The sequence below is a fragment of the Coregonus clupeaformis genome, chromosome 6 (assembly GCF_020615455.1).
Source record: "Coregonus clupeaformis isolate EN_2021a chromosome 6, ASM2061545v1, whole genome shotgun sequence".
Taxonomy (NCBI): Eukaryota; Metazoa; Chordata; class Actinopteri; order Salmoniformes; family Salmonidae; genus Coregonus; species Coregonus clupeaformis.
In genome coordinates this window covers 46,257,100-46,382,520 of record NC_059197.1, presented here as the reverse complement: position 1 = coordinate 46,382,520, position 125,421 = coordinate 46,257,100, and the positions used below count along the sequence as shown (strand labels likewise).

The 125,421-nt window shown below is 44.7% G+C and overlaps 1 protein-coding gene across 4 annotated transcripts; it reads right to left on the bottom strand.

The window, feature by feature from the left end:
• Window positions 1-5,970: 5,970 nt before the first annotated feature.
• On the bottom strand, window positions 5,971-83,418 carry LOC121567472 (rap1 GTPase-activating protein 2-like). Of its 4 annotated transcripts, none has more exons than XM_045220852.1 (23): window positions 83,122-83,418; window positions 59,275-59,359; window positions 35,099-35,134; window positions 33,362-33,406; window positions 30,828-30,863; window positions 30,339-30,557; window positions 29,741-29,844; window positions 29,171-29,249; window positions 28,604-28,657; window positions 24,914-24,997; window positions 24,634-24,734; window positions 18,772-18,901; window positions 18,389-18,544; window positions 17,917-17,988; window positions 16,047-16,133; window positions 15,702-15,842; window positions 13,624-13,770; window positions 13,330-13,442; window positions 13,045-13,143; window positions 12,497-12,614; window positions 11,337-11,445; window positions 6,930-7,000; window positions 5,971-6,462 (listed from the first exon to the last, which is right to left on the bottom strand). In XM_045220852.1, the coding sequence occupies exons 1-23, from the start codon at window positions 83,265-83,267 to the stop codon at window positions 6,454-6,456; spliced, it is 2,241 nt and encodes a 746-aa protein (XP_045076787.1). In that variant the 5' UTR covers window positions 83,268-83,418; the 3' UTR covers window positions 5,971-6,453. The 4 variants fall into 4 exon arrangements, with proteins under 4 accessions (XP_045076787.1, XP_045076788.1, XP_045076789.1 ...); XM_045220853.1 differs by having other exon boundaries at window positions 30,828-30,860; XM_045220854.1 differs by lacking the exon at window positions 33,362-33,406.
• Window positions 83,419-125,421: the final 42,003 nt, after the last annotated feature.

Sequence of the window (125,421 nt, the reverse complement as noted above, 5' to 3'; positions counted from 1 at the left end):
GCATTGTAGAGATGATGGCTGGACAGGGGGATGGGGGCTGTCAACAGAGGGACAGTTCCTTCTCTTTAGTCCCACTCCAAGGCATCATCTCTCCAACGTCACATTGACAACCAATAGAACCCGCCTGCTCATGGACATCCTCAACGTCAACCAATCAGATTATGGAATGTACCATTGCCAGATCACCTGGGTTGAGGGATACACCAGTGTTGGACATATGACATATGTGAACATCACTGCAGGTAGATATGGTCCTTCTAGTCTACATCAACTCATTGTTAATCAGTTGCAAGTAATGTACAGTATGTATTTATTTTTGTCCACGCTTTGTAAGATTTCCCCCCAAAATGAGAAACAATCACAGAAAATGATCACTGGTATGGTATGCCTGTGCTCTGACTTCATTGATGTGCTATACCCTTTCTCTGCAGCCATACCACCCACATCCGTGAGGAAGGTCTATTTCAGGGTCGTGGTGTATGTAAGTACCTGTTTGGTAATCACCCTGGTTTTGGTTCTGGGTCTTGCTTGCCATATAAGGTCAAAGGTCCCATCTCAGCCCCCCACCAATACCACCTCCCAAGCCCCCACCACGCTCCCGAAGTGTACGCAAGGACAAGCCCCGTAAGACATTTCTTTCTTTATCGATACAATTTCATAACATCTTGCTGCAGTATATGTTGACATGCACATTTCTACCACAGCACTGTACATGAACATGATATCCAATTGTACAGTTGATCATGTCTACTGCTTATTTAAAGGCCAAATCTAATGCTAATTTATGAAGTGCCCAATTTGGTATGCATTAATTCTGCTTTTGAATATTTTCTTTGCAGCCACACCCAAGCCTAATCCAAAGATAGAGGTGAGTGTTATTTGAATAATAGCTTCTGAATGTCCTTTTCCTTAACCTTTTCTAGAATGCTTCCTCAGACTAACCCGATTGTCTGTTTTCTTGCAGTTGGTCTATGCAGCTCTTTCAAAGGACTGCCTTGAACAGCAGAATCCTAATCCTCAACGAGAAGCTGCACAGCCCACAGTCTACTCCTCTCTCCGACTCACTGTTTAATGTGGGATGGACAGTGTATGGGCAGTCAGACTTTTATATTGTAGAGACCTCAACCCAACTCCTACCCACTGGGCACACACTGGTTGAATCAACGTTATTTCCACGTCATTTCAATTAAAGTACGTTGACCCAATTTGGAATAGACATTGAATTGACGTCTGTGCCCAGTAGGTAGTGAACTCGTCAAATGGTTCGGATCGCTTGTCGTAAAGGCTAAGGCGTTGGGTTGACAGTCACTGGACCCCGGTTCGAGTCTTGACCAAGGCTATCCTCTGAATTCACTTCAATATTCACCTCTTTATGTAACAGACTGTGTTGACCGAGTGGTCACATTTCAGTGATCTGGATTGAATGATTTCAGATGCATTCTGATTATGTACGTGCATGCAGTAACTGCCATCCACACACTCAGCTAGATCGTGATGCCATGTGAAAATCATCTGTGAATAGAATCTATGTTCAATGTTCTAAATAATGATTTATGCAACTGTCTTTTATTTGTTAACACTGTAATTATTTTGTAATTTGTGGGAACTACTTTCTCTGCCATATGTTTGAAGAAACAAAATAGAACTGATGTTCAATACCAAAATATTGCCACTGCTAAGCAAAGTGGAGCAAATTGTATTAAGTGTTGCCCCCCTCTAAATAATGTTCCATGTAAAGCATATCTGTGTTCAGATACTATTTGAAATCTTTCAAATACTTTGAGTGTTTGCTCTAGCCTGCCTGGAGGGCCGGAGGGGCGAGGTTTGCAGTTTTTGGACTATTCTATTGGTCCATTACGCCAGGCAAACTCAATCAAGCACATATATATTGTTTAAGATAATTTCAAATAGTATTTGAACCCAGGTCTAAAGCACGCTATCTCCCATTCAGAATAAACAGACAAGAACAATCAGATATGCCTCTGTTGCTTCCTGTGAGGTCACTGAATTAAGCAACACAAGACAAATTGACACAAAATACAACATTTTATTTTATAATACATTCTTAATGGCACATTACATAACGAAATATACATATACATGTGTATGCTTTTTAAATTAACATTTCCTTTCATTTGACCTCTTTCATTAATTTAATCTGCAATTACATTTTTACATAACATCAATAGCAAAATATAAAATCAATAAATTATGGCCTTATTAACAGAGATTAGGCTGAGGGGCACTTGTGGATGCCCTCTATAAACTAAAAGACTAGTTCCTATATAACTTTCTGCCCTGCTCAACTTTCTGAGTTTTTGTGTACCACATAACAGAACTCCAGTCACAAATATTCCAGCGATAGGAATGAACCTCTATACAGCTATTGTGCATGGATATTCTCCCAAACTCAAATATAGTTGACTGATTTGGTCACATCAATGGAGACCTTGCCATTTCAATATGTTCCTGGGTGAAGACATACACACGTGAATGTTTATAATCATATAGCTTACAACAAGGTAAAGTGATAATATATTTTGGAACTACAATGCGCTAACATTGTTTTGGGGATTGTAAGATCAACAGTTTTTGCTGTTTGCTTCTATTTAAGACTGAAAAAATAACCATCAAAATCACAAAGCATTCAATCACAGTTCCAAAATATGTAAAATCCTTTAAAAATATTATCTAGCCAAATATTAATTTTTGGAGAAATGTTAGTGAGAGAAAAAAACATTGTGAAATGACTAACTACTGAAAATGATTTCCATGTCGCAGTCTGTGTGTTTCTCAGCTATGCACCCTTTATAACCATAAATGTTTTCAATTAACATTGATTCATTGGGTGAAATACATTTACATTTTAGTCATTTAGCAGACGCTCTTATCCAGAGCGACTTACAGTTAGTGAGTGCATACATTTTCAATACAAATGGATATTAATACAAGGACATGTGAAAAGCAAACCTGGGTTCAAATGCTACATTAAACCATTTCAAATACATTATCTGTGCTTGATTAAGCTTGCCTGGCATAATGGACCAATACAATAGTCCCAAACTGCAAACCAGGCAGGCTAGAGCACACACTCAAAGAACTTGAAAGATTTCAAATAGTATGTGAACCCAGGTCTGGATTCATCAGACACCCACAGCGAAACAGAAAGCAAATAAACCAAATCCAAACTCTCTGCTCAACCTCTCACATAGTGAGAAGCACATGGAAAGTGAAAGGGTTTGAGATAGATTGTAAGGCGCAACTTTGGCTAAATTAAGCTTGTGACAGAGCGCAATGGCATTTTTCTTTTCATGTGAGCAAATCTCCACAAATACATTGCTTGGTTTATAAGGATCAAGTCCCTTACTTCTGCAGCTTAAGACAAACTTGAACACTTCAATACTGTTTGATGAGGGTTGAGCCATAGAGATAAATACCGTATCTATCAATTCCCTGTCAATTCAGGAAGTATACTAAAATTCTAATTCCAATTGTCCTCAATGTATTCCTATGAGATAAAAAATTAAATAATGAATTGAAATGGAACTGACCCCAACCCTAGCAACCCTAGTATCTATAGTGGCTTGCGAAAGTATTCACCCCCTTGGCATTTTTCCTATTTTGTTGCCTTACAACCTAGAATTAAAATTGATTTTGGGGGGGTTTGTTTAATTTGATTTACACAACATGCCTACCACTTTGAAGAAGCAACATATATTTTTTTTGTGAAACAAACAAGAAATAAGACAATAAAACAGAAGACTTGGGCGTGCATAACTATTAACACCCCCAAAGTCAATACTTTGTAGAGCCACCTTTTGCAGCAATTACAGCTGCAAGTCTCTTGGGGTATGTCTCTATAAATTTGGCACATCTAGCCACTGGGATTGTTGTCCATTCTTCAAGGCAAAACTGCTCCAGCTCCTTCAAGTTGGATGGGTTCCTCTGGTGTACAGCAATCTTTAAGTCATACCACAGATTCTCAATTGGATTGAGGTCTGGGCTTTGGCCATTCCAAGACATTTAAATGTTTCCCCTTAAACCACTCGAGTGTTGCTTTAGCAGTATGCTTAGGATCATTGTCCTGCTGGAAGGTGAACCGCCGTCCCAGTCTCAAATCTCTGGAAGACTGAAACAGGTTTTCCTCAAGAATTTCCCTGTATTTAGCACCATCCATCATTCCCTCAATTCTGACCAGTTTCCCAGTCCCTGCCGATGAAAAACATCCCCACAGCATGATACTGCCACCACCATGCTTCACTGTGGGATGGTGTTCTTGGGGTGATGAGAGGTGTTGGGTTTGCGCCAGACATAGCGTTTTCCTTGATGGCCAAAAAGCTCAATTTTAGTCTCATCTGACCAGAGTACCTTCTTCCATATGTTTGTGGAGTCTCCCACATGCCTTTTGGCGAACACCAAACGTGTTTGCTTATTTTTTTCTTTAAGCAATGGCTTTTGTCTGGCCACTCTTCCGAAAAGCCCAGCTCTGTGGAGTGTACGGCTTAAAGTGGTCCTATGGACAAAAACTCAAATCCGCTGTGGAGCTTTGCAGCTCTTTCAGGGTTATCTTCGGTCTCTTTGTTGCCTCTCTGATTAATGCCCTCCTTGCCTGGTCCCTGAGTTTTGATGGGCGGCCCTCTCTTGGCAGGTTTGTTGTGGTGCCATATTCTTCCCATTGTTTAATAATGGATTTAAATGGTGTTCCATGGGATGTTCAAAGTTTCTGATATTTTTTTATAACCCAACCCTGATCTTTCCTCCACAACTTTGTCCCTGACCTGTTTGGAGAGCTCCTTGGTTTTCATGGTGCAGCTTGCTTGGTGGTGCCCCTTGCTTAGTGGTGTTGCAGACTCTGGGGTCTTTCAGAATAGGTGTATATATACTGAGATCATGTGACAGATCATGTGACACTTAGATTGCACACAGGTGGACTTTATTTAACTAATTATGTGACTTCTGAAGGTAATTGGCTGCACCAGATCTTATTTAGGGGATTCGTAGCATAGGGGGTGAATATATATGCACGCATCACTTTTCTGTTATTTTTTTAAAGATTTTTTTAACACTTAATTTTTTTCATTCCACTTCACCAATTTGGACTATTTTGCGTATGTCCATTACATGAAATCCAAATAAAAATCTATTTAAATTACAGGTTGTAATGCAACGAAATAGGAAAAACGCCAAGGGGGATGAATACTTTTGCAAGGCACTGTATGCAGTATCTAAATACTGTATCTATCTCTATTGTGGATTGATCCATTCTATTGACCTGTGTTGACTGTACTGTATGTGAGGCCAGAGGGAAAGACGACCAGCATTACAACAGGTGACTCAAAAGAAGCGAAACTACTGCAGCAAGAACTCCTTGTTAGGCAATAGAGGAACTGTCCCCAGACAGACATACTGGGGCAAAGGCAAGAGAGACAGTCCCCCTGGTTAACAACAACATCCCATTCTGAAGGACAGTAACACAACTTACACCAACCTGGACCCATATATGGAGATCGTAACAGAAGAGGACCACAATGAACAATCACTGTAATCTGAGAGATGAGTGCAGCGGAAAAGTGACCTATAACCACAGTTTCCCAAATCAATGATGATGAATGTTATGAGGTTAAAGGCCCAGTGCAGTCAAAAACTAGATTTTCCTGTGTTCTATATGTATTTCCACACTATGAGGTTGTAATAATACTGTGAAGTTGTGAAAATTATAATAATGCCCTTTTAGTGTAAGAGCTTGAAAGACCGCCTGAAATTTCTGCCTGTTCTGGTGGGATGGAGTTTTGGCCTTCCATGGTGACATCACCATGCAGTAAATTGGTTATTAGAAAGAGAGTTCCAAACCTCTCTGCCAATAACAGCTAATTTTCAGTTTTCCCCTCCCCACTCCCAGATAGTCCTAGCAAAATTATTGCTTGAGAAATTGCTATTTTTGTTTCTTTTTGACCATTTGAAAACAAATCACAGTAAGGTACTTAATTGTTACTCAGAAATCGTATGATATTGAGATAAAAATGCCTGCATTGGACCTTTAAAACTTGCCTTGTCTAGTTGTTGGGTTAATGTTACAGATGAGTATTTTAATCAGACCAGCGGCCAATAAAAATGTGATGTCAGTAACACATGGCACCTAGCCTCTCACTGTGAGTTATTTCTGTACCAGACACATCGAGAGAGAGAGAGAGAGAGAGAGAGAGAGAGAGAGAGAGAGAGAGAGTGAGAGAGAGGAACCTTTTTTTCAACACTTCTTAGTTCAGACTCACAGGATTCTCCCTCCTTTCCAGCTCAGTATCTGTCTACCTGTGCACCCTTTATTGCAGTCCACTTAATTCCCTTTAGTCATGAAGTTAAGTACATTTTGTGATTCCATTGTGATGCGCTGTTGATGTTGTGGATGTTTTTTGCTCCAACAGCCAGTGTTGTCCCTTTTTTGGAAAATCCAGATTTCTACTCGGACTGCAATAGAAAATAACAGAAATGTCCCATTACAACAACACCATCATCATCATCATGTATATTCTAATGAGAGATCAAGCTGATAGGTTATTGCAGGATCTCTAGCTAGATAGTGTCCTACAGATAAGAGATGAGGGATGCAGAGCAGACCCAGCAGTGAAGGGACTGTGATACAGGACCAAGCTACTGTCCCTGATGCTGTATCCACCTATCATATCCTAATGACTCTGGAGGAGAGCAGTGGGTCATTTCAAGACTGTATTCACTGAGCAGTGTGTTTATCACACATGCAGCACAGTTGAGTAGAGTACAGTACAGTACAGTGTATAGTGAAGTATAGTATAGTATATAGTATAGTACAGTACAGTATAGTATAATACAGTACAGTGCAGTATAGTACAGTACAGTTCAGTATAGTACAGTACAGTATAGTATGGTACGGTACAGTACAGTGAGACATCACTTACAGTTGTGGAGTGGCTCATCTTGTCAAAGCGGAACTTCAAGTTTGACCTGGGAGACATCTTACTCTTTACATCTGGAGGAGAATAAGAGAAAGCCTCTGTTAACAGAGGAATACATACTATATGATTGAGTGTCAATCACACATTGACGAGGAGAAACAACAAAGTAAGTAACATGTGTGCTTCCTGATAGTTAGAGTAAAGAATGTCAACAAACCCACCATTGTAATCTACAGTGTAAGAGATACAGAGGGCATAGAGACCTACAGTTGAAGTCGGAAGTTTACATACACCTTAGCCTAATACATTTAAACTCAGTTGTTCACAATTCCTGACATTTAATCCTAGTAGAAATTCCCTGTCTTAGTTCAGTTAGGATCACCACTTTATTTTAAGAATGTGAAATGTCAGAATAATAGTAGAGAGAATTATTTATTTCAGCTTTTATTTCTTTCATCACATTCCCAGTGGGTCAGAAGTTTACATACACTCAATTAGTATTTGCCTTTAAATTGTTTCACTTGGGTCAAACGTTTCAGGTAGCCTTCCACAAGCTTCCCCACAATAAGTTGGGTGAATTTTGGCCCATTCCTCCTGACAGAGCTGGTGTAACTGAGTCAGGTTTGTAGGCCTCCTTGCTCGCACACGCTTTTTCAGTTCTGCCCACAAATGTTCGATAGGGATTAAGGTCAGGGCTTTGTGATGGCCACTCCAATACCTTGACTTTGTTGTCCTTAAGCCATTTTGCCACAACTTTGGAAGCATGCTTGAGGTCATTGTCCATTTGGAAGACCCATTTGCGACCAAGCTTTAAATTCCTGACTGATGTCTTGAGATGTTGCTTCAATATATCCACATAATTTTCCTTCCTCATGATGCCATCTATTTTGTGAAGTGCATCAGTCCCTCCTGCAGCAAAGCACCCCCACAGCATGATGCTGCCACCCTGTGCTTCACAGTTGGGATGGTGTTCTTCGGCTTGCAAGAGCCCCCTTTTTCCTCCAAACATAACGATGGTCATTATGGCCACCCACGCAGGCAGTGTGGTGAAGAAGGCGCAACAGAGCCTCTTCAACCTCAGGAGGCTGAAGAAATTTGGCCTAGCACCTAAAACCCTCACAAACCTTTACAGATGCACAATTGAGAGCATCCTGTCGGGCTGTATCAACAAAACAACAAAACAACAAAACGATACGTGAAGTCCTAAGGTTAACAAAACACAAACCTCTCCGGAACAAGATACCACAAATGACAAGTGCAAAACAGGCTGCCTAAGTATGGTTCCCAATCAGAGACAACGAGCCACAGCTGTCTCTAATTGGGAACCACCCTGGCCAACATAGAAATAAACGATCTAGAAAGAAACACATAGAAAACAAAACATAGACACTACACACCCTGGCTCAACATTTAAGAGTCCCCAGAGCCAGGGCGTGACAGTACCCCCCCCCCCAAAGGCGCGGACTGCGACCGCGCCACACAAACTCAAGAGGGTAGGGGCTGGGTGGGCATTCCGCCTCGGAGGCGGATCCGGCTCCGGGCGTGACCACCACTCTCTCGCTACCCCCCCGTAGCGCCCCTGGTCTGGTCTGACCCCGCTGGCCGGAGCTGGACTGGACAGCCTGACCAGGCACCGGTGGAACAGGCACGGGCTGTGCCGGACTGACGACGCGCACCCCTGGCTTGGTGCGGGGAGCAGAAACGGGCTGGACCGGGCTGACAACGCGCACCCCTGGCTTGGTGCGGGGAGCAGGAACAGGCCGGACCGGGCTGGCGACGCGCACCACTGGCTTGGTGCGGGGAGCAGGAACAGGCCGGACCGGGCTGGCGACGCGCACCACTGGCTTGGTGCGGGGAGCAGGAACAGGCCGGACCGGGCTGGCGACGCGCACCACTGGCTTGGTGCGGAGAGCAGGAACAGGCCGGACCGGGCTGGCGACGCGCACCACTGACTTGGTGCGGGGAGCAGGAACAGGCCGGACCGGGCTGGCGACGCGCACCACTGGCTTGGTGCGGGGAGCAGGAACAGGCCGGACCGGGCTGGTGACGCGCACCACTGGCTTGGTGCGGGGAGCAGGAACAGGCCGGACCGGGCTGGCGACGTGCACCACTGGCTTGGTGCGGGGAGCAGGACTGGGTTTCCTCATAAACCTCCGCTCCCTCTGCTGCCTACTCAGTTCCTCTCGCCGTGCCTCCACACTCTCCTTCTCCCTCCTGACCAATGGCCCTCGTAACCTGGTGGCCTCCTCTCCTAGTCCACAAACTCACCCTGTAGTTGCCTCCAGCAGCCCCGTCGTCCATGCCATGTGCCCCCCAAAAAAATGTCTTGGGGTTGCCTCTCTCTCTCTTCTCCTCTCCTGCCTGGGCATCCTCCCTCATCGCCCTCCGGTTGCGGACTGCCTCCTCCTCGGTGATCTTCCCCCAACCGAGGAGGACATCCACTAGCGTTACCTCCGGCGTTTGCTCCTGGACACGCTGCATGGTCCTTATTTGGTGGGATCTTCTGTCACGATCGTCATAAGAACCGGACCAAGGCGCAGCGTGATATGCGTACATCTTTTAATGAGTACTTATACACTACAACAAAACAACAAAACGATACGTGAAGTCCTAAGGTTAACAAAACACAAACCTCTCCGGAACAAGATACCACAAATGACAAGTGCAAAACAGGCTGCCTAAGTATGGTTCCCAATCAGAGACAACGAGCCACAGCTGTCTCTAATTGGGAACCACCCTGGCCAACATAGAAATACATGATCTAGAAAGAAACACATAGAAAACAAAACATAGACACTACACACCCTGGCTCAACATTTAAGAGTCCCCAGAGCCAGGGCGTGACAGCCACTGCCTGTTCACCCCGCTATCATCCAGAAGGCGAGGTCAGTACAGGTGCATCAAAGCTGGGACCGAGAGAATGAAAAACAGCTTCTATCTCAAGGCCATCAGACTGTTAAACAGCCATCACTAGCACATAAGAGGCTGCTGCTGCCTATTGAAATCACTGGCCACTTTAAGAAATTGAACACTAGTCACTTTAATAATGTTTACATATCTTGCACTACTCATCTCATATGTATATACTGCATTCTATTCTATAATATTCTACTGTATCTTAGTCCATGCCGCTCTGTCATTGCTTGTCCATATATGTATATATTCTTAAATCCCATTCCTTACTAGTTTTGTGTGTATTGGGTATATGTTGTGAAATTGTTAGATATTACTTGTTAGATATTACTGCACTGTTGTAGCTAGAAGCACAAGCATTTCGCTACACTCGCTTTAACATCTGCTAAACACGTGTATGTGACAAATACATTTGATTTGAACAGTTGTATTTTTGTTTCATCAGACCAGAGGACATTTCTCCAAAAAGTACAATCTTTATCCCCATGTGCAGTTGCAAACCGTAGTCTGGCTTTTTTATGGCGGTTTTGGAGCAGTGGCTTCTTCCTTGCGGAGCGGTCTTTCAGGTTATGTCGATATATGACTCATTTTACTGTGGATATAGATAATTTTGTACCTGTTTCCTCCAGCATCTTCACAAGGTCCTTTGCTGTTGTTCTGGGATTGATTTGCACTTTTCGCACCAAAGTACGTTCATCTCTAGGAGACATAAAATGTCTCCTTCCTGAGTGGTATGACGGCTGCGTGGTCCCATGGTGTTTATACTTGCGTACTATTGTTTGTACAGATGAACGTGGTACCTTCAGGCATTTGGAAATTGTTCCCAAGGATGAACCAGACTTGTGGAGGTCTACAATTTTTGGCTGATTTCTTTAGATTTTCCCATGATGTCAAGCAAAGAGGCACTGAGTTTGAAGGTAGGCCTTAAAATACATCCACAGGTACACCTCCAATTGAATCAAATGATGTCAATGAGCCGAAGCTTCTAAAGCCATGACATCATTTTCTGGAATTTTCCAAGCTGTTTAAAGGCACAGTCAACTTAGTGTATGTAAACTTCTGACCCACTGGAATTGTGATACAGTGAATTATAAGTGAAATAATCTGTCTGTAAACAATTGTTGGAAAAATGACTTGTGTCATGCACAAAGTAGATGTCCTAAATGACTTGCCAAAACTATAGTTTGTTAACAAGACATTTGTGGAGTGGTTGAAAAACGAGTTTTAATGACTCCAACCGAAGTGTATGTAAACTTCTGACCCACTGGAATTGTGATACAGTGAATTATAAGTGAAATAATCTGTCTGTAAACAATTTTTGGAAAAATGACTTGTGTCATGCACAAAGTAGATGTCCTAAATGACTTGCCAAAACTATAGTTTGTTAACAAGACATTTGTGGAGTGGTTGAAAAACGAGTTTTAATGACTCCAACCGAAGTGTATGTAAACTTCCGACTTCAACTGTAAGTGTAGTGTATCAGTGTTGGGTGTTTACCTGTGGGACTGCGACACATGATGAGGGGGGTGGCCGAGCCTTGGCTCTCCACGCTGAGGGAAGGGTAGGGGCTGAACACGGACGAGGAGGCTATGGACGGGTGGATTCCCTGGGAGACGAAGAGGAGGAGGAGGAAGAGGAAGAGGGAAGGATAATAATAATATGCCATTTAGCAGACACTTTTATCCAAAGCGACTTACAGTCATGCGTGCATACATTTTTTGTGTATGGGTGGTCCCGGGGATCGAACCCACTACCTTGGCGTTACAAGCGCCGTGCTCTACCAGCTGAGCTACAGAGGACCACAAGGATGAAGAGGAGGGAGAAGAGGAAGAGGAGGAGGAGCAGGTCAGGGCTAGGGTAGTCATCCATTTTTATCATTCTACTGTCACACACACTACAGACTACGGCTACTAACTCAAGGCTTCAGCTAGAATTATTACAGATGGTCGGTTTTCAGCACTGTGCTGCCGATGTGCTCTTGAGCAAGGAACTTAACCCCCAAACTGCTCCAGAGGGGTACACAAATTCCAGCCTTAGGTTAACTGAGTTCTGTTCAACAGCAAAACGGTAAACTGAGCTGTAAACTGTTGAACAACATTTTTTTTTTTATGTAAACACTGATGTGTGTAATGTGTAATGTGTGTATGATACAATAATTCTCATCCTTTGCCAAGCGTGCGTGATTGACATCCAACACAATATGATCCAAAGAGAGTGACAGAAACCATAATTGACTTAATCACCAGTTGTCATGATATTGCATCATCTCTATTTATTCTCTCAGTACTGCCAAATCATTTCAAATCATTCCAAATGTGTAATTTGTTGATGCCTTCATGCAGTTAATGATAAAACAAACATGGTCCTTATACAGTTAATCATTTTGGATCCCACAACTTCTGAGCACCACAGGCCTATGGTCTGCCCAATTATGTGCCAGAAGCACCCTGCCAGTCCTGATCCAAATGCTTTGGCCCACCCAAGCCCACCTCAACACACCCCACTCCCCTACCCCTCTGTTCTACAGCCACCTGTCCCACTGCCTCCCTACTCCCTATCCCCCAACCCTCTGTCCATCCTCCATATGCCACCAGCACAATGCCTCCAGGGCCTCCCCCTCCCCAGCCCCCTATCTCCCCAGTGCTGCGGGCCCTCACAGTGTCAAGCTCTTCCAGGGCCTCTCCCTCCCCGGTGGTGCTGCTGAAGCTGCTGGTACTGGAGGATGAGCGGGAGATGTTGGGTCTGCTGCTGCAGTCCTTCAGCTTGAGGAACGGCCTGGTGACAGGAGGGAGAGGAAAAGCATTAGAGGAGAGGAGAAGTTTACAAAGCATATGCACACATTTTTACATTTACATTTTAGCAGACGCTCTTATCCAGAGCAACTTACAGTTAGCGAATACATATCTTTTTATACTGGCCCCCCGTGGGAATCGAACCCACAACCCTGGCGTTGCAAACGCCATGCTCTATCAACTGAGCTACATCCCTGCCGGCCATTCCCTCCCCTACCCTGGACGAATTGTGCGCCGCCCATGAGTCTCCCGGTCGCGGCCGGCTGCGACAGAGCCTGGATTCGAACCAGGATCTCTATTGGCACAGTTAGCACTGCGATGCAATGCCTCAGACCACTGCGCCACTCAGGAGTTCACACGTCATGCACACCCTGTGTGTTCATGTTCAGTATTTTGTGTGTAGTTCATCTCACCTCTCCTTGTTGGGGCAGATCTCTGGCGAGCTGGGGTTGGACGACGTCTCTGATCTCCCTTCCTGGCCGAGCGGGCAGATGTCTGGGGTCTTTTGGTCACTATAACAACATACAGACCAAGTTAGCAGATAGAACAAATGCACAATGACATAACACAAGCTTTAGTATTATGAACTGAATGCACAGTCTGGTCCCAGATCTGTTTGTGTTGTCTTGCCAACTCCTATGGTCATTAACAAAACAGCACAAACAGATCTGGGACCAGGCTATGGAAAGCCTGCTGACCTGCGTGTGTGTCTGTCCGAGGGGCTCTCTGTGCTGGAGTGGAGGCGAGGGAAGAGGCCTGATCGACGCTTCACTGGACTCTTTAGGGGAGACTTGGCTGACAGCACTGGTGGCTGGAGAGAGAGACACACAGTCAATACCATTAACAAGCAGGCAATACACAGCATTAGGAGGCTGATAGAGCTCAATTAAGGCATATTTTGGCTACATTCTGATGGACCACTACCCTTCACATATAAAACAGTTGAAATTACATCAGTGCTCCTCCCCCTCCACCCTCTCCCCCCTGCTCACCGTGAAGGTACTCTTTGTGCACTCGGTGCTCTGTGGCATCCCCCCTCCACTCAAGCTGGCCGGGAACCCCCCTCCCACCCCTGGACTCCGGTGACGGTGTGACCCCACCATGGTCTCCATGGAGTGACTCCGGACGCGCATCGCACGCTAGGGGACAGGGACAGAGGAGAGAGTGGGTTAAAAGGGAGCGGTGTGGAGTGCGAGAGAAAAGAGGACAGTCATTGTCTCAGCTGAGACAAGCACAGTGCCCCTGGATGGAGAGCATGTTGTGGGGTAAAGGGGTCTTGCTTAAGGGCCCAACTGTAGGGGAACGTCTTTAGGATGTGAACCCAGCAGCCCTCCAGTTGCCAGATCAATTCACCCCATTTTTTCCAGCGCCTGGCTCGGGATTCGAACCGGTTCAACTCCTAAGCCACTGGGCTACATACCGCATCCTGCAACTATACTCATTACTGAGTACTCATCAATTTCCAAAGCTCTTTGAGTGTGGTGTGTATTAAACTCTCGTGGACAGACTATGTAAACATCGAGCATATGACCAAATTACGCAAGATTCGGTGTGTTTTATAGATGATTTTATTGTATTCTATTTATAATGTGGTTGGGTAAAATGAATGTCTCTGATATTGATCAAATTAGATATGTTCATGGGAAAGATCAAACCTGCTATTACGATATACTGTCAGCAGAGAGTGCACTTCTCCTACACAGAGAAATAAGGAGTGCAGTGCATGGATACTGAGAGATATGACTGTAATATTACCAGTGTTGGGGAATAGTGAACTACATTTTGCAGTAGCTTGGTGGTAGTTGAACTAAACTCTGATCTAGGTAATGTTTTCAGTAGTGTTTTACGTGAGGAAATACACACTATTTTTTTTGCAAAAAGAAAAGAAAATATGGGTGAAGTAGAAAATAATTTCCTTTCTTTTTCGGCATCAGACCTGCCTAATTCTCAGTTGAAACGTGTTTAATAGGCTAAATTACACATTCTGTTAACATCTGACTCCAGAATGATCAATTTGTAGTCTATGACATTTCAGATTTAGCTATGATAATGTATCACAAAGTAGTTTGGATGTATTGAACTACTTTTTAAAGTAACTTTAGTTAAGTAAACTAGAACTTTCGTAACATTATCTTTAGTGTAGCTTAACTTCTTCCAATGTGAAGTAATTGTTAGCTTGGTACACTATATTTTCAGAGTAGCTTCCCCAACACTGAATATTACTGATAATGATGCACTGTGTACTAGGCTACTATTTTAGTTCACTTAAATTGTAAAGAAAATCATAAGAAGCCTTATGATAACATGTCATCACTAGTAGGTTAGACTAAGGGAGACACAGACCGTGTGTTTCAACGTTAGTCTCGAGGGCATAAAACACAACAAACAAAACCACATGAACAGTGTTTATTGAGTGTTTCAATGTTTGGAGATGCTTTCAATATGGGATATGCTTTGTTCTGATTCTCAATCAGTATAATAAAGTATCTGCGACGACAGGTAATAAACAGTGACTGCTGTTGGAGCGATGAGCACAGCACCCCCAGTGGTTGAATGAGTGGCATGCAACACACACCTCCACACTGCCTGTGAAAAGACAATGAGACACCATAAGGTCAGACAGGGAGAGAGGGAGAGAGAGATGGAGAGAGACGGGTAAGGTGGTACAATAATCTCAATCAACAGCAGCGTGGTTGGAGGGAGGGAAAGAGAGAGAGAGAGAGAGAGAGAGAGAGAGAGAGAGAGAGAGAGAGAGAGAGAGAGAGAGAGAGAGAGAGAGAGAGAGAGAGAGAGAGAGAGAGAGAGAGAGACACCAAGAGACACAGAGAGAGAGACACAGAGAGAGAGACACACACAGAGAGAGAGAGAGAAACAGAGAGAGTGAGAGAGACACAGAGAGACACAGAGATAGAGAGAGAGAGAGAGAGAGAGAGAGAGAGAGAGAGAGAGAGAGAGAGAGATACAACATCAGTAGACAACTAGATAGGTGAAAGAGATTGTGTGGGACAGGTTCAGACAGGTTCAGACATGGCCTCAGATGATGAGGTGAAAAACGGTGTTAAAGAGTCACCTTGAAGGACTCCAGCAGTCCCCCATGGCCCTCATTCTCCAGCTTGTCCTCCTCCCCAGCCTGGCTTAGCCCCAGAGTAACCTGGGTCTGTCTGTGGAGCTCATCGTGAAGGTTATCCAGCAGCGCAGCTCGCGTCCGCCCCTAGACACACGCACGCACAGACACATGCACACACAGATCCATAGAGACACACACAGACGTATACAGATGCACAGAAGCAAACACACACACACAAAAAACAACACCACCATGTATCATTTAAGAAGCAGTAGTGGAGTTGACTGATATAGATGAAAGAGATTGAACAACACATCCAGGGTGTCTCGAGTCATCTGCCCCTCTCACCTCTAGCTTGGCAAACTTGTCAGACTTGTAGCAGGCATTCTCCGCATTGATCAGCTTTGTCAGCAGGAAGTCGCGAAACTCAGGACCCTGGGGAGAGAGGAGAGGGGGAAGGAGAGGGGGAAGGAGGAGAGGTGACTTTCATCAGCACCATACTCATCATCATCTGGTCGTCTGGAGTCGATGGGATGAAAAGGACTGATACAGTGCCTTCAGAAGGTATTCACACCCCTTGACTTTTTCCACATTTTGTTGTGTTACAGCCTGAATTAAAAATGGATTAAATTGAGATTTTGTGTCACTGGCCTATACACAAAATACCCCATAATGTCAAAATGGAATTATGTTTTTAGAATTAATTTCAAAATGAAAAGCTGAAATGTCTTGAGTTAATAAGTATTCAACCCCTTTGTTATGGCAAGTCTAAATAAGTTCAGGAGTAAAAATGTGCTTAACAAGTCACATAGTAAGTTGCATGGACTCACTCTGTGTGCAATAATAGTGTTTAACATGATTTTTGAATGACTACCTCATCTCTGTACCCCACACATACAATTATCTGTAAGGTCCCTCAGTCGAGCAGTCAATTTCAAACACAGATTCAACCACAAAGACCAGGGAGGTTTTTGAATTCCTCGCAAAGAAGGGCACCTATTGGTAGATGGGTAAAAAAAAAAAGCAGACATTGAATATCCGTTTGAGGATGGTGAAGTTATTAATTACACTTTTGATGGTGTATCAATATACCTAGTCAGTACAAAGATACAAGTGTCCTTCCCAACTCAGTTGCCGGAGAGGAAGGAAACCGCTCAATGATTTCACCATGAGGCCAATGGTGACTTTAAAACAGTTACAGAGTTTAATGGCTGTGATAGGAGAAAAGGATGTTAACAACATTGTAGTTACTCCACAATACTAAGGAAGCCTGTACAGAATAGAAATATTCCAAAACATGCATCCTGTTTGCAACAAGGCACTAAAGTAAAACTGCAACAAATGTGGCAAAGCAATTCACTTTTTGTTCTGAATACAAAGTGTTATGTTTGGGGCAAATCCAACACAACACATCACTGAGTACCACTCTTCATATTTTCAAGCATGGTGGTGGCTGCATCATGTTATGTGTATGATTGTCATCGGCAAGGACTAGGGAGTAAAAACAAAAAAAAATCTGCTTTCCAACAGACACTGGGAAACAAATTGACCTTTTAGCAGGACAATAACCTAAATCACAAGGCAAAATATACACTGGAGTTGCTTACCAAGACGACACTGAATGTTCCTGAGTGGCCTAGTTACAGATTTGACTTAAAACGGTGTGAAAATCTATGGCAAGACTTGAAAATGGCTGTCTAGCAATGATCAACAACCACCTTAACAGAGCTTGAAGAAGAATAATGTGCAAATATTGTACAATCCAGGTGTGCAAAGCCTTTAGAGACTTACCCTGAAAGACTCACAGCTGTAATCGCTGCTAAAGGTGATTCTAACATGTATTGACTCAGGGGTGTGAATACTTATGTAAATGAGATATTTCTGTATTTCATTTTCAATACATTTGCAAAAAAAATTAAACATGTTTTCACTTTGTCATGGGGTATTGTTTGAAGATAGATGGGTGTGAAAAAATATAATTGTATCCATTTTTAATTCAGGCTGTAACACAACAACATGTGGAATAAAGCAAGCAGTATGAATACTTAATGAATAAACTGTATGATGGCAGGTTTATCATCAAACTTCATCATCACTGTAAATAACTGTGGGAAACTTTAACTCTCCCTCCATCTCTCACTCTCTATGTATCCTTATCCCTCTCCTTCCATCTCTCTCTCTTTCTCTCTCTCTCTGTAATTCTCTCTCTCTTACTTACCTTCTTGAAGACCGCTGGATTGGGGAGAGGTGGACCAAACGGAGGTACATCCTCCCTTGCTGTAACAGACACCTGCCGACACAAAGCAATTAATGTCACCCATTTACTGTGTAGAGTCTGGCTTATGTCATTCTAACAGTATTTCTTCCGTCCCTCTCCTCGCCCCAACCTGGGCTAGAACCAGGGACCCTCTGCACACATCGACAACGGTGACCCTCGATGCATCGTTACCTATCGCTCCACAAAAACAGCGGTCCTTGCAGAGCAAGGCAAACAACTACTTCAAGGTCTCAGAGCGAGTGACGTCACCGATTGAAACGCTACTAGCGCGCACCGCTAACTAGCTAGCCATTTCACAAAGGTTACATAATATCCATGCCTTAAAGGCCCACTCCGTAATAAATAAATAAAAACGGCTTTGCAAATATCACATGGTGAGCCTGTTAGGTTCATAGTAGGCTATAGTACTGACCTTGTATGTAGTGTGTTCAGTACCAGGGCTCTCCACCTGCACCAGCACATACGCATGGAGGAAGTTGGAAGCGATCATGTCAGGCACAAAGGGCGTGGCGTCTTCTTGGAAGACCGCCGCCACGATGTCATTTCCTATGTGCCTCTTCCTCTGGAGCTGAGGGACAAGAGCATAGTGTTTTGTAAACACCTTAGGACTGTTTTGACTGTATGTTATTCAGTATAATTAATCACAATTATTGGAGACAAAATGTACAGGAATGGTGTGGGGTGAGAGGGATGAGGAAACAGAGTGTGTTTATGAGTGACACACACACACACACACACAAAACACATACTGTAACCACTGTTATTATGTTGTGTGTGGTGTAGCTTGTTCAGTACCTGTTGTACATCTCCCTCAGTGAAGGGTAGTTTAGTGGAGACGTGGAACATCATCTCTCTCTGTCTGAAGACGGTGTAGATGGACTCAGAGCCTGTCTGACCATGAGATACATCCAGACCACCACGGAACCTAGGAGCACAGTGACAACATAATATGATTATCATTACCATGACTTTAAATTATTGGGAAGGGCCAGGAGCATTTCCTGATCACGTGACAGGGAAAACTGCTGGCCCTACTCATGATGAATGGTAGCATGGTAGCAGTATATATAGTGTCAAACTCCTGCATTTCTCTCTTTCTCTCCCTCCTTCCTTACCTCCCTCCATTCTCCCTCTCTCTCTGCATGAACTATCTCTCTCTCTCATTCCCCCATCTCTCTACGTCTCCCTCCCTCCCGCTCTCCCTCCCTCTACCCCCCCCTCACTCTCTCTGTCCCTCTCAGTAGTAGAGTAGTTCTCTCTCTCTCTCTCTCTCTCTCTCTCTCTCTCTCTCTCTCTCTCTCTCTCTCTCTCTCTCTCTCTCTCTCTCTCTCTCTCTCTCTCTCTCTCTCTCTCTCTCTCTCTCTCTCTCTCTCTCTCTCTTTCTCTCTCAATTCAATTAAATTAGATTTGATTTATTGGCATGACGTAACAATGAACATATTGCCAAAGCTTACTTTGGATATTTACACTATTAACATAATTAAAATAATCATCATCAATATTGTCAACGGGACAACAGTAACAACAATAACCAAGGATCAAAATAACCATTGAACAATAACAATATAGAGGACATGTGCAGGTTGGTTGGTCTGTTAGACACTGTCCCTCATCTTATTGCAGGCAGCAATGTAGTGCGCTGCCAACCCACAGCTCTCTGTGTCCTCCCCCAACAGGACGGGTAGCCTATTCTCATCAGAGAGATCTTTGAAACCTTGAAAAACTGTTTCAAATTTGGGGAAATGACACTCTCTAATTGTTTAATATTTTCAACATTTTGTCAGGAAATGCAGCTCTGTCTCAGGTTCTGCTGTGGTGCAGTGGTTGCACAGCTTTTTACAGGGAGCCAGGTTTTCCTGTGTCTACCCTTCTCAATAGCAAGGCTGTGCTCACTGAGCCTGTACTTTGTCAAGGTTTTTCTAAGGTTTTGATCAGTAACCATGGTCAAATAGTTAGCCACGGTGTACTGTCGATTTAGGGCATTGCAGGGCTTGGTAATGATATGAGAGGGGGTCACTGTATTTTAGATGTTTCCAAAACTTAATTGTTATTTTTTGAGTTTGTATTATTAGTGGATATTGGCCTAATTCTGCCCTGCGTGCATTGTTTGTAGTTTTCCTCTGGACATGTAGGAGAATCTTACAGAACTCTGCATGCAGGGTTTTAATGGGGTGTTTGTCCCATTTGGTGAAATCTTGTTTCGCAAGTGGACCCCACACCTCGCTGCCATAAAGTGCAATTGGTTCAATGACACATTCAATTAGTTTTAGCTTAATTTTAATAGGTATTTCAATTTGAATTTGTTTTTTAATGGCATAGAATGCCCTCCGTGCTTTCTCTCTCAGTTCATTCACTGCATCATTAAGGTGTCCAGTTGAACTTATTTTTTAAAACTAAGTAATTGTAGTGTGTGCAGTAAACTTTGGTCTAATTCCCTGAGATCTGGATCTTCTCTGGAAAATCATTATTTTAGTATTTTTGGGGTTTACTGCCAGGGCCCAGGTCTGGCAGTACTGCTCTAGCAGGTCCAGGCTCTGCTGTAGGCCATGTGCTGTGGGTGACAGCAGGCATAGGTCATCTGCGAAGAATTCCAGGGGCTGGGGATTTTTCTAGAATAGTGGCCAATTCGTTGATGTAAATATTGAAGAGTGCAGGGCTCAGATTGCAACCCTGGCGAAGGCCCTGCCCCTGGTTAAAGAATTATGTTCTTCTCTTGCCAATTTTGATGCTCCACGTATTGCCAGTATACATTGATTTAATTATGTCACATGTTTTACCCCCTACACCACTTTCAATAACTTTGTAAAACAGTCCTGTATGCCAAATAGAATCAAAAGCTTTTTGGAAGTCGATAAAAGCAAGCGTACATTTTGGAATTATTTTGGTGGACATGTTTATCTATCAGGGTGTGTAGGGTGTAAATATGTTTTGTAATAAATCATCCCCACGTTACTGTTCACACAAACACCTCTGTAATTGTTAGGGTCAAATGTGTCTCCCTCCCAGTAGTAGAATCTCTCTCTCTCTCTCTCTCTCTCTCTCTCTCTCTCTCTCTCTCTCTCTCTCTCTCTCTCTCTCTCTCTCTCTCTCTCTCTCTCTCTCTCTCTCTCTCTCTCTCTCTCTCTCTCTCTCTCTCTATTCAATTCAATTCAATTCAATTCAATTTAATTTCAATTTCAATTTAAGGGCTTTATTGGCATGGGAAACGTGTGTTAACATTGCCAAAGCAAGTGAAGTAGATAGTAAACAAAAGTGAAATAAACAATAAATATTAACAGTAAACATTACACTCAGAAGTTTCAAAAGAATAAAGACATTTCAAATGTCATATTATGTATATATACAGTGTTGTAACAATGTGCAAATAGTTAAAGTACAAATGGGAAAATAAATAAACATAAATATGGGTTGTATTTACAATGGTGTTTGTTCTTCACTGGTTGCCCTTTTCTTGTGGCAACAGGTCACAAATCTTGCAGCTGTGATGGCACACTGTGGTTTTTCACCCAGTAGATAATGGAGTTTATCAAAATTGGGTTTGTTTTCGAATTCTTTGTGGATCGCTGTAATCTGAGGGAAATATGTGTCTCTAATATGGTCATACATTTGGCAGGAGGTTAGGAAGTGCAGCTCAGTTTCCACCTCATTTTGTGGGCAGTGTGCACATAACCTGTCTTCTCTTGAGAGCCAGGTCTGCCTACGGCGGCCTTTCTCAATAGCAAGGCTATGCTCACTGAGTCTGTACATAGTCAAAGCTTTCCTTAAGTTTGGGTCAGTCACAGTGTTCAGGTATTCTGCCACTGTGTACTCTCTGTTTAGGGCCAAATAGCATTCTAGTTTGCTCTGTTTTTTTGTTTGTTCTTTCCAATGTGTCAAGTAATTCTCTTTTTGTTTTCTCATGATTTGGTTGGGTCTAGTTGTGTTGTTGTTGTTGTTGTCCTGGGGCTGTGTGGGGTCTGTTTGTGTTTGTGAACAGAGCCCCAGGACAAGCTTACTTAGGGGACACTTCTCCAAGTTCATCTCTCTGTAGGTGATGGCTTTGTTATGGAAGGTTTGGGAATCGCTTCCTTTTAAGTGGTTATAGAATTTAACGGCTCTTTTCTGGATTTTGATAATTAGCGGGTATTGGCCTAATTCTGGTCTGCATGCATTATTTGGTGTTTTACGTTGTACACGGAGGATGTTTTTGCAGAATTCTGCATGCAGTCTCTCAATTTGGTGTTTGTCCCATTTTGTGAATTCTTGGTTGGTGAGCGGACCCCAGACCTCAGAACCATAAAGGGCAATGGGTTCTATAACTGATTCAAGTATTTTTAGCCAGATCCTAATTGGTATGTCAAATTTTATGTTCCTTTTGATGGCATAGAAGGCCCTTCTTGCCTTGTCTTTCAGATCGTTCACATCTTTGTGGAAGTTACCTGTGGCGCTGATGTTTAGGCCGAGGTATGTATAGTTTTTTGTGTGCTCTAGGGCAACGGTGTCTAGATGGAATTTGTATTTGTGGTCCTGGCAACTGGACCTTTTTTGGAACACCATTATTTTTGTCTTACTGAGATTTACTGTCAGGGCCCAGGTCTGACAGAATCTGTGCAGAAGATCTAGGTGCTGCTGTAGGCCCTCCTTGGTTGGTGACAGAAGCACCAGATCATCAACAAACAGAAGACATTTGACTTCAGATTCTAGTAGGGTGAGGCCGGGTGCTGCAGACTGTTCTAGTGCCCTCGCCAATTCGTTGATAGATATGTTGAAGAGGGTGGGGCTTAAACTGCATCCCTGTCTCACCCCACGGCCCTGTGGAAAGAAATGTGTGTGTTTTTTGCCAATTTTAACCGCACACTTGTTGTTTGTGTACATGGATTTTATAATGTCGTATGTTTTTCCCCCAACCCCACTTTCCATCAATTTGTATAGCAGACCCTCATGCCAAATTGAGTCAAAAGCTTTTTTGAAATCAACAAAGCATGAGAAGACTTTGCCTTTGTTTTGGTTTGTTTGTTTGTCAATTAGGGTGTGCAGGGTGAATACGTGGTCTGTCGTACGGTAATTTGGTAAAAAGCCAATTTGACATTTGCTCAGTACATTGTTTTCACTGAGGAAATGAACTAGTCTGCTGTTAATGATAATGCAGAGGATTTTCCCAAGGTTGCTGTTGACGCATATCCCACGGTAGTTATTGGGGTCAAATTTGTCTCCACTTTTGTGGATTGGGGTGATCAGTCCTTGGTTCCAAATATTGGGGAAGATGCCAGAGCTAAGGATGATGTTAAAGAGTTTAAGTATAGCTAATTGAAATTTGTGGTCTGTATATTTTATCATTTCATTGAGGATACCATCAACACCACAGGACTTTTTTGGGTTGGAGGGTTTGTATTTTGTCCTGTAGTTCATTCAATGTAATTGGAGAATCCAGTGGGTTCTGGTAGTCTTTAATAGTTGATTCTAAGATTTGCATTTGATCATGTATATTTTTTTGCTGTTTGTTCTCTGTTATAGGGCCAAAAAGATTGGAGAAGTGGTTTACCCATACATCTCTGTTTTGGATAGATAGCTCTTCGTGTTGTTGTTTGTTTAGTGTTTTCCAATTTTCCCAGAAGTGGTTAGAGTCTATGGATTCTTCAATTACATTGAGCTGATTTCTGACATGCTGTTCCTTCTTTTTCCGTAGTGTATTTCTGTATTGTTTTAGTGATTCACCATAGTGAAGTCGTAGGCTCAGGTTTTCTGGGTCTCTATGTTTTTGGTTGGATAGGTTTCTCAATTTCTTTCTTAGGTTTTTGCATTCTTCAGCAAACCATTTATCACTGTTATTACTTTTCTTTGGTTTTCTGTTAGAGATTTTTAGATTTGATAGGGAAGCTGAGAGGTCAAATATACTGTTTAGGTTTTCTACTGCCAAGTTTACACCTTCACTGTTACAGTGGAACATTTTGTCCAGGAAGTTGTCTAGAATGGATTGAATTTGTTGTTTTTTGGTAGGTTTCAACACTACTTTCCTTCCATCTATAGCATTTCTTAATATTATTCAGTTCCTTTGGCTTTGATGCCTCATGATTGAGTATTGCTATGTTCAAGTAGACTGTGATTTTGCTGTGGTCTGATATGGGTGTCAGTGGGCTGACTGTGAACGCTCTGAGAGACTCTGGGTTGAGGTCAGTGATAAAGTAGTCTACAGTACTACTGCCAAGAGATGAGCTATAGGTGAACCTACCATAGGAGTCCCCTCGAAGCCTACCATTGACTATGTACATACCCAGTGTGCGACAGAGCTGCAGGAGTCGTGACCCGTTTTTGTTGGTTATGTTGTCGTAGTTGTGCCTAGGGGGGCATATGGGCTCTCTCTCTCTCTCTCTCTCTCTCTCTCTCTCTCTCTCTCTCTCTCTCTGTCTCTGTCTCTCTGTCTCTCTCTCTCTCTCTCTCTCTCTCTCTCTCTCTCTCTCTCTCTCTCTCTGTCTCTCTGTCTCTCTGTCTCTCTGTCTCTCTCTCTCTCTGTCTCTCTCTCTCTCTCTCTCTCTCTCTCTCTCTCTCTCTCTCTCTCTCTCTCTCTCTCTCTCTCTCTCTCTCTCTCTCTCTCTCTCTCTCTCTCTCTCTCTCTCTCTCTCTCTCTCTCTCTCTCTCTCTCTAGTAGAGTCGTAATAGAGTTGTATCTATGTCTCTCACCCCTTAAAGTCATTCAGATTTATGTTGTCTCCCAGAACACTGAGGAACTCTCGGAAGGCTGGCGTCTCCTCGTTGTTCCCAAACAACTCCTCCTCTGTCGTCTGGGATGGAGCGATTAGAGGAGAGGAGAGAGAGATGAAGGGAGAAGATTAAAATGGAGATGTTAATGTATGGGGTTCCATACACAATGCAAGTTACAGGGCAAAAATAAATGGCATGGGATTGATAAGGAATAAACGGAAACACCATTTGGCAATAAAAACCTGCATATCACACTCACCTGACCAAACTTCTGGTAGATGACACCAAACTTAAAGGTGTTGTTCACTTCATGTTCGTCATAACCTATTATCAGCTGAGAGCCCTGAAACCAAAACAAAAAAATGATAAGGATGTGTCCATACATATAAAATCCAGTTATGTGATAAAGTCACTCCATAACTCGGGCAGACATTTACACTATATATACAAATGTATGTGGACACCCCTTCAAATTAGTGGATTCAACTATTTCAGCCACACCTGTTGCTGACAGGTGCATAAAATCGAGCACACAGCCATGCAATCTCTATAGACAAACATTGGCAGTAGAATGGCCTTACTGAAGCGCTCAGTGACTTTCAAAGTGGCACCGTCTTAGGATGCTACCTTTCCAACAAGTCTGCTCGTCAAATTTCTGCCCTGCTAGAGCTGCCCCGGTCAACTGTAAATGCTGTTATTGTGAAGTGGAAACGTCTAGGAGCAACAACGGCTCAGCTGCGAAGTGGTAGACCACACAAGCTCACAGAACGGGACCGCCGAGTGCTGAAGCGTGTAGCGTGTAAAAATCGTCTGTCCTCAGTTGCAACACTTACTACCGAGTTCCAAACTGCCCCTGGAAGCAACGTCAGCACAATAACTGTTCTTCAGGAGCTTCATGAAATGGGCTTCCATGGATGAGCAGCCACACACAAGCCTAACATCCCCATGAGCAATGCCAAGCGTCTGCTATACTGGTGTAAAGCTCGACGCCATTGGACTCTGGAGCAGTGGAAATGCATTCTCTGAAGTGATGAATCACGCTTCACCATTTGGAAGTTCGAATCTGAGTTTGGCGGATGCCAGGAGAATGCTACCTGCCCGAATGCATAGTGCCAACTGCAAAGTTTGGTGGAGGAGGAATAATGGTCTGGGGAAGGCCCTTTCCTGTTTCAGTATGACAATGCACCTGTGCACAAAGCGAGATCCATACAGAAATGGTTTGTCGAAATCGGTGTGGAAGAACTTGACTGGCCTGCACAAAGCCCTGACCTCAACCCCATCGAACACCTTTGGTATGAATTGGAACGCCGACTGCGAGCCAGGCCTAATCGCCCAACATCAGTGCCCGACCTCACTAATGCTCTTGTGGCTGAATGGAAGCAAGTCCCCGCAGCAATGTTCCAACATCTTGGGGAAAGCCTTCCCAGAAGAGAGGAGATTGTTATAGCAGCAAAGGGGGGGCCACTCCAAAATAATGCCCATGACGAGCAGGTGTCCACATACTTTTGGTAATGTAGTGTATGTCTATCACGTCTGTGGAGGTCAGGGTTGTATTCAATAGGCACCAAATGGAAAGAAACTGACTAAAACAGGAAGGGACTACTTGGACTTGTCCAATAAGAAATGCTCATTTCTGTTTTCAGCTGCAAAATGTTTTCCGTTGCATGCTCTAATGAATACGACCCAGGACCACTGTGGGTTGATTGTGGCCATTTTGAAAGGCAGTCAGCTGTGACCAGTGGGGGATGGGAGGGGGGGGGGGGGAGCAGTCTGAGCCGACTGTCATAATAACAGATCAGTTCTACAGGACCCGGAGCAGAGGCACAACAAGCAGCTCCATCATCCTTATGACCTCTGATGTGATGAACAGAACTAGCTGTCACATATACAGTGGGGGAAAAAAGTATTTAGTCAGCCACCAATTGTGCAAGTTCTCCCACTTAAAAAGATGAGAGAGGCCTGTAATTTTCATCATAGGTACACGTCAACTATGACAGACAAATTGAGGGAAAAAAATCCAGAAAATCACATTGTAGGATTTTTTATGAATTTATTTGCAAATTATGGTGGAAAATAAGTATTTGGTCACCTACAAACAAGCAAGATTTCTGGCTCTCACAGACCTGTAACTTCTTATTTAAGAGGCTCCTCTGTCCTCCACTCGTTACCTGTATTAATGGCACCTGTTTGAACTTGTTATCAGTATAAAAGACACCTGTCCACAACCTCAAACAGTCACACTCCAAACTCCACTATGGCCAAGACCAAAGAGCTGTCAAAGGACACCAGAAACAAAATTGTAGACCTGCACCAGGCTGGGATGACTGAATCTGCAATAGGTAAGCAGCTTGGTTTGAAGAAATCAACTGTGGGAGCAATTATTAGGAAATGGAAGACATACAAGACCACTGATAATCTCCCTCGATCTGGGGCTCCACGCAAGATCTCACCCTGTGGGGTCAAAATTATCACAAGAACGGTGAGCAAAAATCCCAGAACCACACAGGGGGACCTAGTGAATGACCTGCAGAGAGCTGGGACCAAAGTAACAAAGCCTACCATCAGTAACACACTACGCCGCCAGGGACTCAAATCCTGCAGTGCCAGACGTGTCCCCTGCTTAAGCCAGTACATGTCCAGGCCCATCTGAAGTTTGCTAGAGTGCATTTGGATGATCCAGAAGAGGATTGGGAGAATGTCATATGGTCAGATGAAACCAAAATATAACTTTTTGGTAAAAACTCAACTCGTCGTGTTTGGAGGACAAAGAATGCTGAGTTGCATCCAAAGAACACCATACCTACTGTGAAGCATGGGGGTGGAAACATCATGCTTTGGGGCTGTTTTTCTGCAAAGGGACCAGGACGACTGATCCGTGTAAAGGAAAGAATGAATGGGGCCATGTATCGTGAGATTTTGAGTGAAAACCTCCTTCCATCAGCAAGGGCATTGAAGATGAAACGTGGCTGGGTCTTTCAGCATGAAAATGATCCCAAACACACCGCCCGGGCAACGAAGGAGTGGCTTCATAAGAAGCATTTCAAGGTCCTGGAGTGGCCTAGCCAGTCTCCAGATCTCAACCCTATAGAACATCTTTGGAGGGAGTTGAAAGTCCGTGTTGCCCAGCGACAGCCCCAAAACATCACTGCTCTAGAGGAGATCTGCATGGAGGAATGGGCCAAAATACCAGCAACAGTGTGTGAAAACCTTGTGAAGACTTACAGAAAACGTTTGACCTGTGTCACTGCCAACAAAGGGTATATAACAAAGTATTGAGAAACTTTTGTTATTGACCAAATACTTATTTTCCACCATAATTTGCAAATAAATTCATTAAAAATCCTACAATGTGATTTTCTGGATTTTTTCCCCTCATTTTGTCTGTCATAGTTGACGTGTATCTATGATGAAAATTACAGGCCTCTCTCATCTTTTTAAGTGGGAGAACTTGCACAATTGGTGGCTGACTAAATACTTTTTTCCCCACTGTATGTCACTCCCTTTGGTTCCTTCCATAGGCGTTATTGATTCTGTTACTCTGTTCCTGTCTGGGCGCTACTCTTGTTTTGTTCCATGTTTTATTTATCATTAAATGCACTCCCTGTACTTGCTTCCCGACTCCCAGCGTACATTGTTACATTAGCACTGCCTACACCACATCAGTAAGACAGAACATGGTGGTACAGGCTGTGTAGTGGACCAGGTGGAAGTTGCAGCAAACGAAAGAAAAGGGACTGAAAAAGGGAGAGACTACCTGGAAATGTCCAATAAGAAACACTTGTGTTCATTGCAAAACGTTTTGAAAAAATTATGCATGCCCCATAGAAATAGAATTGCTAAAAAACAATTTATATTTCTATGGCATGACCTAATGAACGACCCTGGTTCTATGGCTACTGTAGTAGAGGTGGAAGCGCCTGGCTGAAAGGAAACTGTGGAGCAGACTCACTCTGGGGTACAGGACCGGGTTGAACTTCAGGCCAGTCACGTCGTCGCAGAGAAGCTGAAACACAGACAGACAGATACGGATCCATTTGAAATCACAGTGATGGAAACAAATCGATTTTAGGTTGAAGGGGCAATCTGGTATTGGTACATCCCTTTATGGACTGTTAAATTAATTATAATATATCAGTGTATAAATGAATCATGAGCTTATTTCAACTGTCTTACCGCATCAGAACCCAAAAGCTTGTTTTACTTCATTGTTTGTAAACAATGTAAATGTAAACAAACACTATAGTTTCAACTCATGGTTAAAACTATAATTTTGATCTCATGGTCAGTCTATGAATTTGAAAGTGGCGAAATTTCTTCAACCCCACCCTCAGCTGTTTACCAAAACAGTGGTGGGCTGTCAGCATTGTTGATTTTTGAAATCCAGATCACCACTTTACACTGAGTACATGTTGTATTGAGTGAACATGTGGTACTTGGTGGTGCGTAAGTCGCTTTGGATAAAAGCGTCTGCTAAATGGCATATTATATATTATATTATTAAGTCAGCCCTCCTTACCTTGGCTATCTGGGGTACACTGGGAAGCTGGTTGAGGCCTGCCAGAGAGATCCTGTCATGGTGTGTCTTTGTCCTCGACCTGGGTGATGATTGCACAAAACCATTGTCAATAACCACATCTTAAAGAAGGTAGGCAGCACATCGCACATACATACTCCCTATACCTACAGTGAAAGTTCTGGCTACCGGTTACATGATAAGTGTGTAAATCCACATTCACAAGGTAGGGGTAGTGTGACTATAACAATGGGTCCAAGCCAGGCTCCAGAACCAACATAGGCCCACTGGACACCGTCTGCTGTGGATGCATTAATGGGTCCAGGCCAGGGCAGATCATAGCTAGTTCAGATCCTACATCCCTACTGGAACTCCTGGCCCTATTGTATGTAATTATATGACTGTAGCTACCTGAGCATGATGGAGGAACTCCTGGTCCTAGTTTAACTACCGGAGCTTGATGGAGGAACTCCTGGCCCTACTGTAGCTACTTGAGCATGATGGAGGAACTCCTGGCCCTACTGTAGCTACCTGAGCATGATGCAGAGGAACTCCTGGCCCTAGTGTAGTTACCTGAGCATGATGCGGAGGAACTCCTGGCCCTCTGCCTCCTCGTGCTTCAGTGACATAATGAGGTTCCCCAGACTGCTGCCTGTGCAGTAGTAGTTCATATGCTCCTGAAGAAGAGAGAGAGAGAGAGAGAGAGAGAGAGAGAGAGAGAGAGCGAGAGAGAGAGAGAGAGAGAGAGAGCGAGAGAGAGAGAGAGAGAGAGTCAGAGCGATAGAAAGAAAGAGGGGAGAAAGTGATGGAGGGAGGGAGGACAGCAAATCACTACACAGTATGATGAGACAGTTTAAAGAAGTTACACAGCGTCTAATAAGGTTTAACAGTCAATATTTCACAGATCTCCATATTATTGGTGTAAATTATACGTTAATTTTTCCAAAAGACTGATTCCTAATTCTTTGTCATAACCCCAGAGCAGAATTGAGTCTGAAGTAGGAAAAATCACCGAATGGAGAAAGACTGGAGGGAAACACACCCTTACAGAGAACACACACACACGTACACACGTAAACACACACAGACACACACATGCAGGCGCAGACCCCCCTTCCCCCCCACTCACACACCCACATTATTACTACTAGCCAAATAGGCCTTGACTCACCCTGCTCAGGAAGTGTTTGCGGTAGGCCCTGGCCGTGCTGTTACACTCCAGCCGGAAGCCGAAGCCTCCCCCAGGGCTTATGTCCCCTCCGTCATCCTCCTCACAGAAGCTGCTCTCCGAGGAGGTGGGGGTGCCTGCAGGCGCCTCGGCATCCTCAATCCAGTAACCCCCAAACTGGGGCAGGATCACCTGCGGGTATGGGCTACCCTTCTCCAGAATCTGAACCACACAACCAAGGTACAAGGGGTTGATGTACCAAGACATCACCATCCACAAGAACAGGGCCATAGAAATAAATAAGAGCTTGGGATTTTGATCATAAATGTGCCTGTAAATGTTCTTTGAGCCTTTACATTGACCACCAGTATTTGCATTCCTGCATGTGTGTGTGTGTATGTATGCATGCATATGTGGGTTTGTGTTATTCACGCTTGTGTGTGCATAGTGTTTTGATCCAGCTGATATGATCGTATCAGAGGGCTGACTCACATCCTCTATCCGCGGGTATGGAATGTAGTCATCCTGCTAGACAGAGAGAGGAGAGACACACACAGATCATCAACCTATTACACTGGAATAACTAGAGCCCTGTTCAAATACGTTGAATAATGCCTCTTTCCTTCCTTCTTTAAAGAAATCCCTGATCTGAAAAGGCTGGGTTGGTGAAAGCTATGTGATAGAACCATTGCTTACACCTATCAATTTGTGTAAGATCAGTGATTGCTTCAAGAAACGGAGAAAGGCATGGTGTGTTTGTAAAATATTCAAACAGGGCCTTGAACTACATTACAACTGGGGCAGTCAGTCGCCATAGTAAGCTTGAACACAGAAACACAGGGTGAACATACAGTTGAAGTCGGAAGTTTACATACACTTAGGTTGGAGTCATTAAAACTAGTTTTTCAACCACTCCACAAATTTCTTGTTAACAAACTACAGTTTTGGCAAGTCGGTTAGGACATCTACTTTGTGCATGACACAAGTAATTTTTCCAACAATTGTTTACAGACAGATTATTTCACTTATAATTCACTGTATCACAATTCAAGTGGGACAGAAGTTTACATACACTAAGTTGACTGTGCCTTTAAACAGCTTGGAAAATTCCAGAAAATGATGTCATGCCTTTAGAAGCTTCTGATAGGCTAATTGACATCATTTGAGTCAATTGGAGGTGTACCTGTGGATGTATTTCAAGGCCTACCTTCAAACTCAGTGCCTCTTTGCTTGACATCATGGGAAAATCAAAAGAAATCAGCCAAGACATCAGAAAATAAATTGTAGACCTCCACAAGTCTGGTTCATCCTTGGGAGCAATTTCCAAACGCCTGAAGGTACAAACAATAGTACACAAGTATAAACACCATGGGACCACGCAGCCGTCATACCTCTCAGGAAGGAGACCCGTTCTGTCTCCTAGAGATGAACGTACTTTGGTGCGAAAAGTGCAAATCAATCCCAGAACAACAGCAAAGGACCTTGTGAAGATGCTGGAGGAAACAGGTACAAAAGTATCTATATCCACAGTAAAATTAGTCCTATATCGACATAACCTGAAAGACCGCTCCGCAAGGAAGAAGCCACTGCTCCAAATCCGCCATAAAAAAGCCAGACTACAGTTTGCAACTGCACATGGGGACAAATATCTTACTTTTTGGAGAAATTTCCTCTGGTCTGATGAAACAAAAATAGAACAGTTTGGCCATAATGACCATCGTTATGTTTGGAGGAAAAAGGGGAATGCTTGCAAGCCGAAGAACACCATCCCAACCGTGAAGAACGGGGGTGGCAGCATCATGCTGTGGGGGTGCTTTGCTGCAGGAGGGACTGGTGCACTTCACAAAATAGATGGCATCATGAGGAAGGAAAATTATGTGGACATACTGAAGCAACATCTCAAGACATCAGTCAGGAAGTTAAAGCTTGGTCGCAAATGGGTCTTCCAAATGGACAATGACCCCAAGCATACTTCCAAAGTTGTGGCAAAATGGCTTAAGGACAACAAAGTCAAGGTATTGGAGTGGCCATCACAAAGCCCTGACCTCAATCCTATAGAAAATGTGTGGGCAGAACTGAAAAAGCGTGTGCGAGCAAGGAGGCCTACAAACCTGACTCAGTTACACCAGCTCTGTCAGGAGGAATGGGCCAAAATTCACCCAATTTATTGTGGGAAGCTTGTGGAAGGCTACCCAAACGTTTGACCCAAGTTAAACAATTTAAAGGCAATGCTACCAAATACTAATTGAGTGTATGTAAACTTCTGACCCACTGGGAATGTGATGAAATAAATAAAAGCTGAAATAAATCATTCTCTCTACTATTGTTCTGACATTTCACATTCTTAAAATAAAGTGGTGATCCTAACTGACCTAAGACAGGGATTTTTTACTAGGATTAAATGTCAGGAATTGTGAAAAACTGAGTTTAAATGTATTTGGCTAAGGTGTATGTAAACTTCCGTCTTCAACTGTATATACAGTATTTTATTCTACAGAAGCAATTGATGGTCCAATGAGTGATGCAACACAATGAAACAGCACAGTCATCAAACAGGGAAACATTGATGGGGAGTCTCCACCTTCCGACACTCTCAGAGATACGAGATAGTCTCAGTATTGACTCTTTGTTTTTACACTGTATATAGTCCCAGGAGATTGAGGGGAATAGCATTCATTATGAACAGCTCTTTGTTACTTTAAGTTAGCCTACGTTTTTCCTGGTTGAGGGGACCTTAGGAGAGTGTTACAAGAGAGTGGTGAAACTACTCCAGGATGACAGGGTTAACACGGAGGATGACCACCACCACAATCAAACAAAGAAGGGATGGAAAAAATTGATAAAGGAATACATTAATAAATTGATAAAGGAATACATTAATAAATTGATAAAGGAATACATTAATCAATTAATAAAGGAATGCACACAGAGGCAAGGTCAATGCACCATGACAGAGAAGCATGCCCAGTGGTGAGGTCCACAGACACTGACGTGAGTGTGTGTGTGTGTGTGTGTGTTTCTCAGACCTTGCTTCTCTGCGAGTGGGGCTTCGTCGCCTCAGATTTAGGGACCTGGTTAGGGTCACGCATGTGGACGGAGGGTCACAAGGGTACAAAAATGATCATTCCTGACTTACGCAACTCCCAGATCAGTTACTGTACGTACATATTGTACACTCTTAGAAAAAAGGGTTCCAAAAGGGTTCTTCGACCGTCCCCATAGGAGAACCATTTTTGGTTCCTGGTAGAAACCTTTTGGGTTCCATTTAGAACCTTCTGTGGAAAGGATTCTTCATGGAACCCAAAAGGGTTATACCTGGAACCAAAAGGATTCTACCTGGAAGGGTTATTCAAAGGGTTCTCCTATGGGGACAACCAAATAACCATTTTAGGTTCTAGATAGCACATAGGTGGAACCCAGGTAAAATATTTGCTTGGATATAAGAAGTGTTTGCATATGCAGAGCATACATGACTCCAGTTGACACATCCTGAATTGCACAATTACCAATCTACTGGAAAGACCTGTGGAGAAAGACTTATGTGCATGTGTGAAGGCTCTGAAGCCTGAATCCTTACCACACACACAGATTCTCTCAAGTCTTTTACCAGACTTAATCATATCTCAATTATCCTTATCCCGGCGTGGGAAGACCCTTAAGACCTCACACACAAGTCAAGTCATTCTCCAGACTTAAACCGCATCCGTATCCCTACTTTCCATTATTGATTTCAGTGGTCAACGCACAGACTGGTTTAGCTATCTATCTATGCACTCTCTGCATGCTTTTGAATGGTCCTCATCCTCCAGTGATGCTTGTCTCTGGTTCAGCAGAGTGGCTCTGACATAACCTGGTCCCCAATCTGTTTATGCTGCATTGACAATGACCATAGGAGTTGGCAATACAGCACCATCAGATCAGGGACCAGGCTAGCTCAGAAAGACAGACAGACAGACAGACAGTAGAGGGGATGGGGAAACAGATGTAGCTCAGTGGGGGACTACTTGTCAACACCGCTGGGTTAGATCAACGCTAGGGGCCTGTCTTAATGCATCCATCTTCGATCCCTCTGAGACGGGCTCTGTGATCAACCATTCCAGATAGAGGCTTTTCAACTGTTCCACCATCGATTGCTCTAGTCTAGTTAGTAGTGCGGGTCGATGTGGCGCTGTGCTCTGTAAGGGACTGTGGGGACAGAGAGGGGTCTGGTAAGGACTGACTCAGAGGTGGCAGCAGGCCAGTGTGGCCTCTGTCCTCGCACACTTGTCATCAGGTGCTGTCGATATCCTGTCCTCCTCCGCTCACTCCCTCTCTGTCAAAAGCTCCCCCACTGTCCCCAAATGGGCATGACAAAGCTGCCACCACCACCGACCCTATTCCTGCCCCCACCCTGCCTAAAACCCCATTCCCACAGAAGATCCCAGAACCCCACAGACACAGTGCAGCAGAAAAGGACAGAGAAATCAATGGGTTTTTAGAGGGAGCTCGTTAACTTGGTTCGGTTCGGCCCATTACTCAATCAGGACCAGAGATTGGACCCGGTCGTCTCGGCTCCTCAAATTAAGGGCGGCCTGCGTTCCCCCTCCAAACTCCCATGGCTTAATAACGGGACCCTTCTGCTCGTTAGGGAGGACCCGTGATTAAAATCTCAGGAAGTGATGGACGTGTCGTGCTTTCATCACCACGTCCATGCCAGCAGCTTAGAGAGAAGAGAAGGAAAGAGAGAAGGAAGAGGAAGAAGAGAGAAGAGGGAGGAGTCTTACCTGCATCCTTCCCAGCATGTCAAAGAACTCGGCAGACTGAAACAAACAGACAAACAGAGGTGATTATTTTACCACAATGTCATACAGTTATAGTGAATGCGGTTATAGTGTATCAAATTGTCCTGGACCAATGTGATACACTATAAGTGGAGTGCACTTTATTTCCTAAATAAGCACTAAATTAATTCATGACAGATATTTTCAATTAGGGTTAATTTGGTATAGGTTGAGGTATGGCTTTGTGATGTCCACAAAACATAACACCAGCGTGAGATGGTTTAAGTGTGAACAAGGGGTTTCTGGGTATTTCTATGGAAATAGAGAGAGGTCTGGTCACTGAGGCTGCGTTCCAGGCTGACTACATTGAGATGTATACGCGCTAACCACATCATGTGATATAACAATCTGATGCCTGACTGGACAGTCTGCAATGTAGCCTCGAAAGTGTACTGAAACTTCTAAAACCCAGTAACTACAATTATCACACCACGATCATCTACAGCTAGCAGAATTTCCACACTGGTTAGCAATAAGGCAGAGCAGATAAGGAAGGACAGTCCTACACCCTCTCACACCCATATGTGCAGTATCTGTGTTTGTATATTATACAAACACAGATAAGCAAGCCTACTCCACTTCCTCAAAACTGTCACTCCAGAAAAAGAATGGGCTGTTGTTGTGCTCCTGGCACATCAATATGCTTCCTATGAAACTACACTGAAGTTCTGGGTCAAAATCTTACTGACAGGATGTGCTCCTGGCACACTAATATGCTTCCTATGAAACTATACTGAAGTTCTGGGTCAAAATCTTACTGACAGGATGTGCTCCTGGCACACCAATATGCTTCCTATGAAACTATACTGAAGTTCTGGGTCAAAATCTTACTGACAGGATGATGGAAAAATGTAAAGAATGAAAGTGCAGACAACTAAATATTGGTAATAAATGTAGTGCATTCAACAATTCGAGATGAAGTAGCGTGGAAAAAAGAATGGGGGGGGGGAAATATACTTCTCCCATGGGCAAAGAAATTCAAAAGGGGTGATGATATTAATTAATAGTAATTTCGATCCGAATGTGCAAATTGTACAAATAGATACACAAGGTAGATGGATTATTTTAAATATGTTATTGGACCATAAACAGATATGGCTCATTAACCTTTACGGACCAAATAATGATGATCCACAATTCTTTGACAATATATATAATAAATTATCAAGCCTGCAAGCAACTCAAGACAATATTATTATGGTGGGGGATTATAATACTGTTTTAAATAGCTCAATGGACCGTAAAGGAAATCACACCACAAACAATCACCCACATGCTCTTAAGGAAATTGTGAATGTCATGGATACATTAGAACTAGTAGATATATGGAGGCTTAAATATACTGATCTAGTGAGATATACATGGCGGAGACTGAATCAAGCTAGTCTTCTTGACTTCTTTCTTATCTCATTCTCGTTGGCACCAAAAGTAAAAAAAGTGTTGATACGGGACAGAATGCGGTCGGACCATCATATAATAGGCATATACATTACTCTTACTGAATTTCCACGTGGGCGAGGATATTGGAAATGTAATCAAAGCCTATTGGATGATAATTTATTTATAATTAGAACAAAGGAATTTATAACTGACTTTTTCCAACATAACATAGGTACAGCGAATCCCCTTATTGTATGGGACACCTTTAAATGTGCCTTTAGAGGCCATGCAATTCAGTACTCATCTCGAAAACAAAAGCAATTTAGGTCAAAAGAGTTTATACTAAGAAAGGAAATAGAAAGTCTAACAGAACAGATAGATGGCAATAAAAACTGTAACATAGAGGCTCAGAATAAATTAGAGGAAAAACAAAAAGAAATGGAGAAACTTATTCAAGAAAGATCAAGTGTAATATATTATAAAAATAAAGCAAACTGGATGGAATATGGGGAAAAATTCACAAAATTCTTTTTTAATCTTCAACATAGGAATGCTACCAAAAAGAACTTAATGAAACTGGTTACAATTGACGGAGTCACCCATAATTCACCAAATTATATTTTGAAGGAAGAAACAAAGTACTTTAAGCATATGTTTTCTTTTCAGTCGCCTCCATCTCCTCTAACTGAAGCTAATTGTAGAGATTTTTTTCTATTGATAATGTCAAATTAACAGCCACACAGAAAGACTCATGTGAAGGTGAAATTACAGAGGAGGAACTTCTGGATGCAAATAAAGACTTTAAGTCTGGGAAAACTCCAGGGTTGGATGGCATACCAGTCGAGGTATACCAAACCTTTTTGATATACTAAGAGGACCGTTATTAGCATGTTTTAACCACTCCTATGTAAATGGTAGATTATCTGACACTCAAGAAGAAGGACTGATCTCATTATTACTGAAACAGGATACAAGTGGAAAATATAAAGATCCAGTCCATTTACAAAATTGGAGGCCCCTTACACTTCAGTGTTGTGATGCAAAAATCCTAGCAAAATGTATAGCGCATAGAATTAAAAAGGTATTGTCGGATATTATTCATTCTAATCAGACAGGTTTTTTACATGGAAGATACATTGGAGATAATATAAGGCAAGTATTGGAAACAATAGAACACTATGGAAAATATGGGAAACCAGGCCTGCTATTCATAGCAGACTTCGAAAAGGCATTTGATAAAGTTCGACTGGGGTTTATATATAAATGCCTGGAGCATTTCAATTTTGGAGAATCTCTTATAAAATGGGTCAAAATCATGTATAGTAACCCTAGGTGTAAAATAGTAAATAATGGCTATTTCTCAGAAAGTTTTAAACTGTCAAGAGGAGTGAAACAAGGTTGTCCACTATCCACTACCATATCTATTTATTGTGGCCATCGAGATGTTAGCTATTAAAATCAGATCCAATAATAATATGGAGTCTCCCGAGTGGCGCAGTGGTCTAAGGCACTGCATCGCAGTGCTAGCTGTGCCACTAGAGATCCTGGTTCGAATCCAGGCTCTGTCGTAGCCGGCCGCGACCGGGAGACCCATGGGGCGGCGCACAATTGGCCCAGCGTCGTCCAGGGTAGGGGAGGGAATGGCCGGCAGGGGATGTAGCTCAGTTGGTAGAGCATGGCGTTTGCAACGCCAGGGTTGTGGGTTCGATAAAATAATGTATGTGCTAACTGTAAGTCGCTCTGGATAAGAGCGTCTGCTAAATGACTAAAATGTAAATGTAAATGTAATATCAGAGGATTAGAAATACAGGGCTTAAAAACAAAGGTGTCATTGTACGCTGATGATTCATGTTTTCTTTTAAATCCACAACTAGAATCCCTCCACAGCCTCATAGAGGATCTAGATACATTTTCTAACCTCTCTGGATTACAACCAAATTATGACAAATGTACTATATTACGTATTGGATCACTAAAAAATACAATTTTTACATTACCATGTAGTTTACCAATAAAATGGTCTGATGGTGATGTGGATATACTCGGAATACATATCCCAAAGGAAATAAATGATCTCACTTCAATACATTTTAATAGAAAGTTAGCAAAAATAGATAAGATCTTACTACCATGGAAAGGAAAATACCTGTCAATTTGTGGAAAAATCACCCTGATTAACTCTTTAGTATTATCCCAGTTTACCTATTTGCTTATGGTCTTGCCTACGCCTAGCGAACAGTTTTTTAAATTATATGAGAAAAAAATATTCAATTTTATTTGGAACGGCAAGCCAGACAAAATTAAAAGAGCATATTTATATAATGAATATGAATTCGGAGGACAGAAATTATTAAATATTAAAGCATTAGACCTATCACTAAAAGCTTCAGTCATACAAAAGTTATACTTAAATCCTAACTGGATCTCAAGCAAATTAGTAACATTGTCTCACCCAATGTTCAAGAAAGGCCTTTTTCCCTTTATTCAGATTACAACCTCTCACTTTCAGTTATTTGAAAAGGAAATAATCTCCCAAATGTCACTATTTCTAAAACAAGCCATAGAAAGTTGGTTGCAAATGTCAATTTAATCCTCCAGAAACGACAGAACAAATAATGCAACAAATATTGTGGTTAAATTCAAATATACTAATTGACAAAAAACCTTTATTTTTTGACAGAATGTTTAAAAAAGGTATAATCTTCATAAATGATATCATCGGTAGGACTGGTGGAGTTATGACGCACATGCAGCTAACAAAAACATATGGAAATGTCTGCTCTACCCAAAATTACAACCAAATAATTGCAGCCTTACCGCAAAAATGGAAGAGGAAAGTGGAAGGGGGAGAAAGTAAGGAACTTGTCTGTCGGCCTTGCATTAAAGAACATCATTGGTTAAGGAAAACTGTGATAAATAAAAAAGTATATCAGTTTCACTTAAGGACCAAAGGATTGACAGCCGTCCCATATAGATTGCAAAATAGTTGGGAAGAGATCTTTGACGTACCGATCCCATGGCATAGTGTTTATGAACTGACACGCAAAACGACACCGGATTCAAAAATTAGAATCTTTCAATTTAAATTATTATATAAAATTCTTGCTACCAATAGAATGTTATTTATATGGGGGATACAATCTTCCCAGCTCTGCAGATTTTGCTGTGAAGAGACAGAATCATTGGATCATTTGTTTTGGTTCTGTCCATTTGTAGCTTGTTTTTGGACACAGGTCCAGGAATGGCTAAAGGATTGCAATATTTACCTGGAACTAACCTTACAGATAGCATTACTGGGTGATCTGAAAAGTCATAGTCAATCAATCAATAATATAATAATACTTTTAGCAAAAATGTTTATTTTTAATTCACAATCTGTAGAAGCAATGAGAATAGAAAGGTTCAGAACTTTTGTAAAACATCACAGTACGGTTGAAATATATATGGCAGAAATCCTATATGGATGGTGTTAAGAGATAGATGGGAGGTATTGAATAGAGTTGAAGGATGGGACTAATAACAAATAACAACATATAATAACAAAGATAGCTAATAATGTAAGCATACTGTGTCCATAATAAGTATATAGGTTGTATGTTGGGAGCTTTTGGGAAAGAGCACAGTTAGAAAGATATGGCATATAGAAGCAAACTGGATGGACATCATGAAAATGATCGGCGAGGTTGAGAGTAGAAGAAGTTCAGGATTTTAAAAAATTTAAATTAAAAAAAATTATATATATATATATATAATAGAATTATTGTAAAATTAACTCTGTCCATAAGGTGTAGATAGTAAGTATAGACCGGAAGTAGAGGCCTGGGCATTGTTGTTCACTAATTTACTCCAAGTAGGGAAAGGATGGAGTATATATATAAAAAATATAAAAAAATAAAAAAACATGGGGGATTGGAAGTGATGCAGACAATTACATTGATAGAAGATACAATCTATCTGCAATATTAAGCTGATCCATTCCCCCAAAAAAAAAAAAAAAAAAAAAAAATGTAGTGCATTATCATTATTGTAATGATCATCAAACAATTCAAATAACTAATGTCAATATAGGGACCACTCTGAGCTGAATGAGAGTGGAGATCAGGAAGTAAAGTTGTCATTAACACATGATCCCATTACACTTAAAGTAGCTGTCAAAGACTTCTACGAAATATGACCTACTATTAATTACAATATGAGTGAAATAGATTTCTTTCCAAAAAATAAAAATGATGTAGGCCCTTTGTTAATAAGCAGCTTTTCTGTGTGACCCTGCTTTCCCTATTCACAAACAGCACTATGGTGTGGGCAAATACCGGTGATTATAAATATTATAAATAAGTAAAGGACAAGTCAACAACATTATTTGGATATGAGTGAACAGAATATATGCTTTAAAAATGAGATTTTCATTGGTAAGTTACTATAATAGTTGGTAGACGAAAAACTCTACAAAGAAACAAAAACGTCTTGACAGCTTTTGACCTGACGAAGATCCATCTTGGATTAAAACATTGTTTTATACAGTGTTGTCCTGGCCTTTTTGTGTCTTTATAATGAATGACAGTCAATCAACAAACACATAGTTCTCTATGTGACGGTCAAAGGTCATACTCAGGAAATATGCTAAAGGCACAAAGGATGAGGAACATAATCAACTACATTGTTTGAATCACAGGTTTCAGGTTTCAAGGTTGGCAAGTAGAGAATGCAGACTAAGGCTGTCAAAGCACTACTTATCAGAAATACACGAGGCACCGGTAAAATGCACCATTTCATACAGTGAGCTTAATGGCATTAATGACAAAGCTAAACACAAATGATTTGAAAGGTGTGAGCTTCAATGAGTAACACTGACATTACTGCTTCCCTATCTACACAGGTACTAATAACCCCTTATCAACGCAGCCATTAAACCCACCGCATTACAGCAACATGTTATATCATACACGAACACCACCAGCAATACCACTAAAACACACCAAGACCTGGAAAACCCATGTTTTACCTTAAGATATACAACCTGGTACTCTGTAAACCAGGAAAACCAGGGAAACGATCCATGTCACAGCAGTAAAAACATCTATTTACTTTAGCCCCGGGATATCCATCCCACCTGAGCTCAGGTGAACATGCTAATCCCACAGCTGTCAGTGCAGCGGGAGTTATCGTTTAGTTATTCATTAACCTGCCACAGAGTCCCAAACCCACACAGCTAGTCCCACAGAGTCAACACAAAGAGCCAGGCTCACACAGCCCTACAGATGGGCACTGTAACCTTGGTGATTCATCGTCGTCCCCCGTCTGAGGTGAGAGAACTGCTGATGGACACTGGGGGCCATGGTGGGCCTCCTAGAGGCCAGACGGAGATCTATCAATCGGACGCCAATCAGAGAGGAACCGTGACGTAAGCGGAGCGTGGACAGGCTGAGAACCAAGATGTAACAGATAGGTCTGTCTGTCCTCTAAGGCTGGCACACCACAAAGTCTAGATGTAAAATACCTCTCTCCCTCTCTCTCTATACATGTATATATATCTCCCCCTCTGTCTGTCTCTCTCTCAATTCAATTCAATTCAATTTAAGGGCTTTATTGGCATGGGGAACGTATGTTAACATTGCCAAAGCAAGTGAAGTAGATAGTAAACAAAAGTGAAATAAACAATAAATATTAACAGTAAACATTACACTCAGAAGTTCCAAAAGAATAAAGACATTTCAAATGTCATCTTATGTATATACACTGGGGAGAACAAGTATTTGATACACTGCCGATTTTTGCAGGTTGTCCTACTTACAAATAATGTAGAGGTCTGTAATTTTTATCATAGGTACACTTCAACTGTGAGAGATGGAATCTAAAACAAAAGTAATTAATTTGCATTTTATTGCATGACATAAGTATTTGATACATCAGAAAAGCAGAACTTAATATTTGGTACAGAAACCTTTGTTTGCAATTACAGAGATCATACGTTTCCTGTAGGTCTTGACCAGGTTTGCACACACTGCAGCAGGGATTTTGGCTCACTCCTCCATACAGACCTTCTCCAGATCCTTCAGTTTTCGGGGCTGTCGCTGGGCAATACAGACTTTCAGCTCCCTCCAAAGATTTTCTATTGGATTCAGGTCTGGAGACTGGCTAGGCCACTCCAGGACCTTGAGATGCTTCTTACAGAGCCACTCCTTAGTTGCCCTGGCTGTGTGTTTCGGGTCTTTGTCATGATGGAAGACCCAGCCACGACCCATCTTCAATGCTCTTACTGAGGGAAGGAGGTTGTTGGCCAAGGTCTTGCGATACATGGCCCCATCCATCCTCCCCTCAATACGGTGCAGTCGTTCTGTCCCCTTTGCAGAAAAGCATCCCCAAAGAATGATGTTTCCACCTCCATGCTTCACGGTTGGGATGGTGTTCTTGGGGTTGTACTCATCCTTCTTCTTCCTCCAAACACGGCGAGTGGAGTTTACACCAAAAAGCTCTCATCAGACCACATGACCTTCTCCCATTCCTCCTCTGGATCATCCAGATGGTCATTGGCAAACTTCAGACGGGCCTGGACATGCGCTGGCTTGAGCAGGGGGTCCTTGCGTGCGCTGCAGGATTTTAATCCTGACGGCGTAGTGGTGTTACTAATGGTTTTCTTTGAGACTGTGGTCTCTTCAGGTCATTGATCAGGTCCTGCCGTGTAGTTCTGGGCTGATCCCTCAGCTTCCTCATGATCATTGATGCCCCACGAGGTGAGATCTTGCATGGAGCCCCAGACCGAGGGTGATTGACCGTCATCTTGAACTTCTTCCATTTTCTAATAATTGCGCCAACAGTTGTTGCCTTCTCACCAAGCTGCCCATCCCAGCCTTGTGCAGGTCTACAATTTTATCCCTGATGTCCTTACACAGCTCTCTGGTCTTGGCCATTGTGGAGAGGTTGGAGTCTGTTTGATTGAGTGTGTGGACAGGTATCTTTTATACAGGTAACGAGTTCAAACAGGTGCAGTTAATACAGGTAATGAGTGGAGAACAGGAGGGCTTCTTAAAGAAAAACTAACAGGTCTGTGAGAGCTGGAATTCTTACTGGTTGGTAGGTGATCAAATACTTATGTCATGCAATAAAATGCAAATTAATTACTTAAAAATCATACAATGTGATTTTCTGGAGAAAAAAAATTCACAGTTGAAGTGTACCTATGATAACAATTACAGACCTCTACATGCTTTGTAAGTAGGAAAACCTGCAAAATCGGCAGTGTATCAAATACTTGTTCTCCCCACTGTATACAGCTGTGGAAAAAATTAAGAGACCACTGCAAATTTTTCTTAAATCTGCATCTCTACATGTATGACAGCCATTCCATTCCAGTGTCTGTTGAATTCCAACACAGGCACACCTCATTCTACTGAATTAGGTACTGATTAGGTGATCACATGAACCAAATCTTATTTAACAAGGAAAAGTATAAAAACCACTGCTGTGGTCATCACTATCCTCTTGCAATAGGACCAGCTGGATGGCAAAAACAGTGCTAATAGTACCTCAAAAGTAATATTAATCAAAAAATAACTATTGACCGTGCCAAAAGAGTTGAAAAGGAACGTTTTGAGTGAGGAAAAGAAGGGTTTAATTCTGGCTTTACTGGCAGAGGGATACAGTGAGCGTCAGGTTGCTTCCATCCTTAAAATTTCAAAGACGGCGGTTCATAAGATCAAGGTCAAGCAGCAGACATTGGGGACAACAAAGCTACAGACCGGCAGAGGGCGAAAACGACTCTCTACTGACCGGGATGACCGCCAACTCATTCAAATGTCACTCAATAACCGTAGGATGACATCAAGTGACCTACAAAAAGAATGGCAAACGGCAGCTGGGGTGAAGTGCACGACGAGGACGGTTCAAAACAGGCTCCTAGGGGCAGGGCTGAAGTTGTGCAAAGCTAGAAAAAAGCCCTTCATCAATGAGAAGCAAAGAAGAGCCAGGCTGAGGTTTGAAAAAGACCATAAGGATTGGACCGTAGAGGACTGGAGTAAGGTCATCTTCTCTGATGAGTCCAATTTTCAGCTTTGCCCAACACCTGGTCGTCTAATGGTTAGACGGAGACCTGGAGAGGCCTACAAGACACAGAGTCTCGCACCCACTGTGAAATTTGGTGGAGGATGGGTGATGATCTGGGGGTGCTTCGGCAAGGCTGGAATCGGGCAGATTTGTCTTTGTGAAGGATGCATGAATCAAGCCACGTACAAGGTTGTCCTGGAAGAAAACTTGCTTCCTTTTGCTCTGACATTGTTCCCCAACTCTGAGGATTGGTTCTTCCAGCAGGACAATGCGCCATGCCACACAGCCAGGTCAATCAAGGTGTGGATGGAGGACCACCAGATCAAGACCCTGTCATGGCCAGCCCAATCTCCAGACCTGAACCCCATTGAAAACTTCTGGAATGTGACTTCTGGTGGAGAGCATGCCAAGAAGCATGAAAGCTGTGATTGAAAATCAGGGATATTCGACAAAATATAACTCTTCCTAAGTTAAAACATTAGTATTGTGTTGTTTCAAAATAAACATGAACTTATTTTCTTTGCATTATTCGAGGTCTGACAACACTGCATCTTTTTTGTTATTTTGACCAGTTGTCATTTTCTGCAAATAAATGCTGTAAATGACAATATTTTTATTTGGAATTTGGGAGAAATTATGTCAGTAGTTTATAGAATAAAACAAAAATGTAATTTTTACCCAAACACATACCTATAAATAGTAAAACCAGAGAAACTGATAATTTTGCAGTGGTCTCTTACTTTTTTCCGCAGCTGTATATATCCAGTGTTGTAACAATGTGCAAATAGTTAAAGTACAAATGGGAAAATAAATAAACATAAATATGGGTTGTATTTACAATGGTGTTTGTTCTTCCCTGGTTGCCCAGGTCACAAATCTTGCTGCTGTGATGGCACACTGTGGTTTTTCACCGAGTAGATAAGGGAGTTTATCAAAATTGGGTTTGTTTTCAAATTCTTTGTAGATCTCTGTAATCTGAGGGAAATACGTGTCTCTAATATGGTCATACATTTGGCAGGAGGTTAGGAAGTGCAGCTCAGTTTCCACCTCATTTTGTGGGCAGTGTGCACATAGCCTGTCTTCTCTTGAGAGCCAGGTCTGCCTACGACGGCCTTTCTCAATAGCAAGGCTATGCTCACTGAGTCTGTACATAGTCAAAGCTTTCCTTAAGTTCAGTCACAGTGGTCAGGTATTCTGCCACTGTGTACTCTCTGTTTAGAGCCAAATAGCATTCTAGTTTGCTCTGTTTTTTAAATTCTTTCCAATGTGTCAAGTAATTCTCTTTTTGTTTTCTCATGATTTGGTTGGGTCTAATTGTGTTGTTGTTGTTGTCCTGGGGCTCTGTGGGGTCTGTTTGTGTTTGTGAACAGAGCCCCAGGACCAGCTTACTTAAGGGACTCTTCTCCAAGTTCATCTCTTTGTAGGTGATTGCTTTGTTATGGAAGGTTTAGGAATCGCTTCCTTTTAAGTGGTTATAGAATTTAACGGCTCTTTTCTGCATTTTGATAATTAGCAGGAATCGGCCTAATTCTGCTCTGCATGCATTATTTTGTGTTTTTCGTTGTACACTGAGGATATTTTTGCAGATTTCTGCATGCAGAGTCTCAATTTGGTGTTTGTCCCATTTTGTGAATTCTTGGTTGGTGAGCGGACCACAGACCTCACAACCATAAAGGGCAATGGGTTCTATAACTGATTCAAGTATTTTTTGCCAGATCCTAATTGGTATGTCAACTTTTATGTTCCTTTTGATGGCATAGAAGGCCCTTCTTGCCTTGTCTCTCAGATCGTTCACATCTTTGTGGAAGTTACCTGTGGCGCTGATGTTTAGGCCGAGGTATGTATAGTTTTTTGTGTGCTCTAGGGCAACGGTGTCTAGATGGAATTTGTATTTGTGGTCCTGGCAACTGGACCTTTTTTGGAACACCATTATTTTTGTCTTACTGAGATTTACTGTCAGGGCCCAGGTCTGACAGAATCTGTGCAGAAGATCAAGGTGCTGCTGTAGGCCCTCCTTGGTTGGTGACAGAAGCACCAGATCATCAGCAAACAGTAGACATTTGACTTCTGATTCTAGTAGGGTGAGGCCGGTTGCTACAGACTGTTCTAGTGCCCTCGCCAATTCACACTTGTTGTTTGTGTACATGGATTTTATAATGTCATATGTTTTTCCCCCTACCCCACTTTCCATCAATTTGTATAGCAGACCCTCATGCCAAATTGAGTCAAAAGCTTTTTTGAAATCAACAAAGCATGAGAAGACTTTGCCTTTGTTTTGGTTTGTTTGTTTGTCAATTAGGGTGTGCAGGGTGAATATGTGGTCTGTCGTACGGTAATTTGGTAAAAAGCCAATTTGACATTTGCTCAGTACATTGTTTTCACTGAGGAAATGAACTAGTTTGCTGTTAATGATAATGCAGAGGATTTTCCCAAGGTTGCTGTTGACACATATCCCACGGTAGTTATTGGGGTCAAATTTGCTCCACTTTTGTGGATTGGGGTGATCAGTCCTTGGTTCCAAATATTGGGGAAGATGCCAGAGCTAAGGATGATGTTAAAGAGTTTAAGTATAGCCAATTGGAATTTGTGGTCTGTATATTTTATAATTTCATTGAGGATACCATCAACACCACAGGCCTTTTTTGTGTTGGAGGGTTTGTATTTTGTCCTGTAGTTCATTCAATGTAATTGGAGAATTCAGTGGGTTCTGGTAGTCTTTAATAGTTGATTCTAAGATTTGCATTTGATCATGTATATTTTTTTGCTGTTTGTTCTCTGTTATAGGGCCAAAAAGATTGGAGAAGTGGTTTACCCATACATCTCTGTTTTGGATAGATAGCTCTTCGTGTTGTTTGTTTAGTGTTTTCCAATTTTCCCAGAAGTGGTTAGAGTCTATGGATTCTTCAATTACATTGAGCTGATTTCTTTTTTTCCGTAGTGTATTTCTGTATTGTTTTAGTGAATCACCATAGTGAAGGCGTAGGCTCAGGTTGTCTGTGTCTCTATGTTTTTGGTTGGATAGGTTTCTCAATTTCTTTCTTAAGTTTTTGCATTCTTCATCAAACCATTTTCTTCGGTTTTCTGTTAGCGATTTTTAGATTTGATAGGGAAGCTGAGAGGTCAAATATACTGTTTAGGTTTTCTACTGCCAAGTTTACAGCTTCACTATTACACTGGAACGTTTTGTCCAGGAAGTTGTCTAAAAGGGATTTAATTTGTTGTTGCCTAATTGTTTTTTGATAGGTTTCGACCCTACTTTCCTTCCATCTATAGCATTTCTTAATATTATTCAGTTCCTTTGGCTTTGATGCCTCATGATTGAGTATTGCTCTGTTCAAGTAGACTGTGATTTTGCTGTGGTCTGATAGGGTGTCAGTGGGCTGACTGTGAACACTCTGAGAGACTCTGGGTTGAGGTCAGTGATAAAGTAGTCTACAGTACTACTGCCAAGAGATGAGCTATAGGTGTACCTACCATAGGAGTCCCCTCGAAGCCTACCATTAACTATGTACATACCCAGTGTGTGACAGAGCTGCAGGAGTTGTGACCCGTTTTTGTTGGTTATGTTGTCGTAGTTGTGCCTAGGGGGGCATATGGGGGAGGGAATGCTGTCACTTCCAGGTAGGTGTTTGTCCCACTGTGTGCTGAGGGTGTCAGGTTCTTGTCCAGTTCTGGCATTTAGGTCGCCACAGACCAGTACATGTCCCTGGGTCTGGAAATGATTGATTTCCCCCTCCAGGATGGAGAAGCTGTCTTCATTAAAGTATGGGGATTCTAGTGGGGGGATATAGGTAGCACACAGGAGGAAATGTTTCTCTGTTGAGATAATTTCCTTTTGATTTTCTAGCCAAATGTAAAATGTTTCTGTTTTGATTAATTTAATAGAGTGAGTTAGGTCTGCTCTATACCAAATTAGCATACCCCCTGAGTCCCTTCCCTGTTTCACACCTGGTAGTTTGGTGGCTGGGACTACCAGCTCTCTGTAACCTAGAGGGTCCCGCAGGTCTGGGAGACTGTCTCGCTGGTCAAGGCAGGGTGTCTGTTGATCTGTTGCTCCTATGTGAGGTGTTGGGTCTGCGGTTGAGGGCGATATCCTTTAGGATCCGGGCGAAGGTGGGCACTGCTGCCTTGTATAGGTGGACCTGGTCGTAAAGGCTGTTCACGTCCAGGGTGGAGTGGTGGGCCAGGTAGACATTTGGTTTTGATGCACAGTCACAGGAAATACTTGAGTTTACCTGCTGTATGGTAGCAGGGTGGAAGTATTTTCGTGGTAGCAGGGTTGAGATAACCACGTTGGGGAAAATAGAATAAGCTTTTTCTATCACTCCCTTGAATGCTGTGGCCACCCTTTCCTGCTGTGTTCTCAGGTTGTTTGTGCCTGTGTGTATTATTATGTGGCTGGGTGATCCTAGTTGGTCCTCAGACAGAAGGTCTAGGGCGCGCTGAATGTTTGGACACCAGAGTTTAGACACTGTGTGTTTGGGAAAAAATGAATTTCCTTGTACAGTGGGGAAAAAAGTATTTAGTCAGCCACCAATTGTGCAAGTTCTCCCACTTAAAAAGATGAGAGAGGCCTGTAATTTTCATCATAGGTACACGTCAACTATGACAGAAAAAATGAGAAAAAAACCCCCCAGAAAATCACATTGTAGGATTTTTAATGAATATATTTGCAAATTATGGTGGAAAATAAGTATTTGGTCAATAACAAAAGTTTCTCAATACTTTGTTATATACCCTTTGTTGGCAATGACACAGGTCAAACGTTTTCTGTAAGTCTTCACAAGGTTTTCACACACTGTTGCTGGTATTTTGGCCCATTCCTCCATGCAGATTTCCTCTAGAGCAGTGATGTTTTGGGGCTGTCGCTGGGCAACACAGACTTTCAACTCCCTCCAAAGATTTTCTATGGGGTTGAGATCTGGAGACTGGCTAGGCCACTCCAGGACCTTGAAATGCTTCTTACGAAGCCACTCCTTCGTTGCCCGGGCGGTGTGTTTGATCATTGTCATGCTGAAAGACCCAGCCACGTTTCATCTTCAATGCCCTTGCTGATGGAAGGAGGTTTTCACTCAAAATCTCATGATACATGGCCCCATTCATTCTTTCTTTTACACGGATCAGTCGTCCTGGTCCCTTTGCAGAAAAACCGCCCCAAAGCATGATGTTTCCACCCCCATGCTTCACAGTAGGTATGGTGTTCTTTGGATGCAACTCAGCATTCTTTGTCCTCCAAACACGACGAGTTGAGTTTTTACCAAAAAGTTATATTTTGGTTTCATCTGACCATATGACATTCTCCCAATCCTCTTCTGGATCATCCAAATGCACTCTAGCAAACTTCAGACGGGCCTGGACATGTACTGGCTTAAGCAGGGGGACACATCTGGCACTGCAGAATTTGAGTCCCTGGCGGCGTAGTGTGTTACTGATGGTAGGCTTTGTTACTTTGGTCACAGCTCTCTGCAGGTCATTCACTAGGTCCCCCCGTGTGGTTCTGGGATTTCTGCTCACCGTTCTTGTGATCATTTTGACCCCACAGGGTGAGATCTTGCGTGGAGCCCCAGATCGAGGGAGATTATCAGTGGTCTTGTATGTCTTCCATTTCCTAATAATTGCTCCCACAGTTGATTTCTTCAAACCAAGCTGCTTACCTATTGCAGATTCAGTCTTCCCAGCCTGGTGCAGGTCTACAATTGTGTTTCTGGTGTCCTTTGACAGCTCTTTGGTCTTGGCCATAGTGGAGTTTGGAGTGTGACTGTTTGAGGTTGTGGACAGGTGTCTTTTATACTGATAACAAGTTCAAACAGGTGCCATTAATACAGGTAATGAGTGGAGGAAAGAGGAGCCTCTTAAAGAAGAAGTTACAGGTCTGTGAGAGCCAGATATCTTGCTTGTTTGTAGGTGACCAAATACTTATTTTCCACCATAATTTGCAAATAAATTCATAAAAAATCCTACAATGAGATTATCTTGATTTTTTTTTCTCATTTTGTCTGTCATAGTTGACATGTACCTATGATGAAAATTACAGGCCTCTCTCATCTTTTTAAGTGGGAGAACTTGCACAATTGGTGGCTGACTAAATACTTTTTTCCCCCACTGTATGTATTTCCTGTTTGAGTCCATAAGGAGTACAATCTGTGGCTTGTGTATGTCCTCAGTGGGTGTGGGGGGGTCGTCATGAGGGCTATCAGGGTGGCTGACAGGGGGGGTACTCAGAGGGGTTGGGATCCCCAGGGCTTGGGGTTCTTCATTTGTTTTTCTGGCTGTGATGTCGAGGCTATGGTCAGGGTCTAGGGTGTACTGTTCTGCTGCGGTGTCGAGACTTTGTCCAGGATCTGAGGTGGGCTGTTCTGCTGGCTTCTCTGCGGGGGGTGGCCAGCTCTCTAATGGGTTGTTCTCTGTCACCCGTCATCATTCTCACCTTCTCCTCCAGCACTCTGATCCTCTTCTCTAGTGTTCTGTTCTTCTCCTGCTCCTGCTCTTTCTCCTGTTGATGTTGTCTCACCACAGTCCAGAGTGCAGACATGTCTCTCTCTACCTCCAGCTCTCCAGGTCTAGTTAAGAGGGTGTTGTTGTGCTGGACTGTTGTCAGGATCTGTGCTGACTGGAGTGTGTTCACCTGCTGTTCCAGCTCCACCTGCCGCACCTCCAGCTGGGTGAATTTCTCCTTCATTTCAATGAGGGAGTAGTACTCTGTGCTGGGAAGTTGACTTTCCGCTTGGGGTTGCTCTGTGGGGTTATTTAATGAAGAGGTCAGGTCTGACCCGCTCGGGGTGGGGGTATCTTTCTCAAGGGAGAGCTTCTCCTGCTGAGCTATTTCTTTGATTAGGTGAAAGTCCAGCTGGAACTGTTTGGTGTTGCCCTGTACTAAAACTGTTCCAGATTTATAGAGATTTATATTAGACGACTCAGAGTCCTCGTTGTCTAGTATCCTGAGTTTACGCCCATCGCTAACACTTAACAGAGGGTTAGTGTGCTAGAATAGCACTGTGCTATGCCATGGGATGGTCTGTGTGGAAGATAAGGTTGCTTATGTTCACATTTTTATAAAAGTCAGCAAAAAGTGTCTCCTGATTTCCCATAAGGAGCATCATTTTGTACTCTTTTCGTGTCTTATTATTCTTTACATTCAGAGGGTACTGTATTTTAATGACCTCTGAACAGCGGGAGGGTTCTTCTAAGGCCTGTCCATTTGGTTGGGGTAGACTGTGCGACTCTCCTGCCATTGTGGGGCTCATGGGCTTTGACACCTCTCACTTCACACGTCAGTGCTAATTGAAGTTGTATATCTTTGTACTAGCAAGCTTGGTAGCCATAGCATTAAGTCCTTATAAAGTAAAATATATCATTGTAATGTATTTTTCTCCTTGGTTTTTGAAAGTAAAAAATAGCTTCAGGCTAAACATTACTCACTCAGTTCCAGGTTGGATGGTGTTTTCAGGTTTCTGTTTGTTTGCCAGAGCATTTGCTGTATAGCTTGGGAATAGTAATCCTTGGTAGTAGAAAGCCTTCCAGGAAATTCCAGGTAATTTCGTCCAAAATCAGGTTGTAGGTTTGGAGTTTTGGTTTGGAATGAAGGTTATGTTGTGGAGGGTAGCATCCTGTATATGTCCCTGCCAAAAAATCCAAGTTTATCTAACTCTAAATCTATATTTTTTGTAAAAACATGCTGAAAAATGCAGGAGCAATGTCTTTGCTCTCTCTCTCTCTCTCTCTCTCTCTCTCTCTCTCTCTCTCTCTCTCTCTCTCTCTCTCTCTCTCTCTCTCTCTCTCTCTCTTTCTCTCTCTCTGCTCTTTACTGCCTGGCCCTCCACAGAGACTCAGCGGAGCTCAGCAACATCTCTCTCGCTCTCTCTCTTATCTCCCGGGGAAACCTGCTGCGCCCGGTGCTGTCCACACCAAGATTAGAGGGAAGGACTGGCACTGGGAAGATTCAAAAACCACGGTCTCCGGGCACACAGCGCGTAACCCATTTTCACTCAGAGGCCACAGCACTAGTGCTGCTTTTAACTGTAACAACAGTGTTCCACTAGTGAATAATACACACCCTGATGTAACAATATGGAAATTGTGTTTCCATAGCTAGGGCTGACAGTGAGGACTTGTAAAGAGCAGAATCAATAACCTCTGCATAATCAAAACAGTTGCTTTGTGAGAAGGTGTTAGAGTTCACAGGTTAGCCTTTGTTATGTAGATGCTGGCTGAAAAGTATCGGTGGCCTGGCTTTGGCCCCAAGTGAGAGGAGGTCCACCGGAGCCATGGTCCAGTGAGACACGGAAACAGAAGATGGAAACAGAAAAGTCTGAGCCTTTTGGGTAAAACATTGGGGTAAATCCTGCATGGAAATGCGCCATCGATGTACCATTGAATACACTTAAAAGTAAAACCTGTCAAAGTAGGTCTTATTATCTGCAGATGTTATCGCAGGTGCAGAGAAATCAAATCAAATCAAATTGTATTTGTCACATGCGCCGAATACGACAGGTGTAGACCTTACCGTGAAGTTCAAGAAAGAGTTAAGAAAATATGTACTAAATAAACAAAAGTAAAAAAATAAAATGAAAAAATAAAAAAAACAATAAAATAACAATAACGAGGCAATATAACGAGGCTACAGTTGAAGTCGGAAGTTTACATACACTTAGGTTGGAGTCATTAAAACTCATTTTTCAACCACTCCACACATTTCTTGTTAACAAACTATAGTTTTGGCAAGTCGGTTAGGACATCTACTTTGTGCATGACCTTCAAACTCAGTGCCTCTTTGCTTGACATCATGGGAAAATCAAAAGAAATCAGCCAAGACCTCCACAAGACCTCAATTGTAGACCTCCACAAGTCTGGTTCATCCTTGGGAGCAATTTCCAAACGCCTGAAGGTACCACGTTCATCTGTACAAAAAATAGTACGCAAGTATAAACACCATGGGACCACGCAGCCGTCATACCGCTCAGGAAGGAGACCCGTTCTGTCTCCTAGAGATGAACATACTTTGGTGCGAAAAGTGCAAATCAATTACAGAACAACAGCAAAGGACCTTGTGAAGATGCTGGAGGAAACAGGTACAAAAGTATCTATATCCACAGTAAAACGAGTCCTATATCGACATAACCTGAAAGGCCGCTCAGCAAGGAAGAACCCACTGCTCCAAAACCGCCATAAAAAAGCCAGACTACGGTTTGCAACTGCACATGGGGACAAAGATCTTACTTTTTGGAGAAATGTCCTCTGGTCTGATGAAACAAAAGAGAACTGTTTGGCCATAATGACCATCATTATGTTTGGAGGGAAAAGGGGAAGTCTTGCAAACCAAAGAACACCATCCCAACCGTGAAGCACGGGGGTGGCAGCATCATGCTGTGGGGGTGCTTTGCTGCAGGAGGGACTGGTGCACTTCACAAAATAGATGGCATCATGAGGAAGGAAAATTATGTGGATATATTGAAGCAACATCTCAAGACATCAGTCAGGAAGTTATAGCTTGGTCGCAAATGGTCTTCCAAATGGACAATGACGCCAAGCATGCTTCCAAAGTTGTGGCAAAATGGCTTAAGGACAACAAAGTCTAGGTATTGCAGTGGCGATCACAAAGCCCTGACCTCAATCCTATAGAACATTTGTGGGCAGAACTGAAAAAGCATATGCGAGCAAGGAGGCCTAAAAACCTGACTCAGTTACACTAGCTCTGTCAGGAGGAATGGGCCAAAAATTCACCCAACTTATTGTGGGAAGCTTGTGGAAGGCTACCCGAAACGTTTGACCCAAGTTAAACAATTTAACGGCAATGCTACCAAATACTAATTGAGAGTATGTAAACTTCTGACCCACTGGGAATGTGATGAAAGAAATAAAAGCTGAAATAAATACTCTACTATTATTCTGACATTTCACATTCTTAAAATAAAGTGGTAATCCTAACTGACCTGAGACAGGACATTTTTACTAGGATTAAATGTCAGGAATTGTGAAAAACTGAGTTTAAATGTATTTGGCTAAGGTGTATGTAAACTTCCGACTTCAACTGTATATACAGCTAGAGTTCTTTGTGTTTCTAGCTCCAACAGTGCAGTGTGTGAGCATGAGCGCGTGCGTCTCTTACTGTCAACAGTATAGACACTTTTTCTCATTGAAACCCTCTTTCAGTCACAATTTGTTTTTGCCTGTGCAGATGTTTCTCCCAACCAAATGTACCAGTTGTCACCTCTTTACAAATTAAGCAGTCACACAGTATTAGAATGTGCAGTCATCAAGTCCTCCTGTAGCACAACAAAACACTGCAATACACTTACCTCCTCTGGCTCCTCAGTCGGACTAGAAAAATACTTCCACGGTTCATTCAGCAAAAACTTCCTTTCTTTCATGACCTGGTCTTCAAATCCATTTCCTTTATATCTGCCTCAAACAACCCTTTCTTCAAACAAAACCTCCCTCGTCCTTCACTTTCTCCTTGGAGAATGTGAGAACTTAGTGCTCTCTGTTATGTTCAGCTTTCTCTTATTTCATTCAAATCCCCAAACAGGAAAGTCATGTCCTGTTGTTCACTGACTAAGTAGAACAGGTCCTGCCTGTGTGTCTATAGACATTTACTTTCATCCTCATTCACTCTTATCATTTTAACCTCTGCCTCTGGTTCAGGACAAGGAACTATGGAACAGTAACATTTTCAATAGGCTATTTACACACTTTCTTTTTGTCTTAGAATGAGGAAAGCTTGAGACTCGGGAGTGGTTCCTTACAAAATGATTCATTACATAATGGCGCGCGCGCACACACACACACACACACACACACACACACACACACACACACACACACACACACACACACACACACACACACACACACACACACACACACACACACACACACACACACACACACGTGTGAAGGAGGTGTCAGCCTGGCAGGCCTGTAGGTATCCAGCAGCTTCACTATACTACTAGAGATGTCTGGAATAACAGCACACATGCTATGTCACACCAGCTACTACCAGTGAGTAGCACAACCCCAGTGGCCTGAATTGGGTGCAAATAATGTCATTACAACCAGATGATGTCATTGCATCGGTAAGCATAGAAATAGCGCACATAGAATAGATCCACCGCTTATCAAATTGGCTTTCAATGAGAGTGACAGATCTATAACTCACATTTGTATGTGAATTTGTTGGGTCGCCCACAAAGCTACATACTGGACCTTTAAAGAGCGTCTGAACACACCGATTCCGCATGTGTTTCTCTGTTGCTCATTAAGAAAAACTAGACTTCAGTCTTGGGATGTGGTTCGATGTGGCAGTTAGACACCAAAGACAGTATTACTTCCTCAAAACAGTCAGCATGAATCTAAGATTTTTTTATTTTTTTACATCCAGCTAAGGTGTTTGGTGCACTATTTCTCAAGTTAAAAAATGCACAACGTGTTGTCTTGTGTAAACAAAGTCAGATCCGCTGCTCTGATGGGCAGGTCTGTCTCACTGTACTGTATGTGTGTTCTGCGGTAGGATTGGATACAGTGAAATCACCGCAGATGTGTATATGGGCAAGTGAGCATTATCGAAATCAAAACCCAACCCTCAAATAAGTCATGACGAACTCACTTACAAAACTCAGGTTTGGACGAGACTGACTTTATGAACAAAATTATCCTATTTACACTTTGTAGTCAATTTTGAAACTAGATGAAATGTTTCTGACTAACATCGATGCCACATAGGCCGTTTTCTATCAGAGAAGTTGTTTATTGCCTTTAGTTGTGCTTTAAATACCCAGTCAGTATCATCACACTGTGTAAATGACGGACCAAGTGATTGATTATGAATCATCCCAAATCAAATCAAATGTTATTTGTTACGTACACAGTTTACAGTAGGTATAAAAGGTGCAGCAAAATGCTTGTGTGCTAACTCCCTCAACAGTGCAGTACAATAATCAATAATAAAGACAAAATAAAAAGTAATAGAAGAGGTAGTATGCATAGTAATATTCTCATACTGTATGTACACTACAGGATATAGTATAGATAATGATTGAGCTCCCCATCTCTGTGCCATAGTGATTCCCCCTCCCCTAATTCACTCTTTCTTTCTTTATCTCTTTCTATTTCTCTGTATGCTACACTTTTTATTCCTTAACTCCCTCTTTCCTCTTCTCTCCCACTTCCTTGTTTATCTCTCGCACTCCTCCTTGCAGACTAGAAAAGGGGGGCCATCCTGCTTCAAGGTGACACTACACAGCATCCTTCACAGAAAACCATATATTTTCTTTTTATCGTTTATTCAATCTACCTTTAAGCATAGTCTATTTCGCTTATCGGGGCAGAAGACATTTCAAAACACTTATTGAAATCAGATTCTTCTACTTTTTCACTTCAGGCACTTGTTGTCTAACAGTATTCTCTCTCTCTCTCTCTCTCTCTCTATATATATATATATATATGCATTCGGAAAGTATTCAGACCCCTTGACTTTTTCCACATTTTGTTACATTACAGCCTTATTCTAAAATGAATTAAAAGTATTTCTTTCTCTCATCAATCTACACACAATACCCCATAATGACAAAGCAAAAACAGGTTTTTAGACATTTGTCTAAATAAAAAACGTAAATATCACATTTACATAAGTATTCAGACCCTTTACTCAGTACTTTGTTGAAGCATCTTTGGCAGCGATTACAGCCTCGAGTCTTCTTGGGTATGACGCTACAAGCTTGGTACACCTGTATTTGGGGAGTTTCTCCCATTCTTCTCTGCAGATCTTCTCAAGCTCTGTCAGGTTGGATGGGGAGCGTCGCTGCACAGCTATTTGCAGGTCTCTCCAGAGGTTCGATTGGGTTCAAGTCCGGGCTCTGGCTAGGCCACTCAAGGACATTCAGAGACTTGTCCCGAAGCCACTCTTGCGTTGTCTTGGCTGTGTACTTAGGGTCGTTGTCCTGTTGGAAGTTGAACCTTCGCCCCAGTCTGAGGTCCATCACGGATCTCTCTGTACTTTGCTCCGTTAATCTTTCCCTCGATCCTGACTAGTCTCTCAATCCCTGCTGCTGAAAAACATCCCCACAGCATGATGCTGCCACCACCATGCTTCACTGTAGGGATGGTGTCAGGTTCCTCCAGACATGACGCTTGGCATTCAGGCCAAAGAGTTCAATCTTGGTTTCATCAGACCAGAACATCTTGTTTCTCATGGTCAGAGTCCTTTAGGTGCCTTTTGGCAAACTCTAAGCGGGCTATCATGTCTTTTACTGAGGAGTGGCTTCCGCCTGGCTACTGTACCATAAAGGTCTGATTGGTGGAGTGCTGCAGAGACTGTCCTTCTGGAAAGTTCTCCCATCTCCACAGAGGAACTCTGGAGCTCTGTCAGAGTGACCATCGGGTTCTTGGTCACCTCCCTGACCAAGGCCCTTCTCCGCCGATTGCTCAGTTTGGCCGGGTGGCCAGCTCTAAGAAGAGTCTTGGTGGTTCCAAACTTCTTCCATTTAAGAATTATGGAGGCCACTGTGTTCTTGGGGACCTTCAATGCAGCAGAGATTTTTTGGTACCCTTCCCCAGATCTGTGCCTCAACACAATCCTGTCTCTGAACTCTACGGACAATTCCTTCGACCTCATGGCTTGGTTTTTGCTCTGACATGCACTGTCAACTGTGGGAACTTATATAGACAGGTATGTGCCTTTCCAAATCATATCCAATCAATTAAATTTATCACAGGTGGACTCCAATCAAGTTGTAGAAACATCTCAAGGATGATCGATGGAAACAGGATGCACCTGAGCTCAATTTCGAGTCTCATAGCAAAGGGTCTGAATGCTTATGTAAATAAGGTATTTCAGTATTTTTTCTAAAAACCTGTTTTCGCTTTGTCATTATGGGGTATTGTGTGTAGATTGATGAGGAAAATGTTCATATAATCCATTTTAGAATAAGGCTGTAACGTAACATAATGTGGAAAAGGGGAAGGGGTCTGAATACATAAAAATAGTCCACAGAAAGACAAGTGTTAGATCTTATTGAATCTGGCAGCTCCCTCTGTTTCTCTCTAGTCTCCAGGATGACCTCTAAAGAGTTACCCTCTATGAACAGTGAATGAAGCCCATCCAGGCCTCATAGAGCTGACTCACTATGCGTCATACACACTATTCCTTTTATAGTGCACAACTTTTGACCAGGCTCTGATCAAAATTAGTGCACTATATAGGGAATAGGGTGCCATTTGGGAGCCAGAGTCTGCTCCCAGGCCCAGTCAGTGTGGCATTCTGTCTGCTAAGCTACCTTATTCCTGCTATGATTGCAATACCAAGACTTCTTTTTTGATGAGGGTTTAATTTGCACTGATGGTTCTATGAGGCTGTTTCACTGGGTTTGTTGGATGAACTTATTGTAAGTCGCTGTGGATAAGAGTGTCTGCCAAATAAATTAAAAAAACATGTAAATACTACCATGGTTCCTCTCAAATGTGTTCTGATTGGCCAGGTTCAGACAGTGCACTGACACCATTTTCAGTATTTCACAGTATTGCACAAAGCCAAACAATACCAGCGCTCACTTGGGTCTTTACTTTCCACACTGTCCTATCCAGCACGGTTCCAGCAACTATGGTGGATGGGTAACCAGGGCAGCTTGGCTCGGTTCAACTCGGCTCGGTAGTGTGAAAATGGTATGATGAGTGAGACAGGCATGAGGTGGTACGTGTCCTACCTTCATGGTGGGCGGGGCGGTGCGGGGGGGCGAGGGGGGGCAATCTCCCAAGGGCACATTGGAGATGGTCAGCAGTTCCTGCTTCCTGGAACACATCAAACACAACAGAGGACATTATAATAAGGCATCATGATGTCGCATTCTGTACATAGAATGCAGAGGCACAATGATAGTACACAGGACGGATGCTGCATCACATCTCACCCTACTTCACTGAGATGCTAGGGTGGGAGGTATACGGGAGAAATGTCATTCCCCTAGACTGTGCAGCAGGCCTAGTTATAGTCCATGTATATAATGTTAGCCAAGAGTTACTACTCCAGTCATGTGGTCAGGAAAAACCCCAACCGTACTCATACTCCAACTGTTTATAGATCAACCAAATCAAATCAAACTTTATTTGTCACATGCGCCGAATACAACCGTGAAATGCTTACTTACAAGCCCTTAACCAACAATGTAGTTTTAAGAAGAATTTGAGTTACGAAAATAGTAACACAACAAAATAACAATAACGAGGCTATATATACAGAGCGTACCGGTACCGAGTCAATGTGCGGGTGTACAGGTTAGTCGAGGTAATTGAGGAAATATGTACATGTAGGTAGGGGTAAAGTGACTATGCATAGATAATAAACAGCGAGTAGCAGCAGTGTAAAAAAAGGGGGGGGGGGGATAAAGGGAAATAGTCCGGGTAGCCATTTGATTAACTGCTCAGCAGTCTTATGGCTTGGGGTTAGAAGCTGTTAAGGAGCCTTTTGGACCTAGACTTGACGCTCCGCTATCGCTTGCCTTGCGGTAACAGAGAGAACAGACTATGACTAGTGTGGCTGGAGTTTTGATAATTTTTAGGGCCTTCTTCTGACACCGCCTGGTATAGAGGTCCTGGATGGCAGGAAGCTTGGCCCCAGTGATGTACTGGGCCGTACGCACTACCCTCTGTAGTGCCTTGCGGTCGGAGGCCGAGCAGTTGCCATACCAGGCGGTGATGCTACCAGTCAGGATGCTCTCGATGGTGCAGCTGTATAACTTTTTGAGGATCTGAGGACCCATGCCAAATCTTTTCAGTCTCCTGAGTGGGAATAGGCTTTGTCGTGCCCTCTTCATGACTATATTGGTGTGTTTGGACCATGATAGTGTGTTGGTGATGTGGACACCAAAGAACTTGAAGCTCTTGACCTGCTCCACTACAGCCCCGTCGATGAAAATGGGGGTGTGCTCGGCCCTCCTTTTCCTGTAGTCCACGATCATCTCCTTTGTCTTGATCACGTTGAGGGAGAGGTTGTTGTCCTGGCACCACACGGCCAGGTCTCTGACCTCCTCCCTATAGGCTGTCTCATCGTTGTCGGTGATCAGGCCTACCCCCATTGTGTCGTCTGCAAACTTAATGATGGTGTTGGAGTCGTGCTTGGCCACAAAGTCGTGGGTGAACAGGGAGTACAGGAGGGGACTAAGCACGCACTCGAGGGCCCTCCGTGTTCAGGATCAGCATGGCAGATGTGTTGTTGCCTACCCTTACCACCTGTGGCCGGCCCGTCAGGAAGTCCAGGATCCATTTGCAGAGGGAGGTGATTAGTCCCAGGGTCCTTAGCTTAGTGATGAGCGTTGAGGGCACTATGGTGTTGAACGCTGAGCTGTAGTCAATGAACAGCATTCTCACGTAGGTGTTCCTTTTGTCCAGGTGGGAAAGGGCAGTGTGGAGTGCAATAAAGATTGTGTCATCTGTGGATCTGTTGGGGCGGTATGCAAATTGGATTGGGTCTAGGGTTTCTGGGATGATGGTGTTGATGTGAGCCATGACCAGCCGTTCAAAGCACTTCATGGCTACAAACGTGAGGCTACAAACGTTAGGCAGGTTACCTTGGTGTTTTGGGGCACAGGGACTATTGTGGTCTGCTTGAAACATGTAGGTATTACAGACTCGGGTTAGGACAGGTTGAAAATGTCAGTGAAGACACTTGCCTGTTGGTCAGCGCATGCTCTGAGTACACGTCCTGGTAATCCATCTGGCCCTGCGGCCTTGTGAATGTTGACCTGTTTAAAGGTCTTACTCACATCGGCTACTGAGAAAGCGATCACAGTCGTCCGGAACAACTGGTGCTGTCATGCATGCTTCAGTGTTGCTTCCCCCGAAGCACGCATAGAAATAATTTAGCTCTTCTGGTAGGCTTGTGTCACTGGGCAGCTCGCGGCTGGGTTTCCCTTTGTAGTCCGTAATAGTTTGCAAGCCCTGCCATATCCGACGAGCGTCAGAGCCAGAGTAGTAAGATTCAATCTAAGTCCTGTATTGACTCTTTGCCTGTTTGATTGTTCATGGGAGGGCATAGTGGGATTTCTTATAAGCATCCGGGTTAGAGTCCCGCTCCTTGAAAGCGGCAGCTCTACCCTTTAGCTAAGTGTGGATGTTGCATGTAATCCATGGCTTCTGGTTGGGGTACGTACGGTCACTGTGGGGACGACGTCATCTATGCACTTATTGATGAAGCCGGTGACTGATGTGGTATACTCCTCAATGCCAGATGAACCCCATCAGATGAACCCCGGAACATATTCCAGTCTGTGCTAGCAAAACAGTCCTGTAGCTTAGCATCTGCGTCGTCTGACTACTTCTGTATTGAGCGAGTCACTGGTACTTCCTGCTTTAGTTTTTGCTAGTAAGCAGGAATCAGGAGGATAAAATTATGGAGAGCTTTGTACGAATCTCTGTGTGTGGAGTAAAGGTGGTCTAGAGTTTTTTTTTCCTCTGGTTGCATGTGACATGCTGGTAGAAATTAGGTAAAACGGATGTAAGTTTTCCTGCATTAAAGTCCCGGCCACTAGGAGTGCCGCTTCTGGATGAGCATTTTCTTGTTTGCTTATGGCCTTATACAGCTCATTGAGTGCGGTCTTAGCGCCAACATCGGTTTGTGGTTGTAAACTGACAGCTACGAAAAATATAGATGAAAACGCTCTTGGTAAATAGTGTGGTCTACAGCTTATCATGAGATACTCTACCTCAGGCGAACAAAACCTAGAGACTTCTTTAATATTAGATTTTACACACCAGCTGTTATTGACAAATAGACACAGACCACCACCCCTCGTCTTACCGGAGGCAGCTGTTCTGTCTTGCCGATGCATGCAAACCCAGCAAACTGTATATTATCCATGTTGTCGTTCAGCCACAACTCGGTGAAACATAAGATATTACAGTTTTGAATGTCCCGTTGGCAGGATAGTCTCGAACGGAGCTCATCCAGTTTATTCTCCAATGATTGCACGTTGGCCAACAGGACGGATGGTAGAGGCGGGTTACCCACTCGCCGACAAATTCTCAGAAGGCACACGGATCTGCGTCCTCTGTATCGGCGTCTCTTCTTCATGCGAATGACGGGGATTTGGGCTTGGTCTGGTATCAGCAGTAAATCCTTCGCTTCCAACTCTTTAAATAATTTTTTTTAGTCCAGTTCGAGGTGAGTAATCGCTGTTATGATATCCAGAAGCTCTTTCCGGTCATAAGAGACGATAGCATCAACATTACATACAAAATAAGTTACAAACAATGCGAAAAAACACACAAAATAGCACAATTGGCTAGGAGCCTGTAAAACGGCAGCCATCCCCTCCAGCTCCATTCCTTAGCTAGCAGCTTAAATAAATTGTAAAAAGTAATATAGAATTAAGATAACAACACATGCAAAAGGGTTGCAGGACATTCTTCCCTATTATCAATACTCAATATCAATACCAGAAGAAACTTGATGGGAAGAAAAACCTTAAAAGCAAATGACAGCATCATCAAAAGGCTAAAGGATTGCAGGAGGAAATTCTACCTGAGATCAATAGTGGATGTCAATATCAGAGAGATACATAACACGCAATACTGTAACTCCATCCAATTCACAGTAAGTGGAACAAGGAGACCAACGTGCAACCTATTTATCTGGTATGTGGGAACTAATGCAGCCATCTCTCCATTGGATAATGTAATAGCTTCAGTGTGTGAAAGTAGCATGCTCCCTCCACAGTGTTCAAAGGAAACAAGAGAACATTTGATATTTCCATTCAGAAAGAGAAACAAGCTGCAAAGAATAGCCAGCTCTTACTCCTTCTCTCTTTCTCTCACCCCCTCTCTCTTTTTCTCTCTTTCTCTCACTCCCTCTCTATTTTTCTCTCTTTCTCTGACTCCCTCTCCTTTTCTCTCACTCTCTCGCTTTCTCTCACTCACTCCCTTTCTTTCTTTCTCTTTCTTTCTCCCTCTCTTTGTCGCTCTCTTTTTCTCACTTTCTCCCCTTTCCTCTCACTCCCTCTCCTCCTGTTAGTATGAGCACAGGACACGGCGTGCCGAGTGCTGGAAACAAGTGGTCATGCCCCAGACTTCCCCTTCCATTGACAGCCCAGCCACCCCAGGCTTCTCCAATAATTTCCATAGTACCAACACAATGTAGCACTGTCTCTAGCTGTTGCTAGCGGTTAACACTGAGCCAATGGCGGACACTAACAAAACAGAGTATAAGTACAAGCAGGAGAAGTTGGATTCCTTCCCCCATTTACTCAGTTGACGGAGATACACAGAGTGTACATAGCAACTGCTACAGCTCCAGAGAAAAGTATTATTAGAAAATGTCAGTTCCCAGACTCTAAACTTTTGTAGCTCAGAGCTGACCTGAGTGGAACCCTTTGTTCAGACCCTTGCCCCTGGGGCTGGTCACTGCTGTCTGGGCTTAGCTTTAATAACAGCCAAGTCTCAACATACACACACATACACATACACACACACACACACACACACACACACACACACACACACACACACACACACACAGGTGCTGCTCCCAGACAGAGACAGTCTGTGTGTGAGATAGTGTGTGAGAGACAGCGCTGGCGTAGTCTGTCCTTGCTGCCTGTCTCGGTGGTTCAAATGAAACAGCTCCTGCGTCACCCTGAATGGCTCTCTCTCCGGGAGGGGTGGAGCAAGGGAGGGAGACGCAGCATGACAAAGGAAAATAGAGGGAAAAGAGAGAGCGAGCGAGCGAGAGAGAGCGAGAGAAAGATGAAACAGAGAACAAGGGGGGCAACAGAGTTGACGGAGGACAATAGGCCTGATAGTGAAAGGGAAGGTTAAAGCTAGAGATTCTTATGAGGTCTAACGCTTTGACAACCACACACACCAGACAATTAATGAATAAAAGTGTGTGGATTCAAAGTAATACATTCAAAAGTGAATGGAGATAATGATATGACCTATAGGATACGTCTCCTATCTTGTATCCACAATAAACACCCTTAATTATCTAGCCTAACTCCTATGTTTCACATTCACCACCCAACTCCTTTAGTCTTTTTAATTGGACCTGATTCAATACTAATTACATCTGCACTGCAATCCTGTTTACCTAATGTTCCGCCAATATGCCTCCCTGTTTCACATATTGATAACATCCTGGAGAGATGACAGGCACTGCACACAGTGTACTGTACCTACCTCAGCTAGTATCAACACATAAACAGGGGAAAGGGAGCGAGGGGGAGGGAGTGAGGAAGGAGGAGAGAGTGAGAGAGGGGGGAGGGAGAGAGAGAGGGGGTAGAGGGAGGGAGGGGGGAGGAGAAGGAGAGGAAGGAAGAAGGAAGGAAGGAAGGAAGGAAGGAAGGAAGGAAGGAAGGAAGGAAGGAAGGAAGGAAGGAAGGAAGGAAGGAAGGAAGGAAGGAAGGAAGGAAGGAAGGAAGGAAGGAAGGAAGGAAGGAAGGAAGGAAGGAAGGAAGGAAGGAAGGAAGGGAGGGAGGGAGGGAGGGAGGGAGGGAGGGAGGGAGGGAGGGAGGGAGGGAGGGAGGGGAAGAGTACAATGGCCCCTTGCTTCAATTACCCCCCTGTGATGTGATGTTCTATTTCCAGCCCGATACAGATATTTGTTACAAAACTCAATAATGAAGTTGATTATCCTCCAGAACTACAATTATAGAAGCCCAATCATTCCTCTAATGAACTTAACACGTGGCCTATTAGACAGGAAAACAAAGATGAGGAAATACATTAATCTGCCAGCAGGACATCAGGTGCAACCAGTCCATTACCGCAGGGTTTCCTAACCCTCTCCTCGGGCCCCCCCAGACATTTCACATTTTTGTTTAAACCCTAAACTGGCACACCTAATTCAATTAGTCAAAGGCTTGACGTCTGCGGGGGCCCAAGGAGAGGGTTGGAAAACCCTGTGACTAGCGTACTGGCCAACCTTTTAATTGTCTGTATGCTGGACATATGCAGCATCAGCCTATAGACTGAGCCATCAAGTCAGCAATCATCATCATCATCATTCGCCGTGGTAGACATAGCTGGCATACATAGCCGCATCAATCAGGACCATAGCAGAGTATGTATGTATAAATTATGCACTGACATATTTGACATAGCGCTGTATCAATATGAGATCTGCCCGGTGTAAAAATAGCAGTGAGGATGGATGTGCTTGTTCCTCCCATCTATCCTAGCAGATCAGATGACATGGACAGTCGGACTCAGACCAATGGCTTAATGTAATGAACGTCAGTGTGTGAGGTGTTGAAAGGGTGCGTTCTGCAGGCTGGGATGATGGCTCATGGCTCCCAGTTTATGGCTAACACAAGTGAAGTGGCCCATTGAAGGACCCCTTACCTCAGCACTGACCACAGGGGAGTCAGTAGCTAATCATACACCTCTAAAATGTTAGCACACTATGGTGGCAGTAGCCAATCAGGACCCTTTATTTCATCAGGTATATGGGAGCAGTGGTCTAACAAGGATTAGTGTCCTCCACAAAGGGTTAAGGGGAGCCAAGAAGCCCAGTGGCCCATTGAATGACCCTTACCTATTCACTGGGCACTGGGGGGCCAGTAGCCTGCAAGGAACCCTATAATGTTAGCATATAGTAGCCTGGGGGGACCAGTCGCCAGACAAGGACCTCTCATCTCCACATAGGCTACAGGGGGGCCAGTTGCTCATAAGCCATAAGGAATCCCATAGGCACCCAGGTAACTGAAGAGGTCTACAGGGATACTTCCTGTTTCCTGCTGGGACTCACTCCCAACTGGGCACAGACGTCAGTTCAATGTCTAGTTTTGATTTATATTTGGTTGAGTTGTCAACTAACGTGAATTCAACGTGAAATCAACCAAAAATGTCACCCTGTCATTGGATTTAGGTTAAAAGTTGGGTGATAAAAATACTAAATTCCCTTACGTTGATGACTTTTTGCATATCCAATTAGTTTTCCACTTTGATTCAACATCATCACATTGAATGTTTTGGTTGAAATGATGTGGAAACAATGTTGATTCAACCAGTTTTTGCCCAGTGGGTCCGATGCGTAAACAGGCTATTTATAGATACAGGGGTCAAAGGAGAGTGGAGCCCAGCCAGTCAACTGAATGGCTGAGGAACACATGGGCACACACACACACACACCTTCCTGGAAGAGTTCCAGAGAGTGGAGGGTATACTGCGAGGGATTGATTTGTTCTCCCAAATGAAACCTGAATGAAGTTGGGAAAATAATTACTGCAGCAACAACACCAAATCGAAAGAGGAAGAAATCAATTGTAGAACACTGTGTAAACACTTTGATTGACCAAACCTTGCTGAGACAATGACCTCTTAGAAAGACACTTTCTCTCAATATGGAATCCCAAACTCAATAAGAAGAGCAGTGCTGTGGACTCCAGGTCTTGTATTCATAAAGTGGCTCAGATAAGGATCAGGTCCCCCCTGTCCATGTAATATTATTCACTAAGATTTAAAAAAGGCAAAACTGATCCTAGATCATCACTCCTACTCTGAGATGCTTAATGAATGTGGGCCCAGTTCTCAAAGAAAAGAAGCAGACAGATGCCACCGCCGATGGCATTCTGTAATGGGTAGTCTAACAGTCAGCATTTCTATATAGGACACACACACACAAATGAAATGAAAACCGCCTGACGCTAACATAATATCCCCTTGCCTCATCTCCAGATCACAACATAAGCGGAGATACACTGTGTACATGAAATCTTCTATCCGGTTGTATTTGCAGACTGATTACTTTCAGCACAGGAAACTGCTGGGAGGAGAATGGACATCGGACATCGAACCACACAATCACAGGATAACTGCATTAATGCCAGAGCCAATACAGATTATTCATATCAAAATCCTCTTTCACTGACTCCGGACCTGTACACACACTCCTCCAGTCTAGTGAATACAACCATTGGTGTTAGAACAGGGTTGCCCAACCCTGTTCCTGGAGAGCTACACTCCTGTAGGTTTTCGCTCCAACCCCAGGTGTTACTAACCTGATTCATCTTATCAACCTGCTAATTATTAGAATCAGGTGTGCTAGATTAGAGTTGGAGCAAAAACCTACAGGATGGTAGCGCTCCAGGAACAGGGTTGGGCAGTCCTGCCTAAGAGGAAGCCATATGCTATGTATCGAAAATGAACTCATCATGAGACAGTTTTTAAAGGCAACGTGATTTTCCTGTATTATATATACAGTCCCAGTCAACAGTTTGGACACACCTACTCATTCAAGGATTTTTCTTTATTTTTACTATTTTCTACATTGTAGAATAATAGTGAAGACATCAAAACGATGAAATAACACATATGGAATCATGTAGTAACCAAAAAACTGTTAAACAAATCAAAATACATTTTATATTTGAGATTCTTCTCAAAATAGCCACCCTTTGCCTTGATGACAGCATAGCACACTCTTTTCATTCTCTCAACCAGCTTCATGAGGTAGTCACCTGGAATGCATTTCAATTAACAGGTGTGACTTCTTAAAAGTTAATCAGTGGAATTTATTTCCTTCTTAATGCGTTTGAGCCAAGCAGTTGTGTTGTGACAAGGTAGGGGTGGTATACAGAAGATAGCCCTATTTGGTAAAAGACCAAGTCCATATTATGGCAGGAAGTGCTCAAATAAGCAAAGAGAAATGACAGTCCATCATTATTTTAAGACATGAAGGTCAGTCAATACGGAACATTTCAAGAACTTTGAAAGTTTCTTCAAGTGCAGTCGCGAAAACCATCAAGCGCTAGGATTAAACTGGCTCTCATGAGGACTGCCACAGGAATGGAAGACCCAGAGTTACCTCTGCTGCAGAGGATAAGTTCATTAGAGTTACCAGCCTCAGAAATTTCAGCCCAAATAAATGCTTCACAGAGTTCTCAACATCAACTGTTCAGAGGAGACTGTGTGAATCAGGCCTTCATGGTTGAATTGCTGCAAAGAAACCACTACTAAAGGACATCAATAAGAAGAAGAGACTTGCTTGGGCCAAGAAACACAAGCAATGGACATTAGACCAGTGGAAATGTGTCCTTTGGTCTGGAATCCAAATTTGAGATTTTTGGTTCCAACCGCCGTGTCTTTGTGAGACGCGGTGTGGGTGAACGGATGATCTTCACATGTGTATTTCCCACTGTAAAGCATGGAGGTGACACTGTCTGTGATTTATGTAGAATTCAAGGCACACTTAACCAGCATGGCTACCACAGCATTCTGCAGCGATACGCCATTCCCATCTGGTTTGGGTTTAGTGGGACTATCATTTGTTTTTCAACAGGACAATGACCCAACACACATCCAGGCTGTGTAAGTGTTATTTTACCAAGAAGGAGAGTGATGGAGTGCTGCATCAGATGACCTGGCCTCCACAATCCCCCGACCTCAACCAAATTGAGATGGTTTGGGATGAGTCGGACCGCAGAGTGAAGGAAAAGCAGCCAACAAGTGCTCAGCATATGTGGGAACTCCTTCAAGACTGTTGGAAAAGCATTCCAGGCAAAGCTGTTATCAAGGCAAAGGGTGGCTATTTGAAGAATCTCAAATATATATTTTGATTTGTTTAACACTTCTTTGGTTACTACATGATTCCATGGTTACTACATGTGTTATTTCATAGTTTTGTAGTGTATATACAGACAAGATTAAATCAAGAATAGTCTGATGGGTGACAATATTAGCCTATCATTTGTGAATTATATATTATCACTTGTGAATGATGCCCAGCTTAAGGCAAGAAATAGCGCATCCCTTTTGTTTTGCGACTTTTTCAAATCATAGTCGCACACCTCATGTAGGCTAGCCCATAGTCCTACATGTTTTGATAAGGTTTGTATCACAATTAAAGTGGCCAAATAACTTCTTAAAATTAAGCACATTAATCCGCTTTACAATGGGTGTAGAGCCTAACTGGCATACATAAGCAGCACGTTTTAAGTTTGGGTAAGATAATTTTCACCATAAAAATGCACCTTTATAATAAAAGCATTGCATGCATAATCACATTCATGGTCACTTTTGAGAATGATATTTTCCCTCTAATGGAACATTTGCGCTTATAGCCTACAGCCGTGTGCGCATTGCTGCGCTTATAATGTGAAGGAATAGCCTAATAGTTTATCAACATTTTGTCAGGGCGTGTGTAGGTGTAGTGTAGGAAATCAAATGCAGGACGCGACTGTAGGTTCCAAAATGCTGTATTTCTGGCCCAACACAGGCAACAGGACAACTAAGCCCAACAGCTAAATTACGCACAAGGCGAAAAGGCAAATGCGCACAAACAGGTGCGACAAACGAAGTGGTGCACGAACAAGTGCAACTATGCTCCAGCGCAGTGGAGAAACTATGCTCAACCGAGCAAACACAACACTGACGAAAAACAATCATACACAACACATGACAAACACAACGAGAAACTTATAGGACACTAATTACGTAAAACAGAAACAGGTGTGACACAAACAGACAAAAGCAAACGAACATGAAACATCTATCGGTGGCAGCTAGAATTCCGGAGACGACGGCGCCGAAGCCTGCCCAAACAAGGAGGAGAGGCAGCCTCGGCCGAAACCGTGACAGTACCCCCCTTGACGCGCGGCTCCAGACGCGCGCCGACTCCCGGCCTCGGGGGCGGCCAGGGGACGCGGCGCAGGGCGCGTCGGACGCCTCCGATGGAACTCCGTCAGGAGCGACGGGTCCAACACGTCTCTCCTCGGCACCCAGCACCGCTCCTCCGGACCGTACCCCTCCCACTCCACTAGATACTGGAGACCCCCCATCCGGCGTCTCGAATCCAAGATGGATCTCACGGAGTACGCCGGTGCCCCCTCGATGTCCAACGGGGCGGAGGAGTCTCCAATATCTCATCTTCTTGGAGTGGGCCCCTCTACCACCGGCCTGAGAAGGGACACATGGAACGAGGGGTTAATACACTTATACTCCACAGGAAGCTGTAATCTATAACAAACCTCGTTCAACCTCCTCAGGACTTTAAATGGCCCTACAAACCGCCGACCCAGTTTCCGACAGGGCAGGCGGAGGGGCAGGTTTCTGGTAGAGAGCCAGACTCGATCACCAGGTGCGTACACCGGTGCCTCACTGCGGTGGAGATCAGCGCTCGCCTTCTGACGTCGGAGGGCCCGCTGCAGGTGGACGTGTGCAGCGTTCCAAGTCTCCTCCGAGCGCCGCGCCACTCATCCACCGCAGGAGCCTCGATCTGGCTCTGCTGCCAGGGTGCCAGAACCGGCTGGTAACCTAACACACATTGAAATGGGGTTAGGTTCGTGGAGGAATGGCGTAGGGAATTCTGGGCCATCTCGGCCCAGGGAACGTACCTTGACCACTCCTCCGGCCGGTCCTGGCAGTATGTTCTGAGAAACCTACCCACATCCTGGTTTACGCGTTCCACCTGCCCATTGCTCTCCGGGTGGTAGCCCGAGGTGAGGCTCACCGAGACCCCCCAACCGCTCCATAAACGCTCTCCAGACCCTGGAGGTGAATTGGGGACCCCGATCAGCCACAATGTCCTCGGGCACCCCGTAGTGCCGGAACACATGGGTAAACAGTGCCTCGGCAGTTTGCAGGGCCGTAGGAAGACCCGGCATGGGGAGCAAACGACAGGCCTTAGAGAACCGGTCCACAACGACCAGGATGGTAGTATTCCCTTGGGAGAGAGGAAGGTCAGTTATAAAATCCACCGAGAGGTGGGACCATGGTCGTTGTGGAACGGGCAGGGGCAGTAACTTACCCCTAGGCAGATGTCTAGGCGCCTTACACTGGGCGCACACCGAGCAGGAGGAAACATAAACCCTCACATCCCTGGCCAACGTGGGCCACCAATATTTGGCACTAAGACAGTGCACTGTCCGGCCGATACCCGGGTGTCCAGAGGAGGGTGACGTGTGAGCCCAATAGATCAATCGATCCCGACACTCGAGCGGAACATACTTCCGACCCTCCGGGCATTGTGGTGGACTAGGGTCGGTGCGTAAGCCCGCTCGAGCTCAGAATCGAGCTCCCACACCACCGGTGCCACTAGACACGACTCCGGCAGTATGGGAGTGGGCTCCACGAACCTCTCCTCCCCGTCCTACAGCCGAGACAGCGCATCTGCCTTCCCGTTTTGTGACCCAGGGATGTAGGTGATCTTAAAAGAGAAACGGGTCAAAAACATACTCCATCTAGCCTGCCGAGGGTTCAGCCTCCTCGCTGCCCGGATGTACTCCAGGTTACGGTGGTCCGTCAAAATGAGGAAAGGGTGTTGAGCCCCCTCAAGCCAGTGCCTCCACACCTTAAGGGCCTGTACCACAGCTAACAGCTCCCTGTCCCCTATGTCATAATTTCGCTCCGCCGGGCTGAGCTTCTTGGAATAGAAGGCACAGGGGGCGGAGTTTAGGTGGCGCGCCTGACCGTTGTGAAAGCACGGCGCCAATACCGGCCTCAGACGCGTCCACCTCTACCTGAAATGGTAAAGAGGGATCCGGATGCGCCAGCACCGGGCCGAGGTAAACAGGTCCTTCAGCCTCCCAAACGCCCTGTCCGCCTCGACTGACCACTGCAGACGCACCGGACCCCCTTCAAGAGAGACGTGATGGGAGCTGCCACTTGCCCAAAACCCCGGATAAACCTCCGGTAGTAATTCGCAAACCCCAAAAACTGCTGCACCTCTTTCACAGTGGTTGGTGTTTGCCAATTACGCACGGCCCGGCCTTCGGTCTACCTCCATCTTCACCCCTGACGCTGACAACTGATACCCCCAAAAAGGAGATCGACTCCTGGAAAAACAGACACTTCTCTGCCTTCACATACAGGTCGTGCTCCACCAGCCTCCGCAACACTCTGCGCACCAGGGCCACATGCTCCGTCACGGGTAGGTGAGTACACGAGAATGTCATCTATGTACATAACGACTCCCAGTCCCTGCATGTCCCTGAAGATCTCATCCACAAATGATTGGAAAACCGATGGAGCATTCATCAACCCGTATGGCATGACTAGATACTCGTAATGGCCCGAGGTGGTACTAAAGGCTGTTTTCCATTCATCATCCTTCTTGATGCGCACCAAGTTGTACGCGCTCCTGAGATCTAATTTCGTGAAGAAACGCCCCATGCAACGACTCAGTCATGGTCGCAATCAGCGGGAGTGGATAACTATACTTCACCGTAATCTGATTGAGACCACGGTAATCGATGCACGGACGCAAACCACCATCCTTCTTCTTCACGAAAAGAAACTCGAGGACGCGGGGAAGTGGACGGCCGTATGTATCCTTGTCTCAGCGATTCGTCTATGTAAATCTCCATAGCTTTCTTCTCCTCCTGAGACAGAGGATACACATGACTCCGTGGGAGCGCAGCTCCTGCCTGAAGGTTTATCGCACAATCCCCCTGCCTATGGGGTGGCAACCGCGTCGCCCTCGCCTTACTAAACGCGATAGCCAAATCCCCATACTCAGGTGGAATGTGCAATGCGGGCACCTGGTTTGGACTCTCCACCGAGGTAGCCCCTACGGAAACACCCAAACATCTACCCACACACTGAGCAGACCACTCCATCAGAGCCCTCTCCTGCCACGAAATCACTGGGTTATGGGTACTCAACCAGGGCATGCCCAGCACCACCGGATACGCAGGAGAGTCAATCAGGAACAGCTGAATCATCTCCTGATGATCCCCCTGCGCACACATCCTAAGTGGCGCCGTGACCTCCCTGATCAAGCCCGTACCCAACGGACGACTATCTAGGGCGTGAACGGGAAAATGAACATCAACAGGAATGAGGGGAATCCCTAACGCTAAACAAAACTTTTTATCAATAAAATTCCCAGCTGCGCCTGAATCTACCAGCGCCTTATGCTGGGCATGAGGTGCTACCTGTGGAAAACATACAGGCATACAGAAATGGGCAACAGAGAGCTCTGGGTGAGTGGGGCGCCTACTCACCTGGAAGGAATCCCCAGTGCGGGGCCTGTCGTCATCTCCCCCTAGGAGGCCATCCCCAGCACCTAGCCAGCGGTGTGTCCTCCCCGACCACAGTTGGTGCAGTGGATGGACCCCCTAGCCTGCCGACCCCTCCTCTCTCTAGCGCCAGCGCCCCGAGCTCCATGGGACAAGGCTCGGAGGCGCTGGAGGGTGGAATGGACGGACCCTCCGCAAGACGTCCGCGGGTAGCCAGCAGGTTATCCAGCCTGATGGACATATCCACCAGCTGGTCGAAAGTGAGACTGGTGTCCCTGCACGCCAGCTCCCGACGGACGTCCTCACGTAGGCTGCATCGGTATAGATCGATGAGGGCCCGATCATTCCACCCTGCATCTGCCGCCAGAGTACGGAATTCGAGCGCGAATTCCTGGGCACTTCTCTTCCCCTGTCGGAGGAAGACCAGACGCTCCCCGCCGCTTTCCCCTCCGGGAGATGAGTCAAACACCGCCCTAAAGCGGCGGGAGAACTCGGTGTACGTGATGGTCGTGGCGTCGATCTTCCTCCACTCCCGCGTTGGCCCACTCCAACGCTTTTCCGGCCAGGCAGGAGATCAGGGCGGACACGCTCTCATGCCCTGAAGGTGCCGGGTGCACGGTGGCCAGGTATAGCTCTACCTGGAGCAGGAATCCTTGACACCCAGCCGCTGTCCCGTCGTAAGCCCTCGGGAGAGATAGTCGGACTCCTCGAGGTTCCGGCGCTGGAATGGCCGGGCTGGCCGATGGTGCTGGCAGGGCGGGCGGTGGTGGAGGCGAACCCCAGCCTCGGGTGTGGTAATCACCTCCTGCAGGGCGTTCCCCATCTGCAGGAGTTGCTCTTGCTGGTCCCGAACCTGGGCTTCCAGTCTTGTCTGGGCTGCTTCGGCTCCTGCTGATTCCATGACTGGTGTATGATTCTGTCAGGGCGTGTGTAGGTGTAGTGTAGGAAATCAAATGCAGGACGCCGACTGTAGGTTCCAAAATGCTGTATTTCTGGCCCAACACAGGCAACAGGACAACTAAGCCCAACAGCTAAATTACGCACAAGGCGAAAAGGCAAATGCGCACAAACAGGTGCGACAAACGAAGTGGTGCACGAACAAGTGCAACTATGCTCCAGCGCAGTGGAGAAACTATGCTCAACCGAGCAAACACAACACTGACGAAAAACAATCACACACAACACATGACAAACACAACGAGAAACTTATAGGACACTAATTACGTAAAACAGAAACAGGTGTGACACAAACAGACAAAAAGCAAACGAACATGAAACATCTATCGGTGGCAGCTAGAATTCCGGAGACAACGAGCGCGAAGCCTGCCCGAACAAGGAGGAGAGGCAGCCTCGGCCGAAACCGTGACACATTTTAAGCTAAATGTTCTGATCTATTGTGTCAGCCTCATTGCATAAACAGGTTTTTGATGCTAGTGGTTGTATTAATTTGGGATCTACCGCATCCCACAACTGTCCCAGACTACGTTTGGTATATTTATTTCTCGCACAGAATAGAATAGGTCAACTTTTGTATTATTGGGGATAGTAGATTGGCATAGGCTAATGCTTTTGCTGTTCGTTAGGCCTACTCATCTTGTTGGCTGACGAAAAGTAAATGTGGACAGTTCTTCCAATATCGTCAATATGTACCACGGAATTGGACCTGATGTGTCTGTCTTTCATTTGTAGCCTGTGAGAAATACCCGATCACATGACGGAGAACCATGTGAGTGCTGGGAGAAGGGAATTATAATTATTATATTCAGCCCAAGGGCACAACGGCCACCGACCGCCAAAGGCATGGATTTTTTTTAGGGGGCATTACGGCCACACAAAGGGGATGCAGCCGGGAAATTCGAGGCATTATCAAGTGCTTGTCAAATTGTGAATGAGAGATAGATGAAGTGTGCATAACCTGCGCAAAAACAAAGCAGAGCTCATGCCTTTCATGCAACTTTTTTCAAATCATCATTAGAGTCGCATCATGCAGCCTTAGAATATATTAAAAATCAAAACATATAGCCCAATGTTTGTATCACAACTAAAGTTACGGAAATAACGCTAAATCAAGCATATAGGAGTACCTATTTATTTGTTAACCGCACAACTATGTTCAATTGTATTCTTCATACTATAAAATAATGCCACGGAATTCTAAGCAAATCTTGTCTGCTAAATGAACTAGTGTAGCCCACAGCCATATGGCATAGCCAGATCAGGGCATATCATAAGGACAACTCAGAGTATGTTATTCTGATCCTCTGAAATATACTATATTTTCTTAATATCATGTTTCTTTAGACCTGTCTAAAATAAATAATGGATTTATTGTGATGGTGTAGGCTATATTACATGGATTTATTCAACTTTTTTAAATGTAGATGTTCCAAAGGACTGCATCAGTGGTTTGTAGGCTACGTGTGGAAGCCAGGAGATGCTAAATGTGTTTATGTTAATTAACGGTCAATTACCGTGAGACCGGCAGTTATTTGCTTGACAATCACCGGCTGACAGAATTTCATGACCGCCACAGCCCTAGTTGGAATAATACTGTGAAATTGTGAAAATGATGATAATGCCTTTTTTAGTGTAAGAGCTGTTTAAAAAGACCGCCTAAAATTTCAGCCTTTTTTGGTGGTATAGTGTTTTGGCCTGCCTCCTGCCTGGTGACATCACCAGGCGGTAAATTAGTTAATAGACCAATAAGAAAGAGAGTTCCAAACCTCTCTGCCAACAACAGTTAGTTTTCTGTTTTCCCCTCCCCAATCAAACCACTCCCAGACAGTCCTAGTAAAATTCTTGCTTGAGAAATGTCTCTTTGCTTAAAAAACATTTTAATTGAAAAAAATCATAGTAAGGTACTTTACTGTTACCCAGAAATGATTTCATATTGAGATAAAAACGGTTGCTTTGGACCTTTAAGAGTGAAATCTCATTCTGCCTCATGCATCTCCCCAGTCCGATGTTTTCCTGTTGTCATACTGTAGGACGGGGTGATGGGATGATGGGGTGATGATTTCCACTTGTCATTGTACACCTGCTCTCCGGTTAGCAGCGGCATGAGCTCCTAATAGAGACAGAGGCTGAGAGCCTGTCTGAATCAATGGCCAGCAGAGGAAAGGAATAATTGGCTTTGAGTATTGATGTGTTGTGTGCATTAGAGTTAGGGACGTGTGAGAGGGAAATTAGGACAGAACACAAATGAAAACGCACTCTTGCTGTCACACACAAATACACACTTTGGCATGTGCACAAACACACACACACACACACAGTCACACAAACGTGCGCACGCAAGTGAGTACGCACACACACACACACACACACACACAAATAAACACAAAATAATCCTCAGAACTCTCGACTGCACAGAGAAACACTATAATCATAGCACAGACTCAAACAGCTGAATCATTACCACCCTCATGCCTATTCTATGTGAGAGCCCCTTGAGAGCAACACTACGACCAGTCCTGAACTGAGAGGCACGCTCTGTTAGCCTGTTATTGACAGACCCTTCAAGGTCAGGAAGTTAGAGGGGACCAAGGGATGTCAGGGTGCCAGGCCCTTCCAGAACTAAGTGGGGGTATGTTTATTCTGGCCCACTCACAGAGGAGCTATGGGTTTCATTGCTGACATCATAAAGCTTTACAGTAATACTGTAAATATACTGTAACAACTTTATTGATATCATAATCTACTGTCATAAAAACATTCCTTAACTGACATGAAAATGTTGTACATAAAGGTTTCCAGTGTAACAACTGTATTTATATAGAGGTCTATTAAAGCGCCATAAAAGTACTCTGTAACTGATCATTATTGTCATAAAAGTACATTTTCATGTTGACTAACATTTCAGAACCTCTCACAAGTCGAGCACTTTGCTGTAAAAGCCTTCCACTGATGTTCTGGATTAAGCTGTGCCAAGAAAACAAGGGCAGAAATTACTTGGCAAGCCTTCACATATTTTTTTATTTCCAGAGCAGCTAACATAAAGAGGGAAACCTGTTGAGGTTTAATTGGACTCTCCCTTCTTTCTGCACTACATTTTACATTTACATTTTAGTCATTTAGCAGACTCTCTTATCCAGAGCAACTTACAGGAGCAATTAGGGTTCAGTGCCTTGCTCAAGCGCATATTGACAGATTTTTCACCTAGTTGGCTCGGGGATTAGAACCAGCGACCTTTCGGTTACTGGCACAACGCTCTTAACCACTAAGCTACCTGCCACCCCATGTCCTCTGCCTCACTCCTCTTCCTTTTCCTTCCCCCACTCCTCCCCTTCCTTTCCTCGGTCCCTCCCTCTCAACCACCCAGTATGAGGGTAAACAGGCCAGGTGTTTCTGTAAGTCAACACCAGTAAAGGTCTCCACCTCTCTGGGCCTGGTCCAACCCCATACTGTTATAATAGGAGAGCTCAGAGGAAACTCTGTGTGTGTGTGACCTAACCCAGCCTCTGTCAATGGACCTGTACTGAACTACGGGATATTTCAGATAACCCATCTTACTTTCAACTCCTAAAAACCTAAATATATCAGACAACCCCCACAGTACAAGTGAGAGTTTGAAGAGAGACAGCTGGACAGAGACAGAGGTGAAGAGAGAGAGAGAGAGAGAGAGAGAGAGAGAGAGAGAGAGAGAGAGAGAGAGAGAGAGAGAGAGAGAGAGAGAGAGAGAGAGAGAGAGAGAGAGAGAGAGAGAGAGAGAGAGAGAGAGAGAGAGAGAGAGAGCGAAGAGAGAGAGACGAAGAGAGACGAAGAGAGAGAGAGAGAGAGAGAGAGAGAGAGAGAGAGAGAGAGAGAGAGAGAGAGAGAGAGAGAGAGAGAGAGAGAGAGAGAGAGGAGATGAGTGCCGGCTAAAAATATCTTCCCCAATCCCTTCACATAGCTGTGCTCTGTAAATAGGGCTCCATGCAATCTGTCAGTGTGCCCATCTCCGGCCACTTTTTAGGGAGACAATGCAACCTCATCCATTACACGAGCCACAGCTCACTGGCTCCCTCCCTGGCACTGCCACATGCACACCCTGGCACACACACCCTGGCACACACATACACACACACACACAGGAAATGAGAAATATAAACATCAACAACATCAACAAACTCACACAGTCTCAATGCAGAGCGAGATGTAGAGGGGAACGCCATAAGTCTGGAATTTCAGATACACACTAACACATAAAGAGCCTGAGTGTTTATGTTCTGTGGTATGAAGGTATGAATTGATAAACTGCCCACACACAAAGGTTCACTGCAATGACTAAAGCCAACGTTACCCTTGTCCCTGTACTGTCACCTCTACCTACTCCGTAGCAGGCTTCCCAGTAGATATTTGCTGATTGTGTGTGTATGTGTGTGTGTGTGCATGCATGCATACATGTGTGAGTGCATATGTGTGTGTGCGTGCATGAGTAGCATGAGTGTGTGTGTGCATTAGTAGCATGTGTGTGTTTCGTTCATGCCTGGAGGGCTAACAGTGCAGGCTCCTTGTGATCCCCAACAGCTGCTAATCACAACTGTTTTCACAGAGACTGGCAGAGTGGGGGAGGGGAGAATGAAGGAGAGAATGAGAGAAGGGGGGAGGGAAAGGGTGAGCCAGAAAATAAAAAGAGATTGTATTAAATGGAGGGGGGGGGGGCATGTTAGTAGCCTGTTCACACTCTCAACCATGGCTGTGTCCCAAATGGCCCTATTCCCTATATAGTGTGCTGTTTGACCATAGCCCTCTGGCCTAGTGAATAATGTGCCATTTGGGACACAATCCATGTGGGAACTGTTAAACAGTAATGACTAGAGTGTATCATAATCAGGCAGCAGTGATTCTAATCATGGTATAAGTAATGATTGAATGTGCTTAACTCCAGTTAGACAGGTACAGTGGGGGAAAAAAGTATTTAGTCAGCCACCAATTGTGCAAGTTCTCCCACTTAAAAAGATGAGAGAGGCCTGTCAACTATGACAGACAAATTGAGAGAAAAAATTTCAGAAAATCACATTGTAGGATTTTTTATGAATTTATTTGCAAATTATGGTGGAAAATAAGTATTTGGTCACCTACAAACAAGCAAGATTTCTGGCTCTCACAGACCTGTAACTTTCTGGCTCTCACAGACAGCTCCTCTGTCTTCCACTCGTTACCTGTATTAATGGCACCTGTTTGAACTTGTTATCAGTATAAAAGACACCTGTCCACAACCTCAAACAGTCACACTCCAAACTCCACTATGGCCAAGACCAAAGAGCTGCCAAAGGACACCAGAAACAAAATTGTAGACCTGCACCAGGCTGGGAAGACTGAATCTGCAATAGGTAAGCAGCTTGGTTTGAAGAAATCAACTCTGGGAGCAATTATTAGGAAATGGAATACATACAAGACCACTGATAATCTCCCTCGATCTGGGGCTCCACGCAAGATCTCACCCCGTGGGGTCAAAATGATCACAAGAACGGTGAGCAAAAATCCCAGAACCACACGGGGGGACCTAGTGAATGACCTGCAGAGAGCTGGGACCAAAGTAACAAAGCCTACCATCAGTAACACACTATGCCGCCAGGGACTCAAATCCTGCAGTGCCAGACGTGTCCCCCTGCTTAAGCCAGTACATGTCCAGGCCCGTCTGAAGTTTGCTAGAGTGCATTTGGATGATCCAGAAGAGGATTGGGAGAATGTCATATGGTCAGATGAAACCAAAATAGAACTTTTTGGTAAAAACTCAACTCGTCGTGTTTGGAGGTCCTAGCCAGTCTCCAGATCTCAACCCCATAGAAAATCTTTGGAGGGAGTTGAAAGTCCGTGTTGCCCAGCGACAGCCCCAAAACATCACTGCTCTAGAGGAGATCTGCATGGAGGAATGGGCCAAAATACCAGCAACAGTGTGTGAAAACCTTGTGAAGACTTACAGAAAACGTTTGACCTGTGTCATTGCCAACAAAGGGTATATAACAAAGTATTGAGAAACTTTTGTTATTGACCAAATACTTATTTTCCACCATAATTTGCAAATAAATTCATTAAAAGTCCTACAATGTGATTTTCTGGAGAAAAAAAAATTCTCATTTTGTCTGTCATAGTTGACGTGTACCTATGATGAAAATTACAGGCCTCTCTCATATTTTTAAGTGGGAGAACTTGCACAATTGGTGGCTGACTAAATACTTTTTCCCCCACTGTATTAACCCCCCTTACAGGGGATGAGAGGAGGCCTACCAATCAACCAGGAGGAACAAGGAGGGTTAGGAGACAGGAACCCAGAACCCTCAATCCTTCTCAACTGCAACAATGCCCTGGACTGATTGGGTTCCTATTCTAAGCCACTAAGCTAGTACAACACACACACACACACACACACACACACACACACACACACACACACACACACACACACACACACACACACACACACTGAGTGTACAAAACATTAGGAAAATATTGAGTTGCACCCCCGTTTGCCCTCAGAACAGCCTCAATTCGTCTGGGCATGGACTCTAAAAGGTGTCGAAAATGTTCCACAGGGATGCTGGCCCATGTTGACTCCAATGCTTCCCACAGTTGTTTCAAGTTGGTTGGATGACCTTTGGGTGGTGGACCATTCTTGAAACACGCAGGAAACTGTTGAGCGTGAAAAGCCCAGCAGCATTGCAGTTCTTGACACACTCACACTGGTGCGCCTGGTACCTACTACCATACCCCGTTCAAAGGCACTTAAATATTTTGGCTTGCCCATTCACCCTCTGACTTAAAAATCTCAAGACTTAAAAATCCTTCTTTAACCAGTCTCCTCCCCTTCATCTACACTGAGTGAAGTGGATTTAACAAGTGACATCAATAAGGGATCATAGCTTTCACCTGGATTCACCTGGTCAGTCTATGTCATGGAAAGAGCAAGTGTTCGTAATGTTTCGTACACTCAGTGTACACACACACACACACACACACACACACACACACACACACACACACTACCAGGGAGCACCACACTGTTCAAATTAATGAGGAACAGCATACATTGTAAATCCATCATGAAGTGATTTTAAAGAGTGTGTCGCCCAGCTGTGCTAGTCCAATGAGGAGGACAGCCGCTGTGGACACAATCTAAGGCCCACCACCACTGTTACTATGTGTGTTCGTCTGACCACAAGCAGAAACTCATCATCAAACTAGCTCTCACACACAACCAATGAAGCGTACCATCTAGGACTAGTGTGTGTTAATGTAAGTGTTTACGTTATTAGTGATGTTTTTTTGTGCGGTACTGCATAGTACGTGTTTGTGAGACCGTGTGTTTGTGTTAGTGATGTCTTTTTGTACAGCAGCACAGTGTGCGTGTGTGTGCATACAAGTTGTTGCTTAACATTGGCTTTAACATAAAGAGCCTTAGGGCACTGTTTCATTTCCACTGGAACCGTGTCCCCTGTTGTTGCCTCTCTCACTGTGTCCACACTATCAGATTGCCTTGGTGTTGAAAATAAACCTCCTCTCACAGCCATGCTATTTCTGCTTTTCAAAGGCAAAAACCTCTCTCTCTCTCTCTCTCTCTCTCTCTCTCTCTCTCTCTCTCTCTCTCTCTCTCTCTCTCTCTCTCTCTCTCTCTCTCTCTCTCTCTCTCTCTCTCTCTCTCTCTCTCTCTCTCTCTCTCTCTCTCTCTCTCTCTCTCTCTCTCTCTCTGTGTGTGTAACACACACATTAAACTGACATCACTGAGACCTCTCCCTTTGAATCACTGTCTAACACTCATCTGTTTTGGTCTGTTAACATTGAGGACAGCCTATCCCTTCCTTTCAAACTCCCCAGACCAGTTTGAGTCTTCAGCAACTGTTCTTGTGTTCTAGAGACAGTACAGAGAGAGAGGGTAAATGGAAGCTATACCTACATAGAGCCATATAATGTAGCATTAAACAACACAGTATGTTGGATCCTAAGTGGAGTGGCTCCAGCTATAGCTGAGGGTACAATAGGTTGAAGAGGCACTCATAGCGCTCTCTCTCTCTCCTCTCTCTCCCTCTCTTTTCTCTTTTACAAGCTCTCAACTGACACCTCTTCACCTTTAACTTCGCTCTCTCTCTCCTGTCATTTCACTGACCCAGATATGCACATATAGACACCAGTGGTGTCAAGAACAACACACACACACACACGCACGCACGCACGCACGCACGCACACACACACGCGCGCGGCGGCAGGTAGCTTAGTGGTTAAGAGCGTTGTGCCAGTAACCGAAAGGTCGCTGGTTCTAATCCCCGAGCCGACTAGGTGAAAAATCTGTCGATGTGCCCTTGAGCAAGGCACTTAACCCTAATTGCTCCTGTAAGTCGCTCTGGATAAGAGCGTCTGCTAAATGACAAAACAACAAACAAAACAAAACAACACACATGCACACAAACACATCCACACAAAAGACAAGGACAAACACAAGACACACACAAGCATCGACCTGTGTATACAAACACCACTTATAGACAGCCTGACACTAACAATGGCAGGCAATAAAAGTTGCTCTGAAAGCTCAACTTAACACCGCAGTGAGAGTGTATGAGCCTCTGAGGCAGGCAGCCAACCAGACCAGCCAGGAGACCAAACAGCAGAGAAAGTTCACCCACCGCTCTCTCTCTCTCTCCTTCTCCCTCTCTCTCTCCTTCGCTCGTCGCGACTTTTGCAGGAGTCCGATTAGAATCACCGCAGCCCGGATCCCAGCCTTTTTAGAGTGGACCCTCGGAGGAGCAGGCTCGGGAGTGGAGCCTGACATGGTGTCTGGTTGTGGATCCAGACTGGGTTGTGCTGTAGTCCCTGATGGGCTAGTCCTGGTCCTAACGGACCACACTCTACAGCAGCACTGCCACACACAACCTCACCGGCACAGGCAGAGTGACTGTATTTCTGCATCTCTGTCTACCTCTTTCTTTCTCATGCCCTCTCCCTCTCCCTCACTCGCTCCCTCCTTCCCGGCTCTCTATCCCTGCCCACCTCAGCCTGATAGGCAGGGCTTGGTGTAGACACTGCCCCTTCCTCCTCCTCCTCCTCCTCCTCCTCCTACTCCTCCTCCTCCTCCCTCACTCTGTACCTGATACTCTGTGTGCTTTTACAGTCTTGACTGCTTTCACACTGCTATGTGCTATTTGAGATTACTGCTATGTGTGATTACTGCTATGTGCTATTTGAGATTACTGCTATGTGTGATTACTGCTATGTGCTATTTGAGATTACTGCTATGTGTGATTACTGCTTTGTGCTATTTGAGGTTAATGCTATTTGTGATTACTACTATGTGCTATTTGAGATTACTGCTATGTGAGATTACTGCTATGTGCTATTTGAGATTATTGCTATTTGAGATTAATGCTATGTGCTTTTTGTCATATTGTATATAACGTATGGCTAATGGCTTCTCATTTTGCCGTCCTTGTTTCCTATCTAATCTCCTCTGTGACCTTGTTCCATTTCACCTCTGTGTTTTTTCACACGCTCTCTTTGTGAAATCTCAATTTAAACAGCATATCAGAAGCCTTCTGCAGTTGCCAAGAACATTTGAATTGAAGCGTAACTGCACAGAACAAATAGAAGATAGGCTTAGAGAAATGAGAAACCAAACGCTAGTAATATCTCTCTCTCCATCTCTCCCTCGATCTCTGTCTCTCTCCATCTCTCTCCTCATCTCCCTCAATTTCCCTCTCCCTCCCTCCATCTCTCTTCCTCTCCCTCCCTCCATCTCTCTCCCTCTCCCTCCCTCCATCTCTCTTCCTCTCCCTCCCTCCATCTCTCTTCCTCTCCCTCCCTCCATCTCTCTTCCTCTCCCTCCCTCCATCTCTCTTCCTCTCCCTCCCTCCATCTCTCTTCCTCTCCCTCCCTCCATCTCTCTTCCTCTCCCTCCCTCCATCTCTCTTCCTCTCCCTCCCTCCATCTCTCTTCCTCTCTCTTCCTCCATCTCTCTTCCTCTCCCTCCCTCCATCTCTCTTCCTCTCCCTCCCCTCCATCTCTCTTCCTCTCCCTCCCTCCATCTCTCTTCCTCTCTCTTCCCTCCATCTCTCTTCCTCTCTCTTCCTTCCATCTCTCTTCCTCTCCCTCCCTCCATCTCTCTTCCTCTCCCTCCCTCCATCTCTCTTCCTCTCCCTCCCTCCATCTCTCTTCCTCTCCCTCCCTCCATCTCTCTTCCTCTCCCTCCCTCCATCTCTCTCCCTCTCTCTTCCTCATCTCTCTGCCTCTCCCTCCCTCAATCTCTTCCTCTCTCTTCCCTCTCTTCCCTCCTCCTTCCTCTCCTCCCTCCTCTCTCTTCCTCTCTCTTCCCTCCATCTCTCTTCCTCTCTCTTCCCTCCATCCATCTCTTCCTCTCCCTCCCTCCATCTCTCTTCCTCTCTCTTCCCTCCATCTCTCTTCCTCTCTCTTCCCTCCATCTCTCTTCCTCTCCCTCCCTCCATCTCTCTTCCTCTCCCTCCCTCCATCTCTCTTCCTCTCTCTTCCCTCCATCTCTCATCCTCTCCCTCCCTCCATCTCTCTTCCTCTCCCTCCCTCCATCTCTCTTCCTCTCCCTCCCTCCATCTCTCTCCTCTCTCTTCCCTCCATCTCTCTTCCTCTCTCCCTCCCTCCATCTCTCTTCCTCTCTCTTCCCTCCATCTCTCTTCCTCTCCCTCCCTCCATCTCTCTTCCTCTCCCTCCCTCCATCTCTCTTCCTCTCTCTTTCCTCCATCTCTCTTCCTCTCTCTTCCTCATATCTCTTCCTCTCCCTCCCTCCATCTCTCTTCCTCTCTCTTCCCTCCATCTCTCTTCCTCTCCCTCCCTCCATCTCTTTTCCTCTCCCTCCCTCCATCTCTCTTCCTCTCTCTTCCTCTCTCTTCCCTCCATCTCTCTTCCTCTCCCTCCCTCCATCTCTCTTCCTCTCTCTTCCCTCCATCTCTCTTCCTCTCCCTCCCTCCATCTCTCTTCCTCTCTCTTCCCTCCATCTCTCTTCCTCTCCCTCCCTCCCTCCATCTCTCTTCCTCTCCTCCTCCATCTCTCTTCCTCTCCCTCCCTCCATCTCTCTCTCCTCTCTCTTCCCTCCATCTCTCTTCCTCTCCCTCCCTCCATCTCTCTTCCTCTCTCTTCCCTCCATCTCTCTTCCTCTCCCTCCCTCCATCTCTCTTCCTCTCCCTCCCTCCATCTCTCTTCCTCTCTCTTTCCTCCATCTCTCTTCCTCTCTCTTCCCTCATATCTCTTCCTCTCCCTCCCTCCATCTCTCTTCCTCTCTCTTCCCTCCATCTCTCTTCCTCTCCCTCCCTCCATCTCTCTTCCTCTCCCTCCCTCCATCTCTCTTCCTCTCTCTTCCTCTCTCTTCCCTCCATCTCTTCCTCTCCCTCCCTCCATCTCTCTTCCTCTCTCTTCCTCCTCTCTTCCTCTCCCTCCCTCCATCTCTCTTCCTCTCTCTTCCCTCCATCTCTCTTCCTCTCCCTCCCTCCCTCCATCTCTCTTCCTCTCCCTCCCTCCATCTCTCTTCCTCTCTCTTCCCTCCCTCCATCTCTCTTCCTCTCCCTCCCTCCATCTCTCTTCCTCTCTCTTCCCTCCATCTCTCTCTCCCTCCTCCTCCATCTCTCTTCCTCTCCCTCCCTCCTCTCTTCCTCTCTCTTCCCTCCATCTCTCTTCCTCTCCCTCCCTCCATCTCTCTTCCTCTCTCTTCCCTCCATCTCTCTTCCTCTCCCTCCCTCCATCTCTCTTCCTCTCTCTTCCCTCCATCTCTCTTCCTCTCTCTTCCCTCCATCTCTCTTCAACTCCTTCCCTCCATCTCTCTTCCTCTCCCTCCCTCCATCTCTCTTCCTCTCCCTCCCGCCATCTCTCTTCCTCTCTCTTCCCTCCATCTCTCTTCCTCTCCTTCCCTCCATCTCTCTTCCTCTCCCTCCCTCCATCTCTCTTCCTCTCTCTTCCCTCCATCTCTCTTCCTCTCCCTCCCTCCATCTCTGTCTGAGGCCAGCTGATGCTCTAGCTACGCCCCACAGCTTAGCAAACACGAGTCACCATCATTCTTACCCAGAACCCACTGCAGCCAGCGGGACGTTCTTTTCTGTCCTTCCCTCTCCTCCTTTGGCCACCTGTTTGCTTTTCATCTCCTCTCTGTTTGACAGCTCAATGACTGACATGAATGGTGGTGTTTCTCACCCCCCTCTCCTCCCCTCCTCCTATTGTCTGCCATCTCTTCTGGACAGTACAGTACAGTGTGAACTCTCGCCCTGCACTCTCAAAGGCCCTCCTGGATGGACAAAGCTGCAGGTGTCTTCACAGGCTCAACAGTGGAGGGTCTATAGATACATGTATGTGGACAACACAGCATGAGAGCCCATAGACATGATACAGTAAATGGATCATAGTGTGTGGGAGGTTACAGTATAGTATGATGATACCTGTCTGTTGGTATGTATTCTGTTAGTGGGAATGGATGTTTGTTACTATAGGTGGAATAGCTCTTATAACAAGTGATGATATCCTGTATTGTTTATGAATATAACAACTTTTGCATCCCTACAATTATAAATACAAGTGGTCCTCTGTAGCTCAGTTGTTAGAGCATGGAGCTTGCATCGCCAGGGTAGACGCCAGGGTTCCATTCCCAGGACCACCTCTACGCAAAATGTATGCACGCATGACTGTAAGTCGCTTTGTATAAAAGTGTCTGTTAAATGGCATATTCATATTATTAATTATTAATTGATTTATAATAGCTCTGATATTTGCCCTGCCTCTACAATCTCCCTTGGAAATCAGGGCCTCATCAGGTATTCACCCTCGTTAAGCCTCAATACAGCAGTGAGGGGCTTTCAACCCTTTAAGCCTGAACCCAATAAAATTACTTTCCACAGAAAGTCATTTCAGACAGCAAATCTGGCAAACCAGCCCCAACAAAGTCAACAAAGGTAACAACAATCAAGGTAGAGGTGCTAGAACCATTTGCATAGTATCTCCAGTGTTCTGTCTATGTCATGATAACACCGGGCCAAGCCCTAATCTGCCTAACGGACACCTGTCTCCTTGGCAACTCCAGTGAGACTTAGGAGACCGGAGGAGATGAGGGAAATGCTTTTGTTGTTTTGTTGTTGCTCATCTGTCTGTAGAGCTGATCAGGGATCTGTATCCCAGCTGAGGATTCTCCAAGCCTCCCCTGTGTGTGTGTGTGTGTGTCCGGGTGCAGATGTGTGTGTGTCAGTGAGGCTCTGGGGTGACAGAGAGAGAGACAAACAAGCTCCCACACCTCCCACTCCTCCCACCTCCTCCCATCCTCATCCAGAGGCAGGGCTCCTAGTGGCCGGAGACTTTAATGCAGGGAAACTTAAACCCGTTCTACCTCATTTCTACCAGCATGTTAAATGTGCAACCAGAGGAAAACAAATTCTAGACCACCTTTACTCCACACACAGAGACGCGTACAAAGTTCTCCCTTGTCCTCCATTTGGCAAATCTGACCATAACTATATCCTCCCGATTCCTGCTTATAAGCAAAAACTAAAGCAGGAAGCACCAGTGACTCGGTTAATAAGGAAGTGGTCAGATGACGCAGATGCTAAGCTACAGGACGATTTTGCTAGCACAGACTGGAATATGTTCCGGGATTCTTCCGATAGCATTGAGGAGTACACCACATCAGTCACTGGCTTCATCAATAAGTACATCGATGACGTCGTCCCCACAGTGACCGTACGCACATACCCCAACCAGAAGCCATTGATTACAGGCAACATCCGCACTGAGCTAAAGGGTAGAGCTGCCGCTTTCAAGGAGCGGGACTCTAACCCGGACGCTTATAAGAAATCCCGCTATGCCCTCCGACGAACCATCAAACAGGCAAAGAGTCAATACAGGACTAAGATTGAATCGTACTACACCGGCTCCAACGCTCGTCGGATGTGGCAGGGCTTGAAAACTATTACAGACTAGAAAGGGAAGCACAGCCGCAAGCTGGCCAGTGACACAAGCCTACCAGATGAGCTAAATCACTTCTATGCTCGCTTCGAGGCAAGCAACACTGAAGCATGCATGAGAGCATCAGCTGTTCGGGATGACTATGTGATCACGCTCTCCATAGCTGATGTGAGTAAGACTTTTAAGCAGGTCAACATTCACAAGGCCGCAGGGCCAGATGGATTACTAGGACATGTACTCCGAGCATGCACTGACCAACTGGCAAGTGTCTTCACTGACATTTTTAACATGTCCCTGACTGAGTCTGTAATACCAACATGTTTCAAGCAGACCACCATAGTCCCTGTGCCCAAGAACACTAAGATAACCTGCCTAAATGACTACTGACCCATAGCACTCACGTCTGTAGCCATGAAGTGCTTTGAAAGGCTGGTCATGGCTCACATCAACATCATTATCCCAGAAACCCTAGACCCACTCCAATTGGCACACCGCCCCAACAGATCCACAGATTATGCAATCTCTATTGAACTCCACACTGCCCTTTCCCACCTGGACAAGAGGAACACCTACGTGAGAATGCTATTCATTGACTACAGCTCAGCGTTCAACACCATAGAGCCCTCAAAGCTCATCACTAGGCTAAGGACCCTGAGACTAAACACCTCCCTCTGCAACTGGATCCTGGACTTCCTGACGGGCCGCCCCCAGGTGGTAAGGGTTGGTAACAACACATCTGCCAAGCTGATCCTCAACACAGGGGCCCCTCAGGGGTGCATGCTCAGTCCCCTCCTGTACTCCTTGTTCACTCATGACTGCATGGCCAGGCACGACTCCAACACAATCATTAAGTTTGCTGACGACACAACAGTGGTAGGCCTGATCACCGACAACGATGAGACAGCCTATAGGGAGGAGGTCAGAGACCTGGCCGTGTGGTGCCAGGATAACAACCTCCCCCTCAACGTGATCAAGACAAAGGAGATGATTGTAGACTACAGGAAAAAAAACTGGACTGAGCACGCCCCCATTCTCATTGACGGGGCTGTAGTGGAACAGGTTGAGAGCTTCAAGTTCCTTGGTGTCCACATCACCAACAAACTATCATGGTCCAAACTCACCAAGACAGTCGTGAAGAGGGCATGACAAAGCCTATTCCCCCTCAGGAGACTGAAATGATTTGGCATGGGTCCTCAGATCCTCAGAAAGTTCTACAGCTGCACCATCGAGAGCATCCTGACTGGTTGCATCACCGCCTGGTATGGCAACTACTCAGCCTCCAACCGCAAGGCACTACAGAGGGTAGTGCGTACGGCCCAGTACATCACTGGGGTCAAGCTTCCTGCCATTCAGGACCTCTATACCAGGCGGTGTCAGAGGAAGGCCCTAAAAATGGTCAAAGACTCAAGCCACCCAAGTCATAGACTGTTCTCTCTGCTACCGCACGACAAGCAGTACCAGAGCGCCAAGTCTAGGTCCAAAAGGCTTCTTAACAGCTTCTACCCACAAGCTATAAGACTCCTGAACAGCTAATCATGGCTACCTGAACTATTTGCATTGCATTGGTCTACACCTGTTGTATTCGGCGCATGTGGCAAATAACATTTGATTTGATTTGATTTGGAGAGCCAGGTTCCACAGGGGCTTATGTAAACACATGAACACACACACCTCAGCCCTATCATTCCGTGCTCACATGATGCCTCCTCCTCTCCCAGTCCCACCCTGAGTCCTCTCCTCCTCTCCCCCACCACTGCTGCTCTTCTTTGGGGTAGATCATTTCATGCGCCTCCTCCACCCCGGTGGATCACTCGGGGCTTGTGTGCTTGTACGTCAGTAGGTGGGAAATGGGACGCCTGTATCCCAGGCTGTCACACAACCAGAAGCAGCTGTGAGAGCCACCGATCCTGTCTGGTACACACACATAGAGACTGACACACAAGCATACATACTAAGCACTCATCCCAAGGGTGCACTCACACACAAACCCCCCAGTGTGTAACAAATGAAAATACACCACTCTGCCATCCTGGCACGCTTTGCTGTCGTCACACACAAACAGCAGTGCTTAAAAGAGACTGCCAACCAGCCACTCCAGTCATCCTACCACCTCACTACGCCACGTCACAGTGTCACACAAATGCCAAATCAAATCAAATTGTATTCGTCACATGCTTCGTAAACAACAGGTGTGGACTAATAGTGAAATGCTTACTTTACCACCAACTGTGTCTCATAAACAAAGAGATGCCACTATCACTACGCCATCTCATCGTCCTCACCACCCAGCGTAGAAACACATAAACACGTACACACACCACTGATTTCTCACCAAGACTTTGGCATATGGGAGAGATGACCTTCACAGCTGGTGCAGAGGAACACCCATCTCTGACTACAAACGAGTGCTTTGCTTACACACTTAACTCAGCACTTTCCCTCTCTCCTCACCCCTCCTCCATCCGCTGCTCTCTCGCTCCCCCTCTCTCTTCATCTCACACGTCTAGTGGAACAACTCCTGTCACGAGACAGCTACAGCCTCTCAAGAACGGGAGCAAACCAAATGATAAAAGACGACACACTCACACACGCATGCACACACACACATACACATACCCCTCTCGGACAAGGTGACTGCGGCGATGGGCCTGTAGGATTTAATGACCAACGGTCGGTGCCAAACTAAACTCACAGGCCCAAAATAGCGGCGGAACGCACAGGGCAAACATGTGGCTCTGGAGCCCGGCCCATTCAAGGAGTTCCGTTTTCACTCCAGCCCTATCAGCACTGGTGCCAGGATCTTTACAGCTCTCATTGAGATGCGGCCAGCTAGCTCATTGAGATGCGGCCAGCTAGCTCATTGAGATGCGGCCAGCTAGCTCATTGAGATGAGGCCAGCTAGCTTATTGAGATGTGGCTAGCTAGCTTATTGAGAAGTTAGCCCTAGCCTAGTGCCCCACCCTGCCTGCTCCTCTCCTAATGTGTGATAGCAGTTGTATGGCTGTGACACACTATCTAGTGTTGACAGAGCTCTTACATAACAATTACATATATACACTACCATTCAAAAGTTTGGGGTCACTTAGAAATGTCCTTGTTTTCGAAAGAAAAGCATTTTTTGTCCATTAAAATAACATCAAATTGATCAGAAATACAGTGTAGACATTGTTAATGATGTAAATGGCTATTGTAGCTGGAAACTGCTGATTTTTTATGGAATATCTACATAGGCGTACAGAGGCCCATTATCAGCAACCATCAGTCCTGTGTTCCAATGGCACGTTGTGTTTGCTAATCCAAGTTTATCATTTTAATAGGCTAATTGATCATTAGAAAACCCTTTTGCAATTATGTTAGCACAGCTGAGAACTGTTGTGCTGATTAAAGAAGCAATAAAACTGGCCTTCTTGAGACTAGTTGAGTATCTGGACCATCAGCAATTGTCGGTTCGATTACAGAATCAAAATGGCCAGAAACAAATAACTTTCTTCTGAAACTCGTCAGTCTATTCTTGTTCTGAGAAATGAAGGCTATTCCATGTGAGAAATTGCCAAGAAACTGAAGATCTCATACAACGCTGTGTACTACTCCCTTCACAGAACAGTGCAAACTGGCTCTAACCAGAAAAGCTGTTTCCAGCTACAATAGCCATTTACAACATTAACAATGTCTACACTGTATTTCTGATCAATTTTATGTTATTTTAATGGACAACAAATTGCTTTTCTTTCGAAAACAAGGACATTTCTAAGTGACCCCAAACTTTTGAACGGTAGTGTACATCATACCACTGCATGATAAATGACATACTGTAAATAATCATCTGCAATATATCACAACCTGGAGAGTCAATATACTGTATTATGAAACGGTTACAGTGTAGTTAAGACCACGTAATCTGATTGGTCAAAAGTGCGTTCCAGCTATGATGTTATTGAGCACAACAATCACTAGCCGTGTGTTACTGTCACGGACGTCGTATGAAGGAGTGGACCAAAGCGCAGCGTTAGTTGCGAACATACTTGCTTATTTTAATTAAAGCATACACACGAAATAACAAAACAATAAACGACTCGTGAAGTCCTCAGTGACAATGACCGAACACGGAACAAAAACCCACAAACACAAAGTGAAACACAGACAGTTAAATATGGCTCCCAATCAGAGACAACCAGCACACAGCTGACACTCGTTGCCTCTGATTGGGAGTCACTCAGTCAAACATAGAAATAAACAACCTAGAACACCCAACATAGAAACAGAACACATAGAATGAACACACCCTGGCTCAACATAATGAGTCCCAGAGCCAGGGTGTGACAGTTACTGAAAAATGACCAAATCAATCGTGTATGATAAGCTAAGAGAAGCAATATGGACGGTAGAGTCATGAGCCATGGTGACTCACAAGCACTTAGTATCCAGATATACAGACTAATATATATAATAATAGCAATAATCACATGTATTTATGACATAACATATAATTGACATGCAAGAGGATGTAAGAACATCATACACATTGCATACAGTATGTGTCTGTTTCAGGAACTGCCTAGTCTTTGTAGAAAATATTTCCTCTCTTTTTCCAGAGGTTTTCTCTACATTTTCTCTTGGCAAGTGGACAACGACAGCAATTAAAACATCCCTTGGGCTCACACACTTGTGGATAGGTGTGCCAGCAAGTCATCATCATCACACTTGGGTGTATGGGTGCGTGAATGTAAGTGTGTGTGTGTGTAAAGTACACTGCGTCACCATGTCTGCTTCATGTACAGTATATTAATAGACCTAGGCTGTGCGACCCACTGTCATACAGTATCTCATAATGTAAACACTAAGTTAACATGAAAGGGAATGCAACAGGGTGCATGCAATATTATAAGAGACATTATAAACTGGGTGGTTCGAGCCCTGAATGCTGATTGGCTGAAAGCCGTGGTATATCAGACCTTATAAACCGGGTGTTTCGAGCCCTTAATGCTGATTGGCTGAAAGATGTGGTACTGTATACCAGACCGTGTACCATGGGTATGGTTACATTGGTAACCAGTTTATAATAGCAATAAGGCACCTCTGGGTTTGTGATATATGTTCAATATACTGTACCACGGCTAAGGGCTGTATCTAGGCAATCCGCGTTGTGGCATGCGTAAGAACAGCTCTTAGCCGTGGTATATTGACCATTTACCACACCTCCTCGGGCCGTATTGCTTTATTATGAGATACAGATACAGTACATCTTGAAATCATATCAACAATACTACATGCAAATGTAATAGCATGATGTTATGACTGTAATAACATCAGTTCTACTATGTAAGGGTATAAGGGCATATTGTCGTGTCAAATGGAACATCAACTGTTAATTGAAACACACATTATAAAATACAGTGAATCAAGAGATATAGAGTCTCTACAATCCAATTCCTAGAGATTTTGCCCTCAGGCTGAGCTGTTCATTAATTCCGCTTTAGTGACTTGGACACACTGCGGTAACGACTTGGCCCTCTGAACATATTGTAGACCAGCCCTGTGACCATGTCATTACTATGACATTAGCCCTCTCTCCTCCTCCTCCTCCTCCTCCTCCTCCTCCTCCTCCTCCTCCTCCTCCTCCTCCCCCTTCTCTCTCTTTCTCTCTCTCTCCATCCATGTGACTCTCTCCATCTCTTTTCCCATCTCTCTTTCTCTCTCTCGCTCTTTCCATCTCTCCCTCCCCATCTCTCTTTCTCTCGCTCTCTCTGCCTCTATCTTTCAATTTCTCCCCCTCTCTCACCCTGCATCTTTTTCTGTTTATTTCTCCATGCCCCCTCTCTCCCTGCCCCCTCCCGCCATCATTCCTCATAAAGAGGGAAGAGGCCCAGAGAGCCAGGGGCTGCTGAGTCCGACAAACAAGACACCATGTGTTTGTCAAGAAGCGACAGATGGCAAGGCAGGAGAGGAGAACATTTAGGCTTGACAAATAAGTAATAGATGTAGTAGCTCCGGAACTTTCCATTGGGGGAGCAAGAGTCAGTTTCAGTCCCAGAGAAGGATACGGTGACTTAGGCAGGTTGTTTCCCCATCACCCAATGCCTTTCCAGTGTCTTTGAGTGCCACAAACTCAGAATGTTGTAATTATTTTAAGGTGATTTACTAGGGAGGACTGTGTTCTTGCCCCAATGTCACCTGAAGCTCTGAACAGCTGCCTGCTGTGAGTAACACTGTCTCTGCTAAGCCAGGGGACGCACACACACACACATACAAGCATGCATGCAGGCAGGTGCGTGAGCACACCCACACAAACACACACACACACACGACTTCCTCCTGGGCAAAAGCCAAGGGATATAAGAGCAATCTCTGTTCTCTCTCTCTCTCCCTCTCCCTCTCCATTCTCACTTTACCCTCTCTCTGATATCTCTCTCTCTCTCTCTCTCTCTCAGTTCTGCTCTGAATCTCAAAGGGCCATTGGCTGGCACCACTTCATCACTCTCACAGTGCCTCACCTCAGCCCAGACGACCATTAGGACCCCTCCTCTGCTGCTGGGTGCCCACAGCACTGCCTGTCTGACACCCCATCCATCATGGGTCAATCGGTGCCCTTTGTAGCCAGGCAATGTGACGGAAACCTCTGGTGACACCCACTTTGGGCAAAATCTCAAATGACGCCCTATTCCCAGACATAGTAGTGTACTACTTTGGACCAGACTACTTTGTGGGGAAATAGGGTGTCATTAGAGAGCAGCCTCTCTGTCATCAGTGCCAAAGCATGGCTCTGTGACCTCACAAGGTCTCAATTACTGCATAGGAATATGAGGCAAAGGTCCCCCAATCCCCTTTATACAACGTTCCAAGGCACCAGTTAATCTATACAAACAAACAAACATTCAAATCAAATTATATTATATTTGTCACATGCTTCGTAAACAACAAATGAAATGCTTACTTAAGGGCCCTTCCCAACAATGCAGAGAGAAAAATATAGAAAAAAGGATAAATTGGAATAAATAAACAATGAGTAACTTGGCTATATATACACGGGTTACCAGTACCGAGTCGATGCACAGGGGTACGAGGCAATTGAGGTAGATAAGTGCATATAGATAGGGATAAAGTGACTAGGCAACAGGATAGATAATAGACAGTAGCGGCAGCATATGTGATAAGTCAAAAGAATTAGTGCAAAGAGGGTCAACGCAGATAGTCTGGTTAGCTATTTGATTAACTACAATATTTAGTAGTCTTATGGCTTGGGGGTAGAATCTGTTCAGGGTCTTGTTGGTTCCAGACTTGGGGCTTCGGTACCGCTTGCTGTGTGGTAGCAGAGAGAACAGTCTGTGACTTGTGTGGCTGGAGTCTTTGAGAATTTTTAGGGCCTTCTTCTGACACCGCCTGGTATAGAGGTCCTGGATGGCAGGGAGCTGGGCCCTAGTGATGTACTGGGCCGTATGCACTAACCTCTGTAGCGTCTTGTGGTCGGATGCCAAGCAGTGCCATACCAAGAGGTGATGCAGCCAGTCAAGATGCTCTCAATGGTGCAGCTGTATAACGTTTTGAGGATCTAAGGGGCCCATGCCAAATCTTTTCAGCCTCCTGAGTGGGAAGAGGCCTACCACCGTCGTGTCGTCGGCAAACTTAATGATGTTGTTGGAGTCGTGCACGGCCACGCAGTCGTGGGTACAGGGAGTACAGGAGGAGACTAAGCACGCACCCCTGAGGGGCCCCCGTGTTGAGGGTCAATGTGGCGGATATTTTGTTGCCTACCCTCACCACCTGGATATTTTGTTTCCTACCCTCACCACCGGCAGCCCGTCAGGAAGTCCAGGATCCAATTGCAGAGGGAGGTGTTCAGTCACAGGGTCCTGAATTTAGTGATGAGCTTGGAGGGCACTATGGTGTTGAATGCTGAGCTGTAGTCAATGAACAGCATTCTCACATAGGTGTTCCTCTTGTCCAGGTGTGACAGTACAGAGTGGAGTGCAATAGAGATTGCATCATCTGTTGGGGCGGTATGAGAATTGGAGTGGGTCCAGGATGTCTGGGATGATGGTGTTGATTTGAGCCATGTCCAGCATTTCATGCTACAGATGTGAGTGCATTTAGACAGGTTGCCTTGGCGTTCTTGAGCACAGGGACTATGGTGGTCTGCTTGAAACATGTACTGTACATATTACACACTGGGTCAGGGAGAGGTTGAAAATGTCAGTGAAGACACCGCCAGCTGGTCAGCGCATGCTCTGAGTACGCATCCTGGTAATCCGTCTGACCCCGCGGCCTTGTGAATGTTAACCTGTTTAAAGGTGAGATCACACAGTCGTCTGGAACTGCTGTTGCTCTCAGGGGCCATATGTGAAAATGGAGGGAGAGGTAAAGCAAGATGAAACTTAAAACAGGTCTCTGACAAGTGTCAAATGAAGATCTGTAGAAAACAAGGGATAATAATAATAATATGCCATTTAGCAGACGCTATCATCCAAAGCGAATTACAGTCAAGCATGCATACATTTTACATATGGGTGGTAAAAAAATAAAAAAATATTTTTTTTTGTCATTTAGCAGACGCTCTAATCAAGGAACAATTAGGGTTAAGTGCCTTGCTCAAGGGCACATCGACAGAGTTTTCACCTAGTCGGCTCGGGGATTAGAACCAGCGACCTTTCGGTTACTGTCACAACGCTCTTAACCACTAAGTTACCTGCCGCCAGGGAATTTACAGGGAATTTCGCCTGGTACAGGGAATTTAACCCACTACCTTGGCGTTACAAGCGCCATGCTCTACCAACTGAGCTAAAAAGGAGGAAAGGAAGGTACGACAATCATACAAATCTGTGACGAATAACAAATAGCCTTTCTATTATGAGCAGTGATTGCAGTGTCATCTAATCAGAATGCATTTTGCTAATGCCTGGTGCTTGCCTTTCTGCTATCTAGCTCTGGGGCTTTGTAACGTAATTGTTTCTCACACTACTCTATGGGAAGAGGAGTCAGCTTCTACTGTATTCCTACCCTCCAAACACACACACACGTACATGAACACACACACGTACACCACAGGAGGTTGGTGGCACCTTTAATTGGGGAGGACGGGTTCGTGGTAATGGCTGGAGCGGAATCAGTGGAATGGTATCAAATACATCAAACACATAGTTTCCATTGACTCCATTCCAGCCATTATTATGAGCCATCCTCCCCTCAGCAGCCTCCTGTGATGTACACACACACACACACACACACACACACACACACCTTCCCATCTTCCTTTCCTCTATGTCTGAATTGAATAGCTCAAGCCTTGTTTTGTTCTGCGACAGTGAGCCCAGTCCATCTCCCCTTCTCTTTCATTCTCCTCTGGGCGAAAATGTCATTTATTACATTTGTGTCATAAATCAATTTCCTGGTTCTCATTCTATTTGCTGAGAGGGATGACAGAGCCAGAGCTGACAGCTGGGTTAACCCCACGCTCACCCTGGTCCTAGGAGCCACCAGGATGGGAGGAGAGAAAACAGAGAGAGAGAGGGAGGGGGGAGGAAGAGAGCAAGGGGGAGAGCGAGAGAGATAGGAACAGAGAGCGAGAGAGAGTGAGACAAAGGTACAGAGGGGGGACGAAACACACACAGTCAACACGACTATTTGATTTCACACACCGCAATCCCACTGCCATTAGCCTAACTAGCTTCTGAAACCCTACTGAAAAGCTCTATGCAACAGTATACAAATGCCATCCACTAGTAATCCATCCATAGCTGTATGTCAACAAATCTGAACATCCACAGTTACAAAACAGTAAGAACAGCAGTGACAACAGTAAGAGGAGAACATCCCCAGCTGTGGATATTAATATTGGGGGGGAAATGATTCCTCCTTTGAGATTGATTTGTTTGGAGCTTAGCTAGGCAGACTTTCTCTGCCGTCTCTGACGCACAAAATGGAACGGGCACCAATTGCCATTTTAATAGATTTTTGACAAGTCATTTATGACTGTAGATAATAAATACAGAGCTGTGTGTCCCATCTCTGTTGGAGTCAGTGTGTGATCCTGCGGGAGTGTGTGTGTGTGAGAGGGAGAGAGATAAAGGTATTGAGAGAAATATATTGCTGTGTGTGTGTGAGAGAGAGATAAAGGTATTGAGAGAAAGATTTTGCTGTGTGCTTGTGCAAGTCTCTCTCTCTCTCTCTCCTCTCTCTCTCTCTCTCTCCCCGTCTGTCCTTTTCTCTAAAAGGTACTCCATCACCACGTCTCTTCCCCTGTGTCTCCATCTCTCTTTCTACTCCTTTCACTTCTTTTCAGATGCTAAACCCAGTCCAATGGGAGCAGAAGAAAGGGCAGCCAAGAAATCGGAGAGAAGGAAGACTTTCTTTTCTCTTTCTGTCTGGACGTTCAATCATTGTGAAGTAACTTTGTCTCTTTACTGTTATCGTGGCCTCACGGTCTCTCACTGTAGGAGCTCTTCTCTCTTTTCTCTAATGTTGAGAGAGTGGCTAACATGCTGCTTGGATGTGTATTTGTTACCACACAGCTCCCTGCTTCCTCGACGCTTGTTTCCAACAGCAACAGTGGCTGACTTTGTTGAAAGGAAAGAGCCATTTAAAAACACTGCGAGAGGATACAGTGCACAGACAGACAGAGCACACCGAGACAGACAGACACACTACTCAGTATCGCAATCAAGTGTGGCATCTAAAGTGAAGGGTCTGATTTCTGTTTTATACGAGCTTGAATCTAACAGGATACCAAAATACCTAGGCCTACAGTACAGATGTATATGTTTTCAACTAATAAAATAACATTGTTTATTTAGCCATTTGGTATAACTAATCCCTGATTTCTTACCATCTTCACAAAGCTATAATACAGAACTTTGCAATAATAACACATTGTGAAATACATGTGTGTCAACTGTATCAAGAAGCGTTTTGCTGTGCTTGTCTGGTATGCTCAAGAGCCTCCGCTTTGATCTGTAACGTACCCAATGAAGACGACACATGAAGGAGAGGAGGAAAAGGAGAAAAGAAAAACACTCCTCCCTACGTCTCATCTCTCCCTCTCTCTCTCCCACCCCACCTCTCTTTGGGGGGGGGGGTTAATTTACCATTTAGCCCATGCGTGCGTGCATTTACCCTGTCCGCTCAGCCGTTGGACACAGAGGAAAGGCTGGCTCTCAATGGGCCAGGGGCCACTTTATGGGCCCTTTAAAAGCCCCATTAAAACCAAGGGGCCAGCTGGTGCCCTTATCAGAGTGTCAGCGCCCAGCAAGTGGGGAAGCGAAGGAGTAAATATTGGTTCAAAAGAGGCAACTGGAGGTTTTAGGCTGAGGAGACAGAGTTTACCGTAACAGATGATCCAGTGTGTGTGTCTGTGTGTGTCTTTGTGTGCAGGAGTGAGTGTGTGTTGTATTGTTGTGATTCTACCACCAAGCAGTCAGTCTAACCTTCAGGGAGATATTCATGTCATCAGAGACTGTAGCTCTCTACCTCGAAGATCCAGCAAATACAAACCCTGTGCCTTACAACAGATACAGTATTATACATACAGCCTAGCTGCTCCTCTCTCTTCAGCTCCTGTACCAGAGCAATCCGTCAAGTCATTGAATGAACGGATGGCATACACAGACAGACATAGTTAATAGGTTATCCAGTCGTTACCTCAAAGGGGTCAATACTTTTAATCCTCAAACGTATTATGTAACCACATTATAAACGTCCTGCTACCTCCATGACCCTTCAGCAACCTCTCCCCATGGTAACTAATGCACTCCGGAACACAGATTAGAACGTTCTGTAGTCGCCATGGACCCCAGATCCGATCTCCATGGTTATGGGGCCAGTGGAAGATGCCTCAGGTGATGAACATGTGATGATAAGGGTTTAGTCTGTCCTGTTACCATGGCAACAGTCTCAGCCTCCCCCCAGGCTTCTTGGTTTAAAACAAGACACGTGTTGCTCCGGAGGTATTATTACGGTTCAAAACACAGTCATTCAGAGCATTGAAGATGTTCACCAAGAGAAGGGAGTTTCCATACAGAGCAATTAGAAGATCGAGGATGGTGTATCATTTCCAGTAATCTTTACTATGTATCATGCATTCTAAACTTCACAGACACAAACAGAACTTTTGACCAAATAGAAAATGTCTTTGTTCAATTCTGTGGTTGTGAGGACAACATTTCTTAACGTCTTGGATAAATCTCAGATATTTGGCGTTACATGCACCGTAAGTGCGATCAAGCAGTTCCTGTTCCACAACAAATCAGCACCAACCAACACGGCTGCCTGGTGTAACAGGTGTAGGTCTAAGAGACAATTTATGCTTGTTCCGAAAATGTTGTCGGAGGCGCCATATGGATGGTGTGACACAATTGCGGAGCCTCCGGAGGCACGCAGAGGCCAAATTGAGCTCTGTACCGCATATCCGTGCGCCTCTCATATTTTGTAACAATGCGGAAGGGTCCATATAGCACCGCATTGACATGATTGGTTGACGGTAGGTGAGGGCGGGAGGTCCTGTATAAACGCAAACTCACTTCCTTGACAACTTCCTTCACAACAGCTCTGCGAAGCACAAAAAGTATGAATGCACCTGACTTCTGCAGTGGCCGTATCACCATAAATGCTGCACGACCAATGCATGTGTTGGATTGACAATGCAGCGCCTTTAATGCCCAGGAGTTGAGGAGAACCAAGGACACATCTCCCTCTAGTGGTGTGATGAGAAAGAGAACAGGGGGAAATGTTTCTTCTCAATACAAGACTGGAAATACATTGACTCACTCCTCTGGTTCTCTCCAACGGGTAAAACATATATGACACGTTGATGGCAGCGACAGACTGTAGGTCACTAAATGAAAAGAGGCCTAAAAGGCAAATGTGATTCACAGGGTGAGCTTGGTTAACAGATAATCCATGTGAATACATGTGTTCAGTTCAATTAAAAGAGCATTGGACTGCTTAAGGCTTGTATAGTAACACCCTCTTGAAGGAAGCCTAGGGAAACAGCAGCTAGGGGTAAAACAACTGTAGACGGAGCAGTAGCCTAACTTGAGATATAACCATATCTAATGTGCAAACCTTCTATTTGCATCAATGCATTACTGCATGATACTGATCTCAAAGTAGGACTTAGCCCTTAATATAAAAGTCTACCATGCAGACCAGTTCTACGGTGGGAGCCAACGTGATTATACACAGTTAGTTTCTGCAGTGTGAGCTGTAACATTAGCTATCTATGAGTAGAAAGGCTGTGTTCAGTGTGTTCTGAATCTTGCTGTGGGAAGTGCGGTGGAGGAGTGATGAAGGTGAAGGAGTGAGAGGAAGTCTATCTTGAGGTTGAAGGACGGGTGTGGTACTATAACTTCCCATAAAGGGATGGGTGTGGTCCTATAACTTCCTTCACGAAACCCATCAACTCTCAGAATCAGTTCTCAACCTATTTCTCGCTCAACGTACGCATGACTCATAATAACACTTCCTCAAATATGATGCTGAGTTATTTTCACAATATACAGAACAACACAGCCAATAGTCATTTACAGGAAGAAGGAGAATGAGCCTGTAGAATTTTCCCACCACCCAAACATGACTTGATAATGTTAAATGGATACACTATGGTGTGCATTGTAGGACAAAAGAGGCCATGTGAGGGAAAACACAATACAACCACCTCCCTTGCAAGAGAGGAGACCGAACAAGCACAGGTCGACCTTCGCTCGTTTACCCAGCCATCCTGCAAATTAAGGCTTTCCAAAGAAAACAACACAGAGTAAATGCCACACACCAAAAATAGCTTCTGCTGATGCTTGTAGACAGTTAACATTTCCACCTGGCAAAAAGCAATGAAACAAACATGATTTCCTCTCAGATAGATAATAGCCCCATTGTTAACTGGTTTGCTGTGTTGTTGGAGGTTGGAGGAGCACGGTGTCGGCTGCATTGTATGAGTCATTTTTTATAATCTGTCTGATTCTTGAAGATGGTTAACATTTCTACCAGGGAAAATGGATTAATTAGCTAGAAACATCTTCTCTCAGATAATAATATGGGTAATGAAGGTCATGTGGTGAAGTGTGAACCAGGCATCCAAAGGCCCAGAGCCAGACACATTACCCCTGCTCCAAGAAAGCTAGCTCATGTGCGTCTGTCTCTGTCTTGGTGCGTATTTACAGTACAACACATCACATCTCCCTATAGGATCCACATCTGCACAGTGCACAGTCACACGGAGAGAGAGAGGGGCGGGGGAGAGGGGGAAGGAGAGAGGGGAGATGAAGTACAGATGTGGGGAGAAAAGGAGGGGAAGAGGGAGAGAGGGAGGCGGGAGATGGAGAGGAGATAGAGAGATGGCGAGGGGGACAGAGGGGAGAGAGGGAGAGCGAGAGAGCAGGGAAATGAAGTACATAGGTGGGGAGAAAATAGGAGGCGGGAGATGGTGAGGAGATAGAGAGAGAGAGAGAGAGAGAGAGAGCGAGAGAGAGAGAGAGAGAGAGAGAGAGAGAGAGAGCGAGAGAGAGAGAGAGAGAGAGAGAGAGAGAGAGAGAGAGAGAGAGAGAGAGAGAGAGAGAGAGAGAGAGAGAGAGAGAGAGAGAGAGAGAGAGAGAGAGAGAGAGAGAGAGAGAGAGAGAGAGAGAGAGAGAGAGAGAGAGAGAGAGAGAGAGAGAGAGAGAGAGAGAGAGAGAGAGAGAGAGAGAGAGAGAGAGAGAGAGAGAGAGAGAGAGAGAGAGAGAGAGAGAGAGAGAGAGAAAGAGAGAGAGAGAGAGAGAGAGAGAGAGAGAGAGAGAGAGAGAGAGAGAGAGAGAGAGAGAGAGAGAGAGAGAGAGAGAGAGAGAGAGAGAGAGAGAGAGAGAGAGAGAGAGAGAGAGAGAGAGAGAGAGAGAGAGAGAGAGAGAAAGAGAGAGAGAGAGAACAGGGGAAGGTTTGGGCTGGGCAGAGACAGCAGACAGAGACAGAGAAGAGCACAACAACACTCATCTGCCATGACAGTGTGTCTGTCCATCACCTTCCTGCTCCGACAGTATGGCCGCATCCCAAATGGCACCATATTCCTTATATAGTGCACTACTTTTGACCAGAGGGCTCTGGTAGTGCACTATAAGTAATGCACTATAAAGGGAATAAGGTACCATTGAGACGCAGCCTATATCCACACATCAGACATGGAAGTCATTGATAATCTCAGTACCGTAGCTATATTGTAAATATTTCACCCCAAAATGACTTTCTGAGAAAGGTGTGAAACGGGAGAGAAGAGAACATTAAAAAAAACATTAACCTATTAAAACTATTGATAAAAAACTCTAGATTAAAAGAACTTTAGATTAAAAGAACTCTTGATTAGAAAAATGCTCCTTAACGACACCTGGAGACAAGAAAAAGCCACCAGGAACTTTCACCTGTCGACAGACAGACGTGCGCTCAGAAACCAGAGAAGCACGTTTATATAAGGAATGGGGAGTGGTACGTACTACGGGCGTTTTCTCCGTCTTCCACAAGAAAAACGCCTCAGGTCAAACACCGTCCTCAGCAACAACAGACAAACAGACAAAAGAAAAGGAAAACGCAGACAGAGAAAGGAGAGAAGACTCACCACATTTTGCGAGGCATCTTTGCACAGTGCGAGTTACCCGACCTCCACTCCTCCTTTCAACCCTCTGTCTGTCCTCACTATCCCCTCACAAACACACACACTCAGTCCTGATTATGGTGTTATTAATGAGGTGGTGTGCTTTGGGTGCAAAGTGAATGCAGAGAGCTCACTTTGTTGTGGCAGGGGAGTGAGGATGAGAGAAAGGAGGGAGAGAGAGGGGGGAGGGAGTTGCCAGCCTCTCATATCCCCAGGAGCATCGCCCGCTTGGTCCATCAGCAAATCCATACTGACCTGCTCTGACATGCAAGTAAGCCAGCACACACACACACACACACACACACACACACACACACACACACACGCGCGCGCATAAACAGTAACACAGAGTACTAAAATGGCTTTGACTGTCCAGAATTTGTTTAATGATTTCAGAGATATGGGCAAGCTCTCAAAAAAACTAATAATTCCACACAAAAGCACACACACACACACAGGGCTCTAATGAGGGCTGTAAGAGAGGGGGAGGGAGGGGGAGCGCTACAGCAGCCTGTGAACAACAGACACACACCTGCAGCCAGCTGCTTTGAAGTTCTCTCTCTCCCTCCCACTCCCTCCACCACGGCCCCCTGTTCTCTCACCAACATGCCCGGATACGTGACCTTGGAGGGGGTCTCCGCTGCTCCCTCTTCGACAGACAGAAAGACAGACACGCAACCCAACAGTCCAACAACCCAGCCAGCTAGTGGGCCAGCACTAGTCAGTACCGTTACAGCAGGAGCATGACCCACAGTCAGTCACGACTACCTCATTCATATTCAGGCCCACTCCAAACAGCATAATACACTCTGACCACCACAGACTAAACAGATAGGCAACAGGCCAACCTTATTTAGCATATCCTGTGTGGGGCGGCATGTTAAAATACAGCTTGTGTTCGTCCCAAATGGCACCCTATTCCCTACATAGTGCACTACTTATAGTGCACCACCAGAGCCCTTTGGTCAAAAGTAGAGCACTATGTAGGGAATAGGGTGTCATTTGGAATGCAGACCTTGATTTGGAGGTCTCCAACGGATCACAGAGTAGGGTACACTCCTCTTTAGCTCCACTTCCTGTTGCTACTCAACATCAAGGTGACAGAGATAGTGGAAAGGGTAGATTAATAAATGAGAGGATGAGAGGCTAAGGAAGAGAAAGAGAAGAGAAGAAGAGTGAAGAAAAAATTGAGCGTGTGCATTTGTGCGTGGCAGTGAACTTCGTCATCCCATGGGTGGCTATGAATAGCTGTGGGGTTGTGAGGCAGAATCAGGATCAATGTTCATGTCCAATGGGAGACTAACACAGACTACTATATCTCTAGCTTTACCGCAAAATGTTCCTCTCATCGCTACGGCAACCTCTATTACGGGGTGGGCAAACTTTTTGGCTCGAGGGCCACATCGGGATTTTGAAATTCTATGGAGGGCCGCACACATTTTTTGGCACAGATTTGCTTGTCAAAATACATTTGCGGGCCAGAAAGAGGGCAGTTATTTTTTAAATATATAGGTCCATTCTAATTTCTACATACTTTCTATCTAGCTTTAGACATTGAAGTGTGGCCTCGAGTGTTTTTTTTTACCCATAATAATCATTCCCCCCCCCAAAAAAGGAATATACAGTACATTATTTAATAAGTCACCATTGAGACCAGTGTTTATTTTACAAGGGAGCCCTAAATATACAATTTCATAAAATACAAGATACAGTATATATACATACAAGATACAGTATATAGACATACAAGATACAGTATATATATATTTACTATATATATATATATATATATATATATATATACCATGCCTTACTAGCAAGACTCCTTGAACCAGTCCTCCTCCACTCAGGTAGACACACACAGTGGCTCAGTCGGTGTGCCTGGCTACCTGCTATACTCATCATAACGGGAGAGACAGCTATGTAAATGGGGAAGTCAGTAAGCCAGCCAGTCCCCTACCCCATTCCCTCATGTGTAGCCAACCATGGAGGAGGTTGGAAAGACTAAGAGAGGACCTTCACACAATCCTGAACTCTAACGCTGGGAAAGCATGGCTGTCACTAATCATGCATGGAGTGTGGCAGCGTTTCTCAGCCAACCCACGCAGTTTTAAGCAAGCATGTGCCATGGTGCCCAAGGCTTGCGCTCTCGCTCGCCTTCCCCTTTCTTACATTTACATTTTAGTCATTAGGCAGACGCTCATACAGTAGCGAGTGCATACATTTTCATACTTTTTTCGTACTGGTCTCCCATGGGAATCGAACCCACAACCTTGGCATTGCAAGCGCCATGCTCTACCTGCTGAGCAACACCTTCTTCTCTTTCTCCCAACACTCCCCATCTCCCAATCCTCTCCCTCCCCCTCTCCCCTACTGCTCTACTCCCCGTCCTTTTAACTCTTTCTGTGAATGCAGATATTCTGCGACAGCCCCTGCATTACAGTTTATGAACTCCCACAAGGCAGTCAGAAAAGGAGGAAAACAGTTGCAAAAAAGGGAAGGTAGAATAGATACAGTACATTAAATTGTGTATAGATCAGTGGATGAGGACCAGAGATTAAATCACAGAGGGCCACGGGGCCTTCGGCTCCTCTCAGCTCAGTGTCAATGGAACACTTACCGGCCTTTCAGTGCTGCGATGGTGGACTTGTCAATCCTAGAGAGGGAAAGAAAAAAGAGAGAGAGAGAGAGAGAGAGAGAGAGAGAGAGAGAGAGAGAGAGAGAGAGAGAGAGAGAGAGAGAGAGAGAGAGAGAGAGAGAGAGAGAGAGAGGAGAGAGAGAGAGAGAGAGAGAGAGAGAGAGAGAGAGAGGGGTTACTGGTCATGAAACAAAACTTGATGTTGTATATGTTATCACTTAATTACAGTTGAAGTCGGAAGTTTACATACACCTTAGCCAAATACATTTAAACTCAGTTTTTCACAATTCCTGACATTTAATCCTAGTAAGAATTTCCTGTCTCAGGTCAGTTAGGATCACCACTTTATGTTAAGAATGTGAAATGTCAGAATAATAGTAAAGAGAATGATTTATTTCAGATTGTATTTATTTCATCACATTCCCAGTGGGTCAGAAGTTTACATACACTCAATTAGTATTTGGTAGCATTGCCTTTAAATTGTTTAACTTGGGTCAAACGTTTCGGGTAGCCTTCCACAAGCTTCCCACAATAAGTTGGGTGAATTTTGGCCCATTCCTCCTGACAGAGCTGGTGTAACTGAGTCAGGTTTGTATGCCTCCTTGCTCGCACACGCTTTTACAGTTCTGCCAACACATTTTCTATAGGATTGAGGTCAGGGCTTTGTGATGGCCACTCCAAAACCTTGACTTTGTTGTCCTTAAGACATTTTGCCACAACTTTGGAAGTATACTTGGGGTCATTGTTCATTTTGAAGACCCATTTGCGACCAAGCTTTAACTTCCTGACTGATGTCTTGAGATGTTGCTTCAATATATCCACATCAGTTTCCTTCCTCATGATGCCATCTATTTTGTGAAGTGCACCAGTCCCTCCTGCAGCAAAGCACCCCCACAGCATGATGCTGCCACCCCCGTGCTTCACGGTTGGGATGGTGTTCTTCGGCTTGCAAGCATTCCCCTTTTTCCTCCAAACATAACGATGGTCATTATGGCCAAACAGTTATATTTTTGTTTCATCAGACCAGAGTGTGCAGTTGCAAACCGTAGTCTGGCTATTTTATGGAGGTTTTGGAGCAGTGGCTTCTTCCTTGCTGAGCGGCCTTTCAGGTTATGTCGATATAGGACTCGTTTTACTGTGGATATAGATACTTTTGTACCTGTTTCCTCCAGCATCTTCACAAGGTCCTTTGCTGTTGTTCTGGGATTGATTTGCACTTTTCGCACCAAAGTATGACGGTTGCATGGTCCCATGGTGTTTATACTTGCGTACTATTGTTTGTACAGATGAACGTGGTACCTTCAGGCGTTTGGAAATTGCTCCCAAGGATGAACCAGACTTGTGGAGGTCTATAATTATTTTTCTGTGGTCTTGGCTGATTTCTTTTGATTTTCCCATGATGTCAAGCAAAGAGGCACTGAGTTTGAAGGTAGGCCTTGAAATACATCCACAGGTACACCTCCAATTGACTCAAATTATGTAAATTAGCCTATCCGAAGCTTCTAAAGCCATGACATCATTTTCTGGAATTTTCCAAGCTGTTTAAAGGCACAGTCAACTTAGTGTATGTAAACTTCTGACCCACTGGAATTGTGATACAGTGAATTAAAAATGAAATAATCTGTCTGTAAACAATTGTTGAAAAAATTACTTGTGTCATGCACAATGTAGATGTCCTAACCAACTTGCCAAAACTATAGTTTGTTTAAAATAAATTTGTGGAGTGGTTGAAAAAACGAGTTCTAATGACTCCAACCTAAGTGTATGTAAACTTCCGACTTCAACTGTATGTGGCGCTAACAGGATGTTACATGTTAGGCCCTTCCAATGTAATAGATTAAATAACTAGTGTTGTAAAAAATTGCATTTTCAGATGCATTTAGATGCATGGAGTTCAAACATTAACACATTTACAGGCCAGTCAACAAGAATGAACTCTGAGCGGATTCCAATAACAGACATACATAAACCATTGACAACATTTACGCCTACACTAGAAAGCCTTAAAAACAGCCATTGAACCCCTACTGCTCATGCAGTGACTATGGCTGGCTCTAATTGTTTGACCTTTTTAAGAGCAGTTGTTATCGTACTTCGTTCACTTCAGTCCCAGACTCCTATAAAGGAAACACCAATAAACAAACGATTTAATGATTTGAATGATGGTTAATGCTTTAAAACCACTGCCTGTTACTTTAATAATTCTAAAGGCTGAAAATCAGTCTGGTTTTACATTGTAAAAACAAATAAAAGAAAACATATATATTTGGTGGTGATGTTGGTCAGCGTTGTGTTTTGTCTGTGTGTGGTGAAGCCTGCATAATGCCATCATAGACATGAGCGGACACCTCTCATAACCATGCATAACCTTCATGACAACTGACCTGAAAATGTCAAGACACACGTAGTACAGTAGACCTATCCTCCCTAACTACAGCTTTATGTCACTTAGCCTAGTAGTATCTATGCCTGCATCCCAAATTGTACCCTTTTCCCTACATAGCGCAGTACTTTTTACCAGGGCCCATTTGACCATAGCCCTTGGTCAAAAGTAGTGCACTATATAAGGAATAGGGTGCCATTTGATGTCTATTCCAGCTTCCTTGTCATCTCAGACATAAACAAATATGATTTGAATGTTGTCCAGTGCTTTGAATATAATCATCACAATCTCTCTGGATGCTTCTATGAATGGCCTCTCTGTAATCATCATCATCACTGGTCAACAACTACCATAAAGTGCCCCCCCCCCCCCTGTAAGAGGCATCACAGTGTGGTCATCCTAGCCCAATCAGCCTCCCTACCCTCCTCTGCTGTCTCCACCCTGCCAGCCTTACAATGGCTGTGTACCATGATGCTGAGGGACAGTGATGGAGGCTTTATGGGGCTGTAACTCTGGAGGCTTGTATAGTGAGGGGAAATATGGCCCTGCCCTGGCCTGACCACAAAACTGATGCATACACCAACTCAAGAACAGTGTCTGATAAGAAGACTGCACACACCCTGTGACTAAATCTCTCCATCTATATGGAGTGTGTGTTTGTGTGTGTGTGTGTGTGTGTGTGTGTGTGTGTGTGTGTGTGTGTGTGTGTGTGTGTCTTTACTATAAATACACAGAGATGCAGTGGAGAGTGGAGGCACTCCTCCATCAAAAACAGCATTGTGTCTCCGCATCACAGATGGCATGGATTATTAATGGCATGATATTGGCCTCTCCTCCACTCCTCTACCAACTCTCCTTATGCTACCTCTTCTTATCCTCCTCCCTCATTACTTTCTCTCTCTCCTTCACCATCTGATGGGCCTGACACCTCCCTCACCCTCTCTCTAATGTCCAGCCTGATCTTTAGAAATACCACAACAGCAACAGACTGTGATAGACCTGGCAGGCCACACATAACTGTGTTCCCAGCACTAGAGCAGCAGTAGAACGCTGTAGCTGAGCAAAAATCCTAACAGCCATTAGTGTATGCAGTAATTCATTTCAGCAACTTTTAACCTTTGCTGGTTTTACTATAGTCAAAAATGTGCCTGTTTGGCAGCAGCCAGCCTGTTTCAGCATGAAGAAGTGGTTTGAGTGTATTACATGATTGCCTACATGGTAGGTTGACAACAGCAATGCTGTAAAACATTGAGGTGAGTTGAGAGAGGGTAGTTCACCAGCTATCTTTCTACGCTGTCCCATGGTCTCTCTACAGCGGTGATTCCCAACCCTGGTCCTCCAGTACCCCCAACAGTACACATTTTTATTGTAACCCTGGACAAACACAACTCATTCAACTCATTGAGGGCTTCATGATCAGTTGAATCAGGTGTGCTTATCCGGGGTTACAATAAAAATGTGTACTGTTGGGGGTACTGGAGGACCAGGGTTGGGAAACACTGCTCTACAGCAACAGTAACACACACATAAACACAAAATCCATGCATGTGCGTGTGTGTGTGTGTGTGTGTGTGTGTGTGTGTGTGTGTGTGTGTGTGTGTGTGTGTGTGTGTGTGTGTGTGTGTGTGTGTGTGTGTGTGTGTGTGTGTGTGTGTGTGTGTGTGTGTTTGTGTGTGTGTGTGTGTGTGTGTGTGTGTGTGTGTGTGTGTGTGTGTGTGTGTGTGTGTGTGTGTGTGTGTGTGTGTGTGTGTGTGTGTGCGTACGTGCGTGTGTGTGTTTGTGTGCATGTGTGTACCTGAACTGAAGTGTGGGAAGGCGTGAAGCTAAGCTCCATTCACCACACTTTGTCAGCGTTTCTCTCTTCTGAGGCGATTGCCTTTTCAGTTCCCACAGAGAGCCACTGAAATATCCAGAGAAAAAACTCTTTAACTCTCACACATGAAAATCTCATATAGGCCGTGCAAACTGAGATCATACATAAATTCATGAGCTGACATAAGTAGTGTAAGAAATGCACTTAAAAGGGGCAATCTGGTATTGGTATATCATTTTTAATTTTTTTACTTTTACTAAATGTCTCATGAGCTTAGTTCAACTGTCTTCCCCAAAATATGAGTTTGTTTTACTCCATAAACAACATAATTATAAACCAAAACTGTTTAGCTTAAAAACAGTTATCATTTGGATCTCATGGATGGTCCCATTGTCACGTCCGTCTATGAAATAGGACCAAAGCGCAGCGTTGGGAGTGAACATGATGATTTTAATTAAATGCTCACAACAACAAAAACAATAAACAACGAAAAGCGTGACGTCTAGTGTACAACACGCACACACACGAACAAAATCCCACAACCCGAAGGAAAACAGATAGATTAAATATGGCTCCCAATCAGAGACAAACAGCCGACAGCTGACACTCGTTTGCCTCTGATTGGGAGTCACACCGGCAAACATAGAAAATAAACCACCTAGAACACCCACCAGAGAAACCGAAAACATAGAATGAACACACCCTGGTTCAACATAATGAGTCCCCGAACCAGGGTGTGACAGTACCCCCTCTAAAGGCGCGGACTGTGACCGCGCCTAAATACGAGCAAAACAGGGAGGGCTGGGTGGGCATTCTTCCTCGGCGGCGCTCCGGCTCGGGCTTGATCCCCACTCCCTCCTCCAACCCCCCAAAGTACTCCTGGTCCTGTCTAGCCCCGCTGGCCGGAGCCGGACTGACGACACGCGCCCCTGGCTTGTGCGTGGAGCAGGAATGGACCGGAATGGGCTGGCGACGCACACCACTGACTTGGTGCGGAGAGCAGGGACGAGCCGGACAGGGCTGACGAGACGCACCACAGACTTGGTGCGGGAAGCTTGGATGGGCCGGACTGGGCTGGCGACGCGCACCGTATCCCTGGTGCGAGTGGCGGAACAGGCCGGGTCGGCTGGCGACGCGCACCGTATCCTTAGTGCGAGTGGCCGGAACAGGCCGGGTCGGGCTGGCGACGCGCACCGTATCCCTGGTGCGAGTGGCCGGAACAGGCCGAGTCGGGCTGGCGACGCGCACCGTATCCCTGGTGCGAGTGGCCGGAACAGGCCGGGTCGGGCTGGCGACGCGCACCGTATCCCTGGTGCGAGTGGCCGGAACAGGCCGGGCCGGGCTGGCGACGCGCACCGTATCCCTGGCGCGAGTGGCGGAACAGGCCGGACCGGCTGGCGACGCGCACCACCGCACGATGCGAGGAACAGGAACAGGCCGGCCCGTACTGGAGACACACACCACTGGCCCTACGCAGAGATCAGGAACGGGCCGGACCGGACTGGACACACACCCCAGTACCTCTCGCCGTGCCTCCACACTATCCCTCTCCTCTGTGACCAGTGGCCCCCTTAACCTGGCGGCCTCCTCTTCACACCCGCTGGACCGCTCCATCGCGGCCTCCTGCTGCCCCGTCGTCCACGTCGTGAGCCCCCCTAAAAATTTTCTGGGGTCTTCCCAGGCCTCAACATTCTCTCCCATCTCTCGCTCCTCTGTCTCCAACCCTCTTCACTCAGCTCCTCCATGGGCTTGACCCAATCGAAGCTGCCACGGAGATTTATTCGCGATGGCTCTTCGACACGCTGCTTGGTCTGGTCTAGGTGGGATTTTCTGTCACGTCCGTCTATGAAATAGGACCAAAGCGTAGCGTTGGGAGTGAACATGATGATTTTAATTAAATGCTCACAACAACAAAAACAATAAACAACGAAAGCGTGACGTCTAGTGTACAACACGCACACACACCTAACAAAATCCCACAACCCGAAAGGAAAACAGATAGATTAAATATGGCTCCCAATCAGAGACAAACAGCCGACAGCTGACACTCGTTTGCCTCTGATTGGGAGTCACACCGGCAAACATAGAAAATAAACCACCTAGAACACCCACCAGAGAAACCGAAAACATAGAATGAACACACCCTGGTTCAACATAATGAGTCCCCGAACCAGGGTGTGACACCCATTCCTCAGCTGTTTACCAAAAAAGTGGCAGGGTCTCTGCTTTGTTGTTGTTTGAATCGCAGATTTCCTCTTTAGTAACCATAAATGTGGAGGAGTCAAAGTCACTGTCTGAACTGAACACACAAACCTCTCTTTTAGCCATACCTAACAATCATTCTAAATAGAAAGATGTGTCATTAGACACACTTAAAAGAAAAACACAAAAAGCTATCACATTTTCTGCATTCCAGAGGTAAATATCTAGAGAAACACAGAGTCCTACAGATGAGGGAACAATAACACAAAGCAACTCATTGATAACCATCTGTGATCATTCCCCCTGGTAGAGACAGCACAGAGACAGAACAGCAGCCCATCAAACTGTTGCAGAAGTGTTGCACACACGCACACACACAGTGGAACAGACAAAGCCCTCCACCCATCCTTCCTTTCAAAACACATTCAGCTCTAGTCTGAACTACGGCAGCCTGCTGAATTCACACACCCACGTTCACCCACACACTGCCAGCCACCAGCCCTAAGAGAGTTAAGGTAACGTACCAGCCGAATCCCCCAAAGGAAACACTCCTCTTTCTTCTCAGCATTATAACAGGGGCACACGTCTCTGGTACTGTCACTGTCACTTTATTTTATCTCACTCCTTCTCTCCCTTTCACTCTCTTCTCTTTCTCGGTCTTTGAAGAAGTGCAGGCAGTCCTGCTCTGTTCCCTCCTCCTTCACCTGTCCTGCCTCGGTACACAGTTTGACACTTCAGCTCCTCAGCACACAGAGGGGAGGAGAGAGCCTGGGGCTGGGAGGGGCCAGAGGAAGGGCAAGACTTTCTCATCTGCTGTGAGTCTCATGTGTCTCCTCCCTCTCTCACCCACACAATTACCCACACTGGACTCCACCCACCCACCCACACACACACTCACACTTACTTACACTGACACCCCAACACACACACACTACACATGCCTACACACACACATAACATGCACACACATCCATACTGACTCCACACTCTCTCACACTCACTGTGTATTTATTTGTCGTGTAACTATTAGTATTTTTTTATATATTTTATCTTTAACTCTGCATTGTTGGAAAAAGAGCCGTAATTTCACTGTTAGTCTACACCTGTTGTCTACGAAGCTGTGAGAGATAACTGAACTGAAATCTCCCTCACACCCACATCCCACACCCTCCCTCCTCTCGGAGCCACCCACCCTGCCCACAAGAAGGAAGGACATGTTTCCAGCATGCTCTACTGCAGGTAGATTTTTTGAATAGTTTTTAATGTCTGTGTTTTTGCATGTACAGTGCATTCGGAAAGTATTGAAACCCCTTGACCTTTTCCACATTTTGTTACATTACAGCCTTTGGTAGTTGTTTGACCTCCATACTATTTCTAAACTGTATATGAGTTGGTGAGGGATACATCAGCGGTAGCCTGTACATAAGGGGGATATACTGTTCATTGATTGATAGATTAGTCTTATGCTACACAAAGATACATAACATTAAACTAATCCAATCAGTTAGTTTGATTTTTTACACCCTTTACTGAAACAATTGTTCCAGTTGAAATGGCTTAGGTAGTCTCCTCACAATGTTCCTAATCCTGGCAGTCATTATGAATGCAGGTTGCGGCTGAATAAAAATTCCAACTGTTGGATATCCTAACATTGGCTTTGCAAAAGTTACCAGTTTTTCCAGAAATACCGGTTGGACGATTCTTGAAAACGCGAGGGAATAAGCAGGAAATCCTTCAACCAGGATTTTGGGAAAATCAGGGAATTCTGGGAAAGTTACTGAAATTTTGCAACCCTACTTGCAGGCCTGATGTGGCCTGTAAAACTAGGCCTCAAAATAAGGCCTCATGAGATATGTAATGTATTGTCATATAAAGAGTTTACAAAAGAGTATTCTAAGTTCAATCAACTTCATATAAAAAATGTCTTAACATCTGTTTAGAGTTCAAACCACTAATAACTTATGTATTTAAGTAACAATGAGCTTAAAGTTCAATGTATTTACAACCTTTTTTGACTTACACAAACATTTCAAGCTGTTACATCTCAAATCTGGACCCCCTACATGGTCACAGTGACTCTATCGGTTTGAGTAATGACTACAAAATCACATCAAGTAAATGTACTCTGATAGAATAATTATTAATGACTAATTATTACACCCTGAAACTGTGTGAAATGTGTTAGAATGTGTGAGTATAAAAGATGGACTCTGAAATTGTGATGGCAAAATTCTCAATGAATAAACATCTCTGACTATGCAGACCGGGACTCTGTCCGTTTCTTGATCCTTTTGGGAGACGCACAGAGACACTGAAATAGTTTGTTAAATAATTCACATAACAGCTTGGTCCTTCTTAGCCGAAATCCAATACCTGCCTCTGTCATTCCAGGTAACTCTGAAAACCGTCGACAGGCGAATGATACATTCGTAAATAGAAAGTCCTGCCCTTTGACATTAAGGGTTGAGACAGGCCAGAGGACACCTGATTAATGACAGAGACAGTGACGGAATCCAAACCTACATTGAATCTCGGCTGCAAGGATAAGGTCAGTAGTCTTTATTAATTACTTGGTGAAATTGATTTGAGAACTTGCTAAAATATTGACTGAGGGTAACGTCATAATTTAAAGTAGCAAATTGATCAATGCGTAGCCATTTTAAGGTAGCCAATTTAAGGTTGTAGCCGGTAGCCGATTTAAGGTTGTAGCCAATTTAATGTTGGTGGGTCCGTAACAATTCACGGTAATAGGCCAATTACCAAAAGAAACTACCCGGTGTTGAAATAGAAGGAACTATTAAAAGTACACCTAAGGGATGTAACCTGTAAGAGATTATAGAACAGTCAACAAATAATCCGGGTTAAACAAATACAAAAAGTACACCAGAAGGAATTAAAATAGCATGTGTGAGAAATAGAATATTAGTCAAGTCAAAAGTCACAAAAAACTGTAGATTTTGCCGTAACTCTATCCGTTTCATGAAACTGGAGCCTTATAAACTCCGGGTTACCGATGGTGTTAACCAATAATCATGTAAGGTTGTATACGTGTGAGACCTAATATTTGCTCAAACGTCACATCTATGAATAATTCCAGGTGGTTGTATAGAGAGGAGGGAGAACCCATTCCTGTTGTATGAGACTGTCAGGAATTATCAAGATTACATTGTGGGAATAAATTCCTCCGTAGAGTATGAGATAATTCTGGGGGACTAGTCAAGAATACCTATACAGGAAGGGGTGATTCCAATTGTTGTGTGAAACTGTTTTGAATAACTTGTTATATAAAAAAGGTGGCTAAGGGATTTTTATCAGTACCAACCATGGGAGGCAAATCCTCACAAGATGTCCCAGAATTTACTGGGGACGAGAAATACATGGAAATTAGAGACAAACGAAATGTGTATTATGCACCTAATTGGAAGAAAAAAAATTGCTTTACTGGGCGACTTGATGTAATTCAACTGGAATCCATGATTAAACAAATGCATGTCAATTGTGGTACTGATCTAAATTAAACAGAAAAGAGAGTAATTAAACTAGAGTCCATGATTAAACAAATGCATGAAAATGGTGGTAATGATCTAAAGAAACAGAAAAGAGAGGAACAGGAGGAATAAGAGCTAAGCTCAGGAGGGTGTCAGTATGAGTCAGGAGATGAGAGAGTAGGAGGGGGCCAGTACCCACTGATAGCCTTACCTAATCTATTGGCAGGGAATGAAGGGGCCCCAGCAACCTTAGATGTATACAGTAATAATAATAATAATATGCCATTTAGCAGACAGGCCATGAACACAGAGGACGTGGCCAGAGCGGTAGAAGGAATGACGTACCCCAAAACAGGAATAGTAAGGTTTGGGCTGCCATTAGAGGGCAGTGGGTTTCAGGGGATGCCCAGAGGGCACTTTTGCCATGGGCCGATCACGGAGAGTATGTTGGGAAAATAACTGGATTGTGTAATAGCCTCAGAGAACATTACCATCGTCATGCAGACTTCTCTAAAGTACATAAGTGTAAACAAGAGGATAGTGAGACTGTCAGCCAGTACTTAGAGAGGGTTAAAGATGTGTTTAACGCAAACAGTGGCATACCCAAGCCAGACCAGAGACAGGGGAATGATGCGCCCTACCATCAGCAATTAAAAATATAGCGTTCCTCAGTGGAATGAGACCAGAGATAAGCAGGACCATTAAAAATATTTTGATAGGGTGGAGAACGGCACAGCAACAGTGATTGAGGTTAAAAAAGTTGCAGTTTACCAAGAGCAGATTGGGAGAGAAAAAGAGGAGTAAGAGAGACCTTAAGGGAGTGCCAACTCTCGGGGAGATAGGCCAGAAACAAAGGGGCAGTGTCCTGGAAATCACAGTCTGTTTTGTTTTTTTCAGTTCTGCTGGGAGTATATTTGATGATGGGGATTTGTGTTGAATGAAAGGCTAGAGACTTCATAAAATAATAATTGGAATAATAATTATATATTAACTTGCTCACCCAAACGCAGAAATACGTCATAGGTGAGACATAATTAATATAATATTGTACAAAGCCAATTTAGGGTTTCCATTAAGGAACGTCAATCACTACATTGGATATTAATACTATGGAGATAAATTCAATATATGCTGGTCAACTACGGCATGTGTTAGGTGTTATTTGTAGCCTACTTAGAAAGGACAGTTACCTATGTCTGCTGTATTCTAAACAATGACAGATTGGGGGTTTCATAAGAGGTGGCTATAATTTTAGTTGATAACAGAGGTAATTAGATTTGAGAAATGTTGAACAGTAATGTTAGATGGAAAGTCAGCAATAGAGGATAGAGATTGTACAGGGTTTCCTGTGTGAAAAAATAAATAGAAATTGGGTGATGAGAAATGTTGAATTGCATTGTTTAAGCAAGAATGGCATTAAATTCATGCTTTCTAGTTATGTGTATGCAAATATGTTATTCGTTTTTGGTGGTGTGTGAATAGAATTTACTAATGCCAGGATTTAGTAAACGAAGCAGAGAGATGCAGTGAGAGCAGTGGAAGGGATACCCCACCCTAAGACAGGGGTACACCAGTTCAGAAGAGATATGGAAGGGCTGACTGCCAGCTTTAAGCTGAATACAGGGGAACTAGAGAGGGCAGTCAGACAGATAGTGTTAAAGGATAGGGCGGCAGTGAGAGGAAACTGGGTTCCCGGAGATGGGAATGCGCCGGTTCTAGAGTGGGCAGCAGGAGGGGCTTATGGAGATAAATTGGCACAACTATGTGATAATCTGAAAGAATATTATCACAGACATGCCGACTTCTCCAAAGTCCACGAGTGTAAGCAGGGAGACAGTATTAGTCAATACCTAGAGAGACTGAGAGATGTGTTCAATGCAAACAGTGGATTTATTAAACAATAGGTTTATATTTTAATAAATTAATGCAACAGGTTTAAATCAGTAGATTACCGGAAGGTGGTTATGGGTTTGTTATTTATAGGTTTAGTGAATGTAATGAAACGTGGAGTTATCCGATGTGTTCTGAGGGGGGAGTTTTTTGTTTTTGTTTTTTCCCAGGATTGAGGGAAATCCCCTACAGTAGGAGACAACGTATCAAACATTTTTTAAATAGATGCCTGGAATAAAATATCACTGCTTACTTATATGAAGTAAGGGATTATATTGGCAAATGAGTGAAATATGACATTAAGAAGGGTGACAGGAACAATAGAAGGGGAAACTGATTTTCCTAAGGTGTTGATCAAATAAACAATAATGGATCATTTGATATGGGATCACATGGAGCAGATTTAGGGGTTCAATAATCATTGTGAGATTTAAAGAGGATATGATCTGAAGGGTAATCAATTAAACATAATCATTGTATACTCAAGGAATTTTGAGTGGTTTTATGGATTAGTTATGAGGAATTAGATTGATACGATTATTGATGAGTTAGGACTGGGGATATCTGTATCATGTTTTGTGTGTACTTACCATCTTTAGATTACTGATGGCAATTGAAGGTTAACAAAATGTATAATTTCTCTTCCAGGAGAAAGAGATTCGCTTATCTCATTGGAATGTTGCCCAGGGCTAGGGGGAGCAGTTTAGTGGAGTTAGGCAGTATTTAGGTCATTAAAGGGAGCTACCAAATTAAGTGGGGCCTGGCTATTTTTGGTTGTTGTTTTTCAATTGGGTTTTTCAAATAAAAAACAACACACCTAGTATGATGTTTATAAAGCCTTGTTATTTTGATTATAGGGGGTTTTCAACAGGTCAAAGGTGATAAATCTTAAAGGAGCACACACAGTGAATTTTATGGAGTTTTTCGGTTTTGACTGAGTTTTGGGTATACATGATTTCTTATGAGAATAAATGTCATGAGGACTTAATGAACACTTGTGATAAGTAACATTTATTAAATATTTAGGATGATGGTAATGTTTAGTATACTATGGGATGGAACAGTTCGTTGAATGATTTCAATGGCCTCTGAACTCTGTTTTGACTTTCTGGTGTTAATTGATCATCCACACTGGTAAATTCTAAAGGCATGAGAGGAGGACTTTAAGATAGTTTATTTTACCAAGTTGAGGGTAATTTATAGTACTGTGAAAAGTGTGAAGAAATTTATAATTTAGTAATAATATATATGATTCGAACCATAAAATAACAGAAGAGAGAGAGAGCTTTCCCTGAATGAGGGATACCTGTTGCTAGTAAAATGTACTAATCTTGGATTACTTTTACGGGATAGAAGTAAGTTGAGGTATTATCAAATGTTGTCAGCAGGGTTAAAACACTTCTCTGGTCCCAGTCAGCTGTCAAAATAGGAAGTTTCGATAGATAGAGATCTACTTATAGAGAGCTACAGTAGGGCCCCAATTAAGGAAGTTCACAGATGGGTGAAGCAAGGCGCAGTAAATAAGGAAGGAATATGGGTCAAAGACAGCTTACCAATTCTCCCGAAATTACCGTTTAGATATGCTGCAATATTGACACACGGGCAGATCCATGTGTCAATGGGAGGGATGGATGGTAGAGCAGATTAGACAACACTTGGTTGCATATGGGATTACTAATTATAAAAAATAAAATAAAAAGTTTTTGTTCAAGATGTGTTATCTGTGCTCAAAATAATCACCAGGGCAGACAAAGGGCACCTCAGGGTGAGTATCCTCTGGCTAAGTACCCCTTCCAGCAATTGGAAATTGATTTTATAGAGTTATCACAGAGTGAAGGGAAGATATTTAGAGTAACCCCAGATAAAGATGGGTTATCCCCCTTTGAGAAAGTGTTTGGAAGACCTTACAGAATGCCACAGTTGGCAGGACCAGAACAGGCAGACATAGAACTAGAGAATACACTAGCAGAACACATGAGAAAATTGTTTGTTAACCGTATGTCTAAGAATTTGTGTCCTACAGGAGAATTAAAGGAGAAGGTGATTCATAGTATATAACCTGGAGACTGGGTGTGGATGCAATCGTTGAGAAAAAAGGATTGAAAGCAGTCACGCTGGGAGGGACCATACCAAGTCCTATTGGTAACTGCCTTCGCTATAAGAATAGCTGAGAGAGCCACTTGGGTCCACGTTACCCACTGCAAAAAGGTAGGCCCACATACCAACACCGTTGAACACACACAGAGTTAAAGAGAAGAACTGTACCACTAGAGTTCGGGGGTAAACTCTGTTAACGAAGAAACCCTACCCCGACCTTTCATCACTGTGTGGTGTTTATAGAGGTGTGGGTATGGGGAAGTACCAGGCAGGTGGGTCAGGGACAGGATTGGGATGGCGGTTTTGGGGATTTTGGGGGACTCTGAGCTGCATCATCATGTTAACCATATTATGGATTTATCCAGGTCAACCTAAACAGGGAAATGATGAACAAAATAATACCAAGGCACTGATTCGATCTCGTAGAAATACTGAAACCAAGAAAGACTATTGGGGGAATGATTATTTTAATAGTTAAAGTCAGTTTAGGACAAGATGGGGGATTCAAGATACGATTCGACTTCTCCCATGAAGAGATAGGAGGTTTTAGGGGCTTTGGTAAGAAGGGGGCGTGTACAAGAAAGTTAGGACCTAGAAGGTATGGTAAATACATTTGCGCTGGGGAACGCTCATGTCCTTGGGCAAGGGTGTTTAAACATACCTGGGGAACATACTATGAGAATGGAATGGACGCAGTACACCGATGGGGAATTAAACAAACCCATGATAAATGTAAAACGGAACTGGTGATAACGGTAAAGTCAATTATGCAAGATGACATAGCAAGGAACTATTGGGCCTGTGTTGATGATTTCGGGGCAGATATATGTTTGAGGTTCATTTTTCAGGAGATAAATGAATCTTCCACCTCCGAGACAGATCAGCAGGTAGATCCAATGTTATAATAATATAATAATAATATAATATGCCATTTAGCAGACGCTTTTATCCAAAGCGACTTACAGTCATGCGTGCATTCATCTTTACGTATGGGTGGTCCCGGGGATCGAACCCACTACCCTGGCATTACAAGCGCCATGCTCTACCAATTGAGCTACAGAGGACCACATCACCAGAGGTATCAACAAATAGTCTAATAACCCGTGGAAGGCCCTCAGAAGGAATCCTAAATAGCACTAAACCACCAAGGGTAGAATATTTCCTCTTGCAGGAAATGAACCAAGGAGAAGTAGAAGGAATTTCAAATGAGAACTTCTGGGTAAGGTGGATGAACTACACAGCTAGGGCGTTGGGTGAAACTAATTGTTATGCCTGTTCAACAGGTAGGCCAACCCTTGTAACTGCACCTATGCCTCAGACCATGTTCTCTTGTGTGATAGATTTGGGATCAAACCAAACCTCACCTAATTGTTCTGATATTAAAATAACCACTCTTAAAAAGGATAATACTAAGGCACCCCAATTCACCATGAACCCCGGAGATTATCAATGTTATCGACACCAAAGTAATGCGAATCACAGATCAAATTGGAGAAGGGTTTACAACAACGTTTTTCTGGTGGTTTACAATTGATAAAAATGTTGACTGGATTAATTACTACAAAGGTTCGTTAATTAAACAGGGGATGCAGTTGAGGGAATTTCAGACCAATTATCCGCCACCTCACTCATGACCTGCAGAATAGTTTGGTTCTCGAAATGCTTTTAGCAGAGAAGGGCGGATTTGCAAGATGGTGGGAGGTCATTGTTGTATGTTTATCCCCAACAATGCAGCCCCAGATGGTACAGTAACTAGAGCACTGGCAGGTCTCACTGCATTAATTAAAGAATGGGCTGAGAACTGGGGGGTGAATACATCAATGACTGGTTGGTTTGATCAAATGTTTGGTAAATGGAAAACTATTGTTGTAACTATTTTAGGCGCAGCAATCGCGTCTATGGGTATGCTTGTTCTTTGTGGATGTTGTCTTATTCCCTGTGTCCGGGGGTTGGTGAGCAAGGCGTTGGAGAGTGCAGTATCACAGCAGATGGTGAGATACGGCCCAATCCCGGACTCCGACCAACCGAATGAAGAATATGACCCACCAGGCTTGGTGGAAGATGACGACTATTCAGATAGTTTGAGACTGGATGAAACTTTTCTTAGTTCTAATGTGTGAAGGTTGCAGTGAAAATCTAACGAAGAACTGTGACTGGATGTTTACCTAGAACTACAAATCTCTAGTTTAAAAGTTATTGTAATGATCTTTTGTGTATTAAAGTCTTCTTTTAAGTATGATGTACTAGTTAACCGATGTTGCAGGATGTGATGAAGCAAATGTTCTTCACTATAGGCTTAGACTGTTGTTTCCAGATAGTGGGTAAACAGTTTAGGTACCATTGCTAAAGAGTAACGTTACGCTTTTAATCATGGGGTAACCCTGATTAACCTGTATTGAATGAGACCATTTTTAATGTTTTTATATGCAAATCAACTTATGTGCTTCAATGTGTGTGATTAATTTCTATAACAACATATATTTTGTGAGTATGTGTGTAATATTTAGTCAAAGGGTGGATTGATAGAATAATTATTAATGACTAATTATTACACCCTGAAACTGTGTGAAACTGTGTGAAATGTGTTGGCATCCGACCACAAGGCACTACAGAGGGTAGTGCGTACAGCTCAGTACATCACTGGGGCTGAGCTCCCTGCCATCCAGGACCTCTATACCAGGCGGTGTCAGAGAAAGGTCCTATGTCACGATCGTCGTATTGAGTAGACCAAGGCGCAGCGTGATGAACGAACATGTTTATTTATCTATAGTGATAAATACTGACAATAAACAAAACAACAAACGACTCGTGAAGTCCACGGTACAAAACACAGAACCAACTGGAACAAGAACCCACAAACACAAAGGGAAAACAGACAGTTTAAATATGGCTCCCAATCAGAGACAACCAGCCACAGCTGACACTCATTGCCTCTGATTGGGAGTCACTCAGGCCAACATAGAAACAGAACAACTAGAACCCCCAACATAGAAATATAACACATAGAATGAACACACCCTGGCTCAACATATAGAGTCCCAGAGCCTGTGTGTGACAGTACCCCCCCTAAAGGCGCGGACTGCGACCGCGCCTCCACTAGAACAAAACAGGGGAGGGCTGGGTGGGCATTCCTCCTCGGCGGCGGTTCTGGCTGCGGGCTTGCCCACCACCCTCCAATAATCCCCCCATAACGCCCCTGGTCCGGTCTGGCCCCGCTGGCTGGAGCTGAACTGGACGTAGTAGGAGCGGATAGCTTCAGCTCCGTTGTGGAGCAGTCGAGCGGTACCTGATTAGGCACCGATGACCCAGGCACGGGTTGTGCCGGACTGACGACGCGCACCCCTGGCTTGGTGCGTGAGGCAGGAACGGACCGGACCGGGCTGACGATGCGCACCCCTGGCTTGGTGCGTGGAGCAGCAACGGGCCGGACCGGGCTGACGATACGCACCCCTGGCTTGGTGCGTGGAGCAGGAACGGACCGGACCGGGCTGACGATGCGCACCCCTGGCTTGGTGCGAGTAGCAGGAACGGGCTGGACCAGGCTGACGACTCGCACCCCTGGCTTGGTGCGAGTGGCAGGAACAGGCTGGACCAGGCTGACGACTCGCACCCCTGGCTTGGTGCGAGTGGCAGGAACAGGCTGGACCAGGCTGACGACTCGCACCCCTGGCTTGGTGCGAGTGGCAGGAACAGGCCGGGCCGGGCTGGCGACGCGCACCGTAGCTTTGGTGCGAGTGGCAGGAACAGGCCGGGCCGGGCTGGCGACGCACATCGTAGGTTTTGTGCGAGGAGCAGGAACAGGCCGGGCCGGGCTGGCGACGCGCACCGCAGGCTTGGTGCGAGTGGCAGGAACAGGCCGGGCCGAGCTGGCGACGCGCACCGTAGACTTGGTGCGAGTGGCAGGAACAGGCCGGGCCGGGCTGGCGACGCACATCGTAGGTTTGGTGCGAGGAGCAGGAACAGGCCGGGCCGGGCTGGCGATGCGCACCGTAGGCTTGGTGCGAGTGGCAGGAACAGGCCGGGCCGGGCTGGCGACGCGCACCGTAGGCTTGGTGCGAGGGGCAGGAACAGGCCGGGCCGGGCTGTGGAGACGGATAGGAGACCTGGAGTGAAGAGCGGCCACAACCCGTCCTGGCTGAATGCCTACCTTCACACACTCTGTGTGAGGCATCCGCACAGGACGTACAGGGCTGTGTACCTGTACTGGCATAACAGCACGTGACACTGGAGCAGGATATCCGGGACCGCGGAGAGGCATTGGAGACCACGAGCGTTGAGCCGGCACACTCCGTCCTGGCTGCATACCCACCTTCGCACGACACGTGCGGAGTGCTCGCACAGGACGTACCGGACTATGCCGGACCACTCGTGGCACAGTACGCCGCTCCGCATACCGCGGAACCTGCCCCGTCCCATGCTGCCATGCCTGAGTACGGGAAGTTGGTTCCGCTCTCCATCCAGGCTCCGCCAACCTGCCTTCTGGCCCCCCAAACCCGGTGGCCTCCTCTCCAAATCGCCCTGTGGCAGCCTCCTGCTGCCCAGCCGCCCATGCCGTGTGCCCCCCCCTAAAATTTTTTTGGGGTTGCCTCTCGTCCGTCCGACGATGACACTGCTGACGCCGCTGCTCCTCTCTCGCCAGGGCCTTAATCCTAGCCCATGGCCCTTTGCCCCCGAGCATGTCCTCCCAGGACCACGATTTGCCCACCTGGGCCATCGCCAACCTCTCCATCTCCTTCCCCGGCGCTTCCTCCCATGTCCAGTCTGCCTGCTCCTGGACACGCTGCTTGGTCCTTGTATGGTGGGTTCTTCTGTCACGATCGTCGTATTGAGTAGACCAAGGCGCAGCGTGATGAACGAACATGTTTATTTATCTATAGTGATAAATACTGACAATAAACAAAACAACAAACGACTCG

Bases quoted from the DNA above. Each gene is read 5' to 3' on its own strand.
- LOC121567472 (XM_045220852.1), bottom strand. From the start codon at position 83,267: ATGTCAGGCTCCACTCCCGAGCCTGCTCCTCCGAGGGTCCACTCTAAA. The intron at 29,250-29,740 runs GTAACTACACTA...ATCATCACCCAG, and splicing joins TTCCTCCGCATCATGCTCAG to GTCGAGGACAAAGACACACC. The intron at 16,134-17,916 runs GTAAGTAAGAGA...CTCTCTCCCCAG, and splicing joins ATCCAGCGGTCTTCAAGAAG to GGTCCTGAGTTTCGCGACTT.